The sequence below is a fragment of the Psittacula echo genome, assembly GCF_963264785.1.
Source record: "Psittacula echo genome assembly, chromosome: 13".
NCBI lineage: Eukaryota > Metazoa > Chordata > Aves > Psittaciformes > Psittacidae > Psittacula > Psittacula echo.
Window position 1 is genome coordinate 11,099,219 of NC_137749.1, and position 132,559 is coordinate 11,231,777.

The 132,559-nt window shown below is 48.2% G+C and overlaps 10 protein-coding genes across 16 annotated transcripts; 5 read left to right on the forward strand and 5 right to left on the reverse strand.

Annotated features, from left to right (window-relative positions):
- The first annotated feature begins 3,383 nt into the window (after positions 1–3,383).
- Positions 3,384–5,467, forward strand: POP5 (POP5 homolog, ribonuclease P/MRP subunit). The gene is made up of 5 exons (XM_080629001.1): positions 3,384–3,669; positions 3,736–3,878; positions 3,962–4,111; positions 4,637–4,720; positions 4,885–5,467. Exons 1-5 carry the CDS (start codon positions 3,650–3,652, stop codon positions 4,986–4,988), a joined length of 501 nt encoding a protein of 166 aa, XP_080485127.1. The 5' UTR covers positions 3,384–3,649; the 3' UTR covers positions 4,989–5,467.
- On the reverse strand, positions 5,462–26,369 carry RNF10 (ring finger protein 10). Its single transcript, XM_080629000.1, has 17 exons — positions 25,823–26,369; positions 19,640–19,842; positions 17,554–17,753; positions 16,420–16,510; positions 15,212–15,396; positions 14,999–15,135; positions 13,655–13,815; positions 12,935–13,063; positions 12,520–12,778; positions 12,157–12,290; positions 11,228–11,345; positions 10,788–10,889; positions 10,171–10,305; positions 9,315–9,412; positions 9,023–9,083; positions 8,706–8,864; positions 5,462–5,709 (listed from the first exon to the last, which is right to left on the reverse strand). The coding sequence occupies exons 1-17, from the start codon at positions 25,983–25,985 to the stop codon at positions 5,498–5,500; spliced, it is 2,547 nt and encodes an 848-aa protein (XP_080485126.1). The 5' UTR covers positions 25,986–26,369; the 3' UTR covers positions 5,462–5,497.
- Positions 26,370–29,460: 3,091 nt separating this feature from the next.
- LOC308226880 (dynein light chain 1, cytoplasmic-like) lies at positions 29,461–32,298 on the reverse strand (the record flags this gene model as incomplete). 2 transcript variants are annotated; one of them, XM_080629002.1, is made up of 3 exons in its annotated part: positions 32,162–32,298; positions 31,392–31,534; positions 29,461–29,598 (listed from the first exon to the last, which is right to left on the reverse strand). In XM_080629002.1, exons 2-3 carry the CDS (start codon positions 31,521–31,523, stop codon positions 29,461–29,463), a joined length of 270 nt encoding a protein of 89 aa, XP_080485128.1. In that variant the 5' UTR covers positions 31,524–31,534; positions 32,162–32,298. The 2 variants fall into 2 exon arrangements, with proteins under 2 accessions (XP_080485128.1, XP_080485129.1); XM_080629003.1 differs by having other exon boundaries at positions 31,392–31,529; positions 32,162–32,295.
- A 1,293-nt stretch (positions 32,299–33,591) lies between these two features.
- COQ5 (coenzyme Q5, methyltransferase) lies at positions 33,592–39,677 on the forward strand (the record flags this gene model as incomplete). The annotated part of the gene is made up of 7 exons (XM_080628794.1): positions 33,592–33,745; positions 34,150–34,299; positions 35,216–35,440; positions 36,786–36,892; positions 38,547–38,635; positions 38,851–38,962; positions 39,080–39,677. 7 exons carry the CDS (start codon positions 33,592–33,594, stop codon positions 39,179–39,181), a joined length of 939 nt encoding a protein of 312 aa, XP_080484920.1. The 3' UTR covers positions 39,182–39,677.
- Positions 39,678–40,339: 662 nt separating this feature from the next.
- Positions 40,340–42,408, reverse strand: LOC308226800 (dynein light chain 1, cytoplasmic). Of its 2 annotated transcripts, XM_080628829.1 has the most exons (3): positions 42,364–42,408; positions 41,890–42,032; positions 40,340–40,684 (listed from the first exon to the last, which is right to left on the reverse strand). In XM_080628829.1, the coding sequence occupies exons 2-3, from the start codon at positions 42,019–42,021 to the stop codon at positions 40,547–40,549; spliced, it is 270 nt and encodes an 89-aa protein (XP_080484955.1). In that variant the 5' UTR covers positions 42,022–42,032; positions 42,364–42,408; the 3' UTR covers positions 40,340–40,546. The 2 variants fall into 2 exon arrangements, 1 of the variants encoding a protein (XP_080484955.1); XR_013957945.1 differs by lacking the exon at positions 42,364–42,408 and having other exon boundaries at positions 40,548–41,530; positions 41,890–42,029.
- Positions 42,409–47,420: 5,012 nt separating this feature from the next.
- On the reverse strand, positions 47,421–49,721 carry GATC (glutamyl-tRNA amidotransferase subunit C). Its single transcript, XM_080628871.1, has 4 exons — positions 49,609–49,721; positions 49,174–49,337; positions 48,671–48,774; positions 47,421–48,465 (listed from the first exon to the last, which is right to left on the reverse strand). The coding sequence occupies exons 1-4, from the start codon at positions 49,702–49,704 to the stop codon at positions 48,410–48,412; spliced, it is 420 nt and encodes a 139-aa protein (XP_080484997.1). The 5' UTR covers positions 49,705–49,721; the 3' UTR covers positions 47,421–48,409.
- A 54-nt stretch (positions 49,722–49,775) lies between these two features.
- TRIAP1 (TP53 regulated inhibitor of apoptosis 1) lies at positions 49,776–51,623 on the forward strand. The gene is made up of 2 exons (XM_080628911.1): positions 49,776–49,955; positions 50,615–51,623. Exons 1-2 carry the CDS (start codon positions 49,809–49,811, stop codon positions 50,696–50,698), a joined length of 231 nt encoding a protein of 76 aa, XP_080485037.1. The 5' UTR covers positions 49,776–49,808; the 3' UTR covers positions 50,699–51,623.
- A 420-nt stretch (positions 51,624–52,043) lies between these two features.
- On the reverse strand, positions 52,044–53,766 carry COX6A1 (cytochrome c oxidase subunit 6A1). The gene is made up of 3 exons (XM_080628919.1): positions 53,629–53,766; positions 53,167–53,306; positions 52,044–52,292 (listed from the first exon to the last, which is right to left on the reverse strand). Exons 1-3 carry the CDS (start codon positions 53,729–53,731, stop codon positions 52,212–52,214), a joined length of 324 nt encoding a protein of 107 aa, XP_080485045.1. The 5' UTR covers positions 53,732–53,766; the 3' UTR covers positions 52,044–52,211.
- Positions 53,767–97,487: 43,721 nt separating this feature from the next.
- Positions 97,488–124,638, forward strand: MSI1 (musashi RNA binding protein 1; the record flags this gene model as incomplete). Of its 5 annotated transcripts, none has more annotated exons than XM_080628844.1 (14): positions 97,690–97,748; positions 98,004–98,044; positions 98,169–98,250; positions 98,364–98,448; positions 103,001–103,042; positions 104,769–104,861; positions 115,280–115,328; positions 117,306–117,388; positions 117,857–117,974; positions 119,494–119,574; positions 120,827–120,883; positions 123,786–123,881; positions 123,976–124,148; positions 124,597–124,638. In XM_080628844.1, 14 exons carry the CDS (start codon positions 97,690–97,692, stop codon positions 124,636–124,638), a joined length of 1,101 nt encoding a protein of 366 aa, XP_080484970.1. The 5 variants fall into 5 exon arrangements, with proteins under 5 accessions (XP_080484969.1, XP_080484970.1, XP_080484971.1 ...); XM_080628845.1 differs by having other exon boundaries at positions 123,786–123,854; positions 123,994–124,148; XM_080628843.1 differs by having other exon boundaries at positions 97,488–97,748; positions 98,169–98,448; positions 123,786–123,854; positions 123,994–124,148.
- Positions 124,639–130,159: 5,521 nt separating this feature from the next.
- On the forward strand, positions 130,160–131,956 carry PLA2G1B (phospholipase A2 group IB; the record flags this gene model as incomplete). Its single annotated transcript, XM_080628357.1, has 4 exons — positions 130,160–130,193; positions 130,262–130,421; positions 131,131–131,258; positions 131,835–131,956. The coding sequence occupies 4 exons, from the start codon at positions 130,160–130,162 to the stop codon at positions 131,954–131,956; spliced, it is 444 nt and encodes a 147-aa protein (XP_080484483.1).
- Positions 131,957–132,559: the final 603 nt, after the last annotated feature.

Here is a 132,559-nt window from a genome sequence, read left to right on the forward strand (position 1 = left end):
CTCTGATACTGCACCTGATTGCAAATTCAATTCTGTGCTTCCACAGGGAAGCAAAAATCATGTTTTTGGCTATGCAGGGAAGATCAAATGGTGGTATCACAAGGATGGAGTACCAATGCATCCTAATTTTACTCCAGAATGTAATTACTTGTCTACCTTATGTGTGATCAACATACAAGACCCACCTTCCAATACAATATGCACGAATACACTGGTTCCCTCTACTCACATTATGTCCTTGCTCTGTACCTCCAGACTGACAGCTATTTACTATGAACAAACTGTTTAATCCTCCTATACCTCAGTTTCCTCATCTGTAAAATGGAAACATCCTATCTAAAGAGTACAACAATTCACAATACAGTATGTTTTTTCAATGAACACATTTGCTGCTAATTTTAATGATAGCAAATACATACAAACTCTAAGAGCCGGCTGAATACAACAAAACATATGAATTAATCATGATGTCTGTTGCAGCTTATTAGCACAATTAATTCCACACAATACAAATGCAATGTAACCCACGATCTGGACATTCCAAATGCCATATAAATCTAAAACAAGAGTCTATCTTCAAGCCTGTAGTACAATGTTAAATCATGAACTAAAATGGTAATAAACCCAACCCAGATGGATTTGAAGTAATTCCTCTACAGGTACACTACCACACATAACAAACACGAGCTGGGAGAACAAGATCTCAGTATTCCTCCCGCACCTCTCTCACAGCACCACTTTACTGGACAATCGCTGATGTGCACTTAAAGCTGATAAAGAACTTTCTAGTCAGTGTTCTCAAACTGCTTTACAAATTGCCTCTAATGTGTATAGGCGGTGCATGTTATTTCCCCTGTCCTCACATACTCTCTTCTCCATAATTTCTATTTGATAAGGTATCCTGAGGCCACATTGCCTCTCCAAGCCTGCAGGAGAGACATCCATCCTCTCTCTTGGCAAGTCTCTTGAGCCACTCTCCAATTTAAATAGCATTTTCTGACTTTTCTCTCTCAGATCTTTTCTTACAAGACAGTTCTTTCCCACCTTGACTGGATAACTCACCATCACTTGCAGCAGTTTCTTGAATCACTGACACTGGAATCAATATAGCAAAGCTGGGAGGGGATGGGAGTGAGGAGGTGGGGAAACAAACATGAAGCTATTGTAACCTTTTAGTCCTGTGCTGTCAGCTCAGCACCTAGTGACGCCTGACTGCACCAACACACCTTGTACTAACACAGGCAGTGACTTCACAGGGAGCAGTGGTGGTTCAGGTCTGCTCCGTGCATCCTCCAAACCAACAACAGGGAACTAAAGACAATACCCTACACCAAATGAAGCAGGACAGAGCTCTCTCACAACACTGCCCTCTCTTTGTACCACGTCACTCCTAATCAGCCTTCTGGACCGAAAAAGGAGGCCTTCGTTATACATAAGGTCCAGCCCATAGCATGCACAGTGCACATGTCCTATTGGATTACAGGGCAGAGTGCACTCACATGGCCTGCTTGTCAGAGCCCCAACCTGCCTCTGCAAAAAGGAGGAAACAAGGGAGGGCATGAACAAGAGTAACCCAAGCAGCACAGGGCTACTTGAGACCAGCTAAAAGGCAGGATGGGGGATGCCACTACAAAGACAGGGGCAGCAGGCAAACATACCTTGACAGGCACGCTGGAAGGCTAAAAGCGAAGACCTCACCCCACAAAGAAAATACATGGGAATGTTCATGGACTCCGCTAGTGTTCGAAAAAGCAAGAATAGTTTATGACTTAGGAGCTCACTGTATTGGCAGCTGGAACACATGACAGCTGGATCTCAGTTTGGATACTAAAACACAGAGGGGTACAGCAGATCAATGCGGGGCAGTATCTCACATTGGGAAAACACCTCTATCTGCACTGTTCTCAGAAACCAACAAACTTCCCCCAGTCCCTTCCTTCATGGCTCACGTGAAAAAGTCTCTTGCAAAGCTCATACCAGATTTGATGTGTTTTATCATAGATCACAGAACGGTTTGGGTTGGAAAGGACCTTAAGATCATCCAGTTCCAACCCCCCTGCCATGGGCAGGGACACCTCACACTAAACCATGTCACCCAAGGCCTCATCCAACCTGACCTTGAACATCACCAGGGATGGAGCATTCACAACCTCCCTGGGCAACCCATTCCAGTGCCTCACCACCCTCACAGTAAAGAATTTCTTCCTTAGATCCAATCTAAACTTCCCCTGTTTCAGTTTTAACCCGTCACCCCTTGTCCTGTCACTACAGTCCCTGATGAATAGTCCCTCCCCAGCATCCTTGTAGGCCCCCTTCAGATACTGGAAGGCTGCTCTGAGGTCTCCACGCAGCCTTCTCTTCTCCAGGCTGAACAGCCCCAACTTTCTCAGCCTGTCTCCATACAGGAGGTGCTCCAGTCCCTGATCATCCTCGTGTCCCTCCTCTGGACTTGTTCCAACAGTTCCATGTCCTTTTTACATTGTTCTTTTATGTTAGCCTCGGGCAATTCATATTCTGCAGTTCTCAGAAAAACATGTCGCAAACATGGGATCACAGGTGACAGAGAGAGAAGATAATAGAGAAAGAGAGCAGCGTAACAGGCATCTATTTCAGAGGGCAGGAGTTTATCACCCAGGACAGGATTTCCACTGGGTTTATCACCACTTTGTCTAGAGTTAGGGTCATTAAAGAAGATGTTTCCACTCTGAATTAGCAATGAGTTCCCACTTTAAATTAAATTCAATTTAAGTATAGTGCCTCGGCACTACTGTGTGATTTGGCTCCAGGGAACTCAGTGGAAGCGTTCCTCCTCTGCCGCCCAAACTGGTTCTTTCTCCTATCTCACATCCAGGTGCCCACCTCCTATCTTTTCCTTACTCCCATTCCCCTCTCCTCCATTTCTTCTTTTCAAAGAGCTTCCTCCAACCATGTCCGAGATCACAGCTTTGAAATCGACTACTGCAGGCAGCTCTGTTCCACAATGCTCTCAGCCGTTTCCATTTGTTACAGTCCATACATACCCCAAAGCACCCCATACCTGGAGCCTGAGGAGCTATGGACACTGGAGCGCAGTTTTGTCACGTAGCGAATGTGGAGCACAGGGCTCGCACTGGACGCTCTGCTCAAGCCCTCCACCTCCCGCAGCAGGAGGGTGCCGCTCCTCAGGGCCTTCCCGCGGCTCCCCTCGCACGAAGCAGCGGTGTGAGGGCGGGACGTCCCATCTCCCTCAAGCCGGCTCTCTGGCGCTAGGCAAAGCGGGGCTTGGCCGAGGTGGGCTGAAGCACCACAGCGAGAGGGACTCATCCACCTGCCCCGAGCCCGTCGGACCGCGGCCCCCTCAGGAGCGGGCCCCCCTCAGGCGCGAGCCTCCTCAGGCGCAGGCCGCGAGCGCCCCCGCGCGGAGGGCGCGGGAAGGCGGCAGGGTCGCTGCACGCGCCGCCCCGACAGACCGGCCGGCGGCTCGCGGCGGTGAGGGGGTGTGGAACTGCGCGCATGCGCACGCCCTGCAGCCGACTGCTGAAGGAAGGTGGGCACGGGAAGTCCTCCCTCTGTCCCCGCCTTTGCACGACGGCGATTGGCTGCGGTGCGCGGGGGCGCCTCGCCCATTGGCTAGGAACGGTGACCGTGCGCAGCGGGCGCCGACGCCGCCATGGTTCGGTTCAAGAACAGGTGAGTTCGGTGGCACCCCCGCGGGCCGGGCCCGGGCCGTGCCGCTGACGTCGCGCTCCGCTACAGGTACGTGCTGTGCGAGGTGGTGTCGGAGGACCCGCAGTGCCGGCAGTGCATCGAGGACCGCGCGGTGGGCCTCGCGGTGAGGGACGCCATCGGCAGGGTGCACGGGGACTTCGGGCTGGCCTGCTGCTCCATCTCCTTCACAGGTGCCGTGGGGCGCCCGGGGCGGGAGGCGGCTCCTCTGGGGAGCGCGGGGATCCGAGCTCACGCCCGCGTGTGTGCCCCGCAGTGAAGTACCTGAACGCGTACACCGGGACCGTGCTGCTGCGCTGCCGCAAGGACTCGTACCGGCTGCTCTGCTCCGCGCTCCCCTTCGTGAGGCAGCTGGAGAGCCGCAACCAGCGGTACCCCTGCTTCCTCAACACGCTGCACGTCGGAGGTCAGCCTCAGCCGGGCCGGGCCCGGGGTCTGGTGCATGCAGGGAGCCCTTCGAGGCATTCTAGAGTGGGAGAAGCCCCTCTACCTGCTAGGGTGCCATGGGTACCGCACCCACAACCCTAAGTTAACTTCCAGCAGATCTAAGGAAGGAACAGGCAGCAGTATTTTGTTGAAACCCTCACCAACTCTCCTCAAATCTTCATTGCATTGAACACAAAACCAGAGCAGCAAATACTCCATTACATTACTTCCTTTTAAAAGGTGTATTTTCAAAATATAGAATTGTCCATGTTCTGAAAATTAACCACTTAAGGCAAATAACAGGCACAATATGTTAGAAGTTATTATTCCCCCACTTAACCTTGTGAGGAAATTAAGTCTACAGTCCCTTCTTAGCACTGACATTAATGAAGTTGGGGCCTGGGGGTACGTGTCACTTGATGGAATAAGCTTTGGAAAACATACTAGCAGCTCTGAACCACTTGGGCTTGTAGATTGTTATACATTGTTCTTGTGACTCCTACAGGTACCATAAGAACATGTCAGAAATTCCTAATTGAGTATAACAGAAGACAGCTGCTGCTGTTGCTGCAAAGCTGTACAAATGAAGGTGAGTTCCTGCAGCCTCAGTTCCTGGGGGGGTTGTAGGATATGCTGAGCTACTTCTGCATTCTTGAACTAAGGAATACTCCTTTCTTTAGAAGTTGAGAATATTCCATTCCAGTGTATGTGAAGAGATCAAGTATTGAGCCTGTGTTGCTCTCTTTATTGCAGAGGAAAGACGGTGTGTACGGAAGTCCCTGTTGAGCTGTTCCCTTACAGAAGAGCAGTGTCTAAGTGGAAACGAAGATGATGATGATGGCACAGAGACAGACTGAACATGACTTGTTACTGCTCACCTCTGTCCTGTACTTGTGTGATCAAGTTATCCTCAGTGTTAAGCAAAGCAAAGGACAGAAAATGCATCTGTTCGTATTCAGACTTCATTCCCCCATTCCAAGTGTTTTTAGATAAAATACAGTTTTTACTTAAGTAGGCTACTTGCCTGTTTCACTGGAGTCAAAATCACCTGCACTCCAAAGGGAGTGTTAGCAGCTCAATGTGATCTTCATGCTGAGGTAAAAGTCAACGTTAGGCAGTTGGCATAGACAAGGAATTTAGTTATTCTTCAGTACAGAAAAAGTATTAACACCTAACTCTCTTTACTTTCAAGTGCATGTTATCCACAGGGTTATCCACTGCTTTGAGTTACAAAAGCATCAGTTGTTACACAGGAGCAGAGATCACACAAGAGCCAAAGGCAGAGCTGTAATGCTCAACTCCAACCCATCATAAAACTCATAGATACAAGTACTGCTTAGATATTTATTATGTTTACACCAATCAGTTACAAGAAAGTAGCATTGCTGGTATTATCTCTTGAATCCATAGGAAAACAAGATACAACTTGAAGACGCTGTCCTGTGGAGACTGCACCTGCAGAAGAGACAGTCTTCCTTGCCCTCATCATTTCCCTTGCTCTAGTGCCTGTGAGATGCGGAGGCGAGTTACACCAGCTCCAGTTACTCTGTCTCCCTTCCCAATGCAAAGAAAAGTTGACTATAAATGAGCAGAGATAATAAACACAACAGATACTGGTTAGACACTAAGTAGTTACTCCTGTTCCATGGCTTAAAATGACTAGTACAAATAGGAACCCAATGGTACTGTGAATGCAGTTAACTGCATACTTGAATCTTTCTTACTTGGTTGCTTTCTCTGCCCTCACCAAGATTTTCCAAGAGCACATAAAACATTAACAGCAAGATGTGTTACCACTTGCATCCTGTCTCAGTTTCTTTGCAGTCTCTTGCCAAGCTGCTGTCTTTCCATCCAGTGTAGTTAATTGTGACCAAGCGTGAAGTCAAGCTGCTTTCAAATAATGGTTTGTGGGTGTTTTCTCCATCCTCCTGCAGCAGTTGAAATATTCTTTACCTCTCCCCTCTCCCCCTTCTTTCTGGTTCACAGCCACATAGAGAGTTTTGTGAAGTATAATCTGCAGTACTGGCTTCCATGCACACATGCTTAAGTTCTTCAAGGAAGCACTGGTATAACTGGGAGCCTATTGCTTTGAAATCAGTGTATTGACATAAAGCCCTTAAATGGAGACACAACCAAGGATTGCCAGTGGTGTCTGTGACTCCTGGAGTCAGGTATCTAACACACTCGTCCTTTCTCAGATCAGTCTCAGTGTCAGAGGGAGGAGCACATCAGCTTTTTACAGCCTGTGCACATTACATGCAGACCATGGGTGCAAGTGGGGCCAAAGAAAACAGAAGACACCATCAGTCTCACGCGTAAGTTATGTGGTACTTTACACCAGCTCCCTGGCATGAATTCTGTCAGTAGGAAGGCAAGATTTAAATCTGTGCAACTACATGTTCTTGTGCTCCATGTTGGTGTGACAGTTCAGCTCTAGCTCAGGAAGTGTGCAGTACTCTAAGTGCATGTGCGCATGATTTATTGCAACTGTTGGCCTTGACTGGTACATGACACCTATAGTTCATTTTATTCAACAAAATCCACACCACTGAACTCATAAGCTCAAATCAAACCACAAGCAGTGCAGAATGTGACCACCCAAAGAAAGAGTGGGGAGGGGTCCAGAAGAGACATGGTTATAGCCTGAGGTGCTTAGTGCAGACCAACTTAACATCCCAGAACCAAGCAGACACAGGCCCTTATCCCAGTACAAAGAACCCAGTTTCTTGCTGGGGGATAAAAGTTAATTACAGACTCCAGCTATCAGTTGTTCTTCCAATTCCAGAGCAGCTAGTGTCCAAACATCATTCAGATAGTTACAAGAGCCCTAAGGTGGAGTGTTTATTCTAGATGATCAGGTTAAATAGAATGTGCAGTCCGTAGCTGGCAGAAAAGAGAAAAAATTAGCAGCCTCACTCACCCACATTAAACCAGAGTTGAACAACTGAGAGAAGCCAGGAGGTGCCTTCCACCACCAGCACCAGGACACTTTTCCAAGTACACAAATCCATCAAGAGTCACTTCAAAACCAAGCAGCCAAGTTCCGCCCTATGCTCACCTCAGCTTTCAATCTTTCCAAGCCAGAAGAACAGGAGGAATTCTTGCTCTTTAGGAAAAGAACAGATAATAGCAGCTAACACTCTAAAGCCAGTAAGCTCTTTTGCCCATTTCCAGTGCAGCAGAAAGCAGTTTCTCAAGAGAGCAGTTTGACAGCTTTACTGAAACAGTGCTGCTGTCACAGTCAGGTGGACTTCTGCCCATGAATACTTCTAGGGAAATAAAGGCTCTCTTGCATCTTCACTTAGGTAACATTGCAGTATTCTGGCAGTGCCACACAGGTGTGAGACTCTCATACTGCCTGTTAGGCCAAAAGAACCAACCTGGCACACACTAGAGACCTTGGCTGATTTGTCTCTGGGTTGTTTCTTTCAAAACTGTGTTTCAGTATGAACTGATTAAGCAGTTGGAATCAAAAGGTCTTACTTCAATATATCCTGTTCATGGTTTTCTCCTGAACCCCCTAGAAGCCCTGGAAACACAAGTTTAGTCTGTTCAAATTTAAATACTTAAACTATAGCAGCAAAACAAAGCAAAATGAAAAGAAAACCAGGAGAGGAAACTTCTCGTGAACAGCAGAATTACTTTGTGTGAACAACAGAGGTGCTGAACAATAGCTTCTGCTTCTGTTTCTTTCTTTTCTTGCCTCCCTTTTCCTCTGTGAAGAATTAAAATGATATTGTCATTCTTCTCATGGAACAGGAATATTACACAGAAATGATAAACAGTCTTCCCTAGCCTAAACGACTCCTACAGGTCCATGACACTTCCTATCAACTCACTGAGCACCAGGTAGCTTGATTTTAACACAAAAATGGCTGCAGACAAAGAAAGGGAGACACCGTAACACTTAATCCACACCTATAAACATGCCCGATTCTAAAGCTGCTGTTGCAACAGCAGATCCTACAAATGCAAGTGTGCAGCAGTTTGCCTTGCAGACAAGTACAGCTTTCATCCACATCCAAAACCCACTACAACTGGAGCCAAGACTCAACCTCACTGAAACTCCTAGGCCCTTCTGTCCAACTCTCTTCATCATTCAGTGCAGCCTCAAATAGAAGCCAGAGCTAAACATCAGAACTGAGCATTAGAAATGAGTTTTATCAGCCAGCAATTGGCTTGGAGGTTTAAGTTCATCCCAATTTGAAATTTCAGTCAAACTTAAGTGGTTAAACTAAAGTTCAGCAGCTCAGGTATTTGTAGTTTAAAATTGCATAACCTAAACTTCCTTAAGACAAAGCTTACATTAAGTTCTAGTAAAGACATGGCATACAGGATTGCCAAAAGCCATCTTTGTCCTAGCAGGATTCTCTGCTAGTCAGAGATCTCAGCTCTCACTGGGGGAGCTGCTTTAAACTAACAGAAGCCTGAGTCAAGCTGTTCAGAAACCACCACCTGACAATTTTCAGCACTGTTCTGTGGCCAATTTTTGGTCCCCAAAATTGCTGCTCTCACTTCTCCTACAGGAAGAAGGGGAAATACTCTGTTTTTTCACTCCCCTCCCCACCTTTTACCTGACAAATGAGCAGCTGTGGACGGTTTGTCCAGTTTCAGGAGGGCTGCCTCAATCGCTTGGCTGAAGGAATTCTGGAAGCTGGGCACAGGTATGCGGTCAGAGCTGTCGCTTTCTCCATCACTATCCGCTGGCACAGGAAGGGCCAGAGTGTTCTCATCTGAAAGAGGGAAAGCGCCTTGAGAGGCAGAAGGCTGTATAAAACATGTGCAGTGCAAATGTGCCTCCACACTCCAGATGTTTCTTGTGAAGTGACAAGATCTCATAGATTTAGATTCATGGTAAAGAACCTGAAGCAGTAATACCAAATCTTCTCACCTCTTGTCTTTGGAGCAGGTTTGGGCCATGTTTCTGGTTTTGCCTTTCCAACTCTCAACATCTATCAAAAAAGTTGTAAGATATGATTAAATCCCACGTACTAAACCAATCCTGCATATCCCTTAAGTGGAAAAAAAAAAATACAGGAACTCCTTGAAGCACTCAAACCCTATGCTATCTCCGTAAGATTTATCCCACCCTGTTTTTGTCAGGGAAGCAATTGCGTTCTCAGACTAATCCCCAACTAAGACATAAGCAATTCTGACAAGATTTACTCTGCTACATGGCTTACCTGGGCAAAGGAAGGGAAGGGAGACTCCTCTTCCAAACTCCCACAGAGCAAAGGGCTGACCTGGCTGGCAGCAGGTGACAGTGGAGTTGGAATAGACTCTACAGAGAAAGCAGCAGGTTATTAAAGACAGTTGCCATTTGCAGAGACACTCATTCTGCTGTTTATCAGGATGATGCAGAAATAAAGCTTTATTATCTTATGTAATTAGCCAGCTCTCTCATCAGTTCCATCCATCAGTCACACACTGGGACCTCTCAAATTTTCTCAATATTCTTATTTAAGGAAGACTTAATGGGGGTTTTTTTGGTGGGTTTTGTTTGATGGTTTTTTTGGGGTTTTTTGGGGGGTTGCTTATTTTGGGGTGTTGGGTGGGTGGTGGTTTTCTGGGGGGTGAGAAAAACATTTAAGAACAGTATCTACTTCATATTTTTTTTTATGAACTGCAAGATAAAACACTTGGTAAAGCACCACTGGACAACAGCCTGAGTGCTCATCAGCTATGTTTGACTGCAGTGGGGAAGATGGAGAGGGTAGAAAGCAAACATGCCAGTAGTGTTTTCCTGGCATACACGCTTGTCTTTCCTTTTGGGGAAACTTTTTTCCTTTCTTTTATTTTGCCTTAGCAAAGATTTAAAAGATGGGGTAACTACAGTGCAGATCTCTCATTGTCACTGAAGTAGAGGTAGTAAAAAGCAGACAAAGGACCAGAATGTTTCTTAGCTGTGTCAGCCTTTTGTGCATGATATCACAGGCAAAAATGTCTTTGATCAGCATTTAAGATAGTGTGATGACCTAAGCACTAGATCCCAAAAGAACAATCAAGAGGTGGATGCGATGTGTTTTTCCAGATGCTCACCTGTCTGATACACAGGGCTTCTGCCAAGAGGAGACAGACAGAAGCTCCGATGATCAATGCTGGTAGTCTCTCTGGGACAAGAGGTAAAAGCAGGGAACTGCTGCAGGTTCTCTAAAGCAATATGGACCTCTGGATCTAGAAGAGGTGTTAAATTAAAGCATTACACAGTGTGGAGGACTGTCAATATGCAAGTGCTTCAGGAGTCTAGGAGGTGCCAAGTCAATTTTCTTTCCACCCTCTATTTTAGAGACCAGCACAAGCCCTGCTGCTGGATGGGAATAGTCCCTAGGCATTTTTTTGCCTTCTTCACTTTGCACACTATATTGCGATTACTATAAAAACAGCAACTAAGAATCCTGAGACCTACGTACACTGTGGAGATAGCTGCACCCCCAAATGCCCTCTGTCTCCCCCACAATGTGTGAGTACGCAGCATGACATCACTTAACATCCTGACTAAAACAGCTCCTATTTTCCATTCTACAGACATTGTTTCTAATCCCTTGTAATTTTTTCCAAGCACGCGCTACAAACTAAAGGCCTTAGAGTTCATCCTGTATCAGCTCAGCACCTAAAGATGACAGGAAATCCATCAGTTATACACAATCACCACTTACATTTGCCCTGTTTCTTGTTTTCTTCTATCTCAATTCTGCGTTCACGTCGCCGTTCATCACGAGCTTTCTTCTGCCGCAGACGTTTCCTCTTTTCAAGGTCATCTAGAAGCAATGCACACCAGTGGGTATCAAAAACCCCCACACTGATACCTTGGCAATGTTTTCTCCAGCTCTGAGAACAACATATTCAGCTATAGCACATTAGTAACAAAATATGGTTACAAACAACATATGCTCTTCCAAGCAGTCAGGCTTTTTTATTCTTCGTGTAACTGTTGTCTATAAAATAGTGAATTGGGGTTGTTCTGTTTAGTAGTCATCGACAGTTGTTGCAAGAGGAGTAAAGCTGCTATGTATGTTCTTTTATCTGCCATTAAGGGATAAGAATGACTTCACCTTCATGGATACATGGCAGAGCCAACTAAAAAGGCAGTACCAACCTGAAAACAACTCTAAAGTCTCCTTAGAGATGATGGGTGGCTTCAGAGCCAGTTCACAAATGCTGAACTCACAGGTGAGGGGCAAGTGACAGAGGTAGCGATGACGCTGTCTTATATCCTGATAAAAAAGAGCAGATATATCATCACAACAAGGTTGAGAAGCTGCCGCAGTGATGAGCAGCAAATGGAGATCGAACACTCACCATTCCACAAAATCAAATGCGAAAAAATAACAGCAGTGATGTAATAATCACTTTATAAATGATAAACATGTGAGGGATGTGCTGGGTCAGGACCTAACACTCCAAGATCTCCACCAACTACATCCTAATCATATTTGGACGAAGTTATTCCACCTTGGTTACCAGTTTTCTTGTCGTTTTTCCCTTCTCACACCACTGGAATAGAATTCTTTACTACCAGTCTTCTGACATAATTATTTTTGCACTGGACCAAATGTACCTTTTACACTTCAACTATCTGGATCAACGACCACCAATCTGCACCCATTCCTACCTGAGCATACACTTTCTTAAAGATTAATTAAGAATTATGTATAGTTGTTACTGCACATGTCAACTCTACAGTTGTCTTTATCTGAGGTAAAGGAATTCAAGACTCATCCCCTCTTCCACAGCTTCAGTGGCTTAAGCATTTCAGTGCCTCTATCTCAACCACTGAAGCTTCTGTCCATCCTCTTTATTTTCCTCTACCCCTGATGCTCAGAAACAACTGTCAAGACAGAGGCAGAACACTTCATCAGGCTGAGAAAGATGATGACCAGTGTAGATGTCCTTTCCAGGCTAGGGTGCCTACCCATCCATAGTTGTTATTTACTATTACTGAAGAGAAACAAGTCTCATTCATAGCTGCAATGATCAATCTGCTAAAACAATGGCCCTTAATTAATAAGAAGATAAAATAACTACCTCTGTCATTGAGTAGCCAGTTATCTCCACTACAGCTGCAGTTATCTTCTCTGGACTCTTCTCCAAGCTGCCGTATTCACGAACAAGACATCGAACATTCACTGGGTGAAGATACATACACTGCCCGTCCTCCGCTGCAAGAGAAGATACCATCACTTGTGCTTTGCCTTTTCATTTTCAATACCCTTCTCCCCATCTTGATACATTCTTCAGTAATAAAATTAAAGCTCCTCTCTGAATTTCTGTGGGACTTTCATTTCACAGGGGTTAGCTGCATCTAATGAAGTGACAAACCTCTTCCTCAAGAGGGGTCCCAAAGGAGGCAACTCTGCCCTCATGATTCCAGCATTTCATTGCACTGACCTTGATAGAAATAGTAAAAAGGAGAGTTGCTTAGGTGTCCACTGGTAACTGTATTTTTAGATTCTTGGCAGCACGTTTCAACTGGATTTGATTCTTCCATAGTGTTTGTATCAGGTTCCCCTGCTACATCCACCTCAGGTACTTCCTCTTCATCCACCACTGCCTCTTCTGCTTCCACAGGGGGCGAAAGGGAACTTGCCAGATCAGAGCAAGGCTCCACAAGCTCCTCATCAAAAGCAGAGAGATATTCCACACCACACTATCACAGCAGAGAGCATACAATTAGTAATACATCACCTCCTTCAAAAGATTATCATCTCTGCAAAAGCTTTTGGTGCCACTTCACCATAGACTACAGAGTGAAGTGGCGGAACTAAGTAGTAACAAGTTCTGCTAGAACAGAGTTGTCACCCACCTTTTTCTCTTGGGAAACTGCAGGCTCCACAGCCTTGGAACTTTCTAGGACCAATTCTTCCACAGCTGCACTGATTCCAGCAATGCCATTGTTTTTATGCTTGTCAGCAGAGAGTGCTGTTTCTCGCTCCTACAGGTCAGGAGCGAGAGAGTAAGTTTCAATTTGCTATTTAAGCCAGGAGACTATCACCATAGTTATTTTTAGCCTTGTCCTATAATTCAGGTTTTAACAGATCTTTAATTCATCTGTGACAATGAGTGACCCTTGAAGGGAGGTCCTCTCCTTGTTACTGGAAAGCACACCCAATGTAGTACACCTAATGGTTCTGAAAACGAATATCTTACAGATTTGCTTATGTCTGCCCAACAGACGTTATCCAAGAAATTGCTGGAGCTGAAAGGGAAACACATCTTCCTTTGAAAGCAGAACTCTACATGGAATGGAATGAATACCATTCACTAAAAAGCATTCTGTTCTGTTGTCTTGAACGCCACGCTCCAAAGTCTAAAGATCCAAAGTCTAAAGCACCTGGGCTCTAAAGCCCATAGCATCCTCCAAGATTTATAATGCTGTTCTATGCAAACACCACCACCTTGCTAGTATGTATACTCTGGAGACCAGAATAACCATACACAAGCACTTACGCAGCAGAATATAGATGGTCAGCACCCAGCATGCTTCTAAAACTAAAGTTACTAAAGCCTCCAAAGAGGCTCTTACCTTCAGTTCCTGGATAGCTGCCTCAATAAAGCAAGCCTCTGGGGTGTGTTTTTCTTCCTCATACTGCTTTAGTAATGCTGCTTTCTCCTCCAGAATCACCAGCTGCAAGACCTGCTCCCTGGATGCCAGAAGCAGCTTTGAATACTGACTGTGATGGTCATCTGAAAAGAAGGAGCACCAAATCATTAATATCCGCAAAAATACTGCAACTGGAAAGTTCTGCAAAACCGACCCCTGGTTTGGCTCAAACTAGTCCATAAGCCCATATGTATTAAAAAGAAAGTACAAAACATTATTATGAGGGCTTTACAAGAAGCACAGCAGAAAGAGTAAGCTAAAGAACTGTAAGTTTAGCAAAAAATAGTCACCTTTGTTACTAGACAGCTTAACTATAAACTTTACAGCTACCACAGCATCACATCCTAGTACAGTCGCTATAGTCACTGCTGCCCAAGGGTCCAGCCTTGTCTACAGAACACCAAGTTAACACTGAATTTTCTGGGTTTAGAATAATCTCACATCCCTATTTGTTCTTTGGTTTATGAAAGGACTTAAAGTCCTTTCCTTTCAGAGGCCATGACACATGTAAGCACATCCGCTGCATGCTGGATACCCATCGTGGGTTCAGACACTTGACTTTTTACAGAGAGCTTCAATGCACACAGCCCTTCGTAAGTGTGACTGCAAAATGAAGGGAGCCAAGCCAGCCCACAAGCCAGCAATGGTAAGATAATTTCTTTAGTCACAAGAATTTCTGTGATACTAACAGATAAGATGATGATGTGTTAAGTCACATAACTCAACTGGAGAAAACTGCAGAAGCCAAGCAACAGATGTTTGGAATAGGTTTGCAATAATTTTCATTATTTTCCCATATCATTCACAGATTTTAGCTGCTAAGTGAAGATGATGAAAACCTTGTTGAAAATTACATCCCTAGAATAGTTTAGACAGAGACAGTTATTTTTGCTAAGCTGTACAATGAGGAGCCAGGAGAAATAAAAATGTTAAGGACATTGAAGAGCCAAGAAAAGCAGCGAGAGTCACACCAATGACCGTAAAACACAACACATCAGACTCATAGCAATGATTGAGAAGGCAGGAGTCTGCAGTGCAGTAACTTGAAGGGAAATAGCACACACATTAAAGCCTTACAGAAAACAAAGTGTGGGTAGAAAGCTTATTATTAATATGTGGTCACGAAGGTTTTCAGCTGCTAAAACCCATATTTTGTAGACTGGTTTACTTTAAGGTGACAGCATGACATTGTCATGGTAAATCCTCTCTACACAAGCCCTAGTCACAGGAGTAGGATGCCAACCACCGGTCCTCAGATACACTCACCTCCAAAGTAAACAGGCTGCACCACATCCATCCACTGAGATTTGGGCAGTGCTATCAGAACACCTTTCTCTCGTCTCATAAGTTGCATGGTAATGGTATCACCAATTGCATATTGACGTGTTTCCATAGCAACAACACTGCAATGGAAGGAGGAGGTTAGTGGGGCAAACACATTTCAAAAGGATGTATCATTCAATAAATACCAAGTCTCACCTCTTGAGATCCTTCTTGTGAACAGAGCTGTAACAAATAGGACATTTACTCCAGGCCTTTTCACTCAAGGAGAGATAGTGAAGGATACACGCCCAACAAAAGATATGCCCACAGCGGGTAATCTTTGCTGCAGTTGGTGGGTACAGACATATGGGACAAGAGGGCACTTCATGGCTACAGATTCGCTGAAATGGTACATGAGAACAACAGCACAAGTTTTAGACTTGGAAATCAGTTCCTGTGCTACAGAATAAGCCACCTGTAAGATCTATTCTAACAAATCAATCTTCCAGCTCTTTAGGCTCTGCTTATTTACCAAGAATTAAGTACACTGTGAACTAAGTAACACCTTCAGACTGCACATGGAACAGCCTTCAAAGCCACCCATCTGGTATTCCTACTCTAATGACATTAGAAAAGTGACTCTTCTCAAGTTCCCAGTCATGTATTCGTCATCTCTTACAAGTTAGCAGCATCTTCATCATCTGAATTCAGACACTGAGAAGACAGCAAATGAGCTCTGCTGCCTCACTTACACAAGCAGACTTGTGCAGCCCTGTTCAACTGCGAGACTGAACTTACCTATTTCCATGAACGTTAGTTCAGTCAGACGCTTTAGCATCTGTATGTTGCAGAGACATAACTGCCAAGTAAGCACCTAGTATTTTCAGTTCTCTTGTAGTGTCAGGTCTCCTGCCTTCTCCCCACCTACACCATACACCAAGACTAGACTTGGCAGATAATAAGTTTCTACTTGAGGCAACCCAAAGTTCTGACCATAATTCCCAAGAGATTTTCCATTTTGTTGCTAGGCAAGACAGGCCACCTATGCACAGAATAATTCTTCAAAATTCTACACTCTAGTCCTCTTCCATGGACTCATGCCCAAGTTTTCTGTTAATATCTCGATCACAAGGACTCTGTCTACAGAATGTCAGATACTATTTTTGATGAGCTCCCATCTGCGAAAGCAAGAAGAAGCTGCTAATTTTCCTAATAGATTTTAGCACTTCTCTTTTCCTGTCATGAAAGTATTTCATAATGTATTCCATGACAGATCTTTCCCAGTATTGTGGGAGTGACAGAAGAGGCCTCAACTCAAAAACAGCTGAGTTTTATGTAACATCACAGAGAGAAAGAGGCAGTTAAAGACAGGTTGAGCTTCTTAATAAGAAGATAAAAAAAAAATCTAGCCCATCACAACTGACCACTTGCTCCACAAAGTCCCAGTTGACCAAGGTATCTGGATCAGCAAAGTGGACTGTGTAGTCCTGTTCTTCAGAGACAACAAACTGGCAGCTGGGGAAAGGCAAAGAGACAGATGATCCACTCAGTTGTTTCTAAAAATTCTTTGAGAACTATCCTATAGGATTCTCTGAGCTTCTTCGTTGTCCAGCAGAAAACTGCTGGGCACAGTCAGTAACTTCTATGAACAAAAACCAAAAGAGTTCAAGTCATAACCAGATTTCCAGAATACAGATGTGTCTAATTTTGGTTAGACACAATATCATCCCATACTAACTACAGAATGAGCCAGGCAGAGTGGTTTTCCAGAAACTGTAAGAAACAACCAGCTCCTTCCAGGATCTATTAAAAAAGCAAAAAGGGAATCCACAGGTGGAAAAAATATGGTCACAAAAACTACAACTACTGGGATTCCTGCAAATAGACTTCACAACAACAAGCCACAAAACAATAGGGAAAAATCAGAAGCATCAGTGCTGAAAATAGCTGGTTTTATCTTTAACATGATCCGATACAGGAAGTCCTGACTACACTTCAAGCTCCAGTGGAAGTGACCAGTACTTCCAGTCAAAAGCAGTTCTGCTGCTGGATTATGATACTGGTCATCATCTGGGTTATAATACATACCTATGGGCCTCTGAAATAATCAGCAGTTTAAGAACTAAGACTTGTATGAGCAATTGTTTCTGGGACTTACAGATTCAGATTAGCTGACAGCCAGCAACTGCTACTCCAACCATCTCAACACACTGTTCTTTGGAAAAAATTACTGTCTTCTGTAAGGTCTACACTGGTCTTCCCTAACACAGTGTCATACTCCACAAGTGATGCTAGAAAACGAGAGCCAAAGGCTAATTGTTTTGTATCTAAAGGACTCACTCCATCAGATACCTTGTAAATAGGCAAAGATGACAACTTTGATGTAGTCTTATCCCTTTCAAGTATAGTCATTACCACTAAGAACACTACAGAGAGGTAACTTCACCCTGGAAAAGTCAATACAAGTAGTGAAGGTCAAACACAATTCCCTGGCTGATCATCCCTTATAGCTCAGTGTCTCTGGAGAAGTTTAAAAGCCCTCCTGGTCTTCCACTCACTTGGCCTGTAGGAAGAGCTCCTTGTTGAAAGGTTTATGTCCCCACTTGTTCCTTTTCCCCCAGTTGCCATGTCCATTCCCATCAAAATGGCCTGCTTGGCCACGGGGTTCAAAAGTGAAGTTCAGTAAGTGGTTCAGATTAATCTTCTTGGGACCAGAGAATTGGGCAGGGCTGAACTCTGCCCGCTGAGCCTCTGCTACCTAAGAGACAACAGCATTTGTTAGAACTTGCTAGAATTTACTGCACAAGCATCAATACAAGCTGATACCCAGGCCCCATCAGTGATTATGGACAGAGTATAGAACATCCGCTCACTCACCTGCTCCCATTCCAGTTCTGCAAATCAAGTAGTGCAGCGTTAGAAGTGCACGAGAACCTGAAAGTCAGAGCTGAGTGGTCTTACCCCACACTGATCAAAAGGAGGAAAGCATAAGAACAACCCACATAAGGACAAGTAAAAGCTGGCAAAACACAGTAGTCAAGGTTACTAACAGAAGACAGCTGTTCAAATGCTGACAACATTCTTTTAGGCAGCCAGTAATACAAGTCTGATCACTATTTGCACAGACTGTTTTGGTTAGTTTTCACATAATGAAGCAAAGAATGAGAATTCAACAGACAGCAGGTGAGTTGTGACAGAGTCAGCAATTCGGGTGAGCAGAGCTGCTCATCCACTAAAACTGAAAAAGCAGAGTTCTCAATGAAAACCCACGAACAGTCTATACAGTATTTAGACCCATATCAGCATAAAAGCCTCAATCTGGTTTTACTCCATCCTGACATCACCCAGGCCAATACAATTGCTCTCCCAACACCACCATCACATGCAAAGTTGTACACTGAAGTGATCAGGCACAATCAATCTCCAGGCTCTGTTTAGGAGCCTGGCTGACAGAGTCCCTTTGGAGGCGGTCCTGAAGGGCAAAGGAGTCCAAGAAGGCCTGGGACTTTAAGAAAACATTAAAAGCACAGGAGCAGGCCATCCCCATGTGTCAAAAGACAAGCCAGCTTGGCTGAACAGAGAGCTCTAGCCGGAACTCAGGACAAAATGAAGAGTTTACGGCCTTTGGAAGAAGGGGCAGGCAACTCATGAGGACTACAAGGATGTCATGAAGTTATGCAGGGAGAAAATTAGAAGGGGCCGAAGTCCAACTAGAACTTAATCCGGCTACTGCTGTAAAAGAATAAAAATCATTCCTGTAACTATACTACCAAGAAAAGGAGGGCTAAGGAGAATCTCCATCCTTTACTGCATGCGGGGGAAGCATGCGGGGGAAGCATAGTGACAAGGGTGGTTCCAGCTGACTGGAGGTTAGCAAATGTGACACCCATCTACAAGAAGGGCAGGAAGGAGAACTACGGGGCTGTCAGTCTGACCTCAGTGACAGGGAAGGTTACGTAGCAGATCATCAGGGTGACCTTATCGCTCTCTACAGCTCCCTTAAAGGAGGCTGCACCAACGTGGGTCTTGGTGTCTTCTCCCAAATAAAAAGTGATAAGGACAAGAAGAAATAGCCTCAAGTTACATAAGGGGAGGTTTAGATTGGAGATTAGGAAAAATTTCTTCACCCAAAGGGTTGTCAAGCCTTGGAACAGGCTGCCCAGGGAAGTGGTGGAGTTGCCATCCCTGGAAGTATTTAAAAGGCGTGTGGATGCAGCACTTGGGACATGGTTTAGTGATGGCCTTGGCAATGCTGGGTTATCGGTTATCTTAAAAGTCTCTGCCAATCTAAACAATTCTGCAATTCTGATCACACCAAACTTAAAAGCTAGAAATTGCATCACTAGATATTTTCATCAAGGACCTCTGTTTCAGGAGGTATGTACATGGCCTATCTAGGCACCCATTCCTCAGATGGCATTTTTTACTGCAAATATCTCGGAGCAGAGAGCACTCCTCTTCTGTTGTAGGTTGTTGCCAAGTTGTTCTACTCACACTCACTCTGGCATCTCAACGATGTTAGCACCTCTTATCGCTCTTTCCCTTCCCAGCCCAGGAGCTGAACACAGACCTATCTAGGCAGGTCAGAGCGATCCTCTTGTCCCAAGAAACAAGGCCCTGGAGGCACGGCATTATGATTCTCACCTCATCTCGTCTTCCACCATTAGAAGAGCTAAAAAGTTTGCCACTTCCACCATTACCTCCCCTTTGAGGAGGCATCTTATTAAAAGCTTTGCTTTTCTGTGAATTGGAGCGACGGGACTGACTGGAAAAGTTCTCATTTTTTGAATAGGAAGTTTCTCTTTTACGATTATAACGCTGTTTGGATCCATTGGCATTCTTTCCATCTAAAAGAAAAAGAAGAAAAACAAGGATCAGATTGGCAGCCTCAGAGTTGTCCACATGTACTGCACCTCTGTGACATGCTCAACTAGGCCACCACCTTGGGCCCTGGTTAGACATCAAATCAGGATGTATCAGTTTCATCCCCTCAGGAACCCAAACCATTTCATTCCTATCACTGCCTGACAAAAAACTGGTCAAAGAGTGTAAAAAAAAGGATGTATTTGCTGTGCTCTCTTACTACTGGTTGAATTTTCTTTATCTAGGTTTGGAACTGCTGTCACCAGATGCCAGTGTGTTGCCTGGTACAGGAAGTGATGAACACCAACACCACATCTTCATGTCCCATTACAAAAACAGACAACTAGTTCATATTTTCATGCTGTTTTCTGATAACACACATCACATATTGTTCCTCTATACAAATATACTGTATTTGTATATGTAAATATACTGTATTTGCCTTGAAGTCTCCCACTTCACACGACCCCATTGCCTGTTTTCACTCAGTTAAAGACCCAAACAAATCTGCTTCTTCCACACGGCCAACAAATGCTCTAATCAATCGTGAAGCAGCAAACCAATGCTCTGGCCTTGCAGGGGACACACCTAAGTACTAAGTCCACCAACCTATGCAACGGGAAGTGTTTGCCCAAAAGCATTGCTAAACACACCACTGACCCTAATGTGGGACACAGAGATGAAGCACAAAGCAAAATACTGCAGGAATAGAGCCCACAAGAGCAGGAAAATCAGTCAGGCTCTTGAAAGCGGTTTCCTGTGTCTAAACAGCTGCTTCATTAGACTGCTAGAACAGAAAATTAATACATTAAGGTATTTCTACCAGTCTTAACACAAGATTGAAGTTGCCCCAAGGACACAACACACTTAACCCACCATTTCCACCAACTGCCCTGAGTTTCATTTGTAGAAGAGGTATGCTGATAAGCTTGGAAGCAAAAACTCCACAGGCCTAACAAGAAGTCTATCCACATCAGCCAGCCCCAAAGTCCCTCTGGATATTCAGTAAGCTATACACAAGCAGGAATGCCTCATGGAAAACAGCTAGACCCATTTGATAAAAGCCTACAAGTTTCCCCACCTCAGAGTCCTCCCCACCCTTAACAGAAATCTCACATGGCAGGCAAACACCCCACTGTGATTCAGCATCGTGTTTCTTAAATGGCTTGTTTCATTTCCAGTGCCCCCAGTGTTCCCCTTCCGCAGCACCACCTCCAATCTACCCGAGCATTTAAAACAGCTGCAATGGGATCACTCACATGCAGTCTCTTTTCTTTTGTTATTTTTAGGGTGTTTTTTTATCCCACATTACTCTCAAAAGAGAGGGGCAGTGGACTGGAAGGAGTCTGTGTTATTGTGCATTACTGAGGAGCTGACTTCTTAAGAACAGGTAATAAAAGTGGCTAGACTGGGTTTTATGGTGGTCTGTTTCTTGCACATGCCAGACTATGCCTGCAACTGCAATTACAGAAGTAAAATAACATTCTATCATTACTTCCCTGTGATGTGACAGAGCCATTCTGCAGGCAAACTGTCCCCAGAATTGGTTATTTACTCTGCTATTCCAAAGGCTGATCCCTTAATTAAACCAACTCTATCAGAACCCAGATGTGTAACTCAAAGGCAAGCTTGCAGAGCTATCAGCCAGGTCAGGCTAAAGAGACATGGGCTGAGCATTATCAGGAAAGAACCACACCAGCAGCTGCCCAGTGCTGAGGGTGTGACCAGGTCTGGCTGAATGATTACTCAGATAGACCTTTTGTGAGAGTGTTTGTAGGGAAGAGGCCATAATCAGCACCACTGGACCTCTGGTGAAAAAAGTAAGTTATTTTGAAGAGGTTTGGACTATCCTTTCAGTTACTCAGCAGCAAAGCTTGTCAGCTTAAAGCACAACCACCCTCTTGCATCTGCAATTCCAGTAAGCACACTAGAGGGGCACACACTTCTTGGGTCTGTAATAACTTTGCAGAAACAACTCAAGAGAAGTTCAGTCTAAAGTGGGCTTTTACAGGCCCAAGAACAAGGAACAGTTTGTACCTGCAGCCCACAGAAGAATTTCCTACCACTTACAGTTCTAATCAAGGTAGTCACCATTATATTTGTCACTCAGTTTACACACATTCCTGTCGTATTACAGGTCCTTCCAATCCCACTCCTAGAGCCTGCAGGAGTCACTACAGTGACTCTCACAATTCCTAGCAAAGTCCTCTCCACCTCCACCTTGTGTCACAGTCTAACAATGCTTCAAAACTGACTTTACTGATTCCAAGTTTCCTCCTGCAGAATAATTATCCTCATGAGGATTCTGGTCCATCACAGTAGCAATGAAATCTGTCAACAGACAACCAAGAGTGTGGAGTATGCATTCATAAACTGGAACGCTTTTCCTCCACCCCGAATCTAAGCAAATCCAACCTTTTCCTGCAAGCTACGTGTCAGGTGCTCTCTGCTTTCTATCATCCCTCCTTGCATTCCCCTGAAGACTCGGGCAGGACAGGGTTACCCACACTCATGCAGGGAGAAAAGTGGAAGATTCTCACTGCCACTGTCTCTTGTTAGATCCCAGTTTTAGGTACTGTTGATTTGGACTGGGGAGTTTCTTTTTTCCTTCTTTTCTTGAAAAATTAGGAATGAGCAACAACAGTGCTGGTGAGGTACTTGCTATTCACTCAGGTCCTCAGTCATTTTGCTTTTGTCATATGACCTAACCTGTAAGACACAGATTGACTAATCCACTCTCCCAAGAGAACAGACACTTATAACAAATACTGTGTAGGTAATTTTATGCAACTAGCAACAAAGCTGTTCTTGCCTTTTGGAGCAAGCTCTGACATTTGTGGGTTTTGCTAATGGACGCCACACTGTTAGAGGACCTCTATTTCTAAAGATCCAGAGTGAGGAAGTCAAGTTCACAGGACTAAAACTAGCTCTAAGTGACCACTTTGGTCCTGGAGCTGCAGTACAGGTTTACTACTCGGGTGAGGACTGCAGTTTCCTTCCATCTTTCTTTGACTCCTCTTTTCAGCTGAGCCATGTTGCAGCCAACCATGTTGCATAAGGGGTTTGGGTGGTGGGTCACACTTAAGCCGCAGGGTGATTGCATGAAAACACATTGAAGGCATTGCTGCTGTGAAGGCAAACATCCATGAGCAAGAGGTGACTGAGCAGCCACACACCCCAGCTCAGCACACTCATGCTGTAATAATAAGGCCTAACAACATCTGCGAGAATTAATGTTGCCCATCAGGTCTTGAGCACTGCAGAGAAACCCAACAAGCTTATTTGGCCTTAGCTCCTTTATTCCATCCTAATGGGATGTGATTCCTGCCGGTGCACTAATACAAGCCAAAGAAACTTTTCTTTTGAAAGCTTTCAAGTTTAATTTCATTTCTAAGGCCAAGTTTGAAAGATAGCAGGCATCTAAATTCCACAAGTAGAAGAGCTCATGGTATTCTATTTAACCCATTTCTAGCTGCGCTGCAAGAGAAACAGGAGAAGCTACCACAAGATTTAACGACTGTCCACTTCATTTCCTCAGCTGGACTCGATCACAGTAGAAAACTCTGGAAAGCACCTAAATGGTAAGAGCTTGACTGGACCATCCAATGACCATGAGTGCAACTAAAGGTCAGCACTGTGGGGAAGGTCTGTGGTCCATGTGGATACTTCCCATTCCAAAGGAGACTCAAGATTTTCAGAATAAATCCTATACCTTTCCTGAAACGGGAGAGAAATCGGGTGGATCACATCAGTTACATGCAGCATGAGAAGTAACTCAAGATCACACGCCAGTGTCTTGCATGTAACAGCTACCAAAACATGCAACACAGCTGTGTCCTGTATGTTCATTCTGTGGCTGTCTGCCCTAATCTGAGCCAGGGAATCTTCTCATTCAGTTTTCAGTAACCTTCAGTTAAGATATTCCCAGATATACATTTAGTTCTACTAAAAGAGATTCTAATTTTGCCAGGCCTCTTCAATGCACTTTAAAGGAAGCAACTAATTCCACAAGCCTTTGTCCTCCACTGTAGTTAAGGAACAGCATCTCAGAAGCGGAATTATGTCGAGCCAAAATCTTCTTCTGCTTTATTAAGAAAGAGGTCTTAAGAAAAGTTGGGGTTTTTTTAATGAAAAGTCAGTGGATTGTATTGGAAGAGTATGGTACATCAGGATTTCTGTTCTCACTGCTCCTCTGCTACCAGTGATGTTTCAAGCCTGTAAAAGGTGTCATTCCACAAAAGAAAAACATCACTCAACACTTTTATCCTGGGCTGGAATGAGAGACCTTTCATTTCCTTTCTCACTACAGATACTGTTTCTTCAGCGTGAAGACATACCAGCCACAGGACAGGCCATCTTACCTCCCTAAAGAAGATATTTGTATTCTGTGAACAACCCTCTACACAGCATCGCACATCACTAAGACGCTGTAGTGATGAGGCATCTCTTGGTGACACAGGGACAGAAACCAGGTCTCCACCACAGGAAAACCTCATGTCAGCCTTTTCCACTGCCTCTCGCAGCACATGAAGACACACATATACTTTGTTACTCTATCAGAAACCAAAGATCTGGTTCTAAAACTCTTGTTGCACACCTAGAATGTGATATCCCCTGCTTCCGTTTGTACTTCCATTAGACAGGGGAAAAATACGAAGTAAGAGACTGAAAAATAACAGTAGCCAGGGATAACAAGACCCCCACATCAAATTCTGCTGCTGGTACAAAACCCCTGGCAGATCAGTTAGAAGTTCTTCCAGACATGACTGCCTTAAAAAGTTCTTCCTAAAAAGACTTTCATGGGTTTGAATTTGAAGTTCAAATTTCAGTGTAGTCACAGTTACACCACAACCTGGGGAGCTGTGGGTGCGCCACTTCCCATGTCACTCCAGTCTATCCTGTAGGAGATCAGTTAACCCAGTTGAAGAGCAGGTAATACTTCATTAATTGGGAACTGAACGCATTCAGAATGTCCAAGAAAGAGTCAACACCTTCAAGACAATCATTTTGTCAACCCTCTGGAATACACTGCTCCTTTCTCAGCGACCTGAAGTAATGCAGCTGAAACCAGCCACTGAAGAGGAAGGAAATTAGTACAGCGATGGTGTTGCAGCAACCTGCTGATACTCTGATAAATACTTCTGAGACTAAAACCTCTCATTTTAATCACTACTGCCCCATTTCTAGGTTTTAGGGAAAAAGCCTGCCAGGTTCCAGGAACACTCTGCTCCCAGACAAGCTTAGAGAAAGGAGGCAGATTAGGTCTTACCTTGAAAAGGCAGATGATAGGAGCCATAATGCCTCCTCATGAACTGCTGCATCAGCAAAACTAGCTGTGTGCAATGATAGACAACACTTTGGTTTAAATGCCAGATGAGCAAACAACATGTAACTAACTCTGAGCTCCTCCAAATCAGGTTACTGACACACAGCCGGTGAGGGGAATGCTGTGTCAATATTGATATAAGACCTCCTAAATCAAGGAGTAAAAGCACACTCAACTAGAGTACAGAATGAAGTTAAGGGCTCATATGCACCAGCAAATATCCGTTCTTACTATAAAACCAGAGCTCTCAAGCTGATTACTGCAATGCTAATGAAGATAAAACATTAATCCTTTAAAGGAAAAAGAGAGTAGGCCCTGCAGCTCACCCAACAGTGAGCAAAGCCGGAAGAGGAAGGAAAAAGCAAGCAAAACCAGGCAGTGACCTGAAACGAAGCCAATCAGACCCAGCACAAACAACCTAACAACCAGGAGTTCAGCCTCACCACAAGCTCAAGCCGGCACAAAGCTCCCCAGCCCCACACTGTTCACTGCTCGCGTTGCCCCGTTCCTCCCGCCCGAGCTAACACAGGTTCAGACACACCATCGAGACTCCGAGGGGCCGTCGCTAGCGGCCTGACAGCGCAGGGTCTCCCGGCCCAAGGCTACACCCCTTTCCCGCTCCCCCAGCCGGCTCTTACCGCCTTTGGGCTTAGACTCTCCCGCGGCGGGCCCGGCCGAGGCGGACCGCGGCTGCTGCCCTTTGCTGGCGGCCGAGGAGCCGGGCGCACCGGAGCCGCAGGGGCTGCTCTTGTCCATGGCAGAGGCTGCGGCGGGGGTCGCGCCGGACGGGCTCTGCAGCATCAACGGGCGCCGCGGGGGGGAAGAGGCGGCCCCGGGCGGGGGTACAGGACGGGCGCTGGCGGAGCCGGCGGGGGCCCAGGCTCATGGCCCGCGGGGGCGACCGGCGGGGGCGGCGCAGAGCGGACTCGGCTTCCTTCATGGCGACATCTTCTCGCTGCTCCGCTCGAACCGGAGGAAGGCCGCGGGAGGCCGAGCCGGGCCTGCGGGGCTCCGGGCGACGAGGAAAGTAAACCTGCTCACGGAGCCCCGCGGGGCCCGGCGCTCCCTGCCGCCCGAGTGGTCGGCACCACCCAGGCACCCACCGGCTCCTCGGCGCCGCCCCGGCCCCGGCTTGGCCGCCGCCGCTGCCCCGTAATGGCGACGAGTCGCCCTCAGCAGTGGCGGGGACCCGGATGGAGCCGATCCCGGGCGGGCCCGCGGGCACGACGGGACGCGTAGTCCTCGGCCGCCGCGGAGCACGACGGGAAATGGAGGCCCCGGGACGCAGAGCGCCCCCTCACGGCCACCCCCCCACACTGCCCGGCCCCGAGCCCTGGGTACCCTCTGCGAGCTCCCGGCATCGAGCCGCGGCCGAGCGGGATGCGGCCAGAAACAACGTCCCGAGGCCGGGAGGATCCAGTCTCTTCTTTTCGAAAGCGGAAACGATCAAAACACACATTGTTAGAGATCAGGAACAGGAGGAGCTGAACACTGTCAGTTCTCCAGCAGGTAGGAACCAACAGTCCTTGGGGTTAAACTTGTGACCAAAGAGGCCTGAGAGGATATAAAAAATCAAGCACTTCCACTGAATTGCTCAAATAACTCTGAAAGTAACAAACCAGCTCTGCAATGCCTAATTCAAGTGATCTTTAACTTCAAAGCAAAAGAAAAGGGGAAAAACCACAAGGCAACAAATTCTATTGGCATTTCAGTTAACCCTTAAAACAAGTCTTGGGCGGCCCTGATGATCCCTTGCCCGTTATTCTAGGGATGAGGGTCTCAAGCTCACTGGGAGAGAAGTTGCAGGGTTTTTATACCAAGTCAGGGTGCAGTGTGAAATGGCAGAGTTCACATTTTAGGAGAAGTCCCACAGAATGCCTTACTTTACCTCCTGTCTGTTCCCTAATTAGGTCTATTACTCTTAGAATTACTGACCAAATCATGAGGATTGTTATCACAGCGCTTAGACATTTTGCATTTGAGAAAACAAACTTTCTAACAAACTCAGTCATCCACATTTGCAGGGAAAGATAAAATAGCATGAGCAGTACTAGAAAAAGAGGTCAGATGGCCATAAAACTTCCAAAGGCAGGACACAAGACTTTTATTAGCAAAGAAGTTGGCTGTGGAAAGAAAATATATACAAAGAAGTTTAGGTTTGGCTTTTTTCTGCTTTCTATTTTTCCTTTAACTACAATAAAAACATCAAACATGGCAGCAAAATCCATTCCATTGCGCTCGGAGGCCAGAATGTGCTCCCTGGGGAAGGCTGAAGGCATGAGGCTTTGCGCTGTTAGCACACAACTGATTAACTGAGGGGGGAGTTTGAGAGTCAGTTCATGGCTCTGAGCACCCTCAGGAGCAGACCAGTAACAGGACCCAATCCGAAAGCAATGGGGCGACTGGTCTGTTGTATCACAGCTGCGAACGTTCCTTCCCACAGCGTGCTGCCTGGTAGGATTGTATTTCCTGACAAATTCCTGCAGGAGACACCACCAGGAAATGAGCACTACTACCCAAATGCTGTCTTTGGGAGCAGAGGAAAGGAGTTAAACAGAAGGAATTGTGAAAGAACTGAAAAAGTGCATATAAGATTGACAGGAACAGGAAAACACCAGTCTGTAGCTGAAATCTGATTGGATTACCTAGTGTCCACAGAACTTACTTTTCTAGAACTACTTACCCACCAACATTTTTCCTTGATGTTTGAAGTCCATATAGCAGTCAGGAGGAGGGCTCTAGGAGCAAACACTTACCTCATTATACGAGCTGCAATGCTACACTCAAGCACTGCATTCCCCCAGAGACTGAATGGCACACTCCACAGCACCTTGCTGCATCTTTTCTGACATGCCCGTATCCCTTACCACAGCTGTCTGGTCACCCACAGTTACCTGTAATAAACAAACGAAAGCGTTCAGAGCTGCTGCAGTACCTACCTGCCAAGTAGCCGTACACATCACTTGGATCATGACTGCCAACAGCTTTTCTGCCGCCATTTCTGCCGGCTGTGGCACAGGCACAGCCCGTGCTCCGCGCTAGAAGAACGCGGGCTTAAAGCCGCTCACTCGCAGCACCCGCTCTCCAGCCGGGAGCCCCGCAAGCGAAGCCGGAGCGGTTTCAAAGCTCGCCTGTCCCTCCCCAGTTCTCTCCAGCCTGGCAGCCCCCGGAGAGGGCGCAGCCGCTCCAGCGCCCAGCCCCGACGGCCTTGCCCTGCCGAGGAAAGCGAATGGAGGCCGGCGGCCCGCACCAAGGGCCCGGAGTCCCCCTCGACGACGGTTTAACGGACCCGCGTGTGCCGCGGTCCCCTCAGAGTATCCCCAACCCCGCCCGGCCGGGCCGGCCCACAGCAGAGTCCAACTCATACCGCCTTCGGGCTCGCCTTGCCCCGCAGTGGGCCCGGTCGAGGCGGATCGCTACTCCTGCCATTCACCACCCGGCGCACCGTAGCCGCAGCGGCGACTTCTGTCCGTGGCGGAGACGCCCGTTACGGCGCCCACAACCCGCAGCACTGGCTGGGACCCGGATGGAGCCTGTCACGGGCGGGCCCGCGGGCACGACGGGACGCGTAGTCCTCGGCCGCCGCGGAGCACGACGGGAAATGGAGGCCCCGGGACGCAGAGAGCCCTCTGGAAACCGCCCCCTGCCCCGAGCGGGCGGCAGAAAGGGCTCGGGCTCCCCCCTCAGGCAGTGCTCCTCTTGTCATCCCCGCACGGGGCTGAGGGACCGGCAGCAAGGCCCAGACCGCCACCCGCCCTGCCCAAAGCAGCCAGAAACAACATCCTGAGGGCCAGGTGGATCTAGTCTTTTATTTTCCAAAGCACTTCTCTGAGGCACCAGCAGAAACTGCCCAGGCTTTGGGGCAGCACATCCAGTCACACAGGAGGGGAAACCACCAAAAACCACCTCGGAAGAAGAGGATTGTAACAGGAAGCACTAAATGCTGTCTGTACTTACATAGCACGAGTGGTAACTGGGCAATACTGTAGACTGCTAGAAAACTCTCCAAGGCAAAACTGCTCCAACAGCTCTACTAGCAAAGAAGCAGCCTTTGGGGAAAAAGATAATAATTAAAAAAAAAAAAAAAAAAAAAGGAAGACTTTTTTTGGTATTTTTCCTTTTTTATATCCACAAAGTAGTATCATCTGCTATAGCATAATCCCTGCCTTTGCCCTTGAAGATCAAGGTCTGCGTCCTCAGGAAGGCTGCAGTAACTAGTCAGAGGAATCAGCACAGTCCTGTAACCAGATGCGAGGTTCAGTAACAGTCCGTGGGTCTAACCAGACTTGAACAGAAGAATAGCCACTTGGCCGAGGTAGAAGTAAATGAAGTGCTTGGTCTCATGAGTCACGTAGCTGCCGAAGTTCCTCCCCACGATGCAGTGCCAGGTGGGATTGTATTTCTTGTCAAACTCCTGCAAAATAGATCACTAGAAATTAAGAACTCTTCTAAACTGGTATTCACTCCCTGAGCAAGGCAATTAGAGGAAGGGCAGATGCTCTTAAGCACTAGGATTATCTTATTTACATCTTAGTGCTTAGTCAGACAAAAACAAGAGACACAGTGCTTCCCACCCAAGCAGCAGTAAGTTTAAAACATTATTTCTGTGCAGGGAAAGTAGTCTTCCTCTCCCTGCAATTCACAGCAGGATCTGAAACTAGAGCCCTTGAGTAAAAGCTTCAGCACTATAGTTTATACCCACAGAGATTAAGCCGTAATTTAGACTTCATTGTTCATTTGCCAAAGGGATGTGGTGGAAAATTCTCTGCCACATGCTCTGTAACACAGATACTATCAACAAATCTGAGAAAGTGTGGTTTACTCCTGTCAAATCCTTTGCAAATTCCCAGTAGTTGCTACAAACAATACCTGAAAAATTAGACTAAACTCTCTTTTCTACCGTCACAGATAATTCCTGCATTTGGGAAATAAAAGATGCCTTTCTTAATTGTGAGCATAGCAAACCAGTATTCTCTAGTGGAAAGAATCATTCTGCTTACTGGAAATACTTTTTATGTTCAAGAAGCTTGTCTGCCCTACATATCCTGAAGCAGAGCCTCAGGCTTTAAGTCCAATGAGATAATTTGAGTGGTACCGCAGTGGAAACAACTCAAGCTGGGTACCTCCAGAGAATGACCCCAAAGGAATTCCTGGGCAATCACACCCTCACAGTTGGCATTCCTCACCCCTCACATATCAGTTCAGACCAATAATAATATTAGGGTCTGGAGTCTTGCTCTTCACTGGACCTCTTCATTGTCCCTCAGCCATACATTTTTCAAGTTATCTCTGAGGTTGTGGTTTCTGATGGTAGTTGTAGCTTCCTTATCGTGCAGCCTGAACTGGCTCTTGAGCCCCTCTTTCATGGAACAAGGTCAAAGTTTAACATATCTGGGTGAAAATTCACAGCTTGCAGCCTAAACCTTCAGCAAATGCATAAACTAATGCTAAGCAGTTAACTCCAGACAGTTGCAGCCCAATAATCCTTAACATTTAAACAGCAATTCCACTCAGATCAGTTTAACTTCTATCGACATTCTTTGGTTTCTCCATTCTCCGGAGTTGACGAAGCAGGAAATTATCACACCCAGATCTTTCCCATGTTCAGTATTGTTAATCCTACATAAAGAATGACACAGACATTGCAAACAACAGATAATCAGTGCCACCAGGGATACTTTTTGTGGTGGGATTTTTTTCCCCTCCTTTTTTGCTTATGTCACTACATAAGGAGAGCTGTGATTACGGTAGACTTGCAGAGAACTACTTCACTCTGCAATTCTTGACCTAGCTGGACAGAACTGCAAACAGATCCTTAAGATTAAGTTCAATAAAACTGAAATCAAGAACTATGTAAAACAGGTTTACCCTCAAAGGAAAACCGTATGAGAACTCAATAGAGCCCCTGTGTTTTGTACCAGCTCATCAGTCACAGTGACAGTCAGTGGCTGCTCTCTGTTCACCAAGACAACAGGACAGGGCAGAAAAGGATTAAGTAGAAGGTACTGAGAAAAAAGCAGAACCTGGAAAAGTCCATGTAAAGGGTGAGAAAAGGAACATGAGGACAGCAGCCTACAGAAAGTCCAACTTGATTATCTGGTGTCTCGAGAACTTGTTTCTCTAGAGCTACTTGCCTAGCAGCATTCTGCCTGCCTGATCTTTCATGTGCATAGATATTTTATGAGGACATCACAAGCAAACCTCTACCTTCTTTATGTGAGCAGCAATGTCCTTCTCGATGTTGTACTTCTCCAGTGCCTGCGTAGCACATTCCACAGCATCTTGCTGCATCTCTTCTGACATGTCTGCATTCTTGATCACAGCCTTTCGATCACTCATGATTGCCTATACTGAGCAAAGAAGAGAATTCAGAGTCATAGGGGCTCTACCTGCCAGGATCACCTGCCGAGCTGCCACAGGTACCACCATTCCCAGGGAGTTTCTGGAGCCCGTGCAGTGCCCTCAGCCGTGGCTGTTCAGCATTCTGCCGGCTGTGGTACAGGTGCAGTCCGTGCACCCGTGCCAGAGGAATAGAAGTTTCAAGCCGCTCAAAGAGTAGCCGCTCTCCAGCTGAGAGTCTCACAGACACCGTCGGAGTGGTTTCAATGCCCGCCGCCTGCCCAGCCCTACGCAGGCCCTTTCCAGCCCGGCAGCAGTCCGGCGCAGCCCAGCAACCCCGGGAGAGGGCGCAGCCACTCCAGCGCCCAACCTTGACGGCCTTTCCCTGCCGAGGAAGCCGAACTGATCCCAGTGCTCCCCACCAAGGGCTAGAGCCCCGCACAGCTCCAAGAAAGCCTCCAGCCTGGAGCTCCCGGGGGTGCGAGAAAGGCTGAAGTAACCCCTCAGGAAAGTCCCGGGCACCGGGGGGCCGCGGGGGTGCCCGAGCTCAGCGTCAGCCTTCCCAAAGGCCGGATAAGACCTGGCGCGTTTCAAGATCTGCCCCACCCCAGCATTCAGGCCCTCCCCACTCTTCTCACCGCCCGGCTGCTGCCGCGGGACCAGCCCTAGTTGATGGGAGCAGGCAGGGCACAGACCAACAGCAAGCAGCTCCCTCCACCGCCGCCTCTGTTTAACCGACCCGCGCGCAACGCCGTCGCCTCCAAGCACCCCTAGCCACACCCCCTCAGCAAGGGGCGACAGCCATTGGTCACCTCTACCAGCCCCCCCGAGCGCTCATTGGCCAACATCTGGTGCTCTCGTAGCATTTTCCTGCAGCAGTTTGTTTCAGACCGGCATGCTTTGCGCCTGCACCTGTTCCCATAGCGACGGGTGGCAGCGGAGATGGAGGCTGAGCCTTGGGTTGGGCGGGAGTGCGGCCTGGGGCGGCTCCGCAGCCTGCGCTCTTGCGAACATGGGGCATGAAGCGGCCGCAGCGCGCTGCTGGCGGGGGTGCCTGGGGTAGTTGCATTCAGGCGGTGTGTGGCCTCGGCTTCGCCTTCCCCTCGTTGTCCTCATGGCTGAGCTACCTGAACGTGGCTGCTTGCAGGTGTCTGTGCAGTGGTCTGTGACTGCAACATGAGAGAGGCTCTCCCGGTCACTTCTCTGGTAGGCAAAGATCATCTCTCCCTAAAGCTGAGGCAGACAAAAGAATCCCAAACAAAACAGCCCAAAAAACGTGTGATGCTTTGCGGAGCATCTGACTGCGAAAAACATAGGGCAAAGCAAATTCAGAATTTCAGTCTTTGCTCAATTCTGCATAAAAACCATCAAAAAATCGTGGTAGGACCTGGTGATGGCGCTACTGTTCCCACAGCGTGGCAGGGGAGATGGCTCCTCGTCGGGGAGTGCAGGCTCAGGTCTCACTTAACCTCTTATGAGGAAGGGTTACAGGACTTACACAGCTGAGATAATTTCCGGGTGATTCAAATAATGTGATAAGCGAGACAGCTTTTTCTGGGGGAAAAAAGGGCAGAAAAGGTCCCTCATTTGTACTGATGTCCCTAACAGGAACCAGAGGCAACTCCTCCCCCTTATGGGAACCCACAGACCAACCCTCTCACCTCCTCCCGATGAGGCCTGACTTTAGCCAGGAAACTGCAGAACCAAAAATCTAAAGAGATTAGGCCAAAAATACTTGCAAAATTACTCAGATCCTGCGTATGGAGTGCCTTAGGTTTGGGTTCTGGGTTTTTTGTGTTAGGGTTGCTTTTTAACCCTGTCAGGTACATTCCACCAGCACATAACCAGTTGGTAGCACCGGGGTGTTTGGGGCCGGACCCCGCGCCCTCTCAGGCTGGGGAGAATCCACAGCTCCCACCGAGGCCGGCGCAGCCTCGGTACAAGCACTCGGTGCGGGCGCGGAGCGTTCCCAGGGCCGGGGACGGAGGCAGCCGCTGTTCCCGGTCCGGCCGCAGCCGCGGCCGCGGCGGAGCCGCTGAGGGAGGTGGGCGGGTCGTGCCCTTGCAAGATGGCGGCGGTGGCGCTGTGCCCGTGCCGGGCCGTGGTCGCCCGCCCCGGCGGGGCTCTGCGGGCGCTCTGCGGCTCCGTGCGGGGCCTGGCCGCGGGGACACAGACACACTTTGGCTTCCAGACCGTGACGGAGGAGGAGAGGAGGGAGAAAAGTGAGGGCGGCGGCGGGGTCCGCTGCAGGGGAGGCCGAGCTGGGCCGGGTGGGAACCTAACGGGGCTCTCTGCAGCCGGCGCGTATGGACTATGGGGATAAAGGGTGCTGGAGCGGTTGGTTTGAGACGTTACTGGGAGCCGCAGTGCATAATAGCGCTACGCCAGCTTCATTCCTCCTCCCAGCTCCGGAGAAGTTACGGGAGGAGGCTGCATTTCTCCAAAGGCGTGTGTCGCGCCAACAGGCTTAGTACAGTTCGATTGTGTTTTTTGCAAGGAGTTTTCAGATGGTATTTTTCAGTTCTATATGTTGACAGACCTCCACGAGGCAATAAAGGGTTCATTTTGCTTCCAGAGGAGCATTTTTAAGTAAATCACGTCTCATTCACCTGTTCTTTCTTTGCAGTTAACCAGGTCTTTGAAAGTGTGGCCAAGAAATACGATGTAATGAATGATTCAATGACGCTCGGGATTCATCGCGTCTGGAAGGACATACTCGTGCATAAAATGAACCCTTCCCCAGGAACACTTCTTCTTGATGTTGCTGGAGGAACAGGTAAATAATTTTGGTGAGTTCCACATGACAATGCCATTCTGGTTTTGAACTGTTTGAGCCTGCTCAGAATTAAGTTGCCTAGACTTTTCCTCAATTTTGTGTTTTTGAAACTAGTGAAGCATCTGCTTGCTTTTCAGAGAAAGGTTGAGAGCTAACTTCTTTGTGGTTTGTAATATCTTGCTCCAATATTGTTAACAGTGTTACAGTCCTGCCGTGATGTGTTATGGAAAGCTGTTTACATTTGTAGGAAGTCACGGCCTCTTTGCTTTTAATATGTTCCCTTTACCTATGGAACTGTCCACGAGGATGATCAGGGGACTGGAGCACCTCCCGTATGAAGGCAGGCTGAGAAAGTTGTGGCTGTTCAGCCTGGAGAAGAGAAGCTGTGTGGAGACCTCATAGCAGCCTTCCAGTATCTGAAGGGGGCCTACAAGGATGCTGGGGATGGACTCTTCATTAGGGACTGTAGTGACAGGACAAGGGGTAACGGGTTCAAACTGAAACAGGGGAAGTTTAGATTGGATCTAAGGAAGAAATTCTTTACTGTGAGGGTGGTGAGGCACTGGAATGGGTTGCCCAGGGAGGTTGTGAATGCTCCATCCCTGGTGGTGTTCAAGGCCAGGTTGGATGAGGCCTTGGGTGACATGGTTTAGTGTGAGGTGTCCCTGCCCATGGCAGGGGGGTTGGAACTGGATGATCTTAAAGTCCTTTCCAACCCAAACTATTCTATGATTCTATGATTCTATATATACACACACACTCTCTGTCTTTCTATACTGTGTGTGTGTGTTTTCCTTTTATTTATACGCATATATATAAATAAAAATGAAAGTCTGATGTTCAAAGCCTCATGTTCCAGTTTCCTGGAGTCAGGAAACATTCCCAAATGTGTCTCTTTCTATTCAAACAACTGCAGGTGACATTGCCTTTCGCTTTATTAATTACGTTCGCTCTGCACGGGAACGGCAGCTCCAGCGGAAGCTGAGGCAGCATCAGAATTTATCGTGGCAGGAAATTTCTGAGAGTTACCAGGAGGAGCAGTTTAAACCACTGGGGGATTCCCAAGTGGTGGTCTGTGACCTTAACAAAGAAATGTTAAAAGTTGGGAAGCAGAAAGCACAGTATCTTGGCTACTCTGAAGGTGAGTCATGCATTGAACCATGTCAGTAGCGTGCTTGATGCATGGTAGCCATTGGGTAGTTACCCCTTCAGGATCACAATATACATTGTGTGGCCATGGTGTATACTGTACCTGTGCTTGTGTATGTGCCAACATTGAATGACATTTTTCAGTGACTGTGTAGTACATTGTTCAGACATACAGTGATCCTCTTGAATAATACTTGAACTTTCAAAAATACATGTATAGGAGTGTCCATGAGGTCTGATACCCTGTCTTAATACCTCTGATAAGCTGTCCTTCAAAATTGGTTAAAGAAGCTAAACCTGCTGTTTATATCTGTGCTATAAATCTGATTTTACTAAGGCAGGTAATGCAAAAGAGCTCAGGCCTAGAATGATTACACTAAAGATCTTATAATGGGTATTTTAAGAATGAAGGCAACAAATAAAAATGCAAGAACTAAGGGATATTGTAAACATATAAAACCTTCCACAGTTAGAGCATATGCTAAAAAAACTCAGAGAAACTGAATTTGAAGTTAAATCTGAATGTCTCCTGGCAATAAGTATGTTTTTTCTGTTGTGTTTTGCTCTCCTCCATGGTCACTTTCTGGCGTCCTGCCCTTTGAAACTGCTGACCTCTGCTGCAGAAAACTTTTGGTTTGGGTTTTTTTTTCCTGTACCTTTTTGTTTGTTTGTTTTATTTTGTTTTGTTTCACATTTGAGTCACCAAAACCAATGACTTTAAGAACTGTTAACTATAAACTGAACAGTCTTATTTTTTTGTACCAATAACCTGGACATGCACAGACAGACATGGCCTTGATCCACTGGGGATTGGGAAGCAGCAACAGGACACTGGCAACAGGATCACACGCCGATAGTGCTGATGAAGGGAACATGGCTTTTCATGTGCTTCTGTCTAGGGAAGCTTTCTAGCAAAATGTTTTTAGTGTGTTGCCCATTGTTGCATGGCAAGATATTAAGTATTGTTTGTGCAGAGATTCTCTTTCTGCACCTTTACTACAAACAAATGACAGCCAATGTCTGCAAAGCTGGTTGCTTTCCACTGCAATGCAAGATTTGGGTGAAATCCTTCTGGCACACTGTGAGCACATGTGTGTATACACGGAAGAATGTTCTGGCCGATCTGCAAAATTAAGTACTTTGGCTTGAAAGACAGCTATAGAGTACAGAGCTTTGAAAGATTTGTGAGTATAGACCAAGGTGTCTTTCTTCCAACAAAAATGTAAAATTTAAGCATTAGCTTTAAATATCACCTTTTTTAATAATCTGGAATAGGTAAGTTCTGGTCTTTCTGGAGCAGCCTGAGTTCAGTTCTGTGTCTTTGTCTTTTACTACAGGCTTATCCTGGGTACTTGGGAATGCTGAAGAGTTGCCCTTTGATGATGATAAGTTTGATGTTTACACAATTGCCTTTGGAATCCGAAATGTAACTCGTATTGATTTGGTAAGTTGCTGTAGTGTATCCTGACATGGGGTCCTTATAATTCATCTGAGTTTTTTATTCTAGCAGAAATAGTAAAGGAGGAACTCCTTTGGATAAAGGAACATTGTTGTCTAGTCCTGAAACATTTAAAATAAGTGGCATGTAGTGTGCACCTTGTTCAAATGAAAAATGCAATTAAATGCCCCACCTTTGTCATAAAAAGTTAAATTTATACCAGTTGCACCCAATCCTTCCAGCTTGGCAAGCTACACAATCTCTTCCTAAGGCAAAAAGGGCTGAATGCTACTGTCATTCCCCACCTTCTCCTGACCTATGATGTGACTGGATCTACACATGCCCAGTGCAGTCAGCCTGCATATCTGAAAGGTTCCTGAACACCTGATCTGTACCCCACCTGCAGTGGGTCCAAAACTTCCTGTCCTGTTCTGTTTCCCTGCCTGAGCCAGCAGAACTTCCAGAGCAGAGAGTGGGAAGCAGTTGGCTGCTGCCACCATTGCCATTGACTAACCTGTTTAGGCTATTTCTGCTTAGTGTCTTTACGCTGGCTGATAGTACAATTTACCATAAAGAATGAGTTTAATTAGGGTAAGTAATACTCTTTGTTCTAAACAGTATCTGTCCTTCAAGAATGAATAGCTGTCTTGGGAAGAAGACAGGTTAGATCACCTGTCTCTCTGAACTTGACGGTGTTTTGGAAGAGCATGTTACAACCTTGTCAGTGCTCCTTCTGTGAAAGGTGTAGTATTTGGATCCAAACCACCTTGAACTGTGTGCCTTTGAACTTCCCTTAACATGGATAGCTTTTCACAAAGCTGTGTCTGCACCCTTCCGAAGCACAAGCCCTTTGCCTTCATGGATACAGTAGGCTGGTAGCATAGTTCCCAGGAGACCAGGTACAAAACACATCCAAGCCTCCAATTGTTTTGCAGAGCTCCTGTCACATATGTGTACTGTTTGTATTTTATCTCTTAGGAACATGACAGCTGAAGCCAAGCAGGTGTACAACCTGCAGAGTTTCTTGAATACAACTGTGTTGTGCTCTCATATGAAAAAACATACAGCTCTAAACAGTTTGTCTTGGTTCTTCATAGGGGTATTATTTGGGATTTAGCATGGAATTTTCAGAATAGCCAAAGATATTCTTCCCTGTCCTTCCTCCCTGCTCTCAGACATTGCTCATGCAAAACTCAGTATCATTTCTTCTTTGATCCTTTGGGTGTGCCTCACAGTTGAGTAAAATCTTTTCTTTAAAAAGAAAAAAACATCTATCGTGCTCTCTTCGCATTTTCACCTTCTTGTAGCTGAGTCACCCTCTCCCTTTTGGGTTTGGTCTGTAATTACAAGGGCTCTGCTGGCAAACATTCATCAACTGAGAGGAGGGAAAAAGAGAAAAAAAATTGCCAACCTGACGTCATAGTTTCGATACAAAGTCTGGTGTAAATCTGTTTATGTAGCAGCAAGAATATTTGTGGTTTGGTTCTGTTGTTTGGTTTTGTACTTGTCTTGGGATGCTTCTCCACAAGTAAATATTGAAGATTGCCGGTCAGGATTCTCTTTCCTCCTCTCAGTTCACCACCAAGTTGCCATCATATGGAATGAGAATAGGAGGATGCTGTTCTACAGAAACTAACTCACCGCGTCTGCTTTGTCTCAGGCACTTCAAGAGGCCTATCGTGTGCTGAAACCAGGAGGAAGGTTCCTCTGCCTTGAATTTAGTCATGTCAGCAATCCTGTCATTTCCAGGTAGGAACATGGTGACATTTTACTCCATGTCACAAGGCTCTTTTATTTGTACTCAACCAGAATTAGTGATGGAGAACCTCTGAGGCCACCACACTGTGCACTGTTAAAATCATGTACAGATTCCGTAGCATAGTGGTACAGAGATCACCTTGTGTTGGAGAGAGGTGGTTTTAAGCTTGTTTGTATTAATGCATATTTTCTGTCTCTCTGTGCAGGCTCTATGATCTATACAGTTTCCAGGTTATCCCTGTTCTGGGTGAGGTAATTGCTGGTGACTGGAAGTCCTACCAGTATCTTGTGGAGAGCATCCGACGTTTCCCCCCTCAGGTAAGACAATATTTCTCTGAATTCACTAACACTCAAAACATGGTCCTGACATAACCTTATAGGTAGCTGCCTTATAGGCCTTCAGGTCGTTATAATTCTGGAACTGTTATTTTTCAGGAGGAGTTGAAGGCAATGATAGAAGATGCAGGCTTTTTTAAAGTGGATTATCAGAATTTAAACTTGGGCATTGTTGCCATTCACTCGGGTTTCAAACTGTGAGCCTACTATGTAGCAAACCAGGAAGTGTAATTTTCCTTACGAATCTGAAAGGTGTGGAACTTTATCAAGATTGAAGAGGAGTTTTAAGAACTTGTGCAGCAGATACGCGTTCAGCTGTCAGACCCTGAAGAGCATCTGCACCTTTCTTGCCCCGAGAGAGGGACGGGTTGATGGAGTGACTCCTGGGGAGTTTCTTACACTTGCATTTCCCTTCAAGTGCAACTTAATGGACAAGGTCAAAACTGAGCAATGCTGACAGATGAAGCCACTTCAGTTACCAGTGGTGTGGATACAGAAATAGACTGACCAGTATTCAAATAAGATACCTTTTTTTTTTTTACTACGGTTCAAGGAGGATATTGCACCAGTGAAAAGTAACTTGAATTCAGCAGATTTTTTATTAAGTGGTTATTGTCTTTGTCATACGGGCTTTAAAAGATTTTCCCCGTGATACCTTTACCCTTTTCAAGGGCATAGGGAAGACTTGTGAAATAAAACCAACTCTGCATCAACTTTTCTCACTTAAGTCAGTATTTTAGCCTTTGTAAGATTTCCTTTCTAAGAATGGGAATTTTACCTGGAGGAGAATGGCCACGTAACCATTCTGGGATGAGATGTTTTCACCTCCATATGAAATCTTTGTCAATGCTAGATGCATAATCTTTATGTAAAAATAGTATGTGTTTTCTTCTGTATACTTGCTTCTGTAGCAGGATATAGAGATAGAATGAAAAAAAAGTCTAGAGAAGGTAAATTTACATTCAAAGTGACAGCTGTGTAATGAACTAATATGAATATTTCTCCTGAAAATGAGGAGAGGAGGAGACGCCTGCTTTTAACCCACCACTTCACTTGAAAAGAACACCCTCTTCTAAATGCCAGAATTTGTGCTGGAGGTTGCGGCTACTGAAAACGGTCTTATCAGGAACTGGGGAGCAGTCTCTTTCTCTCAGGAAACTACCTCTTGTTCTCTGTTACTCAGAGGTGAGCTCAGGCTCCAGGTGCTGTGGATGTGGGGGGCAGGATGGAGGTGGGCATGTTCTCCCTGCATTCACAGTAGAATAAAGGGTAATACAAGCACTAAAAAGGCAGAAGGGCAGAGACGAGTCTTAGAGGATAAACTTGTTCCAACAGTTTTATTAGCAAAGAAGCCATCTTTTGAAAGAAAATAAATACAAGGAAGACATTTTTGCCATTTTTATAGCCACAATGAAAAAAACCAGCTGCTACAGCAAAATCCCTGACCATGAACAATACAACAAAAGACCTGAAGGTCTGTTTCCTCAGGAAGGCTGAAGGTAGGAGGCTGTCTGGAGTTGGTGCAGTCCTGGAAACAGGTGCAAGTTTCAGTAACAGTCCATGGGTCTAACCAGACTTGAACAGAAGAATAGCCACTTGGCCGAGGTAGAAGTAGATGAAGTGCTTGGTCTCATGAGTCACGTAGCTGCCGAAGTTCCTCCCCACGATGCAGTGCCAGGTGGGATTGTATTTCTTGTCGAATTCCTACAGAAGGGAGAAGTAGAAAGTCAGCATTTTGGTGAGAATTGCACAAATATTGTCTAGCAAGGGCTATTTTTGCACTTGTTAACAAGTGTTGCTTTTGGAAGAAGGCAATTAAGAAGTAGCAGATGCTCTTAAGTGCAAGGATCATATGTCACTGTATAACTCATCTGCTGCTTAGTCAGACCAAAAAAAAAAAGGTGCTACTGAGCTGAGCAGGAACAAGATTGAAACATATGTCTGGGGAAGTAAGTTTTCACCAAAAGTCACACCATGATCTCAAACAGTAACTTTTAAGAACTTCACTGCTTGTTCTGATTCTCTAGACTAAGCCATTATTTTGACTTCAGTACCTATTTTCAACAAGGCTGTTGAAAGGACCCTTAGATGGAACATTCTTTACTACATCCTCGATACCAGGTCCTGAGCCCATGTTCTTCCTACACACTGTAGCCTGGAGCCTGCTATGACTTTCAAATAAACTCGGGTTGGACAGAGCCTTGGGTGACATGGCTGAGGGTGAGGTGTCCCTGCCCATGGCAGGGGGTTGGAACTGGATGATCTTAAGATCTTTTCTAACCTAAAACAGTCTGTGATTCTACGATTCATGTGTACAAGACTACTCGCAGTAAAACTGCACAGTCAGTGGTTATATTACTGCAGTCCCCAACAACCATCACCTGAAGAGATTTTGGTGAGAACATGCAGGAGTTTGTGTTCTCCTCAACCCAGCCCTCCAACTACTTGCAGCTCAGTCAGGCTCCCAGTAGGAGTCAGAGAAAAAATCTGACAACTGTAAGCTATGAACCATCTGTTCTGCGTTGGCACAAACAGTTTGTCTTACATGTGCTGTGAAAAAAAAAGCAAAACCACTTATTCCAGGGTCAGCAAACCCCCACTTGTCAGATAGGCTGCACAGAGGTCCTGTCGTCAGTCACAGGGACAGTCAGCGGCCTCTCTCTTCACCAAGACAACAGGACAGGGCAGAAAAGGCTTAAGTAGAAGGTACTGTGAGAAAAAAGCAGAACCTGGAAAAGTCCATGTAAAGGGTGAGAAAAGGAACATGAGGACAGCAGCCTACAGAAAGTCCAACTTGATTATCTGGTGTCTCGAGAACTTGTTTCTCTAGAGCTACTTGCCTAGCAGCATTCTGCCTGATCTTTCATGTGCATAGATATTTTATGAGGACATCACAAGCAAACCTCTACCTTCTTTATGTGAGCAGCAATGTCCTTCTCGATGTTGTACTTCTCCAGTGCCTGTGTAGCACATTCCACAGAGTCTTGCTGCATCTCTTCTGACATGTCTGCATTCTTGATCACAGCCTTTCGATCACTCATGATTGCCTATACTGGGCAAAGAAGCAGAGAATTCAGAGTCACAGGGGCTCTACCTGCCAGGATCACCTGCCGAGCTGCCACAGGTACCACCATTCCCAGAGAGGTTTCGGAGCCCGTGCAGTGCCCTCAGCCACGGCTGCTCAGCATTCTGCCGGCTGTGGTACAGGTGCAGCCCGTGCTGCGGGCCGGAGGAAGGGGAGTATAATCCCTCTCGCTTGGAGCACCCGCTCTCCAACCGGCAGCCCCGCAAGCGCCGCCGGAGCGGTTTACAAACCCCGCCGCCCGCCCTAGTCCCGCTGTCTCTCGGAGCCGCCCGCACCCAGCGCCCCGTTCCCCCCTCACCGCTCGGCGGGCGCAGCGGGACCGGTCGGGATCGGAGCAGATCGGCGCTGCGATCTGGTCGCTCAGCGCCGCCCCGCCTCCAAGCGCCGCCAGCCCCGCCCCCTCCGCAGCGGCCACCAGCCATTGGTCAGCGCTCACACCCCCCACTGCGCCCATTGGCTACTGCCGGGAGCTCCCATCGGGTTTTACTCTTGCATTTTCTTTCAGCCCGGCATGCCTCGCGCGCTGCGTCCGTTCCCATAGCGACGGGCGGCCGCGTGGTGAGGTGCCCGTACCGGTACCGGACGCGCCGCGGGCGGTGGAGTTCTGCTGCGGGCGGAGAGATCCGGTCATGGCTGCCCCGCCGCTCGCCCGGTGATCCCGGGCCGGTGTTCCTTGCGATACCGCTGTCCATGCGTGTGAACGTGTCTGCTGTAAGGCATCTTTCCATAGCTGGCCCGTGGTTCCCAAACGCAGCACTCCAATCTGGATCACAGAGGCACCGGATTTAACTCAGTGACCTCTGCAGCAGCCCTTTGCTGCTGGGGGTGCTCCTCCAGTAATTGCCTTTTCTGAGGAGGAAGCCCACCCATGCCAGAGGAAGGAGTTCCATAGCTTTAAAATGCCACTTGATCATCTTTTCTGTTCACATGTGCTGTCAATCTTTGTCGTTCAGACTCAGTGGCTTCTGAGAGAAATCTTTCACCCATGCTTACTGTGACCAAGTCAGCTCCAAACTTTGTTCCTTTAGTGAACTGAATCCATCAGTCTTATTCAAGGTATCTCCTGCAGGTCTCGCTCTCTGCAATTCTTGTCTCCTCTTTATTTTTCGGGGGGAGGGGGGAACGTGTGTGTGGGCTTTGTTTTTTGTGTATCTGTTTGTTTCAAATGAAGCAAGATGCTCTGAGAGATCCCCAGGGCTCTGTTTTGTTGGGTTTCACTCTCCCTGGGGCACTTTCTGCTTCTGCTCTTGTCAGCAGATAGAAAATTGCTGTTGAGTCTTCCATAGCTGGTGATCTGTTAATAACAGGACTGCACCGTTTCGATAACAAACAGCAGAGGATGACTTAGAAGAGGTTTGTCAGGCACTGGTTGGTGGGGCTGCCATTTGCTTATAGAAATAAAACCCCAAGAGCAGTCGTCTATCTCACTTGAAATGCAAATATTTTTCATGTTATTATGTGATAAGTACCTGCTCAGTGGCATTCATAGGAAAAGCAGCATAATTGCAAACAAGCTTTTGCTTTTGAAAGCTCTGAGGCAACCTCAGAAGAATATATTGTCACTAGAATACTGAAACTGGATAATGTAATACTTTTGTCACTCTAGAGTATCTCAGAAATGATTCCTGACTTTAGCTCCCAGGATTTAGCATTCCAGATGGAAGAGATGCAATTCCCAGCTTTGCTTTCCGTCTTTGCCATCAGGAGGGTGTGCTAGGGACTGCTCTGAAAGTTATGAAATTAAGGGAGGTGTTCGGTAACTGCAGGCGAATTTCTACACATTTATTAGGAAATGGTTGGCTGAAGGAAGAGATGTGATGAGGACTGCAGGAAATGTCAGTGTGGGTGAGATACTTGTGGGTAATGAGAAACATTAAAGAGAAACCTTCGAGCCTTCCTTGTTGATCAGGGATATAAAAGGATAGTTTCCAGCAGGACAGAGCTGCAGGAGAAGGCAGAACAAACACACACAGGGATGATATATGGAGGAGAGGAGATGCTAAAGAAAATTGGATAATGGCTAAGGCCTGTCATGAGGTTCCTCTTGCAGATGGAATTTAGACTGTAAGCACTTTTCAGTTGAGGCCTTTTTTTGCTGTGTCACATACTGTATTACTGCATCTAATAGAGATTTTTCTTGTGGCTCCTCGTTACTATCAGAAGATAAAATAATTATTATTAGCAACCAACCAACTTCCTTTTTTTTTTATAAAACTGAAGAAATCACCTCAAAATGTCCTTAGTAAACGTGGAGTACATATGCTAGGGCTTCTAATCCAATTTGATGTGTTACAGATCTTCATAGTAGTGGAAAATCCTTAGCAGGTATAAGTCAAGTGATCTCCATCGTCTCCAGGGAAACAAGGCACATTTATATCATCTCAGAATCTGGCCTCCTTTTTTTTCCTTCTGTTTGCTGTATCTATTGACCACTGAAAAGGATGAGTTATTTCACAAACACACATTATGTTTGCCCCACTGCAGTTACCAGGAATTTACAGGTAGCGATTTTATTACATGAGTCCTTAACTATATTTATTCACTTGCCAGCGTTTATAAATTGCACTGTGGCAGAATATTGTAAAGACCTGACCCAGATCCAGACCCACTTGCTCATCAAGGCCCTGCAGTGAAAGCAGATGAACCAGCACCACAAAGGGTGTCTTGTCCCCACCTCAGGGTGCAGCTGGGGCCCAGTGGGGCTTTGCACCGTGCTGTGGGGAACAGCACCAGGCACGCTGGGGGCAGGCTGAGGCACTAGCACATTCTGCCCCACAGGCAGCTCATCTGGCCTCTGCGAGGGTTCCTGCTCTGGTGGTTGCAGGTGTCTCTGTCAGAGCTGTAATTCCCATATTAGTGGTGAAGCTGCAACAAACCCCTTCATTAAGGAAATGTGTTTTCCACTTAATGTGCACTTTGGGCTGCAGGGAACAGGCATCAGGCAGTTTGTTCTCTCGCTGGAGTGTGTGGGTAAGAGAGCAGCAGGGAACTGGCAGTTTTAAGCTTAGCCTGTGCTGCACTGGGAATGTGGGATCATCTTTGTCCGTATGGTTGGTTTGGTGGTTGCTTTAACAAAGCTACATATATCAGGTTGGAAGCTCCGGCAGCCACGCAGTTGACTCTCAGATTTCTTTTGCTTTTTCTAAGTAACATTGTCCCCATTCTCTATGGTAGTTAGAGGAGGAGGTCAAAACAGATAGAACAAGTAGGGATTTCTCAAGCTGGGATTTCTCTGCTAACATGCTTGTTGTATGGTATGATTTGAGGTGTTTCCTTGTCATGGTTTATAAAAGTCATAAATGACTTTTCAACTGAGCTTGTGTATTTATAAAACTTCATCATTTGCAGGGTCTGAATCTTGAAAAGCCTGGGACTAAAGCACTAATACAGTGTTACAGCTTTGCAAAGAGTTGGATTAGTGGGGTTAAACAGAGACTTTGATTCCACACTCTTAAAAGAATTCAAGTATCATAATAATTACATGGTTTATGCATATATATGTGTGTGTATTATGAAGCTTAAACAAATAATGAAGTAACTGCACAAATAAGAGGACAAGTGATTGTTCTTACTTCTTGCCTAAGGAACGTGAAAAGAAATATAAATCAAAGTTCAAAGCTTACCAAACATGAAGCCTTTGAGAGCAGTGAGTGAAAGTGGCTCCTACCTCAGTAGCTGTGATTCCTTACACCAGCAAAGCTAGCTGTAGTGCTTTTCACTCAGCCTAGGCTTTCCATTTAACACATGGCACATAATGAATGGCCCGAGAGGTCATTGTCAAAGCAGTCTGTACACCTGGTGTTGAGAGCAAGCCACTAATGGCTGAACCTAGCACCAGTACTGTTCAAACTCCTTACTACTTTAATATACTTCTAATATGCTTGAGATGTTAAGAAAACAACATGTGTGTCATTAATCTCTAATTTATATTACCTGTTGTTTGCAGCGACATGGGAAATGCAGTTCATAGGATAAATAGTCATGGCCATGCACAGGACTTCCTCTATCAGACAGCTGGCAGCACCTGAAGGGACACATGCCCCAAGCTGGTGGTGTTTATTACACAGCTGTACAGAAAGACTGAATAGGAGTAATGACTTTTCTCTGCAGAAAGATACAGAACATGCACTGTGTAAGCTGGATGACATTGAGTTATGAACTTACGAGGTGAGTTTCTGCCTTCAGGGAAAGCCTGTGCCTACATAGGCATGGAGGAGCCTACTTTCCTTCTGTCAGGCTCTCGAGAGCTGGAAGAGCAGACTGACGACTGGTATCCTATTACAATAACACCAGGGGTCTTTTCTAGCACTTTTCTAGCACTTTCCTATCTTAGCATGCCATGATCTCTTCTACTGCATGGAATTACAACTGGAATAAATAATTATGGATTCTTAAATCTGTATGAGGACAGGGCACCAACCAGGAATAAAAATTTGGTTTTCAGCTCTTTACTGTACTATTTATGGCCTGAAAGTGAATGGTCTGGACTATTTGGTTCGTTTGCTCTGGTATTCCTTCAGCAGGTCTTTGTTTCTCTGTGAGCCTTGGCTTATCTTGTCTCTGACTGTTGGAGGTTCTGTGAGGAAGCCTCAGCATTCTCTGCCAGGGTAAGACAATGACAATGTATGTTGTTTGCCAGAGCAGTCTTCACCATTTGCCCTGCACAGCACCTCTTCCTGTGATAGTCTCCTGGCCTAACGCAGAATCAGGGGGGGCTTCTTTTGTTCTTGGAGCTGTGCTACTTCTTTCTACCATTTCTTTGCTTTGGCTGGGCTTTCTGTGACAAACATCCCATCTGGGAGCTGATGGCTGAGGTGTATGCCCCAGCAGTCTTATAGAATTTGAGGTACCAATACATACCTGGTACTCGAGGGCAACAGGCTGAAAACAGTTATTTTTCAGCACTATCTTGCAAATAAAAAAGAAACATGCCTGCACAAATTCTATTTTTTCCCTCAAGATGGAAACTTCTCAAGCCAAAACTAAAACTGAGCCACAAGAAAAGCATCTAGAGCTGCTCAAAGATATTTTACTTCTAGAGTATTAACTTAACAGTCTGGGGTGTGGTTTCTGCACCTCTGAGATCTAAAGTAAAAGTTCAGCACTCTTACAACCAAATTACAGCCGGTAAAATGTAATGATGCTGATGTGATGCTTGCGTGAATTTGTAGAGTAGAGCCAGAAACAGATCCTGGTGAACCTGTTTCCAGAGCAGTATCTGCTCATCACACTGCTTCTACTAAAGCTGTTGCTAGCTTCCTGTTAGCTGAGTCTGCCTGGAACACTGAAGAGTACAAGGGTACCTCTATATCTAAAACCTGTTCCAACAAGTAATAAAGGTAGCAGTGTGCATTTAGTTCCCTGTGCCAACAGAACAAAAATGCCCGTTCACAAGTAATTACATTCTTTATTTACAACAAGCCTAGCCACACAAGGTGTTTTAAATAACACAAGTAACTACAGTGCTTTGTTTGAAATGGAAAAATGGGTTAATCCAGAAAATATTGCCAGTGCCACTACAGATACACATCTGGAGGACAAAAATGGTTGTGGCAAAGACTTTTTCTTTTAGAACAGCCAGTTCTGTGTCTGAAAAGTGCTTTCTCAAACTATGCACAACTCCAGGCACTTGATTTATGAGAATAAAAACACAAAATGCCCCATCCCTGGCAGTACTGCAGGACAGGTTGGACAGGGCTTTGAGCAACCTGGTCTAGTAGAAGGTGCCTGTGGGAGCAGGTTGGAACTGGATGAGCTCTAAGGCTTCTTCCAACCCAGACTGTTCTATGAAATATTCTGTAGAAGCAAAATATTTGAGTGAATCATCTTCTCAAAGTGCTTTTTCTTCCATGATGAAAATCTGAGCTGTCTATGTCAGAGATGCAGCAATGGTACAGACTCCTCCTCCAGGCCCCCCACATACCTGGGGGCTCTGTTACTTCTGACAGGGTAAGAGCCAGAGTCAAGCTAAAGGTGAGAAATAGGCAAAAGAGCTTTCCAACCTCTCTGTTTTCCCAACACGTTTGTTGAGGAAAAATAGTGTTCTGAGGGTTTTTAATAATTACCTTTGAATGTTCTTTTTAAAGCCTTTAAGCCATTCAGTATCTTAAAGAGCAACATCCAGTTCACTTTGCTAAATAAAAGCACTGAGATCATCTGTCACGCTGCCTTCCAGCCCCATAAACATTGAATATTACAGCAGCATTATTAAACTTGTTCCACCTTCTACTGTAAATCATCTTGCGAGTGCTCTTCTTTTGATCAGAATGCACACCAGGGTATTTTGGCTGTGACAAAACTTAGTTTTCCTAAATAAAACACTGGAATGGTGTTTGGGTTCTGGGCTAAGAGCTCTGCAGGTAAGTGTCTCCTTCTTCCAGCTTTGGCAAAGGGATGTTACCTGATAGAGAACAGAAAGAAAGGTGTGAGATCAGCAGTAAGTTACCTCTGGGTAGTACAACTTAGCACAAAAGTGCACCTCCAGTTTATTCTAAGCACTTCCTTATTACCAGCTAGTGCTTCTGCAAGTGAATGCATCTATGGCGGGTTACATTCCTCAGGTTAAGTCAAGCAAGATTAAGAGGTTTTTATATGCAAGACAATACCTGGTGGGGCTACAAAATATTCTTCTACTTTCTCTCTGGCATTTTTCAGCAGCTCTTTTGTGCAGTTGCCCTCTGTAACATCATCTTCTCTGAGATACAGGCACCTGAAGAACAAAGATTACTGTCTGTCTTTCAGCTATTCCATATGAAGTAGGAAGCACGGCTTATCTCTAAACCTGGTTTTGGTCTTAAGCAAGCAGTAAGACAAGTATTGGAACATTCTGAAGAATGCCACTGACAGCTATCTGGGAGCAGTATGTGCCAATCATTCATGCAGAGTAAGATACATCAAGTAACTGGGAGTTTCTGTGCTTGCACATAAAGAGCAAGGGTGCCAATGACATCTGCTTCCCACACACCAGCAGGGTAAGACTTGTCTGTAAGCAAAGGAGCCGAACGCACAACCACAACCATTCCCAGGAGGAAAACAACAAAGGGGTTACAACAGCAAACAGTTTGATGCAGTAACTGGTACAAGGAGGCTGCTGTGATTGATTCATCACCTGTCCTCCAGGACTGAATCCATCGGTTCTACGCCATCCGTGTTCACTTCATGAAGCTGATCAGCAAACTGGATCGCCTTCTGCAGCCGCTCCACACCCTCGGAGTCACGGAAATCCACCAAGGCCAAGTGTTCCAAGTGATCCAGCACGTCCACCGTCACCTTCTGCAGCACAAAGACAGACAAAACCGACTCTGATATAGTGCTGCTTCCCTTTTGTTAACGGAGAGCTCGTTCCACGGCAAGCCCCGGTTACAGCCGCCGGGACACGCTGATGTTCCTGGAACACCAACCGAGCTCGTGGTATTCTCTCTGCAGAGCGAAGAGCAAGCCGGAGCTGGCGCTTGTTCCAGTATCCCAGCGCGGGGCGCAGGAACCGCCCGGGGCCGCCTCCCTCGTCCCTCCCCTCCCGCTCCCTCCGGCCGAGCTGCCGTACCTGCGGGGAGCCCAGCGCGGGCCGGGCCCTCCCCGGTCCGCCCGATCGGGCCCGGACAGCGCCCCGAAGCCATCGGCTGAGAGACAGAGCCCGCATAACGCTCTCCCGACGGCGCGCCGGTAACGTCACCGCGCCGCGCCGGAAGCGCGTCAGAGCGGCGGCGCGGCGGGCCCGGTGCGGTGGCGGGGCTGGCCGCCGCGATGAACAGCGTGGGGGAGGCGTGCACCGAGCTGAAGCGCGAGTACGACCAGTGCTTCAACCGCTGGTTCGCGGACAAGTTCCTCAAGGGCGACAGCGCCGGCGACCCCTGCGGCCAGCTCTTCAAGCGCTACCAGCTCTGCGTGCAGGTGATGCCCGCCGCGCCCCCGGGAAGCCCCGGAGGAGCCGCGCTTGTCTTCCGTTTCTGTCGGTCGTGACTCGCAGTGGTTTATGGGTGTCTCTTACTGGGTTTTTCTCGTTAATGAAACTTCCGGAGCCCTCTGGTTCCGAGGCTGTTTGTGAGGTGGCATCCGGGCTACGTGTAGTTCCACAGCAGCATTCCAGTATAAGGAGGATGCCCGAGACTCTTCATTAGGAACTGTAGTGATAGGACAAGGGATGATGGGTTCAAACTGAAACAAGGGGACTTCAGGTTAGGTATGAGGCAGAAGTTGTTCCCTGTGAGGGTGCTGAGGCGCTGGCACAGGGTGCCCAGAGAAGCTGTGGCTGCCCCATCCCTGGCAGTGTTCAAGGCCAGGTTGGACACAGGGGCTTGGAGCAAGCTGCTCCAGTGGAAGGTGTCCCTGCCTGTGGCAGGGGTTGGAACTGGATGAGCTTTAAGGTCCCTTCCACCCCAACCCATGCTGTGACTCTGAGTTCTCAGTACCTACTTGAACATCTCTGCTATTGAAGCTTTATCCAAACCAAGCTTAAGACTACTTTCTATAGTATCTTTTTTCCACCAGAGATTATATTAGCACTATCAAGGTGTGTCAAGTTTAACTTTTGGGGGTTTTTCTAATTTCAGAAAGCTATCAAGGAAAAGGACATACCCATCGAAGGCCTGGAGTTCATGGGTGCAAGCAAAGGAAAAACTGAAAACTCCTCTTGACCTCAGCTACATGGATGGAGTCACTAACAGGAACCTTTGAACTAAGGAACTCCACCAGGCAGGCGGCTTGACGCCACCTGGATATGACCTTTGTTAAAGCTGCTTTCTGGAAGCCAGGCACCTTCTCTGCTTGTTAAAAAAACAAAACAAGGCTGGATGATGTGGTAACTGCTTCCTTTTCGGTGACTTTTGGTGGTGGTTCAGCTTCTAACAGTGTGCAAAGCCCTTTGAACTAACTTCCCAGTGAATGTACTCTCTAAGGGGAGAATGCTTCTTAGAGTGGGCTGAGGTAGTAGCTGCTTTGTGACTGATTTCTCTTCCTTATTTATATAACACTTGAAAGTGTTTAAAAAGTAATATGAAAGAGGTTGATTTCCTTTGTGTCCTCCCTGTGCTGCTGAATTTTGGTGGAAGAAGTTTGGTTTATATGATCCTGAATGCAGAGGGGCTAAACCAGGGGTTTGTATCAGCAACAGAGATGGTATGAAAGTGCTCTACTGGACCTGCAGTAACATAGCTCCAATAAATATAACAGGGTTATGTTTCATTCAAGTAATAACTGTCTAGTAGATCTGATTGTGACCTCTAGGAGGGCTGGAATGTGAACAGGGCACTTTAAATACTTCTTCAGACTTTTCTGAGGTACTGAAACAATCCTAAACTGGAATTCTCTCTCCTTTAGCATTGCATGTTCCTGCAGTAAAACTGCAGCACAGCCCTGGCCATCCTTTTCCACACTACCAAAAAACACTGGGGTGGACACCACTGCCATTAGGCTTTTGCTTGTGGTGGTTAAAATGTGTGTGGAACGAGGGAAACAATGGGTTGGAGCTTGACAGGTGATGATGTTAAAATCCCCAGCTGCTGCTCAGGGATCTCACCGGCTTATGAAGCTGCTCTTGAGCTGTGTGTCCTTTGCGCCTAGGAAGGCAAACAAAAGCTTCTTGTGCTGGTTTGTGAACTGCAGAAACACTTGCTGCAACTAAAGGGTTTGTCTCAGCCCACTAAAGGGAGCTAGGAGAAAATGCCTTTATGATGTTAATAAATACTGCAATAGCTGATTATGGAGAATGTGCTTTAGTATGTACTGAATTTCAGTCTACATTATTAGCCTGATACCTGTTCATCTGGCTCTGAGTTTACAGTGATCAGCTAAACCAGACACGATGAAGTAATGTCTTGGGCCGAGTGTGTTCCTGTTGTCAGAGTACCAGATACAGGAGCAGTTATGAACATGTATGCAACTGAACGCTTTTGTTCCTGCATTGTGTCCTCAATGTTTTAAGCAAACACTAAACTAAAGAACTTCTATGGACTCAGATTAACAAAAAGGTCAGGTGCTAAATTCAAGTTCAGACTTGTTTATTTAAAGGACCTCTTCACAAGCACAGACACCACGCCATTCAGCTTCATCACAGATGGAATACAGATTTTCTTAAGGGATGGTTCCCACACAACATTCTGTTCCAAGATAGGAAGAGCCAAGGTTCTGGCTGTGGTCAGGATCTTAGTTTTAATCTTCATAACCGGTTGGGAGAGGATTAACATGGGGGTTGTGGAACAGAGTTTTCTTCCCATCACCCCAGGGGAAAGGCTGTAGAATGAAGAAAGAAAACAAAGCAGTGTCAGCTGAGTGATCCTTAAAGCACAAGACACCAACAGCAACACGGACTCAGATGTCACACAGCTCCACAGGCTGATGAATGAAACAAATTGGCATCTGTACCTGGGCTGCAGAAGCAAGAGTTGGAGAACATCTCCCTGAGCTGGAGCTGCTGTCTCTGAACAAGATCATAGAATGGTTTGGGTTGGAAGGGACCTTAAAGCGCACCCAGTTCCAACCCCCTTCCATAGGCAGGGACACCTTCCACTGGAGCAGCTTGCTCCAAGCCCCTGTGTCCAACCTGGCCTTGAGCACTGCCAGGGATGGGGCAGCCACAGCTTCTCTGGGCACCCTGTGCCAGCGCCTCAGCACCCTCACAGGGAAGAGCTTCTCCCTAAAATCTAATCTAAATCTCCTCTCTGTCAGCTTAAAGCCATTCCCCTTGTGTCACACCTGCATGCCCTTCTAAAAAGCCCCTCTCCAGATTTCTTGTCAGCCTCTTTAGGTGCTGGAAGGATCTTTGCCATCAGCTCTGCTATAGTAGGAGATCCCCAGTTTTGAGAATTTGAGATCTTGTTATCTTTCAGATCCATATTAGTTTAAAGTAAGCACAGCAGCTCCAAGACTGTAAATGTTTTTCAGCAAGCCATTAGCAGGATTACTTAGTGTGGAAATGCTTGTGAATACCACACGTGCTTCACCTGAGCTGTAGGGAGCTGTGGCTGCCTCAGAAACAATGCTACAGATCAAGATCATGGCTACGTGCACAGCACCTCATGTAGCGAACAAGAAAGCTGCAGGTAGTATGGTAGCTCTGCAATCACAGGACAAAAGGAGGGCCTTTAAACAGAGCAGGGGAACGTACCTTGGTCCGGATCCGGAGGTGAGTGTAGGGAATAAACTCAGGTCTCTCATGCTTGTGCTCTGCTTTCAGGTAGCAGTTCAGCATGCAAACACCCACACCGGGCAGGGCCACCACGAAAGTCAGCATCTTCCACATGCGGGCTGGTGGGGAGCACAACAGGAATCAGAACAAGCTAAACGTTTCCATTAGTGTTAGTGACCCGGCGCATGTTAGACGCAGCTCAGAGGACTGAGAAAACAACGAATGCTCTCATTTCTCACTCGAGCGTGGGGTTCCCTCCCGTTCTGCACGGGGACCCTGCTCTCACGGCTCACGCCACAGCTCCCCCGGGGCACTTTCGCCCCTCGCCGAGGCTCGCACCGCCCGCGCCCACCGCAGAGGACAGCGCTGTCAAGGGCAGCGGCTGTCAAGGACAACGGCCCATGGGCCCGACACCGCCCTCGCCCCGAAGAACCCCGTTACCTCCGCCGCCCTCATGGGCCGCAGCGGACATGCTCCGCCCCGGCAGGGAGCGCGGGGCGGCTGCACCGAGAAGAGCCCGGGACACCCTTCCGAGCGCCGCCATGTCCGAACCGCGACCGGAACTGGGGCCGACGGCGGCCGGCAAGGGACACACCAGTTGCGCGCATGCGCGCTGCGCTTTCCCGACAGCCTGACCTTGAGCAGCCTCGCGATGAGGTTGCCATGCTGCGCATGCGCCTCTAAAGAGGGGAGTTGGCGCCATTTTGGTGCTGAGGGGCTAGGGAGAGGGTGGGAGTTTAGGTGTGAGGGGTTGAAGGGCGCCTCGAGTGGGGCAGCCATGAGGGGAGTAAGAAGCTCTCCCCTGTGAGGGTGATGAGGCGCTGGCACAGGGTGCCCAGAGAAGCTGTGGCTGCCCCATCCCTGGTAGTGTTCAAGGCCAGGTTGGACACAGGGGCTTGGAGCAAGCTGTGCTAATTAAAAGAAGTTCCTTTTGAGCAGTTCTTCCACCCGTGGAGCCACAAGGGGTTGTGGAGAGCAACTGGATGTGGGGTTGAGGCCTGTCATGATCCTGAGCATGGTAGCGGTTTCATTACAATCTGAGCTACACTGATTGAAAATGTGACTTTCTTAGGCTTTGTCATCCTGACAGCTGTGATTAATCTACCTATTAGGTACCTCGGGAGTCTAATGGGTCTGATTCATGTAGTCTTGAAATGTACCATTAATCAGGAGTGACTGCTGGAAGACACAAAAGATTCCATGTGAAAAATACCTTCTAGCTGAGGGAGGACAGGCAGCTATTTGAAGACGCCTAGGTATTTTTCTATTGTGAGGAATGTTTTGGTATAGTTGTATGAAATACATTGAACTGTGCAATACATAATGGGTATTGTCAGTGTGAAGATTGCAGTCATCCAGACAGCATGTGTTTTTATAAAGGTTTAAGGAAAATGGCGGTGAATAAGCCCCCAGCTCTGCCCCGGCTCAGTGGCCCTGTCTGATTGTGGACCTGTGGCATGGCAGCCCGCTATTGAACCCAGCAGTGTGCACCACTGCCTTGCAGAGAGGACTTCCTCTTCCATATGAGTTTTTCCAGAGCTGACCTATTTGAGGGCCTGTAGCTTGGTTTAGAAACTAGATTAACAATAAAAATATCTCTAAATCCAGGATTTTGAGGAGGTTTCAACATGTACATTTTTCTAAAAGACGCTGCAACCTGGGAGACGGTGCAAAAATGCTACAAAGTTAGCTCTGAAAAAGGGAAAAAAATATATAATAGCGTATTATGTATAATCTATCTATATATAATCTATATATATAAAATCTAATCTATACTATATATTATCTATAATCTAATAGCATATTATATAGTATAATATATATAATACATATGATATTATATATAATTTATATATATATAAATATACAGAGCTGGTAACCAACAGAGAAAGCTGTTTCCATGATGGTGGTACAGTCCAGAACTGTCGTCTGACTTGGCTACCCGGTAAACATCTCCCATTGGGGGTATGCAGCACGTTGGATTGCCTTGCTGTTCAGTTTAGCAGGATCTGAACGATTGCAGCGAGCTGGTGTTCAGTGGAGGTGGAGCTGACTCACTACACTGACAAAAAAGAACGTTTCTAGCACAAAAGAAAGCTTGGGTTTATCTGTGCTAAGCACAGAAACTCACACTGAGGCAGGAAACGTCAGCTTTCAGGTTAACAGCCCTAAATTTAGTGAGTTTTGAGATGAGGAGGTTCCGTTATAATACAAAGTAGCTTTCCAGAGATTCATCTTTAACCTTTCTTTTTCTTCCTTTTCCTCGCTGCAGTGGTGGGTAGCAGAGAGGACACGGGTAACAGCGTGAGTCTCTGATGAGAGGTGACACGGTCAGCTGGGGCCGCAGGGGCTCAGAGCAATGCCGCGCTGGCCCGCCGGGTGGCAAACTGCTGTCATGGTAAGCGTTTCGGAGGTTTGGCAACAACAAACGCGCTCTCTGTGCTTTAACGCTGTAATCTCATCTCCGTGCGTTTTCAAGTTTTCAGGGATCGGCTCATCCCTCTCTAATAGCAATGTTTCCTCCATCAGATACTGCCTTCAAAAGGCGAAGTTCGTGCTGCAGAGATAGCGTCTGTGTCTCAAACTTCACAGAGTTTCTGGGGGGGTTCTTCATCTTCTCCCCGTAGTCCCGGAACTGCGGAAATCAATATTCTGACATCTGTAAATCCTTTGTTCCCCTTTTCACCAGGGCTTTATCAGCTTTAGGAGGGAGAGAAGGAGGGGGGAAGAGGGCGTTGAGAGAGCCATTGTCCCTTCTCTCGGGAATGATCTGGAAGTACTATGCAAATCTTCATTTGAAGACCCTGGGAACTGGGGAGGGCTTTAGCTGCGAGATCAGTAGGAGGGGAGCTCTGCATCCCTGCTCACACACACTCCTGCCTGATGCAGGGAGCTGGAGAGAGTGTTTTGAATTAGCAGAAGAGACATTTTCTGCTTTGTGCACTTCTGTGAGGCTTTGCGCTCCTTATGTCTCCTCCTTTGTGCCTTTTATTGCCTGCTTCTAAATGTTTGCATAAGAATTGAATAAGGGTGAGATCTAGGAGCTGGACTAGCAGTGATGGAGTCAGGAGGGCGCAGGGTGCAGCCTCTCAACCTCACACCCGGGAGTCTCCAGCCAGGCAGCGGTGCAGCTGCAGTGGTGCCAGCACACGTATTGCCCCACTGCTGGCATTAGCATGGGCACAGTTCAGTAAGCAAATGATTCATCTGGTCAGGAGCAGTGGAGTGAAACAGTTTGCAGTTCTCAAATTATTATGATGTAGCCAGGTCTGAAGAGGTCTCCTCTTACAGGGGCAAATCCTGGCAAAGTGGTACCTGCTTTATGAAACCCTGCAGTCTGCCCTGGCTTGGCTCAGAGCTCTCTGTCACCTGTTTTGTATTAGGGCAGGGTCACACTAACTGCCAGTTTCGTGGAAGCTGTGCAGGGTCCTTCTTAGGCCTCGTGGAAAGGGAAATATCCTGATTGCATAGCCACGGGGGTGAACGGGGGGGGGGGGGCGGGGGAGAACTGATTAATATTGAGGCATTTTTGTGTTTATAAGCTGCTATAAAGGCAGTCATTGTCTTTCTGATTTTCTGACATCATTTTCATGGCATCAGCCATGTTTTATTTTTCAAACTTTGAGGGGGTTTGTGTTCCAGCAAGCTAAAAACTGCTGTTGACCAATGCCAGGCCTGGGAAATGCAACACTCTGCTCCCTTGGGCAGCTGAAAAGATGCTGCTTTTAAAAAATCTCACCTTCTGCCTAAGCCTTAGGAGCACATGCCCTGAGACCTGATTCTGTTGCCTCCAAAGCAATGGAAAACACTAGTGGTTTTGTTCTGCAAGTACTTTACTGCTTTACAGAGGGAAAGTGTATCACAAACATACTCTCATGTGCACAGTTGAGTCTAAATCTGCTCTCTGTCTTTTTATGTGTAACTCCAGAGTGACTCAGCAGAGTTGGACGAATGTCCCCTGGAACCCTGTGAGCTGGGAACCTGCCTGGACATGCCCTTCTGCTCCTGTAAGTGCTCCCACTACCTGTGCACTCTCACACATCCATGTAGATGCTTCTCTGAGTACACTTGTTTGCATGCAGGCTGTTGTCTGCACATTCTTCTCAGCCACTCTTCACATATGCATGCAAACACATGCATTCTCAAGTGCACACATCCATTCCCTTTCTCTCATACACGTTTGTGCACATACACAGACCTTTTTGAAAGCTCCTGTTTTCAGAAGGATTTTATTTATAGGTCCTGCCTGGTTGTGAATGTGAAAGGGAGAAAGCCCCTCAGAGGGTTCCTTTCATGTGTAAATCAGCCTAGGCTGAGAGCATTGGGGTCACTGAGAGGAGGATTTCACTCTTAATTACTCAGAGCGAAAGCAGGCAGGGGACTTTCTCAAACTAACAGGGTTGTTCTCTGCTGGGGAAAGCAGCTTGAGACGCCCAGGTTTCTCTTGCATCAGACTTTGGGCTCTGATTCACAGGCCTCTTCTGCCAGTAGCAAGAGCTGGTGTCTGTGTGGCACTCAGAACAAACAGTTCAGCTTCCAAACAGGCTTACATATTAAACATCGTTATGTTCGTTCTGGTAATTGGGTCTTCTTTGGAGACCAGTGGAAGAAACTGACCTAGTTTGCTTAATTTTTCAATAAAACTGACATAAAAGTAATGTTAGTTTGTGCTGTATCTGTGGTTCCATCTGATGACCTCAGCATTCTTGCAGACCTGAAAGCTCCCACCTCTTTGCCAAGTAGAAAAATGTTATTGTCTAGAGATTAGTCCAGTGTGCAGGGCTCTGAACTTGGACTTAAAACCTGCACTGAATTCCCAGTCCAGCCACCAAAGGCCTGTGTGACCTTAGCAGTGAAATGGGGTAATCTCTCAAGAATGGGGCTGTTAAGAACAATATGGATTGTGGTACTCTTAGTAATAAGGCTGGGAATACCAAGGTAAATGGGTGATGAGCATGTCTTTTTCCTGGAATGTAGTGCAAGCACACAGATTCCCCTGCTGAAGTTCCGTTGTTGCCTTTCATGTGGACACAAAACAGAGTCTGGAGGGATGGGAACATCCCAGTCACATGCCACTCTGTCCTCTGCAGGAATGAGGGGACCTGTTTGTACAACCACACACTATCACCAAGTGCAGCTGAAGAGTTGCAGGGAAGAGATCTGTGTTGCCAAGTACATGTGCACACAAGCAAGTCTATTTGTTAACTTTAGTTGACTCCATTAAATGTACATCCTTTCATCTGTACCTCCTTTTCCTATGGCCTCTGCTTTTCTGCACAGGAAATAAAGCCTTTGAGGACTGAACATTCCCAACCTGTGCACAGACAGCCCCCAGGGGAACAGGATTCTTGAAGCTGTGTTAGCTGCTTGCCTAGGAAGGCAGAGGTTTCAGTCCAGAAGCACCTGTTTGAGGAAGCTTGGGGCAGTGGTGGGGGCCATTGGCAGATGAGGTCAGCAGTCTGAAGTGTCTGCAGAGGTCAGAGAGAAATGAATGGGTCATTTCTTTTGCAAATGAAGAGCTGCAGCCTGGAGCAGCCTTAGCAGAGCCCAGCATGTGGGTCCAGGCTGTTCCTTTTATGAGCTGATGGAAATGGGGCCCAAAAAGCTTTCCCTGATGAAGTTTTGTCACTGCCTTTGTTATCTTTGCCTCCTGCAGCATACACTGGGCATAGAATATGGATTGGGGGTTATCCTGACTACCAGCACAGTCAAGAGGATGAAGGCTTTATGGCTGCATAGAAAAACCTAAGCTGCAGGGTATCCTTATTACTGTTCCACAAGGACAATCTTGGTTTAAGATGTAGAACATGTTTCTTTTGCTTTAGTGCTTCCTTTCACTCAACCTATACTAAAATGAGTAAATCCAAGGGCTGCTTTAAAATAATGCATGTAACTGAGTAACGGTGATAAAAAAGCCTGGATTCTATTCCTTCTCCTGGTAGTAAATTGTTGGTTACTTTAACAAAGCCCTATGAATGCCTTAGTAGTGTATTCCTTTTTCTAACCTATTTTGAGGATTTGGGGTACTGAGTGCTTTATACATGCAAGCCGTTGCTGTTAGTAGCACCATCTGTCAATGAGATCTCTTTTTGTCTACTTTTTATGAAACTGTTACTTTCTCTGAATTGCTCATTCAGAATTTTGTTACATAAACACTGTCAGTTCTGTTTTGCCATTTGCTCTTTTGCTTCTTTGCAGACCACCAGGGTCTTCTTTTGCTATGACATTGTAATGGGAGGTGGAGACACCTCGAGGAGGAGGTTGAAACACACAACAGCAATCACAGTCAATAGCATCTATGAATTGGGAAAATCCTGCCTCAGTTACAGGTTTCTGTGTGATCTGTGCTATTTTTCCTATGTACAGGTGTTTAAAATAAGGCAGGACATGGAAATAACTGCTTCCCTTGCAGGAGCTCTAAGAACAGCTTCCTATTGTTGTTTTTTCACAGCCTCAGCTAGAGAAGGGCAGGGTGAGGGTTTTAAGTGGAAGGCAGCTAAGGTTGTAGTAACTCTGCTCAGGGTTTAGTGCTCACTGCTGTTATGTTACAGTCCCGACAAGCATCTAGAAGTTAGAAGAGCCCTGGGAACTTGTGCTGGTGCAGTTTAATGTGCTTGCTTTAGTGTAGAACTTGCACTAAAGAGGAAAATTAGCTTAGGTTTAGATTTTATTTTTCAGCATCTACTATGTGTGAAGGATTGTTTTTTATGGCTTTTATCTCCATTTTCTTTTAGAAACTTCAGGAGGATTATCCACCCTTCAAATCTGTTTTGATATGTTATAAATGCATGATACGGAGCACAGCCACTCTCAATAGGTTGCAGAAAGAGGGCATAAAATCATAATGTGTCTTCAGAAGGATATGTTCTGTATTTTCTAGAAGCACCAGCCAGGTTTACACCATTTTGTGTAAGAGTTGCTGCAAGAGAAGATGAATGTTTTTGAGGGCTTGGAGGCAGCTTCATGTTTGGGGTAAGGCTGAGGTTAGCCATGGAGCCTGTGTCCAGGCAGGAATTTGACAGCAGACATGGGCACACAGTAATGCAGTCTCTGAAAATCACAGAAGCCTGCTGAGTTATTGTGAGCTGGAGGAGCTTTTCTGTTTGTGGGCACATGGGTCTGCCTGCCTCACATTGTGCAGACATAACTGAGACATAAAGGAGGCTGGCAAATTGCAGAACACTGATGGAAGGGGGAACAGGGGGCTGAAGAAGAGAAGTTAAGAGTTTGTAGACAAAGGGCTCAAGCCTAGTTGTGAATTCGTAGCGGGTAGTTGGACTTTAAGTGAAAGCATTTGTCAGGTAACATACTGATTTGGTGTGGGAATTGGATAGATATCTGCAAAGGTTTTTGCACCCTGTTTGCGGTGTGATTACAGGAGATGTTAATAGAGAAAGCAGTTTTACTTTCTACCAAGGTCTGTATTTGTTCATGTATCTAAACTCTAGGGCAGGCAGTAGAGATGTCATGTGTGTCTCTCTTTGTATGATGTCATGGGGTATGGGCATCTAATGTCCTCACAGATTATGACTGATTGTAAATTAGGCATATAACTTGCTTTCGTTCTGGTAGTACACCAGCATTCTGCGAATATTGCTGGATTATCCAGGACCTGGCATTAGCCACACTTTGCTGCACCTTCTGGCTCATGGTCTATGTCCCCTGTCACACAGACCCACTCCTGTTTTACCTGGGCAGTGCACTTACCATCTCCGTTGTGAGCTTCACCTTGGACCCCACATTATCTCCTTTCACTGCACTGGGACTTCAGTGTCATGATGTAGTTGCTTGGCTGTACTGAGCAGTGGCTGTGATCAGGTTGCATGTCCATGCTGTGCCCATCACCAAACTGATGCATTCCACAGAGCAGCACCAGCAGCTCCTCTCTGGTCTCTGGGTGTGTGTCCCTTTTTCTTGCCTATCAGGACTCTGTTAGGGAATGTAGCAGGCCTGGCATGGCAGAGTGATAGGCAGTTCTTCCTACAGTTCCCCCAGCATCCTACCACAGCTCTCGCTGGTGCACAGGGTTGTAGTATTTTGAGATTGGGTCCTCATTTCAAATTTATTTAATTTTCTTTAACTTTCAAAAGCCTCTTCTTGAGCCGTGAACTGTTCCTGTGCTGGAGCCCTGTGAAATAACTGCTAAGGATTCACAAGTTGCTGATAAATGCGTGCAGAAATGAGCTGTGTGGTTGGCCATTCCTGTAAGTCATTGGACTCTTCGTCAGTTTCATTCTGGGCTTTTCCTTTAAAGCCCTCTCCCAAACTGGACCCAAGACAATGGACACCAGCAGGCACAGCTCCCAGTGACTAGGATATTGTCACATATCCAAAAGCCTGGTGGGAGGAGCAGGCATTAGGTCTGAATTCATCCTGGCAGGGAGATTCAGCTGAGAAAGGAGGAAAAGAAGGTCAGAGGCAGCTCCAAGGAAACGGCTTTGGTTTAAAATGTTTCATTAGAGTTTTCACACTGGAAATATAAAGTACAGGAATACAATTGCTTGGCAGAAGAACCACATTTAGTAACAGTCCTGTATACACTCAGTACTCTGTACAGAAGGAGACAAAATATCCCTATCTCAGCAAAATTATGGGTTCTTCTTGTAAATGTGACTTTTTTTCCAGAATAACTTACATAATCTGGAAAATTTGTTAATATTGATAAAAGATGTTCCTTTTCCAGTAGACCGTTGCTCTCTGCTGTAGCCATACAGCCTTTGCAGGGCAGGCTAGTTTAATCTAAGCGGTGTATCAGTGTCAGTCCAGCTGGGAACACTATTGGATGCTCACCTCACATTGTTTTCCTTCCCTTCTGTGTCTGTCTTTGATATTCTCAGTTGTATTTCAGTAAGATAATCACAGTCACCCCTTTCCAAAGGGTTACTCTTCCCCCTGTTCATTTGATAAGCTCCTTTTTTGAAGGTAGTTCTTACCTGCCTCTTGAGCTTTGTCACCTCCGGGTGTTTTCCCTCCCTTTGCCTCCCTTCATTTCCAACTTCCTGCAAAGGCACACCGAAAATCGGTCTGTTGGCAAGACCTGGGTCCGTCAAGAAGCAGCCGGCAGGAGGAGCTCTCTAGACATTTCGCTGGCTCATTTTCGGGCACTCAGTGCTGCATGTTTCAAGGGCATCGCTTTAGATCTACTTTCTCGGGACTTCCTTGCAGACAAACCACCAGCAGCAAAAGAAAGGCAGTTCCGTGCTATTGCAACTCCAGTGGTTTCTTTTTATTGGAGACTTCTCAGGTTCCTTCTCACATTGTGATACCTCTCTGTCTTTCAGAAACTTAGGGTGTTTATGAAGATGTTGGGTATTCTTTTTGATGCCTGGAAGGGGTCAAGTGTTTCATCTTCTAGGAAAGCTAGTATAAGATTTCATGGACAGCATCCTAACCACAGAGTGAAGAATTCCAAAGCAGTGCTTGTCTTTGCGTGGAAAAAAAAATCCTCCTGGATTCCTCATGACCTCTGAGGGGACCTGTAAGGAAAGAGCTGCAGAATGTATCAGTACCACTCTGAATATTGGCCTGACAAAGTTGTTCAGATAGTTCTGCCTCTTTGTATAGAGTTCATCTTTTTCTTCTGTGAGAAGCAGGTTTGGAGGACAGTAGTCACTCTTTTACACAGCACTGTGTTCTTGTGAGTTAGGTGCAAAGCTTAACCCTCCCAAAGGCCAGTCCTGCAGCCCTAAACTGCATGGGCCCTGAGGCTGAGCCTCTGCTCTGCCTCTAAAAGAGAATTAAGAACGTATTTTTAATTGGTGAATTCTTCTGTAAGTCTGGCCCTCATTTAGTCATCTAAATGGGAACGAGGTGCCTTCTGCTCTTCAATGTTGCTGTAATAATTATTTTGATTCTGAATGTGCCAGAAACTATTCTAATGCATATCAGTGGAAGTGAAGTCAATAGAGATTCTTCAAATTTACCCTGGTGCTCTAGAGAATGGAATTCATGCACTTCAATTTACAGTGTATTAAGTGATCAGAATTAATGAAGTTGCAACAACCTTTTCTGTTCTTGTTTACACGTTTTCTCCCTATTCACTCATAATGTACATGATGCGGGAAAAGCAGGGAGTTGAAAAGGCAGCGTGTGGGTCAGATATGTCCCCCGGAGCACAGCATTGTGCTTCAGCCTGTAATGATATTTGCAAAGCTGCTAGAAATGCTCCATGTAGAAATGGCACCTTCTGACTCAGCTGATGAACCCAAACCCAGCTGGATGTTCAGAACCCTCACTGTATTCTGAAAGCTAGAAAAATACTTATACTTAGGAACAGGGATAGTGTTCCTCAGAGTAACTGGAGTTTAACAGATGCAGAACAATTCATCTTTCTGTTTTTGAGTCATTTTTCAGTGTTGTCCCATATTTCAGTCTGAAAGTCAGGAATAATGCAAACCATTGGATCCACCTTTCCTTTTATTCTGAGTTTTGGAAGTCACTTGGGATGTCACCAGGAAAACCTTCTTTTCCCAAGACCAACTGAAGATTATCCCACTGTGCTTCATTCAGCTCAAGGTTGGAATGACCAAAGGTTGTCTTTGGTTTTCATGATGTTTAAGGCTAAACTTGTGAGTCTGCATGCTCATCTGGACATCATTTCTGTCTGACTGCATGGAACAGGACAACTTCTAAATACTCCATCTGATCAACTGCAACAATTTCAGAGACTTCCTATTATTACTGGGAGACAGAACAGTAATTTCTGAAAATAGTAGGAAATCAAAAACAGAAAAATAAGGGAGCAGCAGTAATTTGGATACCACTGCGTTTGTAGATGAAGGAACTGGGTGATGGCACTCGCATACCAATGCCTTTATCTCATCTCTGTCCATCACTCTAGGAAAGTTATCATGTGAGCACACTGAAAGATCTGTCACCAGATAAACACAGGGCTTGTGTGCAACCTCTGCAGAACTGGAGGAGAATGAAGATCTGAAGTTAGAAGGAAAAAGGGTGGGAAACACACAGCAATCCCAGTATGGGGAGTTGAGGATACCCTGCTACAGCATCAGTGTGAGTACAGAAGACCTGATAGTGACATTTAGAGAACCCATCTACTCAGAGAAGGGAGTTAGGGCATTAAAACGCTGATGTAGGAGAGAATGAGGGATTCTTGAAGAGGAAAATATTGGGATCACAGCAGCCCATATGTAGTCTGCATGGGGACACATCCCCTAACCCTCACCAGGACACCTGAGAAAGGTTCTTTCAAACCATGTGGGCTGGTTCTGGCTGATGTACGACTTGCTGAAAACCAGAGAAACTGGTTAGTAAGTCTGTCAGGCTAGAGTGGAGCCCAGGGCTGGACAGAGCCCTAAGCAGATCCACACAAGCAGCTCACTGTGAACTTGGTCCCTGCCTGGCTGCTGTTCTCTATGCTGGTGCATCTCAGGGGCTACTGGGCAGTCTCTGCGCATGAAAGTACCATGCAGAGGCAGGTAGTCTCTGGAAGTTGATGCATGTATGGCAAATTCCTAGTCTTTTTACTGCTTTTTATTTATGTACTTGCATAGCAATGTTAAAAGATGAGAGAGACCCTCAGAGGAAAGAATAGTGAAGTGATCCTGGACTCAGGATTTGTAAAATCAGGGGGACAAGAGCCCGTGGTTGTGTTTGAGGAGGGTAGAACATACTGGGTTCACAGGACTCAGCTTTAAGTACAACTGACTTAGATTTCTGCTTGAAAGTCAAGTGTGTCTTAATACAAGTTTCAAGTGCTGTTCTATTTTCTGAATGGTAGGGGTTTTTCCTTCCTTCCCTCTTAGTGCTGAATGTCCAAGCCCACCAGGTAATAACATAACACCACCAGCGCTTCCAAGTTCTGTTTCTTTAAGAAGTTCATAAAACTTGTCACAGTACCCTGGTAAAGCTCTTTCTGCTGTGTTATCTAATTCAAAGTAGTTTGTATCAGATTTGTGTTCTGGCAGCTTTGTGATAAACTTGGACTCTACCACATGGCAAACACAAAAGATTGCTTAAAGTTGTTGTTATTGAATTTGAAGGACTCTTTTGTTTCATGGAGTCCACACCCTCGTTCCAGGGTTGTGGTCTCCAATGGCTCTGCACCTCGTACATTTACAAACTTAGGTAGCCTGGAATGAAGACATTTCCACCAGTGACAATTTAATATTTTGGTACATTTAACCTGTTCTTTGTGTTAAAATTGTGCATGGGTTGGAGCTAAATGATCTTAAGCTTCTTTCCTAACTATTCCATGGTTCTATGATTCTATGTCAAAAAACACAGTAGAAAATATAAAGGATTGGAAAATTGAGTTTTGTTACTTTGACCAAAGGCTCCTTGAGCTATCAGTGTTAGGTTTCTCCTCTCATGCAAGTCTCCTTAAACCTGATGTCTCAATTCATGAGGCATCCCCAAAGCCCTGGGTCATCTTTGTGATGTTCTAGAGAAAGACAATTATGCAAAAAATCATCAGACTCTCAATTCCCCCGGTGTGAGGCCTTGCAAACTTGAGCCTGAAAATATAAAAGACTGGAACTCTGATGTCAATCACACCCTCAACACAAAGATTATAGGTGTAACCAGAGGAGGAATTCACCACAAAACGTCTCTGATCTGAAATCAAGCAGAACTTTGGAAACAGCTGCCAAATACCCAAGGCCAGAGACCTCTCATCCTGGGGCTGGTTCTCATGTTATCCAGTGCTTGTTCTGTCCTCAGTTTATGGAAAGAGGAAAGATTACTGGCACCCATTTCAGAAGTTGTAACATTTTATTTGTTGGGGTTTGGTTTGGTATGGTTTTTATAATGAATCTACGTTTGGCTGGAGGAATAGTGGTTTTTCTTACTACAGGAGAAAAACATTTTTACTATCTCTGCACTTCCGAGTGAGAAGTTCACCTTCTAACATCAGGTGTACCCTTGGGATTGCAACTGATAGTGACTACCAGCATTAACAGTACAACGTCTGTACTGTCTAACTGCCTCTGGAGCGAAAGATCAGTTTAATCATTAATGAATTCATCTTTAAATGACTTGTCTTGAAAAGGTTATGTATTACTTGTGGGGGTCCGTGCAACCTGGTCTTTATATTGTTTCTGTACTCACAGATGTTCATAGTGTGGTTCTGCTGACATTTGTAAAGCATTCATGGCATCTGGGGGGGGGTTTCTTCTCATGTTATATCCCAAACATATGACTTTAGCTCAGTGGCACTCTGGAGGGGGGGTGTCACCCTGGGGTGCTCTCAGACCTGTTGGAAGTCCAGGCGTACAAAGGCAGGAGCTGAAAGGGGCAGGGACCGTCAGAGGACACAGGGAACTTCCCAGCTGCCTTCTTGTTCCCATCTCCATGCTCTGTGTACTGTTGTGTTCTGCTGTGAGAATCCTTCAGTTCTTCTTCCCTTTGGGTCTTTAATGCTGGCAGATGGAAATCCAGTTCAACTTTCAAAAACTCTGAATAATTTATTAAGAACAAAATTGTTGGGTCTGAGAGCTGGTTCCTTCTATCTCTCTTTCTCCTTTTCTCTCTGCAAACTGCCTTTCAGAAGTGAAGTTTCTAATTACAGGTCAGGGAGGCAGGTTTAATCACACAGCAGAGCTCTTGATGCAGCATTAGAGAGTGTTATTTATACACCTGAATTAATAGAGATGCAGCATTTCAGTTGAGAAGAATAAGGTGGGTTTCAATTTCACTCTTTTTATGTGAAACAAGCCACATCAGATTCACGGGCCTCTTTTTTTTTCCCCTAAATTGGAATTCTGAGTCACTAACAAGTAACTGCTGTGCAGAGCTAGAGAAAAAAGAAGCAAGAATAGACAGAGAACTGCTCATGTAGCAGGGGAACAACATAATCAGGATGTATCAGGAAAAAAACGCCAGGAGTGGATAGAAAGAGGAAGCCATTTGGATAACTGAACAGGGTAAAAGTACACATGTATCTGTCTATCCCAAGGAAGACTTTTGGAGAGTAGTAGCATCCACAGAAACTGCAGGGCAATTTGCAGTCTTTTGGCATGCACTCAAGTACTTCAAAACGTTGTTGTTCTTTTAAGCCCAAGAATAGGAGAGGTGGAGAGGAAACCTAAAATGTGTGAGGAGTCCCTTGTACTCTGTGCTGCAGGGAATGGGATCCCTGCACTGTCAGCACTTAGAGTCACTGTCAGCTTTTACTGGAGGTATTGGTTCTGTGGCACTGAGGAGTGGGGAGTCCTTTATGGGATTGTTCCTGCAGTGTTGTGAGCTCCATTGTACTTACACTGGTACAGAGATTAACTTTCTTTGCTATTTGGATATTAAACTCACAATACCTGTGAACTTCCATCCAGTTTTCTCTCTGTCTCTAGCTTACGTAGTTTTGGCTTCGTGTTTGGTTTTTGCTTGGCTGTTTGGAAAGTGTGACAATGTCTATGAGTTTTCTGGACTTCTTTCAGGATTAAAAAATGGGAGACTTGTGCATCTGATTCCCTAAGTTATAGAATACACTGAGTTGACTGAGATCCTGATGCCAGGAGTCATCATTTGGGCCCTGTGATAGGTTTGTGTATCTCCCAAGATGCAAATGCATAACAGCAGTTCTGGTTGCAGTTCATGAACCTCTCCCACAGTGGGACCAGGTACACTGCAGAGCTATGAAGCTCCCTGTGACCTGCCAAACCAACATACCTGCCACATGAAAATCCCAGAGTGACAGAGACGAAGTGTTGCTGTGCTTCACAATAGCTAAAATGCAGGTTCTGTGGGTATGGAGCAAAGCACAGCAGCCAGAGTACTGGGTCTCAAGCTTAATATGTGAGACTTGGCGTGGCCTTATGCTCCTAAAAGCAATGCTTTTGCTGAGAGTGGTAGGTTTCTAGAAGCTATTCTCAGCAGTCCGTAAGCTAAGCTGAGAGACAGATGAATGCAATGCAGTCAGTACCTATATGATATATTACTTCAGGAGGAAAAGGTTATCTACTTTTGTAAATTTACTTTCAATCCCAAGGTAATTTTTTCGTTTAGTACACCTAGACTGTGAACCTTGTTCTCATGTATGTCTGCAAATCATTACCGCAGAGCTGGAGCAGTGTGTGCAGGGAATCCAAACGGATTCTACAGGTACAGAGAAACTCAGTTGCAGAGATGAGGCCACAAGTCTGAGAGAGCAAGCAAAAGAGAAGTCTTCAGCAGAGAAAGATGGAAAATGCCACTCCCCTGGAAGCAGCGGGAGCAGCCCAGCTATGCTTCCTAGACTTTACATTGCCGATGGGAGGTTCTCTACCAGGCTGCAAGGGAGGAGGATGTGAGGTCTGTGTGTGCTGTCCCTGTGACATCCCTGTTATTACTGTCACATGCAGGTGGCTGACACCCACTGTGACAGAGGCAACAAGGGTTTGATGTTGTGCTGTACCAGACAGCTTGGGTTGTGTGATAGTCAGGCTGCCCTTCCTGTGGGAGGAGATTTACAGAACACTGTTGCTTTTTGGTATCTATGTGGTTTTCTCCTCCAAAAATAGCTGCCTGTTGAAATGGGAGTATTTCAGAGATGGGAGATTAGCAGTGATGACATGGATGGTCATGTTTCAGGGCAAGCACCTGTAAATCAGTCTAAGTCTGTAAGTAGCGACCTATTAAACTGAGTTCACCTCAGCAGCACTCACCCTGTGTCTGTTCAGGAAGGCTGGAGCCAGCTCCCCAGCCCTCAGAGTAAGACTGGTGCTACAAGCTCAGCCTTTTCCCATCTCCTGTACCAGTGCAAATGGAGCAACTATGGATGTTTACAGCTTACAAGACAAAACACATTAAAGAGGTGATGACATCTTTCTAATACATCTTGTGCATTTCTACTTCTGTCTTACCCATTTCTGACCCTTCTTGGAGCTCTGATATGCTTTTTCTTGTTTGGTTTTTAGGAGCTTTTTAGTAGAGACATTCTTTTTAACAGATGTGTTAGCTCAAGGCTTCCAGTGCTGCCTCTTCTGTTTAGCAGCAAAGCTGCTAGCAGGGACACATTGCCTGGTTTTCTAGAGGTGAAGTATACTGCTGTTCTAAAATCCCATGCCCTTTCCAACCTGGAGGTTATTCACTTGGATCCTCTGTTACTGCCACTGGCTTCTCCCCTTTCGAAAAGGACTCTGCCATGTGAACTTTCTGACTGAGCTGCTGCAAACTCCTGTTTAATGAACGTGGTGTAACAAAGTGTTAGGAAAACATTTCCTATGGCTACATGGCTTAGCCACAAAGTATTAATGATTGTTAACTTCCTCTGTGAACACACATTCCATACTTGGGACCTGGTGGTGAAAATATTGTAGGGCAATGGAGCTCAATCCAGTTCTTCCATCAACTTCCAGAGTGATTTTTGACACAACAGGGGTTTTGTGCCTCGGTCCCACTATTCTGTGATCTTGGGTTTCTAGAAGAATAATATAAAGCTCACCAAGGCTCTAAAGATAGCAGATCTATTTTCTGATATTTAACTTTTCTGGTAGGTGCTCTCCCTTTTATATAACATATATGTATATATACTTACTTTATATAACTTACTTTATATAGCTTAGAATTTACAGTGAATACTGCTGTGAAAGAAGATCCAGTCATTTCAAATATTAGGCTTTAATAGTAGTTGATTAACTTTTCTTCCTTTTTAAAGGAAGCTGACAAAGTTTCATTGTTCTTATTAGCTTGTCACCACTAGATTGGAGTGTAGGTTTATAGAACATTGTCTTTGTTAGAGGGATCTGTAGTAGATACTTCAGAGAAAGTATCTAGTATAAGACATACAATAGAGTCACTTGGTTTCTCATCTGTAAGGGTGTTTTCTTCTGTAGGTGAAGCAGAGTGAATGTCCAGCAGGCACTGATGTTTCAGCTCTGACCTCAGCACATGAACTGGTCTATAGGGTCCAATAAACCACTGATTCCAACAGGACTGCATCCTTTCTTGAAGCTAAGCATGTGCTAAGTGATCTACTGATCTCAGATCTGTTAAATCCATTTGTTTCCTATTTAATGTGCCTGGCTGTTCCAGTTAATGGTATCATGCAGGACTAGATGCACTTCTGAGTGCTCCTCTGCAGCCTTTCTCCCTTATGCTTGTTTTCCTGAAAAAACAAGCCTGGCTCTCCTGATCATGGCAGTTGAGAACTTTAATCATTGAATCATTGGACAGCAGGTTGGAAGGGACCTTAGGGATCATCTGGTCCAACCTTTCTAGGCCAAGCATGACCTAGACTAGATGTCCGAGCACCCTGTCCAGCCAAATCTGAGCAGTATCCAGTGCTGGGCTGTCTCCCACTTTCCAGGGAGATTATTCCAGTGGCTGGTTGTTCTCATGGTGAAAATTTTTCATCTTGTGTCCAGTCAGAATCTCCCCAGGAATAACATTATGATGGAGCTGGTTTATTTTGTCAGCTGTTCGCATGTTTCTGCAGCCATTGCAGGTGATCTCTGTGCTTCAGGCTGGCAGCTGTCTCTGACCACTCTGCCAGGTAAATACAGGTGAGCATCAAACTCCAGAGCAGCAGGCTGTGAACAGTGAAGAGCTGTTATTTTCTTCTGTCATTATTCACAAATAGCAAGTTGTAATGAAAAGACTGGGAAATATGCCTCAGTAGATCCAGAGAGCAATTAGAGTTCTAGATAGACAACACAGATCTCTTTGCACATCTTCACACTGGTGCTGTCACTGCCCTGCCTGTGGGCATGGGGTTCCAGTGATACCAATGCTGAATTTTCCAGAAAGCGCTGGTTTGACAAGGCAAGTGCATACCTACGAGTATGTACTAGCTCAGTAAGGTAACTGCTGCAGATCTAAAAGGTTCTGAAGTCACCACTTCTTCAGGTCCAGTTACAAACACTGTTCTCCCAAGACAAGAAAAAAATTGTATGCCAAACATTTTGAATCCAAAGAAATCAAAGTGGATGTCAAGAGCTGTCTTTTACAGATGCAGAAACTTAAGATTTCAGCAAGGATTTACACAAGTGAGGGAAAAATAGGCATCAAATCTTGTATTATAAGGATGCTCTTGTAAATACGTGTCCTGGGTTTTCACTAATGAGTGTGCAGAGTTCCTTCTGGCTTTTGAGTTTGGGAATTACTGGCAACAACTGGTATGGCTCTGAGATGCTGCATTCATCACTTCAGGATTGTGCTGGTAGTCCCTTTCCTTGCTGAAACATGTCACCCGACTTTCCTTCCAGGAACTATGGGTCTTAACTTCTCAAGAAACTTTTGTTAATTGCAGTGTAAGCAGTTTGTGGGAAGGGGAGGAATCAACTGATGCAGAAAGAAATCCAGTTCTGCATGTCATGGGCTGCACCAAAAGAAACGTGAGCCCCAGGCTGAGGGAGATGATCCTGCCCCTCTACTCTGCTCTTGTGAGACCCCACTTGGAGCACTGCGTGCAGTTCTGGTGTCCTCAACATAAGATGGACATGGTGCTATTGGAGCAAATCCAGAGGAGGCCACGAGGATGATCAGGGGACTGGAGCACCTCTCATATGAAGACAGGCTGAGAAAATTTGGGCTGCTCAGCCTGGAGAAGAGAAGGCTGCGTGGAGATCCCAAAGCAGCTTCCAGTATCTGAAGGGGGCTACAAGGGTGCTGGAGAGGGACTCTTCATCAGGGACTGTAGCAATAGAACAGCGGGTGATGGGTTTAAACTGAAACAGGAGAAGTTCCAGTTAGATATAAGGAAGAAGTTCTTTACTGTGAGGGTGCTGGGGCCTGGAATGGGTTGCCCAGAGAAGTGGTAAATGCTCCATCCCTGGCAGTGTTCAAGGCCAGGTTGGACAGAAGCTTGGGTGACATGGTTTAGTGTGAAGCATCCCTGCCCATGGCAGGGGGTTGGAACTGTATGATCTGAAGGTCCTTTCCAACCCAAACCATTCTATGATTCTATGTACCGAACAGTAAAGACCTGGCTGTGGCAAAACCCTGTTCCCAAATTTTCTCAAGTGCTCTAGGGAAAGGCTGCACCTCTGTGGGCAGCACGGTTGGCCTGGATGAGTTACTGGCATACAGCTGTTGGTAAAAAACGCAGTCTGTGCCATTGCCTGAGTAAAGAATGCTTCATTTTCTAGTAGGCAGAAAGAGTTGCCAGTGCCATTGAAATTTGGTAGCTCTGAATAGTTGCTGTAAATTTCATCTGGGCAATATCCCCGATTGTGTTAGATATAATTACATTCAAAGTTCTTTTTAATCATTTATTTGGAACATGGCCCAAGATTCAGCAGTTTTGGATTGGGACAGAAATTGAATTATTTATTATCAATTAGAGGTTGTCAGAGCCTTTGACACCACGTCGAGCTGGCATTGTTTGGGATCTGTATTAATGATCCTATAGATAAAAGCATGAAATTATTGGTTAGAAAGCTTTTATTCCAGGCTGAGAAGGCTGGTTTGCATACTTGGCTGGGTGCTTCCCTACACTCACTGTCATTATGGTCTGTTTAATCAAGTCAATGTTGCCTGTGGAATCACTTGCCCATAAATTGATGAATTGAGTGCAAGAATAATTCCCCTTAGATGGAACCCAGTTGTGACTTCCCTTGCCATCCCAGCCCAGCACATTTAGACTCTTCTGCTTTGGCTGTGGCCTGCTATAGACCCTGGAACAATCTTTGTCACATCTGCTCTTTTCTTACGAGAGCAATTTATTGATGGCTGTTGGTGCTACGGTAGTGCTGGATGCTGAGCTTTTGTTCCCCCAGGTGAGGGGATGGAGATGATAAGCTCCCAGGTGTTCTTGAGCTCTCCTCACAGCTCTCTCCTGCATCCTTCTCTCATCAGTGTGGGTTTGAAAAATGATTTTTCTTACTGTGTTTTGGCACTTTGCAAGAAACCTCAGCTCAATAGGAAGATCACGTAACAGAAGACTGCATAGGGTGATCCCAGACATGTTGTTGCAGAAATGGGAGCTGCCAGGAAATCAGAGGAAAGGAGCATGGAGAAGATGCCACTTGTCTTGTTGAGTGGTGAAAGAGTGGCTGAGGAGAAAGGCTGCTCATGTGCCATAATCCCCATGTCTTCTGGATTTGGCTGTTGCCAGAGTTAGTATATCCTTAGTGGGAGAAAGAGGGGAAAAAAGCCCTTCTGAGGACACACTTGCACAAGTTTTTGTAGCAAATCCCTATTTTTTTCTGCCTGCACTCTGAGCTGCTGGAAAGAATGTACATCACCGAGTACAAAGAGTGATCCAGCATGTTACAAGATATGATTTGGACAAGGTTATAAGAACTAACATGTTAGATCTGGGGAGAGAGCATGAACTTCTCATATGATATAACTCATAACTCTCTCACTAGTTCTACTCCTCATTGGAGTCGGTTTCCCTCCCATCAGCCTGCAAATTCCACTATCAATTGTTTAAATACATGTGCATTTCTCAGTGGGATCACTGCTCTAGCAGGTTTTTTCTTCTGATTTCTTTCCCTGCTTTACACACACGTATCAAAAGCAGGGTTGTCCCACTGCCACAAGGAAATCATCACATATCCCACTTTCCCAATTATTTCATTACAGCAAAGGAAACTGGAAGCAGAGAAAGACAGAGGTTCTCATTTTACTGGGAAATGCTGAGATTTCAGAACCTTTTCCATTCTAGAACAAATCCTGGTTTAAATCAAACTTTTGTACAAAACGAAACTCTGTAAGCATTGTTTTGATCAGAGCAGTTCCTCTGATTTCAGTGTCTTTCAACAGAAAAAAAGTTATTTTATAGAGCTTTATGCCCCTTTTTATATAGTTGTATTTTTTTGTTTTGAAAATGTCCAAAAAAGGCAAAATAGCCCTTTTTGACATTATTGAAATACTTTATTTGTTTTGCTGAACAGAGAAATCACCATGTCTTTCAAAACAGTTGGTTTTCAACACATATATTTTTCCCTTTAGCATTCCTCCCCACACAGACACTCGTTCTTGAGACAAATATTTTAATGCTACATAACTCTCAATCCTTTCAAACTGGAGCCTCTTTGGGGAGAAGTACCTCTTCCAGTGAGCTCATTTGAGAAAGCTGAAGCTGCATGTATCCAACCTCTCAGGCTCAGTACTGACTTCCACAAAGGAAAGTATGCAACTGGAATTCCTGGAACAGAACTCTCTTGAAGTCTGTGCTTTGTATCAAAGATGCTATTTCTCAAGGAAAAAACAAAACAAAACCCAAGCCAACAAAAGCCTGTAGCAACAAATCAACAAAAATAACCCCACTTCTGTATAAATCAGCTTTTGTCTTGCCTTGCAGAAGATGCAATGGCCCCTTCATCTGCTCAGATCCTTCTAGTGAGGGGGGGAAAAAAGAAGTGGAACTGGAGAACGTGGCCTGTGGAGCTCAAACCCTGTAAGCAGCTTTTCTTTCCCAATGCGGTAGTGATGTTTGTGATTCCCAGCCTCCCTCTTCAGAAGCTGACAAGCTGCAGCAACTCTCAACTGAGGCAGGCTTGGGAAATGACTAATTAAACAGTGATTGCAGGATTGCTTCCTGACCCGGGTATCAGACCACAAGGGTGAAGCTTCAGAAAGATAGAGTGAACTCAGGAAGCAGTCCTGCATATTTCCACAATAGGGGCATTATGGAGACGTGCCCCGGAGGCTGCTTGAGACCTCGCTGAATGGATCCTGATACCATCGGGGAATGGAGTACCTGCTAGTTCAAAGCAAGCCTGAATGCAGGTTTTAATCCTTTCTGACAATTGTTGAGAGGAAATGGCCTTTCCTCTGACCTTATCCTTGTAAACAACAACTAGTCATCAGGTTTGTCCTGCTGAGGGAATAGTCAAGGTCTATGCAAGGATTTTGCTTCAGGTTTTTTTCCCCCCTTCTTTCCTGATTACAATGGTTTAATTCTCTAGACCTGAAATGCATTCTCACCCCTTAATACACTGGCTTCAGGTACATTCTTTCTTAATTACTGAGTCCGTACAGCTCGGCCTGGTTCAAATTAGCCTCTCAGAGCTGCAGGCAGACATCCTATGACCAGTTTCAGTTCTCAGTCCCGTGGTTGTTTTGGGATGGCTGTTGTGAAATGCCTTTTGGGTACACCAGTACCCCAAGAACTGGGTGTGAGACAAGCTGACGAACGTTTCCAGCATGACAGAGAATCACCAAGAGCTATTTTCAAATGGCTAAGAGGAACGAGGGAGGGCTTGCTGCTGAGTGCTATTAGTGTGGCAGTTGCAATATGATGGAAGGATGTGTGCACTTCTGGAATTGCAGCAGTGGGTGGATTTAATTGTGGATTCATATGGCTTTCAGTGCTAATACAGATGACAGAGGAAATGAGACAATAGTTTTGCTGCTCCTGGAGTTCAAGCCAGTTGTGTATAAGCAGCAGGACAGAGTGATGATGCAGAAGAGGGGTAACCTGCTGTACTGACAGAATTTCAGGGTGCTGAAACCCACTTTGCCTCAGATCTGTGTGGTACAGGCCCCCAGTATTGAGAAGCCCATCGCTGTGGCCACCAGTAAGCATCCCCTTGCCCTTGCTGCTTATCAAGTGCTAAGTGGTATAACAGAGCTCAGCTGTCCCAGCCCTTCTGAAAGGGAATTTGCAGAGCTATTAGGAGGGCACTTCTGTGCCTGGTCATAGACCTTGGCTGGGTACAGGAGGTTCCTGATGGCTTTATATGAGTGGCTTTTTGATTCCAGTGGTGGTTATGGGTAACACTTATGTATCTGCTCTGTGGTTCCCCCATGCTAAGTCAGACAGCAAGCCAGAAGAGCTTGCTTTCTTGAGCTGTACAGCCTGGCTGATCCGTGCCAAATGGGAGCTGGGCTGCAGGAGTCAGTGTGCCTGAGTTCTCTGGAATTCACAGCTATTGTACTGGAGCAAAGGAACGTTTCTTCCTGAGGTAAAGGTAATGAACTGTAATTTTTCCTTGTTATTCTTGGTTGACCCAGCTTAACATCTGCTTTGCTAGCTTGTAAGGATTCTTACTCCCTGCTTCGAGAAATGGGCTGTATTTTTAGTGGGCTGAAGTTCACCATATATAGGTCCATATTTCTAGTGAAAAACCTGTAAGAGTCTGCAGATGAGACAAGGTTAAAACCTGCTTTCCCTGGTGTTGTAGGAATGCCTGTGTGAGCCTTGGCAGGGTAAGAGGAGACTGGTGGACTTGTATAGAAAGGGATGGCTGTTTCTCCACAATTACATACTAACTGTGGTAAGTTTGGGCTGTGTTTTTGTTGTAATATATCTATGAGCAAAGGGAGAAGCCTGAACACTGCGGAGTGCAATCTCTGAACATTGTGTATGTTCTCTGCCAAGTAGATGATCAGGGTCTCAAGTGGTGAAGCAAATAGGGTTGGATGTGTCCTGTGCTATGTATGGCACCTGTGTGTGCTGTGGCCTTGAAAGGACTGTACCTAAGGGGCTGGATTTCTCTGATTTTTCATTAGGGATCTATGGCTGTGGGTAAAAAGAGGGTGTTATAATAAGTATTTTCTGTCTGTCCTGTAACCACATGAAGTTGTTTTGCTTGATCCATACCAAAATGAGTTGGGTTCACTTTGCTTCTAGTTTTTGTTCAGAAAACAGCTATACAAGGCTGTACAAGGCCCACGTGATGCAGTGGGTCTGAGACATGAGTCAGTGGGGAGGATCTCAAGAAGCTCTGATGGGATGTGCCTGAAAGGATTTCCTTTCCTCCTGCCCTGAGGTTCGCCCGTGTGGCAAGGTCCTGTAATTGGGCTGCTTGGAGATCTGGTCTGGCTGGTTATAGTGTGTGCTCTGTACCTTTGCAGGGCACCACAGGGCAGGGGGGCAGCACCACCTTCCCCCCCCCCCAACCCCCCGGTCCCTTGTGTGTGCTGCCCACATCATGTGTGCACTGTCTGCATCAGGGTTGCATTGTCAGAAGACTGAAAGGAAGGCTATTAGAGAAAGTATTCCCCTTTCAGTTGGGATTAATGCAGTATTTACTGCCAGAAACGTTCTTTCCACCCCACCCGTCTCCCCTCTGAGATTTACTTGTTTGTGTATTTGCAGGTAGTAGCTCTTTGCCTTGTTGTGGTATTACCTGTGCTAAAGAGAATTATAAACAGCTCAAGAACTTGTTGATTCAGTAGTGAGAGCTGTTTCGATAGTGATAAAATGTTGCTTCTCCCTCACTTACCAAATACCTGTTATGTTTTCTCTTCCCACCCTGAGGTTCCCGTGAAGACCATCTGAATGATTTCCTCTACTTTATAACGCTGTAACAAAGGGTGGGTGGCTGGATCTCTGTGCCAGCTTTACCTGAGCAAAAGGGGCCACAGACCAGCTGAAAGGGCACCTGTCAGCAGGCTGCTAATTGCATGTGTCCATCAGCAGGTTGTCCTTCTACCAAAGAATGTTATCTTGAGATGAATCCATAGGCAGCACAGAAGGGTCTTGTTGAGAGAGGCAGACCAGGGAGCTATAGAGTGCTGCTACTTATCAAAACAGTGTCTTCACAGCAGGTGCAGGAGAGAAAGAAGAGCACTGGCTATGTGAGAACTGCTTTGCCTTGCAGCAATTGTAGTAAAAGGGAGTTTGCTTTCCTTTCCTTTCTCACAAGGGACCACTTGTGTTGCATTTTGTGCTGCTCTGCAGCATTTCTGAAGTCTGCAGTAACTGGTTAGCATTCTGTGGTAGTTGGTTGTGGTGAGTGAATGCTGCTTTCCTGCTTCTTTTGTCCCGTGCATGTTACACTGTGACACTTCGAAGGCGCCCTTTGTAAAGAAGAGCAATCTTTTTGTTTCAGAGCTTAGTGGGTGTTGTCATGGACTGCCCGGACAGTCTCCATACCTGAGATTTCTTTCTTTTTCTATAAAGGAGCAGCACATTTTGCTGTTCTGCACAACCCAGGCTCTGGAAGTGTCCAAATACTCTTGTACAGTTCAAGCATTCCCTGTGGCGTGTCTTGGAAGTTTCTTACTGAGGCCAGGGAGAAGGGCAGTTACTTAAAGATATTCTCACATATGTGGTTAGACTTTTCTGTTCTACTGAGAAATAATCACAGGCACTTCCAGATTGCTTCTTTGACTCACAGGAAGCATCAACAGAGCTGACAAGGTCTCATTCTCAGTATGGCCTATATTGTAATTAGGATGTATATTGTCATCAGCACCTTGAGGCCCCAGGGGAACATGAACTGAGAGTTTTGCTTGTCTGTCCTTACTGCATGTATGTGAGTCTCATGAGTATTTTTGAAGCAGGTCAGATACTTGCTATCACAAATCTATAGGGGCCTTAATGAGAGCAATCCTTTGAGCAGGAGTGAAGGTGGATTTCTCCTTCCTTACAAAACTGCTCAAGGAGTGCTGGAATAATCCTGAAACAGTAGGTAATGCCTGTGGAGTGAGCTTTCACTCTGAAGTTGGGGAGAGGAGGTTCCTGATCTTCATTCAGCTGCAGGCTGGCACTTAGCACATGTCTGGGGGCAGTGGAAGAGCCAGGTAGGACTGTGGGATAGCAGTGATTTACTAGATATGGAAATGGAGACAGCAAGTTTGCTGACTACATGGTGGCAAGCAACTTGATATTAAGGAGACTTGGGGTAGAATGGTAAAATCCTCTTCTTCAATAACTTATTTAGAGGCACTTATGTTATTAAATGAACACCTCGCAAACATCATTACCCAGCAAAACATCACATGTAATGCTGTTGGGAAGTGGGGAACAGTGAAAGTGAAGCAGTGTGTCACCCTCAGAGCGAGGCAGAGGAAACCCTCACACTGCTGGAATTCAGCTTTCATGCAGAATGGCTCCTGAGATCCTATTTCACCTGACCAGGCAACAGGGATGTGCCTGAGCCCTCACAGGAGAGGGCTGGGCCGAGGTGCAGGGTAAAGTGCAATTCACATGGGGTGGTAAGACTATGCATCCTTATCCCTTCAGAGCCTGAATGCCAAAGCCTCTGGTCCAATATTAGGCCCACTATTGACTGAGAAACAGGACTACTGAGGAGCCAAGAGGTTTATCCCTGAGCTGAGCAGCAGCCCTGGGAATAGAAACTGGTACTGGCAGAACTTGCTGTCTGTCTGGAACATGAGGATGGAGAAGCCTGTATTTAGCCATTTGTGTCTTTGATTGTTGGAAGTGGGCAGGAATTTTCTTGTGCTGTTGAGCCAGTACTACATTCGTGATTAGGACTAAGTTTTGTTCTATTTCCTTGAGCTCACACTGCCATTCACTGACTTATGTTGCCAGAGCTCCCTTTCGTGGTTTGGTCACATCCTGAATCTAAGTGAGCAAAAGACTGATGAGATCCCAAACACTGACATGCTCATAACTGAAGTTCCCTCCTAAGGCATGTGCAGGATCACTAATTCTCTTCCTGCACTCGTGATGCCCTGAGGGCTGGAGCTGAACTTCTGATTGGGGATGGAGTTGTTTGCAGGAGAGGAAGCCTGTGTTTTGGTGAAGGTGTGGAAGGGGCAGGTGTCCTGCCTCCTGCTCCTCAGCAGCCAGAAGGTGTTCCTGTTCTTCAGGGCTGCATGCATCCAGGTAGACTTTTGGGTTTTTTGAGAGACAGACTAGTCTCTGCTCTGGCCTCAGTGCAGGAGAACTTACCCCCCACTCGCTCCCCTGTTGGCTTGCTTGGTTTTGCCTTAGAGCCAGGGAGGACCTTTCCTGTAAACTCCTGCACAGAGGAGGTCTGTTGCTGTGAACTCTTGCATAGTAATGAGAGGAAGCAACTTTGGGCTCCCACCAGTCGTTATGCAACAGGGCTGGATTTGGTGCTGTTTGTTACCATGCAGCCCAGCACTAGCAAGCTGGTGCCTCAGTTCCAAAACCCCTCCTTTGCTTACCTCTCCCCTCTGAGGAGCTGCTTTGCCTCTTACAGGAGTTTGTCCCACAGCCAGCTCCCAGGTAAATCCTGTCTGGGCCCTCTCAAGGGAAATCAGCCCCTCAGCAGAAACAGTCCAAGTTTCCAAGGCAACTCTCCTCTAACCCTATTTTGAGCACTGCCCCTTTCCCATAGAAAGCTGCCTGTTGGTCTCCTCAGCAGCTGCTGCGGGGAGCACACCACCTCCAGGGAAGTTATCCTTTGCTGGGCTCTTTATTCCCATAATGAGCAGCCGGGGGGGTGCGGGTGGCATGTGCTGCTCAGCACTGCTGCCCCCCTGGGCAGGGGCCTGTGGCCAGCCCGGTTGCTGCTTCTGAGCAAGCGAAGGGGAGGTTGTGCCTTTCCACCTTGCCAAGGAGAAAGAGGTGCTTGGGGCTCCCGGGAGGTGCTTGGAGCAGGAGATGGGGCAGCTTTGAGGGGTTTTTGGCGAGCGGGAAGGTGACAAGTGAAGAAAAGGGACACGGCGTTTTATTTAATTAGAAAACCCAAACTCCCTAAAACTCGCCTCCGAAGGGCCTCCGTTGTCATCAGCTGCACAAAGAGCTGTGACAAATGAAAGGAACTGAGCAGAGAAAAGGCTGCTTTCTCTTTGTGTCTCTTTCCCAGCTTCTGTTTGCTTTGCTGTCTCCCTTGCTCCCATTGATCAGGCATGTGGAAACATTCCTCCTCCTGCGCTCCCATTGTGGCCGCCCGGTTGCCAGGCTGCCGTTGGCTTGAATAACTTCACTAAGCCAGGCCTCTCCAAAACCATGCCATCCGGGAGCCAGACGCTGCCCTCCCATCCTCCTCCTCCTCTCCCTCCCCCTCCCCAGCAGCACAGGGGTGCAGTGAAAATATGTGCCAAAGAACAAGGGAGGTAATGCGGAGCCCCAGCAGGCCGGTACTGGGGAGTCATGAGCTCGCCCTAAGAAAATAGGGGCAGCAAGGAGGGGACAATGGCCAGCATGGGTTGCTGCCTTAAAAAGAAGGTGGGTGCTGGAGGCAAGGGCTGCTAGCCCAAAGTTTGTGAGCAAAGAGAGGACAAAAAGGCACGTTTCCAGGGGATACAAGCTAGTAAAGCACAGTGAGGTAAACCCCAGCCTTGTTTCCCATGGAGGGGAGAGGTGGTGGGACAAAACAGGAGGCAGCAGGCAGCCGGCTGTGACTGGGAGTGATTTGTGGCCAGCTCTTGCTGGCTGTGTCACAAATACGTCCCTTCAGCAAACAAGATACCTTGGGCCAAGCTCATACTGCCGCTGGTTTGTGCAACACCTCTTGCTTCAGTGGTGTGGTATTGGTGCTGGAGGTGATGCTGGTGCAGGTGACAGAGCTGTGCTCCTGAAGTCAGTGCAGGGGCTGTACCCCCAGGACTTGCCCCTGAGGGTAGCTCTTGTGATGAAGACACTGGATTTGAGCAGGAACCAGCAGCCCAGGGACCAGGAGCTCATGCTGTCACCGCAGAGGTGCTGGCTCCCAACCTCCTGCAGCTCCACTGCCTGCAGCCATTACTATGCCGGATACGAATCTGGCCTATTGTTCTTAATGCTGGAATAGCAGTAAGCAATCTGTGCTTTCAGACATGCTTATTGACTCAGCACGGATGGGCTGGATCCTCAGGGGTGTAAAGCAGCCCTGGCCCATCAGCTCGGTGTCACCCATGACCCTCATTCAGTCTTTGCTCCGCGGGCAGCTGCGGCCCAGTGCTTTGGATCAGAGGAGCTCTGTGGCTATGGGCTGAGGCTGCCGCCAGCCAGAGGAGCTCTTCCAGGGCCGGGTGACCACAGGTCTGTCTGCAGGGGTGGCCCCTGCATCCTGGGAGGTGGGGAGAGACATCCTAGGGCAGCCGGAGCCTCAGCGAGGCTGGGTTTGCTCTGCAAAGGGGTCCTGGGTTCGTACTGGGTTTGTACTGGTTTGAAGGGCAGGGACTGCTGAGCTCAGGTGATTAACATAACAATCCCGGGGCTCTGCCTTCATCCTGCAGCTAAAGCCTGGTTTGCTCAATCCAATTTCCAGCCTCTACCCTTTCTTTAGCAGGCTAATTACACCGGCAGGACAGTGGAAATGACCTTCTTAAAGCCACAGTGCTCCTTGTCTACTTACCTGTCGCAACACATGAGACAGAGTGCTGATACCCTTCAGAGAAATAACATGTTTAGGCGCAAAGGGCAAACATATTGAAGCAGTGGAGCACTGCCTTGAAGTTCAGAGTGGTCACTTGTGTGTTGTTTGTCAGTAGCGATGTGCATTTGTAAAGATCTTTCCAAGCAAGCTCCACTGGCTGGTGGGCCTGTGGAGGTGTGGGTTTGTGCAAATTGAAGGAAGAGTAAGTGTGCAATATTGCACCACTAAATGTGCAAAGTATTACCCTCGCACAGAAACCTGTGAGGGCACTGGGCTGGAAAGCTTCTGCCGCGCTGGCTTCCCTCATTAGTCATCCTAGCCTCATTCTGTCTCTGGAATGTGTAGTTCCTGGCTCCAGTGCAGCTCTGGCCTCTTCCTGCACAAACTTGGATGTGGCCTTTGGTCCCAGAGAAGCTGTGGATGCTCTGATGTCTGGTCCTGCAGCAGTTACAGCCCAGGCATGGGCTAGAGCAGGAGCCTGCTAGGGAGTTGCAGCTTCGGTTGCAGAAGTTGTCTCACTGCCAGGCAGGCTGCAGGAAACCCTAGGGCTAAGCACAGGGTGCTGATGTTGCCATCAACAAAGGATGGGTGTTCCCAAAGTCCTCTCAAGTGCTCCTCCACTGGAGGTGATTTCCAAGGACAGCAGAGCATGCATTTGAGCAGCTTTGCAAAGACCTGTGCTGTACGTGGTCTTCATGATATAATTCTTGAAACGCTGTCTGCAGCCACGTAAATCTGCCCCTTTACAGAGGCTAACAAAAAGCAAATCCTTGTGAATAACCTTGGCACAGGACATATCTGTTCTGGTCCTGTTGAAATTGGCAGCAATACCTTGTTAGCGCTGAATTTTGCTTAGAATTGCCTTCATTTGCGTGATGTTAGTACTTGCAAAGAAAGAGGCAATCTTCTGATTACAGGAGGACCTGAGAGGTGAAATCAGTCCAATTGGTGGAGCAGCTGTGGCTAAACTTCTGGAGTCAAAAGGATGGGTTTGCTATCTCTCCTGCTTGGAAAGGAGGAAATATAGTGAACATCTTGAGGTTTAATGTAGCAAAACAGGCTGGGAATAAAATTAACTGGATAGCTGATACAGATGTGTCAGTCACACTTTGCCCCAAAGCCACTGCTGATTGCTGAGATACCTGTTCCATCAGGCATTGAGAAGATGTAGCAAAACAATTTTCAATTCATGGCAGGCTTGGAGACCTGCTGCACACAGCAAATTTGATGCTGTGATAGCTGACACTGTTTGTGACAGACAAATCTGTGGCTTGTGTAGTGAAGCAGTTCAGAAGTGCCTGCTGTCGCATACCAAAAGGCTGTGGAAATGGTACTTACTAAGAGAAATGTTGTGAGAGGATCCCAGCTACCAAAGGTGATACCAAAGGTGTCTACAGAAAGCCATAGGAGAGCAACAAGATGCTTGAGCATACTGGGAGGTTTCTTTTGTAATTGTTTTTCTTCCCAAAGGCACAAATGGCATTTGCTCTGATCCTATTGGAAGCTAGAAAATAGGGGACTGTGGAGAAAGTGGTATCAGGAAAACCTATACTCCAACACTGAAGTATAAACTGAAAGAGAAGGAAACAATTACAGGAAAGGCTGTTACTATAAAACCACTGGGAGGAGGGTAAATACACCCAGGGCAACACGTCTGGGATAAATATAGGGAACAATTTTGGAGGCATGATCTTGCCCATCCTTACCACGCAGCCTTTTCCTACATTTTGTTACTGGGAAGATAGCCACAGGAATTGCTGTAACATTCAACACAGGATTGTGGGAGAAGGTGCGCTTGCTTAGTCCTTTCTGATGAGGCAGGGATCATATTTAGACCTATGCATAGTAAGATGGACTCAAAAACATTGCTTTTGATGGTGGAAGCAGCTGGTTGCTTGAAGTGAATCAGCTTATTATTTGAAATGATGTCTGTGGGTTAATTAAAACTTGTAAGATAGAGAATGGAGATAAATCTGTCTGCAGTGTGTGTGCTACCTGTAATGCAGGTGCACTATGAAAGACAAACTGAAACACATCTGGAAAAATATCTCTCTAATATGGTTTGTGGGGTTTTTTGTGTTTTCCTATAGGAGCCATGCAGTGGAGAGTCTCCCTTGTCGGAGGAAAGCCCTGCAGCTCCTGTAGGGCAGGGCTCTAGAGGGCTGTCACTGGTCAAGTGGTGGCAAGAGGCAGCTTGGCAGAGTCAGAGTGTGGACTTTGCAGCATTAAAAATCAAGGCAAGTAGTGTTAGCTCTTCTCCATGTGTGGTTAAATGCTTTCTGTGTAGCTGGTGCCAGGCACTGTTGCGGCCCACTGCTTGCAAATGCCTTTGCCAGGTGGAGACCACGTCTGCTTGTAGTTGGAGTTAGGAACCAAATGAGACTTCGGTCTCTGTGTCCCTTCTAAATGATACTTAGGTTTGTGTTTCAGGGAAGGGGTTTGGAAAAATGGATCCTATGACACTTTCAATGAGTGAATTCACTGATCTTTCTTTTTTTTCCCCTCCTGTGCTCTGAAATACTTGAGTAACCCATGTGTATTTGAGAGCTGCCCTGTACCACAGCTGTGTCAGCCAAAGATCTTTTGTTTCCCTTGCATTTCACACCACAGTAAGTGACTTGGATCAGACAGTCTCTTAGAGAGAACCACCATGGGAATGCTGTTTTCAGCATCCCACACTCTTCTGGAACAGAAGGCAGAGACTTCCCATTTGAGTCTGTATAGTAATTGGTTACTCTGCCCTGTTTTGGGGGGGATTAGTGCCACGGTGTCTACAAGCGGAGACTGTGCAGTCTAATTTTGTGTAATGAAGAATTATAGTAAAACAGTAGGCAGTGCTTCCTGCAAAGAGTATCTGCTGTGTATGGCTTCATACAGGATAAACTGTCTGGCTTAAATATAGAAGCAGCGTTCTTCTGTCGGGAGCTCTGAAAGAAAACACGTTGGAGTTGGTGTTTGCTGGCAGTGTGTTGGGTATGTCATTCACTTACCAATCTAAATTCCAAATGCAATAGGTAAAACAACATTAATTCATTCTTCTGTGATGTACTGCTGTGATGGAAATCATTATACATTAGCCAGAGATGTGTTCCCCATCACAGTGTAGCAGTTGTCTGGCAGGGTCTGGCTTGCAGGTACCCAGGGTCCCTGTTGTAAGCCAGGCAGTGTGCTGTACCTCCTACCACGCTGTGAAATCTCCTTAGCTCCTGATTTACTTCCTTTCTCTTCCCCTCAGAAGGACCTTGATCCAGCTACATCTGTGGCTGGCTCTTGGTAGCAAAACTTCTGTCTGAAATGCGCTGTGTCTGGCAAAACAAGCAGCAGCTCTTGCGAGGTCCTTCCGAGCAGGTTTCTCTCACTGCCATCAGTCCTCATGCACATGCACCCCCGTTGCCCATCCAGGATTTGCTTCCTTCCTTGTGCTGATTGACTCTGTTATTTTGGAGCACAGACTCATAGAGCCAAGCTAGAGGATCTCCAAGGGAAGTTTTAAGTGTTCAATAAAAGAAGGAATGCAGGGAGAAAAGAAAGCCTGACTCAAATGGCATCATTCTCTTTCCCTCTTCCCTTTGAGGTTCTCCTGCCTTCCCTGCCTGTGTGTGACCTCCCTCCTCTCCCAACCAGGCTCTTTCTTTTTCAGTCTTCCTCCTGCCCCTCACCCTCCTTGTTCATTGATCTCCCTTTAGGCTTTATTAGTGACTCCCCCTCCCACCCTTTCTCTCCCTCAGTTTTTCTGATTCTCTAACGTAAGACAATTGAATGAGGCCAGACTCCTAAGCCGAAGCTGGGGGTGAGAGGGAGGAGGCGTTAAGATTTAATGATATTGCCTCTTTAAGGAATCCCTAATTCCTAACACCCATCTCCTCCCCCACCTGAGAACCAATTAAAACTCAATGAATTCAAGTGGAGGCTTTTGTGCATCACATGTGCTTGACTAACAAAGCCTTCTCCATGCTGGAATAAAAGCTTCTATTCAGCAGCCAGTTTGTTCTAATTCAAATCACTTCCACTCCAGCATCCTCTCCTTCCTTGCTGCTCCTGAGTTCCCAGGCTGGGCTGCCACCCGCACAGCCCTGCCCAGGGTTCACACTCCACCTTGCAGAGCTCTGCCTTGTTCCAGTGCAGCAGAGAGCAGGAGATGACTTCCATAAGGTTAACTGGGCAGTCCATGGTCTTTATGGCCCTGTCCCCTGCTGGGAAGCCTGCTGGGCTGGGGAGAGAGCCCACATCATGTCCTGTAGCACAGGAGCTCCAGCCCTGGGAGCTGTCTCTGAAGAGGCTCTGCTGTGCTCATGAGAAGGCTTATCTGTGCAGTCTCCTCTGCATGTAGACAGAAAATTATCTTGTGTATGGGCAGAGCTCAGCCTTCCTTGAAACCAGTGAAAACCCTCTCCAGTCCCCTTCACTGTAGGCATTACACAGATGTGGTGACATCTGAAATAGCAGGGGAGTCCAAAAGCACACACAATCTAAGTGAGTCAAAGTAGTTTGTACTTTAATCTACCTCAGGGTATAAATTGTGCTACCTGGGAACCTGAGGGTAGCTTCTGTCCTCTGCCTTGACAATAAAAAAAGAGGCTTGAATAAGGTCGTCTGAGGGAAAGAATATATTTCATGCTATTCAACTTCCACAGTTAAAAACCTCACTTGAAAGCTTCGCAGCTGCAGGTCTGGGGTTTGGGTGACTTCATGTAGGGAGGCAATTCTCTGTCCAGATGTTAGTCAAGTAATTTTCCAGGTGTAAAACACGCTCTGCTCAGAGCTTTTGCCTGTCCTCTACTGATCAGTGTCACCCGAGCTGTTAGCAAAGCTGTATGCATGACATTAACTGGGTTATCTTTTCCCTCTTCCTGCAGCCTCCTATTTGTAGAGACACATTTGGGTTTTTGGATTATTTTTTTCTTTGCTCTTGTGAGAAATCTGTGGTAGGAGCAGGTTGAGTGCTCTGCTCTGATGCAGGGAGGTTTTTACTCCCTCTAATCTCTCCTGGGAGCTCCAGCACTGTGGGCCAGCTGCCAAGGAAGCTATCTGCTCTGCTCCAGAGCCTTGTGCTGGTACATGGCAGTTGCATTGCTCCTGGAACTCAGGGCTTTTGCAGGGGGTCATGAAGGAGGTACCAGCTCTTGGATAGCTGGGACCTGGAGAAGAGAAGCTGCATGGTGACTTCATAGCAGCCTTCCAGTGGCTGAACGGGGCCTACAAGGATATTGGAGAGGAACTCTTCATCAGGGACTGTAGTGATAGGATAGTGAGTGATGGGTTTAAACTGAAACAGGGGAAGTTCAGGTTAGATATAAGGAAGAAGTTCTTTACTGTGAGGGTCATGAGGCACTGGAATGGGTTGCCCAGAGAAGTGGTAAATGCTCCATCCCTGGCAGTGTTCAAGGCCAGGTTGGACAGAAGCTTGGGTGGTGACATGGTCTGGTGTGAGATGTCCCTGCCCACGGCAGGGGGTTGGAACTGGATGATCTTAAGGTCCTTTCCAACCCAGACCATTCTATGATTCTATGACCTGTCCTACAAAGAGCTCTGACAATTAAGATGAGCTCTTGGAAGCTGGTTTGATATTTGCAGAGGCACCAGTGATGAGAGGAGTAATTTGGATTTACATGTAGTTAGGGACCTGTGGTGTCTGCCAACAGGGGTATTGCGTTTTGAACTCATCTCCAGTCTGTGGAGCTGGTAATTCTTTCTGCCACGCTGCCTCGCAGCTGTCGGGTACGGCAGTGAGTGAGTGTTAATGCACATCAGGGTGTGCTGCATCTTCTAGTCAACCTTTATGGAAGAAAGACTTGAGCATCCCTTAGTGGTCCTATTTCCAGCTATAGCTGTGGTCTCTCTCACATCTGATCACCAACCCCAACTGTGGCCAGCTGAATCCAGCGCTGAATCTATTTTACTGCTCCCAAAGAGTGTCTTTGGGTCTATACTTGTCCATCTCATTTGTGTGCATATGGATTTGCACACAAAATCCTCCTTTGCTTTCAAAAGGCTTCTTCACTGTTTAGTAAACTGGCACAAATTTTACATCCAGCTTTTTCCTGTAAGTGCAAGTTGATCTCTTGTTGCAGTGATGTGTGGAGTTGGAAGGAAATTGTGCTCTGAATAGGTTTTCCCTTAGCAAACTCAGCCCTGTATCTACATACATGCCAAAGAGCAGGGACTCTGCAAATGTGCAAGATGCACTGGGCAAAGACAAACCCACAAATGGTAAAGAAGGGTTCTTTAAGTGACAAGTTCATGTCAGGTAATGCGGTGTGGTATCGTGACAGTATAATCTCTGTCCATGAATATGGTGAGGGGGAAGAAGATCAGATCAGAATCTGTTGGTTTGAGAAAATACTTCATTCCCTGTGAGTTAGAGTGCTGATTATTCAGAGGAAGTGAAAAGTATTTCCTTTTACAGCTCTGAGGTTATTCTCTGCAGCATGTTCTCCTGAAGATCTCAAAGCTTTTTTTTCCTTCTTGAGGTAAGGAAGAAACCCCTTAGTTTTCAAGTAGAAAACCAGAGTTTTCTTGTCCTGAATCACCCAGCCAGTCTGTGATAAGAGGTAGAAGCAGCACCAGTAATTCATGAGCTTTACTGAAGAGCTTGGACCTCTTTCTTGAGCCTCCTGTGAGATGCAGCAACTATGTACTGAACTCTTTGAGGTGAGGGGCTGGCAGCACCCTTGTGCCTGCTTGGGGCCTGGGAGGGCTTAGTTTGCCTCTGGGTTTCTCTGTGATAAACATGCTGGATTGAAGGCAGCAGCAGTTCTGGGCTCAGGGTGCGTGGCTTGGTGGGCAGAGCAGCCCCTTGCTTCGTGAGGCAGCTGAGCTCTTCTCATATCCACTGACCTTCGTCTCTGGGGCTCTGCACTTTGTTCCTGTTTCTCATTAGTGAAATGAGTTGGATGGTCTCAGACTTGCTAGTAAATGGTTTCTGCTTCAAAACAAAGTGCAGTTCGTTTGGCAGGAGAGTCCCAGGTCTGACCTAAAACTGAATTACAGCTGACCCTGAGACAGTGAGGCCCCTCCAGGTCAGGGACAAGGGCATTGTCAGGACACTGGGAGCTTGCACTGTAATTAGCAGCAAAGGTATCAAATACCTCTGTTTCCAGCATTCCTTCCTTAAAGCAACACAAGCATAAAATGTGAGAATTTCTCCTACTGCAGCCTCACTAAAAAAGCACAAAGCCAAAAGGGAAGTAAAGCTGAACAAACTTCTATTGATTTACTTTTTCTCTGCTCTGCAGTAAATCCCTCCCCATCCTACACTGTCTCCCAGAAACCCTTGTTCCCCCAGCATCTGGGAATGAATTTACCAGATGCAGCATTGCTTTCAAGGCTCCAGAATGGCCAACAAACTTGAGTGTGTTTTGTCTGACTAGCAGGAGTAAGAGTTTTCCTACTTCAAATACTTGCTTGGCTCCAGAGCTGCTCTCCCAGTGCACATTTCTTCTATCCCTAGTTTTCTTCAAGCACCAGAGAGGCTCTTTTAGATTCACTCTCCAAAATGGATTTGTTTCAAATATACTTTGTCACAGTAACAGGATAACTTTTGATACAGGAAAATGCTTGTACTAGCTTTCTTGGTGTCTAGCAGAGTGCCAGTAAACACAGAACAGGGTGTTACTGTGGTTAAAATCATAGAAAAGGTATAAATTGAGTGTTATGCTTTCAATTAGTTGACTGTGCGTAAGGAAACACAGATCTCATGTGCCCACCTTGAGACTCCACGTGCTTGTTTTGAAGGGAATGCTGTGAGTTGAACTTCCGTGGGCCTTGAGTGGAAAGAGGAGTGTTTCCTGCATCCCCAGCTTTTGAGTCAAGGGCTTGGTATCGATGGGAAGTTTTGGAAGATGCCTCACTGTTTCCATCCATTACAAGTGGGCAGTTTCCAGACCCCAAGGGTGTCTGTGAAGCAGCAAACTTGGTGATCCCCAGAGGGGAAATGCTGGAGCAGGGCAGGACGTGCTGCACAGGGCTTCCAAAAACACCCGTATAATCAGATTACAAATCCGGTGAGTCAGGATGTCACAACCCCCGAGTATGATCCCACTATTTCCAGTGTAACTCATGAGATTCCTCTCTTCTGGTGTCTGCAGAGCTGCACTGGTCTTTCCTGCAAACTGGAGAGCAGAATCTGCTCATTGATTGATCAGAAATACAGAATAGTTTGGGTTGGAAGGGACTTCTAAAGGTCATCTAGTCCAACCCTCAAAATCTACCCTCTCTTAGTTTAAAATGTCAAGTAAATGGAACTGAAATCTTAAAAACATTTAATTAGATTAATTTTTTTTTTGTAGGAACCTTAAGTGTGGCCTTATTTTTTAATGTCCCCCATTTTGATGCATGTATGTGACAGAAACTGCATGTATGTGACAGAAACTTTGAATTGCAGAGGTTACTGTTTCATTCCTACTTTCATAAAGGGATGTTTCCAATATATATTGTGTGCCTCTACTGTGAGAGAGGTTTCCTGTTGCTCCTCTTCATCCCCCCACTTTTGACAGAGTATCTCCATGTTGCTTGTGTCCCAGCTTTGCACTGAATAATGCCTTGGACAGTTACTTTGGAGGGAGCTGCTCCTTAGCTGTAGAGGTGGTTTGGCCACCAGCCAGCGGCGAGCTCTGAGGAGTATGGTTTGTGAATCACTGCTTGCTTCTGCTGAGAAAGGGGTCAGTTCCTCAGTTTCCTTCAGCTCATGGAACTATATGGGCATGAGGTAGGTGGGGAAAATTCTGCCTGGGACTAAAAAACACCCAAACAAAAGAAAATGGCATCAGGACCCTAATGTAGTGAAATCAGCCTTGAGGGAAATACAGAGCAGGCAAAGGCGTGAAAAGATGAATGCTTAAAGGCTGTGAAAAGTGAGAAAAAGATAGGCAAGAATAGACAAGTAGCAGCAGGAGCAAGGTATTTCCCACTAGACTATGAGCAGTGCAGAATCAGAGCTTGTCTTCATCTAGAGGTCAGCTTGCTGGGTCTGTGGGCAGGAGAAATCAGTGTGTCTTGGGACCAACGAACAGATTTTGAACCTTTTCCAGTTCCAAACTCAATGCATTTAAGCTGGTGCAGGTTGCTGCAGCTGGAGTACTTACAAACAGCCATCTCATTTCACATCTTCTAGTGTGGAAGGATTGGGAGCCTGTAAGCCTGAGTGAAGATGTTATGCCCTGGGGTGGGGAAACCCTCCCTCTCTGGAGGATACCACTCCTGGCCCCAGAGCATCTGTTCTGGGCTCGCTGCTGGAGGAAAACAGGAGTTCTTTTAAGTACAACACCCACTGGGCAAGTTTGTGCCTTGCTATAGACTATTCTTGTATGGCAAAGAGAAGAGCAACCAGAGATGACAACTGCACCTGGAGCCTCTCATGCCTCCCTTCCCCGTGCAGCAGGGAGGAGGCTCAGGTGGGAGTTACGTGTACAAAACAGCTAAGCTGCTCCTGCAGTCTGGGGATGGGAGCTTTGCCTGGGAAGACACTCGTGTCCGTCTTGATTAGGATGTGATGCCTGATGCAAGTCATGTGACAAGTACAAGCAAAATACCTTGGCAAAACCTTGAGGAACCAGGACAGGCTGAGCTGCTTAAGGAGATTTACAGAGTGTATTTCTGTCCTGTACACTTGCCTTGATTTGAACCTTTCCTGTCTCAGGAGCTCCAGCATGCACCCTGGATTTTAAAGATGCTCTTTTCTGTCTATACCTTTAAATAATCTGTAAACCTGCTCAATTTTGTGCTGTTAACAGTGTAGTCTCAGTCACTTTACACCACCTTAGTATCAGAATGCTATAAAGTTGTCTTTGAGAAGCGCTGTTGGGATTTGTGGAGCAAAGGTCCCATCAGCTTAGATTAGAAAATAAGTCTTGACGAAATGGGAGAGTTAAAAGCCAGTGTGAGTGTTACAGCAGAGGTAGGAAATCGATTATGTCCTGAAAGAGAAGGGATGAAGAAACAGCTTCTGCTTGCTCAGCTCGTCTTCATGTGGGGAGGGAAAAGTTCTCTGCTCCTATAAGTGCCTCTTGCTCCTCGTGCTGCTCTGGGACAGGGCCAGCACCTAGATTTTCTGCCCCCTGCAAACATCTTGGTGGAGGATCCAGTCCTCCTTCCCTTGAGCCCTGTTCTCCCCTTGCTCCCCTAGTCCCTTGGACTCTGCTATTATTAAGGTGGATTTTAGAGGTCCTTGACATGGTGCTGACTTCAGCTCCAGATTAATAATTCACACATGCGTCAGACCTGCAGAGGATGTGCAGATCAACTGATAGTGCAGCATCACTGGTCCCTGCCTCAGAACCTGGTCCCTGGAGGCCCAGAGGACTGCGCTGTGAGGGAACCAAGCAGTGTCACTGCAGGGAGGCACTGTGAAAGCTCTGTTCAGTGTGGTGTTGCGTTTGGGGGTTTTGTCTTTTCCCTGCCTGGGACACAGGATTTCACTTTTAATGCAGAACTTTAATACCTTTAAAACCTGTTAATACAGAAACTCATTTTGTCTGAGATACTTGGGAGCTGTTGCACTGGCTGATGCTCTCACACCTGATGCAGACTTTGTTCTGTCACTTCTATTTAGCTGCCTCAGACCCAGACCTTTCTTCCAGTCCCGGTGGTGTTTTGTGCAGCCCGGCCCTCTACTGCACAGTTCCTTGCCCTGACAAGTTCCTATGGACCGCAGTCTTTACATCTCTGTGTTATTCCTCTCTTCTCTAGCTCCATCCATGCATTGGAAGGTACTGAGAACTCCCCTTTCTGTTAGATAAGCCCTCACTTTTGCCTCCTTTACTCCAAACTCTTTCTGTCCTTTCACCTCACCTGATGAAGAAACTTAGAAACTGAAGATTGAAAGTGGTGCCCAGAGGTCTCCTCTGTAACAGGCAAGGACAAAACAGAACCTGACCAAACTAATGTTGGCTTAATTTGTTCTTAAAAGTCTTTGTGTATGGGGGTTCCTTGGCCTTCCTGGCTGACCTCTTCCACCTTCAGCCATCCTCATAGTTACTACATTTCTCCTAATATCTAACCTTTATCTCCTGTGCCAGCTGAACAAATTGCCTTATCCTCAATGAGCACAAGGAACAGCTTAATCAATACTGTGTTCAAAAGAGTCCAGCACATCTGGTGGATTTCTGTAGCGTCTGTCCTCACCTCTTTTCTAGAGGTGGGGAAATGAGTCCCTCTGTATCACCCCATGGGAAGCTCTGAACTTGTAGGCAAGGAAGAGAAGAGCAGGAGGCAATGGTCAGCTTCCGAGGTGGAAAAGAGCCTTTTAAAAGCAGATGCTGCGGGAAAGGTCCCCTTTACATGGGTTGCTGGGGAGAGGTTGGGCAGGAGCAAGGATAGAGCAGGATGGAGCAGAAAGCAGTCTGTGACAAATGGCAACTGGTTAGAGGGGAGGTGGAGCTCAGGGCACCTTCCAGGAGAGAGGGTTCATTTTTAAACCTGGTGTTGCTCTCTGTCACCTTATGTGCAATCCTTGGAGTGTTGGGTTAAAAAAAGAAGTTAATGGGAAGTGAAAATGTTTTGAGCTTCTCTTTGGAGAGGGCACCCTTTGCAGGCTGCTGCGGGGAGGTGGCAACAGGCCGGTGTGGTGCTGGGCACATTCAGTGTACAGGAGCAGCTGCAGCGTTAGAGCTGAGCAGTCAGTGTTTCCTCCCTTGTTTGCTGGACTGGTTTAGATAGGAGCATGGAGACTGGACACCACGTAGTAGTTTTTAGAGCTCGTAGAGAGGGAGAATAGCAGGAAGGGCTTTCTGATTTTCTCCTTAGCCATCATTCCCAGGACAGTGAGTGGAAGCATGTAATCTCCTCCTGTCCTTCAGAGACCTCTCCTTTTTGCTGTTTTATGCTGAGTCCCTGTTCACCAGACTGCAAGTTCTCTTCCTGGTTTACTTTACATCCCGTGCAGACTTCTTTTAGTTTTATTTTCTTTCTTCTCCAGTCCGTCTTGCTGTCATGTGGGTGCTCTCCTCCTCTCTCCCTCCTTCCTTTCTTCCAGTTATCCCAGTTGTCTTTATTTACTCTTCGTACTTCCCTTTCTCCTGCTTTTTATTCACCCACACCTGTGTTTCTCTCTTCCTTTCTTGCATGCAGCCCTGTTCCTCTGTATTCTCTCCCACTCCGCTCTTCCATGTTCTGCACCATGTAGCTTGTTTTCCCACTGCAAATCTTGCTCCATGAAGTTTCTTACATGAAGCAAAGAAATCCTTGGCACCTTTGCAGCCATTCCTCTTTTCCTGTTGCCAACGTGTTGTTGTTCCCCCCACCTTAGAGGAGCCTAGATGTTTAGATTTCTCTAAATCTAAAGTGCCTGACACTTGCCCCAAGCAAGGAGCTGGCTGAGCAGTGGGTTCCCTTGGGGGCACAGACACCCCTGGCTGCCTTGTGCAAGAGCTAGCAGGGAGGTTTTGCCACCAGCCTTTCCGGAGGGTCAGCATCCCTCCCAAAGCAGGCCTGAGCACCACTGGAACCTGCTGCCAGAGGCTGGCATTGCCCCCAGGCTGTGGTTAACATCTTCCAGATTTGCATGTCAAGCATCATAACACAAATATTACAAAAATGATTTGAATTCCAGTTCAAGTTTGTTTATCAACTGCCCAAACTAAATGAAAAGCGAAACATCTCGTAGTACCTGACTGCCAAAACCTCCTGGCTAGAGACAGGGCTCCAAGACACAGGCTCTCCTTAAGCCGGTTACGATGAGGGAGGAAAAGAGGCCGCTGCTGCCCCTCCCCTAACCTCCACTTTTTGGAACCTCCCTCTCACCATGAATAACTCCAGTGTCTGCCACTGGTGCTGGGCAGAGCTTTGCCAGTCATCCTCCTCAGCAGGAAGTGGACATGATTTTGATAGTGTCACTCTACCACACACGAGACACTGAATAGCAGCAAGAAAACTGAGCAGTTTTGTTAATGTGGCTGGTGTTTGGCAACCTCTCAGCAGCAGCCACAGAGGCACTACAGCTGTCTGTCTGCAGCCCCCAGAACACAATGCTGCATTATCTGATATTCAGCAGATCATCTTTCTAATCATAAGGTCTGGAATGTTTTATATATTTACTTCTCTATGAGGAAAGCTTCCTACTGTCACTAATCAACAGATTTCTCAAGACCCACTGTCTTGCGTGTTACAGAGAGAAATGAATTGGTATTTACAAAGCAGTTTGGGGTCCTAAGGTGGAAACACAAAATATTGTAGGTATGTTTTGGAAAGGGCCTTGGAATAAGTTACATGATATAGTGTCATTCCCAGTGATGCAAGTCCAACCACATCCTCCATCCAGATCCTCCTGAAGGCTCACTCTTTTTTTTCCTCTGGTGTTCACAGATGTTAACTCACATTGATTCTGTTCTCCCTTCTCCAATATTGTTTTGATGGAGAACAAGAATGAAACAGCATAATGCAAAGAAAGGTGCAATGAAACTTTTAAACACTGTATCCCTCAGATTGTTCTACTTTATCTGTCTTGGAAACAACACACATTTAAAATAGAGCAATGCACTGGTGGTAAACCAAGAGACGTTATCTTTTAGTGTGTCCAGCACTGAGCTCTTGTTTCTTTTATCTGTCTTCTGTTTAATTAGCATTAGTACTGTGCCTACATTGGGCACTTATGGAGCATGAAACCTGTGCTGGGTGACTTGAAAACATTAGTCCTCCCCCTTTGGAGTATTTGCCATCCAGATTGGAGGGAGCAGTGCCAGGAGGCAGTGCCGCAGCAGTGAGTGTGGGCAGTGTGGCCAGAAGCAGCGGTGGCTTCCTGACAGCACAGCTATCACCCAGGTTTCTTGGGATCTACAAGGGGAGGTGGCTGGGATGCTGCCTCAGCTGTGCTGCTTCCACTGGTCACACAGCCCTTCCCCATTGCTACCCACTGCAGAGCCATCTCTGCATGCTGTTATTTGTATTTTTCTTCTGCACCAGCCCAGCACCTCCCCCCAGAGTGGTGATTTCAGCCCTGTAGGATGACGAGTGGCTGCTTCTGAAGCAGATCAGCGTGAATGGGTGGCGGTGGGAGCTGGAGGGGCTCCACAACCACAGCTCTCAGAGCTGGGACGCTGTGTAGCTCAGCGATGGCTACAAAGTGTCTGGTGTTGTGTTGCTGAGCCCAGGTACAGGGCCAGGAGCAGGAATAGTGTCAGTGCCCCAGCCAGGAAATGGAGCGGGTGAGTGGTGGTTTGGCAGAGGTAACGGGCAGAGGATGAATTTAACTCGGAGTTGTAGCCTCGGGATGAGCCCATATAATGAAAGATGCTATCACAAAGTATTGTTAGAACAAAGGTGTCCCAGTTCCTCTCCAGGAGGGAGATAAGATGCATTGGCAGTCATGAGAGAGGTCAAATGAGGATGACACTGACCTGACTGCTGTCAGTGCCTTGCTCTAGGCAGTAAGAGGGTATAGGGGAGACTTGTGCTGGAAGGAGCATATCCAGAGATGTGCGTGGGGAGTATCTGGCAGCACAGAGCCTGACACCTTGTGATACCTTCTTGCAGTGAGAGGTCCTCACAGTGACCATCACCAGAGCTTTTGTGCTCTGCTGTGTTCTGATGTGCCACAGATGCAAACAAGTGCTTTCTCTCAGAGCGATGCATGGCACAGTCAGGACAGGCTGCAACTCTCATCTGACTTTAGCTTTAACAGTATTGCGTTTGCTCCTCACCGAGCTCCTCCAAGCACCTGGGCCGGGTTGCCCAAGAGCAGAGGCAGAGCACACAGACCTGCTCCCGAAGCCATCAGCATGTGGATGAACTTGTGTGGCAGTGGCGAGAGGCTGGAGCTTGGCACGGCTCTGTGGCAATCTCAATGAGCGAGGAGCTGCGCAGTGGCCTCGGGGCCAGCCCGGCCGCCCTCCCCGGAGCACCGTGGGCAGAGGCTGGAGCGGGCTGGGCCAGTGTCCCGGGGCTGCGGGGGCTCCACGGCCGTGCCTAGCGCCAGCCTCGCTCGGGGCCCGCCGCCTCGTGCGAGGCGGGCAGCCTCCGGTCCCCGCGGGCTGCGAGGGGGCTCCGAGGCTCGCCGCTGCCCGGCCCATGTGCCGGGGCGAGGAGGGCAGCCCCCGGTCCGCCCTGGATGCGCCCTCGGCGAGAAGGATGGCGGCGGGGGCCAGTCCCAGGCCTTCCACGCGCCGGCTTTAAGCCGCCCGGTGCCGGCACCCGCTCGGCGGCGGTAAAACCCGGGGGTCCGGGCCGAGGTGTCCGGGGTCCGCCGTGGCGAGCCCGAGCACACGGGGTCGGGCCTGGCTCCGGCATCGCAGCACCAGGAGCTGCGCCCGCCGCCCTTTGTCCGCCGCCCCGGGGCAGGTGCGGGCAGCGCGGCCGGGGACAAAGCGTTCGCGGGCTCCCGGGCTGCTGCTGCTGCTGCTGCTGCTGCTGCTGCTGCTGCTGCTGCTCCCGCCGCCGCCGCCGTGCCCGGGCGCGCTCCCCCAGCGCGGTAGCGGGCGCGGCTCCCGGCGCTCGGCCCCGGCGCCGCCGGCGGGTTTTATGCGCAGGGCGGCCGGCGGGCCGGCGGGGGTGGGAGGAGCCGGGCAGGTTGTGCCCGCCGGGCCCTCCTCCCTCGCTCCCTCCCCGCCCGGCGGAGAGGGGTCGGGGGAGGGGGCAGCATGGCCTGTCCGTCCGGCCCCTTTTCCAGCGCTCATCTGCCCCGGGAGTGCGGCGCCGCTCCTCGCAGGGAGAAGAGGTCCGAATGGAGACAGACGGCAGCCAGCCCGGCCTCGCCTCCCCGGACTCCCCGCACGACCCCTGGTACCGCTGCGGTGGCCGCCCCCACCGCCTCCCCCCTAACCTTCTCCCTCCTCCCCCCAGGCCCCGGCCTTGGCCGCCCCCTCCCCCCGAACCTGGCCGCCCGGCCCGGGCAGCTGCGGCGGCGGCGGTGCCGCTGCCAACATGGCCGATCCGCGCCCTCCCCTCCCCGCCCGGCCCCGCCGCCGCCGCCACCCCCGCGGGGCGCCGCGACCCCCCGGCGCGGCCCCGCTCACGGCTCTCCCCTTCCTCCCGCAGCAAGATGTTCATCGGGGGACTGAGCTGGCAGACCACGCAAGGTGAGCGCCGCGGCGGACCCGCACCTGCCGCCGGGGCCGGGGGTGGCGGGGCCGGGGCCGGGCCGAGCCCGGTGGGGGCGGCGGGGCCGGGCCGGGACACCCACGGTGGGCGCTGTGCTTGCAGAGGGCTTGCGGGAGTACTTCAGCCAGTTCGGCGAGGTGAAGGAGTGCCTGGTGATGCGGGACCCGCTGACAAAGAGATCCAGGTGAGAGGCCGGGCCCGCGCCTCCCTTCGCCCCCGCCGCGGCCCGGCTGCCACTTTAACCAACTTTCTCTCTTCTCTCTGCATCCCCTCTCCTGCCCGGGCTGCGGGGCTCAGGGGCTTCGGGTTCGTCACGTTCATGGACCAGGCTGGCGTCGACAAGGTCCTGGCCCAATCCAGACATGAACTGGACTCCAAGACGGTGAGATGACTTCTCTCATCTCAGGGGTGCATTTGCTGGTGGAGCGGCTGTGCTCGGAGCAGCCCTTGATTGCGGTGTTTGATTTCCAGTTAGAGGTTATAAACTATCGGGTCCTCATACGGATCAATTGGTCGTTTTTCTGTCCCACTCACTGGCGAGTACTGGCTGCTGCCCGAACCGGGCTTGCTGTCGGCCCAGGGCCGATGTCCTGATGCAGGTCTGCGTATACTGCTGATAGTTTTCCTCCTGCCCTTCCAAGGAGGAACTGGGACACCTGAGCGCTTTTGGGGTTCACACTGGGAAATGGATGCGGCTGTGTTTGGGTGAACGGGAGCCGCCCCTTCCCCCATGTGCTGCTGAGCACAGCTCCCTCCCCAGGGGTGCTGTTCCTCAGCGCCCAGGCTCTGCTTCCCGTGGCCTTGGTGGCCTGTGGCCTCGGCAGAGACCCTTCATGCTGCTGCCCCAGGACTCTGCCGTGGTTTCCCCTGGTGAAGTTTTCGTAATGGTCACGAAGGTTCAGGACTTTATTGTTTCCGATGTGGCCAGCAGCCGCCCATGCAGGCTACCACTGGCCTCAGAGTGGCTGCAAGTCCAGCCCTTGCTCTGCAAGTGGGGGCTAATTGGGAGCCCCGGCTGGGCCAGCAGGAAGATTTTGGTGGCTCTGTGGGTTGGTGGTGTATCATGCCCGGTCCTGCCTTGTAAATCTGTGGCGCTCAGGAGATGTGCAGGCTGTTTTGGGGGTGGGGGTGCGGTGTCTGAGTGGGAGGTCCCTTCTCTTTAGTTTTAGTGACTTGTCTTCCCCTGAATTCCTTTTCCTTATTGCTGCCCTGGGGTGAAGGTGAGGGTAGGGATGGGGGAGCGGTGGGGGGCTGGCATGGTGAGGGGAGATGTTCTGGCTCTGGGCATGGGCTGCCGAGGAGTCCAAGTAAGCAACTTTATTTCTTGCAGCGCGTGGCTGGGGCGTCCAGCCTTTATCTTGGCAGAAGGGAGAGGGCGGGAGAGCGAGACCCCCTTCCTTAGGGTTTACGACGTGAGTTGCAGTGAGATTTATGTCTGTTCCTGTTTAACTGCCTGGATCGCTCCCTTTGATGTGCACAGGTCCTTCCTCCCCACGGGAGCTCCCGGTTAAACCTACCCCAGCCTTCCTGGCCGAGGCTGGGTCCCCAGGACTCACAGTCCTCCTCCTTTCAGGAGTGATGTAAAGTGAGTTTTACTCTGGGGGAGGGTTATGGGGAAGTCTTTTGAGGAGGGCCCAGGGCTTTCTTTTTTTCTCTTTCTTTCTTTTTTTTTCTCACTAGCCTGTGTAAACACGGTGTCTGCTGAGCCAGTCCCGTCATGAGTCTGTGGGCTGGCATAGACCTCTCTTGGAAAGGCAAGTGATGGATGTCCGTTGTAGCACTAATCCCAAAAGCGTTTTTGGGGTCAGGAGCGGGCTGGAGCCCGTGGGCTCCATTCTTCTCCCTGAACTGCAGCCCACCGTGCGGCCCCCGAGGCGGGGAGGGCCGGGCAGGGTGGCCGGGCGGGCGCTGCCAGGGAACAGAAGGGCCTCGTGGCGCAGGGCGCGTGGGGACCGGCCATTGAAATCCCCATCTGCATCTGCTCCACTCGCCCTGCCGCTGCCCCAGAGAGAATGGGGCAGTTTCGCCAGGGTCCTTCCTTTGTTAGGAACTTCCATCCTCTCCCCCTCTTCCTTTTTATTTTATATTTAGCGTGGTTTTCGGCCGGGTCAGATGTTTTGGGGTGTTTTGCCTGGTGAGAGGTTGGTCTTGTGGTACCGTGGGGAGCTTCCAAACACTGAGCTGAAAGGCTCTGCTGCAAGTTATGGGTTAAATGACACAAACTCATCTGAATCCTAATTTAGGGTTTCATGTACCTTTGCAGGAAAAGGCTGGTGTCCTGAAAGGACAGCCTTCTCTCCAGGCTTGGTGCCTTCTGGCAAGCAGCGTTTGATAGACAGTGTCTGCCCAACTTGTTGCTTCATTGTTTTCTGATTCTTCCTACCCTAATGAGGGCTGTTGGCCTGATTCTCTGGGGAAACCTTGTGCTTATCAGACTTCTCTTTGTTTGTAAGCTAGATAACAGGAGCCTACAGGGTTATTGGTGAAAATGCTTGGTGCGAGAATTGTTTTTGCAGGCTCAAGGTAAAAGATTTGTGTGACTTTGTAAAGCTGCAGCTGGCCGTTGCCTTGAGCTGCTCCTTTATGTGCTGGGGAAGAGCGGGCTTGGCAGTGCTGGGCCGTCCTGGTGTTCCTTTGTTGCTGAGTTTTTGCTGGGTTTATCTTTTGTGGTGCAGGGAGCAGGGCAGGCAACAGAATGAAGGGACTGGAGGTGTGCTGAACGAACAGACCCAGTCCTGAGGTCTTGCAGGTCCTTCTGTCTGCTCCCCCTGCTTTAGGGCACTGACACCAGCCGGGTTAACGCAGGAATTACGTGACCTGAGCTATTAAATGGTGCTGTAGGTGGCCTGAAGAGCGTTAAGGAGGAGCCTGGCTGGCTCGCTGGTACACCTGCAACATCAGTGGGATGCCTCCTCCCCAGAGTCTTGTGGGGTGAAGTGGAAGCAGTTTGAGCTCAAGTGACTTCCACTCACTGCAGCCTGGTCTCAGGGTTTTCGTTTTTTGGATACAATCTGAGCAGTTCTGAATGCTCTTACACTCTTAGCAGATTTCTGTCTAGGTTTGTAAAAAAGATCCATGATGTCAGTGGGTGACACTGAAACACAACTCCTTCAGGGCTATTTGTTTTAACACCAGAAAGGAGGGAACAAGGTACCAGAGCTCTTGCTTTAATTAGAAAGACTCCAGGCACCGAGGAGCAGTCCAGTTTGAGTAACTTGAGTCCGGCAGTGAACTTGCTCCCCTCTGCATGGTCCCAGGGCTGCCCCTGCAGTGGGCCACCCCGACCTCCCTCTACCTGCAACAATAGCTGGTTGTGCAGAAGAATTTGTGAAATGACTGCCTGCTCCCTCCAGCCAGGAGGACACGTTATCTCTGCCCAGTTGATCACACTCAGGGTAATGAGAAAATGAGGCTGAGCTTAGCATTGCTGAGTATGAAAGCATCTTATTGGCAGGAGCTGAATGACACTGGCTGAGAAGTAGAAGACAGTAGATTATTGTTTTTGCTTATTATCTGCCATCAACCTCCTGGTCTCCTGCCGTCCCCTGTCCTCAGAATTCGCTGTGGGTGTCTGCAGTAGCCAGGAAGCAGTGGTGGGGGTGTGTGAGGGGAGGGACGGAGGTTCAGATGCCCCAGGGAGGCAGCGGAGGGGAGGGTATGCTGATCTGTTGGAGCAGGGGGAGGGAGGTTTATTTTTGAGTTTATTTGTGCTCTTCACTTTTGCCTCTGTTTACTTACGTGCTGAGTTTATTTATGTTGTAGGCTGTGAGTCAGGATGGAGGTGGGGAAGGCAGGGAGAGAAGCTGGTGGAAGGGTGCAGGGAGGCCGAGCGCCTGGGTTGTGTGACAAGTGAAAGGATGTGGGACTTGAGGGCGGCCAGGCTGGAAAGCTGAACAAAGCAGCGAGAGGAGCTGGAGAAACACATTTTTTTTTTGGACTGATTGAGCTGCCGGGCAGATGGGACAATGCTCCAGGCTGCCCTCCCAGCTGCAGCTTGTCCAAGTGCAGGGATGAGCAAGACCTGCCTTTAACACAGGTCTTTGTAAGCTGATTTGTAGGTCTGGATCATCCCTGATGTGATGTAACTTTACAGGAGTTGCTGTAAAAATAGGCTATAAAGAAAGGTGGTGGCTGAGGAGAAGAGGCTTTGTGGGTATTTGGCTTGCAGCTGCATGAGTGTTGTCCCTGCTTTTGTGGTGCTGGTGGTGTGAGGCCAGCGCGGCCACACGCTCGTCGGTGCTGAGCCCAGCAAAAGGCACCTGCATGGCGGTGTGGGGCCGGCGGCTGCGGCCCCAGCGGGTGCGTGGAGGAGCTGCACAGGCACAATGGAGGGGAGGCAGCGCGGCATTGTGTGTGGCGCGGCTCGGGGACGGGGACAGCACGCTGCCCTGCTTCCACAGGCGGGGGGGCTCTGGCCTCCCTGGGTAATCGGTGCTGTCCTGTCTGCTCTTTTATGTCCTCACCCTGTGTTTTGTGGGATGAAATGTTGGGATTTTTGTGCTCTGCCTCTTTGCTGTTCTGTTAGTACCCAGGTGAGCTCTGTATGTGCAGGTGGAGTGAAGGGAGAGAGCAAAAAGGCAAAAGAAAGCACTTTTAATGTGAGGCCGGTGGTGCAGGGCACCCGGGGCAGGCTGAGCGGGAGGGTGCAGCCCAGGCTGTTAATCCCAGCATGTGATGGGCTCTTGGGTGCGCCTGGCCAGCGCTCAGCCAGAGACAGACCGCTGCATGCTGGGACTTGTAGTCTCCCTGGATTATACTTTACCACGAAGGAAAGATGTCTGCAGCCAGCTTCATTTTATGCACATCAGGTAGATTCTCTGGGGTTTTAGCAAGGTGCCACGTGGGTAGAGACAGCCGTGTGCTTGGAGGAAACCCTGCGCCTGTAAAAACACTGTAAAAGTGTGTTCACGTGTTCTTCCCATCATCTCTTTCAGATTGACCCGAAGGTAGCGTTCCCCCGCCGAGCACAGCCCAAGGTAAGCACTGCGGGCAGCCCTTGCCACCCCAAAGGGTGAAATTCTGGTGGTAGATCTTGTCCCTCTGTGCAGGGTTACCAGTGCATGCAGTGGAGTTGCTCCCTGGGGTTTGCTCAGGACTTACCTGGAGCAGGAGCTGCTGTGCTGCACCACCAGTTTGGTGTCCTGTGCAGTGGTGTGCTCCTGTCAGGCTTGAAGCATGGCACTGGGGGAACCAGGAGGCCCCTCTATTGTACTTTAGGATGCACTAGTTAGAGCTGATGAAATAAATGCTGCCCAGGATGGACTTAGGCCTTCTGAGGTTGCAGCCAGTGTCTGGAAGTTTCAGACCTTAAGAGATCCGGAACAGCTCCATGATGCGGTATGATACAGGAGGAAGGGGGTCATGTGTATGCACGTGTGCATGAATAGGTGTATGGCAGGGACAGGGAGGAGGATTTCATGTTGTGAAACGGCCTTGTGTGCTTCAGCACTGGAAAAGGCAGGAGTTTGGTGTTTGACCTGATCTACAGGAGGCTCTGGCATTGAAATGAGCAGTTGCAGAAACTTTTTCCAGGCGTGCAGCTAGAAACTTTTATCTGAGGAGCCAGCAGCAGGCTGAACACTGCCTCTAGGCTTTGGGTCTCCCTTTAACTTTGCTCTTGGATGGGAGTTTTAAAGTTTAGAGTCTCTATTCCAAGCGCTGTCACAAGAGAAAGAACTGGGGACAAACAGTGTTGAGAAGCTGAGAGGGAAGAGGAAAATGATGCTGGGTGGGAAGTAAGGGGGATCAGGCACTGAGAACAATTGGTGAGCAGGTATCCCAAGTAACTGGAGCCAGGAAGCACATGGTAGGAATTGGGTTAATTCCATTAAGCAGTTTGGTGACAGAAGGTGCTTTAGTGTTAGAACGGGCTGGTCTCCAAGCCAGGGAATTGCTGCGGATTAGCCCTATGCTCCTTGGGGTAATTAGGACCATGTGTTCCTCTGAGAGCAGGGGTGTAGCCAAGCAGCTAAGGGGAGGATGCAGCTGGAGAGCTGGTTCAAAGGATGTCGGTGTGCCTCAGCCGAGTAGCAGTGGCCCCTCTCTGGGTAGTTAATGTTCTTCCATGTTCCAGCTGCAAGACTGATAAGTGGCAGAGGAATCTTCTCTTTACCTTCTTGCAAAGGCACAAGAGATTTAACTGAGAGTTGACTAGCCTCCATTTAAGTGACTGGGGAGTGGGTGTGAAATGAAGCTTATTTTATTCAAGACTGGATGCTATGTGATTTGTGAGCTAGGAAGGGCAAAGCCTGGGGAAGCCTATCTCTGCTGCAGGCCTTCTGCCTGTCCTTGCACTATGAGGAGCAGAGCAGGAATCTCTGGGGGAGCCTGGAGGAGGCTGGTGAAGTGGCAGGGCTGGCATGTGGGCAGTCCTGCCCCTTGCATTTGCAGTGGTGTCAAGATGCCAAGGGAGCAGCAGCAGGTTAGCGAGGAGAGAGGCTGGAAACGTGCTGTCTAATGAGGAGGTGGCTGGGTGCTGGCAAGCACGATGGGGTGGTGTGAGGGTGAGAGCATGAGTTGGGCTCTGACTTGGGACAGATCTGCCAGCCGTATTTGGCCAGAGGGCTTCAAGAAGGTGAATGCTCAGCTGCAGTAACAGGGCAGGCACTTCCTGTCAGTGCAGGGGGGGTCAGTGGCCTTTTGAATCTCGTTCTTTGCTCGCTCTGGGTTTAGTCGGTGAATTCCTGTCCTTCCCTTTTCCAGATGGTGACCCGAACGAAGAAGATATTTGTGGGTGGTCTGTCCGTGAACACTACTGTGGAGGATGTGAAACAGTATTTCGAGCAGTTTGGGAAGGTAAGTCTCTTTGAGTGCTGTTGGATCAAAGCTGTTACATTCTGGGGCAGAAAGGAGTTTCCTGAACCTCTGCGGAGGCGGGATTAGGAGCTTGCGAGTCTTTTGCATGGGGTTAAGTAGACTGAAGGTCAGTTACAGACACTGGGTGCTGTCATATCTTTGTACGGTCTACAGCCAGTGACTCCTGCCCTGTGATGATTTGAAGCAAAGAGTTTGTGCTCGTTCCTGGAGTCAGTAGAACCTGGGCTAAGGGAAATGGTTTTCTAGTTTTTCCCTACCCAGAGGCCTCCTGTGGCCCCCAGATTTACACTTTGTTCAAACACTGGAGGCAGGTTTGTAGACACTCCTAACAGAGCAGCTGCAGCATCAGATCTGTGATTTTTTGGCCTGTTTCTAACTTGAAACCTTGTGATTGATGTTTCAGTTATCCTTTATTAAAAGTAAACCTTTTGGACCTGAAACTTGTGCTGAGTCTTGGGCAAGTGGTGATGTTAGTTTTGGATATTTGGAGAAAGCTTGACACTATGGCTGTCCCTTGTGTTGGTCTGGTTCTTCTGTGCCAGCTGGTGCCTTAGAGGAGGATGGGCTTCTGTGGATGGGAGTCACTTGTGCCATGATCCATGACAGCCAGGCGTGCAAACCGTGAGTCCGAACCGAATTGGAGGATAGAAGGGGTCTCAGTCTTGGCCTTTCAGCTGCATTAGGAGGTTGTAAGCATCCCCAAGGCCACTGTCAGTTTTAGACTGAAGGATCCCAAGATTTCTAATGGGATTAGGAGCTGAAGGGGATCATTGTACCCGAATGCTGTACGTGGTCACCTCTGTGACAGGAAATTGTGACTATTTCACTGTTGTTCAGTGGTGTTGTCCATAAGTTTGCTGTTTGGGTAAGGAAGTGTTGGATTCTGTAGCTGTTGGGACCTCCCTACCTGGCTAGCAGGGGCAGAACACGGTTTGCTGGGTGGTAGTCTGGCCAGGACGTAGCATCGTGGATGTGGAGGGAACTGCAGAGTGTAAGGGATGAAGGCTTTGGTATTAATTTGCTTCTGAAAGAAGATTGCAAAAAGGTGCTGTGATGTTAGGGCACACTAATTAGCTGGTGAAATGGAGTTTCGTAACTGGTTTTGCCATGTTGTTGAAACTTTGGGGCAGAAAGTTTGGAACAAGCAGTTGCTCGGTACCTTTGTTCAGCTTCTGAAGTCAAATCTGCATGCCGTGGTACATGATCATGAGTGCAAAGTGGGACTCCTTGGTTTTTCTGTTCAGTCCTAAGAGTAAGTGGCAATAGCAGATGTGGTCATATAGCCCCATGTTTTGTAATCATTGGCTTTGTGTGGTTTTGTTTTCTATAAGAAACAAGCAAACTCTGTTGTGTCCCCAGGAGCTTTTACATGGTGTCACTGAAGGTGTCACTACCAAAGGTGGTGGTGTCCGTGGGTCTCTGTAGTCTGCAGATTGTTAGTTTGACGTGCATGTACTCCTGTGCTGCTGGTGGATGTATTTGATAGGAAAACAAAGTGTCTTGGGCTTAATCTCCCTTTAACCTTCCTGTACATCTGCTAGTAGTACTCTGTTTACAAGTGGTTAGAGTTGCTCTAGTTTGAGAAATACTTTCCAGTTCTTTTGGGGTGTCATGCTGCTGTCTTCCTCTAGTTTAATGGTCATGTGCTGAAAGCTGTCCTGACGTCAGAAGACTGGCAAGAACTGGTTGTGTCAGATTGTTTTCTTGGGGCCTGGGCAGAAGGGAGAGTTCTGCATAGCTCAGTGCAATTCATTGCTGAAGAACCAGCATCCTGGACACATCCGGTGCTCATGGTCTGCATGAGGCTGATGCAGGTGGCTTCTTGGCTCTGGGGAGTTTCCAGGGCTGGGCAGATTGAATCTCTATGTTTGAGGCAGTTTCCTGACTCATCTGGACACTTCAGCTGAGGAGAGACTCCACGGAGCCCGTGTATCAACCACTGTTCCTGGCCTTTAACCAGCTTCCAGGCTAAGCCTCAAATAATTCACCAAAGGCCAGGAAAGCTGTTGCCTGAGACAGGCTTTCCAGTTGGTAGCTCTGTATGGATCATGAGCAGGATCAGGGGGAAAGTGTGTTTCAGAGGAAAGCCTCCATGGCCCATCAGCACTGGGGTTCTGAGCTCTGAATGCACCACTCTGGTTGGTAAGGCTGAGAATGATGGGCTCAGATGTGACTCCTGGAGAGCATGATTTTGATACACAGGCTCTTTTGGTGTATGTTCATGGTACTTGAGGGCCTCCTAGCTTTCAGAGGTTGCCTAGGATCCCTTCTTTAGAGGTGCTCTTGGCACCTAACTCTGTGGTCTTTGTCTTCATTTATCGCATCTTTAAGTGAGAGGTGGTGAAGCTTCAGTCACGTTATCCTGCCTGAGAAAATGTTTTCCGAGCTCTTTGGGCCAGTACTACTTCTGGAATTCTGAAACTGTGTGAAAAGGAATTGTTAAGGATGGACTTTTAAAGCATTTCCTTGGAGGACTTAGACTCTGAGGAAATGGCTTTGTCTATGTTCCCTCTTCTTCTGAGGTACCCTATAGTTTTCTAGGATGTGGCAGGAGGAGACATTCCCCTTTCCTCCTGCCTGTCCAGAGAGGCTTGGAAACACTTAGGATTTAGAGAGGAGAGAGCGGGCACCACTAAGTCATCCTATCTTGATTCCTCAACATCAAAGTACTGGGTTTCTGGGAATTATTTTCAGTCAGTCTTTGAGAATCCAGTGGCAAGCTGAGTTTGGATCGGGGCTTCAGGGAGAGATCATCCTCTGCTTCTAAGGACAAGGGAGTACAGACTGCTAAACGGGTTGTGCATGAAGGTTATCTTGTAGGTAGCCCTGGGGCCACAAGCCTAAGTGTGTGTTAGATTTGCCACCACTTAAGGCCTTTAAATTAGGATAGATGCTTTTTGAAAACTACATTTTAGTCCAGATAGGAAGCATGCCCATGCTGTAGGAATTAGCAGAGGAAGTGCTATGCCTGCAGTACAGATGAGGTCAAATTAGATTATCATAATGTTCTCTTCAGTCCAAATCCGTGAACTGCAGTTCCCAAGTCTACCAAGGTAGCTGGTGTCAGTGCATCTTGGCTCAGAAGCAACGTGCCTCGTGTGTCCGTTAGCAGGAAGAAAAAATGGGAGTTTGGTTGGGCTGAGATGAAATAGTTTCCTGTGTCATAAACCAGAATTCCCAAGTCTCATTTTTCCCTTTTGGCATTTCCACTTACTCTCCTAGTTTTGTTTTGGTTTTGTTTTCTTTCCATGCTGTGTCCAAAACCTGCCTCTCAGCTTAGTAACATGGAAGTTGCAAAAGAAAAATGAAAATGTGTGAGGAGGAAACCCGGGAGTATGGCTTTAGGGGTAAGGGAGGAGAGGGAGAGGCTGGCACTCCAGTTCTGCATATTGAAGTACTTGGTTTTAACAGGCACAAAAGGTGAAGCAGTGTGAGTTTCTCTGCCTCAAAGAAGGATCACGTCTTTTTTCTTTCTGCTTACAACTGTGATTGACAAACATGGGCTGTTTTCCTAAGGAAGAAAACTGGGAGTGTTTGGGGGGTTTTTTGGTTTGTTTTTTTAGTGCAGTGATTGAGGGAAGTGCTCTCGAGCTGGCTGTGATTTGTCAGGTGCAGCTGCTAGGGCTTTGAACAGAGTGGGATCTCTAGGAAACACTTCTGGCTCCAAATCCCAGATTTCTCTGAGATGCAAGCTAAGGCCATGGGCATGCTTTCTAAAGGAGATGATTTTTTTAACTGTAGGACAAGTCCTGGAAAGACTTGCATTTGCAGTATGTGTAGCCAAGTGTCTTGGCTTAAGTTGGATGGTGCTGGAGATCTTGAGACTGCACAAGGAAGTATTTCAACAGCCTGCCTAGATTCAGGCTACCACCCTCGCTGAAACCTGAAACAGAAAGAGAGGAGGAGGAGGATGCCTTGTGCCTACCACCTCAGGCACAGCTAGTCCTCTGTCTAGTTCAACACGTATGAGAGTGTCTGAGAGGAGCGCGGGTCCCAGCTTCCCCATTTTCTACTTCAATCTGTGGGAACAAGTTCTCTATTGAGGGAAAGGGTTTGTCTATACAATTGTTTTGGACCATTGGGTTTCTGATCTTGTAAGCAAGGTTATTTGTTTTAAATCATAACTGAAAAAATTGAGATCATCTTTCTTTTTCAGCTGGGTCTGATGAAGTTTTGTGATAAAGTAAAATGTGAGATAGGAGGCTCAGAACAAATAAGGGCTTTTTGTTATGGACTTTATTAAAGATGTCAAATCTTTGCCCCAGGATGTTGTTGCTGAAATTTGTGTAGGCTCCAAAAGCATTGGACAAATCCATGGAAGGAGTTTTAAATATACAGACACCCCTTTGAGTTCAGGAAGTCCCCAAGTCACAAATGGCTTGGGAGATGATGGACTTCTCTGGGGCGTACTGACTTATCTTGACTTATTTTTGTCTTCTTCCAAAGGTGTCTGTTGTTGGTACCTTGGAGTGTGTTGGGCAAGGTCGACCTCTGCTCTCACTTGGTGCAGCCAGTCTTTAGTTTGTCATTAGGAGAGAAGTTGATCCTGTTGGAAAGCAGAAATGCAGAAGTACTGGAAGAAATGGGGTCTGGACCCAGTTTGGGTGTTTGAACTCATGGTTTTGTGGGACGCTTTGGCATTTCATGAAGCAGCAGTGCAAGAAATATATTCACAGTGACGTCTTTGCATGACTCACTCATCAGTTGTGGCTCCAAGGGTGCTTGAGAAGTGCTTTAAAACAGCCTGCATGCCTCCCTGGGCCTGCAGGTGATGTGGATGAGTCGGTCAGGAAAGCTCAGCCTGAGGCAAGATCGTGCCCGCGGAGAGATCTGCTCTCTAAAAATATCCTAGAAGCAAACAAGAAAAAAGATCTGCCGAGGTCTGAGGACGATTCTGACCTTTAGGCTGCCATCTAATACTCAGTCCAGATTCTGGACCGCTTGCCTGAGATGGGTTCTGAGATCTCACTTGAGCAACAACTCTAGTACTGTCCCAAACAGGGGGAAACCACCGTATCGGAGGCACTGGGTTTGATGAGGGTTTGTGTGTCTGTCACAAATGCATATTCATGTGCACCTGCCACGAAAATGATGTGGCTGACTTGGGTATATGAAATAAGTTTCCCTTGCCGACTAATTGCAGAACCTTCAGAAACTGATGGGGGATTTCTTTAAAGGAAGACTTATTCCTGTGCTTACAGCGGGCACAGTTTCCCCCACTTTGGATCAGGAGAATGTTAATTAATTAATCCTTAATCTGCTGCTCTCTGGAATTTTCTAACTGCTTGTCAGCCTGCTGTGGCTTCCAAACTGGATTTTGGATTTTCTTCCACAGATCAGAGGGCAATTTATGCAAATTCTCACGCGTAACACGGTTGCAATGAACAGATGGGGAAGGGAGGAGAAGGGGAATCTGATCACCTCTCTTGCGGCAGTAGGCAGTTTGGCTTGTGGTAACAATGCCCCTGGAACAAAGGGTTCTCTGTGCTCCGCATCTGGTAGGCAGATAGCCAAAAATGCTGTAGCAGTAATGGTCATTCAGGTCTTCAGTGGTTCATTTGATATTTGCCAGGTGCCCACAGCACGGCGCAAGAGCAGGCAGGGACACCTGGACAGGCTATCCTGCTCACCTGTGGCACGGAGCGGGCTCTGTCCCTTGGATGAGTCCCATTCCCAGATTTCTGGGATCAGGCCTGCAGAGCAGGGTAAGGAGGATCCTCCTGGGGCTGTGCAGCACACCTGGGCTCTGGGTCAGTGCGTATGCCCCAGAATCAGCCTGTCCTGTTTGAGCAGTTGGGAGAACCTCGCAGTGCCCTCTTCTTGACTGGATCGCTTCTAGATCATTTGCTTTGTATTTCCCATGTTGAAGCTGTTTCAGCAGTTGTTATCCTTCCGCCCGATTTTTCTACAAGTGTGTTGCCATGGTCCTTTGCAGGCCCAGCCATCTTTAGCTGCTGTTCAGGTGGAAGATGCCTATCTCTGCACAGCCTTTGCTTGAATATTTACAGCATTCTTCAAGATCTGCCCATGTGGAAGTGCATCCAACAGACATCATCAGACTTGGGTTGGAAATATCATTATTATTTACTTTAAATCTACATGAGGCTTTCATTGGCTTCCTCTTTTGCAGACAGCTGTGACAGTCCCAGGAATATTTAAAGGTATTAGAGCAAGACTAAAGCCGTTTTAACAAATCAGGCCTTTTGGCCAAGGCCGGGTGGATCGAGCTGTGCTCTGTTTTCGTGTGAAATGCCTCATGTTTCAGCTAGGCTGAGGGCTGCTTTGGTAGAGTCTCTCTGAAACATGACTGTCACGTTTTGTTCCTGTCACCACCACACTGCTCTCATCAAAAGCAGGTGCTGGTTTGAGAAGGGCCCATCTCCTCCTCTCAGGAAGGTGCTGCTTGCTGCCCGCCTGCAGGAGGTCTCAGCAGTGGCAAATCCATGTGGGATTAGGAGAGCTTCATCCCCAAGGACAAGCCCTTCCTCACTTTCTGAATGCATTGCCTCTGCTGAGCCAAAGCCTTTATCTTTATTCCACTCCCGTTTGGTTTCCCAAAGCTAGGGAGAGCCACTGGAGACAGAGCTGAGAGGAGGTGGTGCTGGGCAGCTTGGGTGTAAGGCGCAGAGGTGCGGTGTCTGTCCCTGAGCAGCCAAATACCTGCCACAGGAGAGGTCTGCTGTTCCTTGGGAAGGTTACACCTAGAGAGCAAGTCACTGCTTTTGGGACCCCGTCTGTCTGCCTTGGTGGTTTTAACCCTCATGGCTAAATGTGGGGAGAGACTTCAGCCCTTAAAATGGACAAACCTTGAACTTCTAACTTCAGATGTTGGATAGTTAAGGCTTGGACAGCAAGTTAAATCTCTCCCTGAGAGAGAGCCTTGACCGCTAAGCTAAACAGTTTGCTAGGAAAGTGATCTGCTGCTTTAACTCTGTTTGAAGAATTGAAACAAATATTTATTTAAGGGGGAGGAGGGAGAATGGGAAAAAAGACAATTTACCCGGCAAAAAATCCTTTGTTAAGGTGCAGTCGTGACCACAGGTTATTTCCAAATCCCATTACAAATGAACTTAAGTGGTGTTTCTAGAACTCTTCAGTGCTGTTTTCCTCACTTCTGCATCCAGTTCTCTGATAGCTGACCTGTCTTATCTCTGCCTCCGATATCCCCGCTCCCACATATTCCTGTTCCCATCCTTCACAACACCACACCCCTGCCCTGTGCCCGCTCAGTCCCTCACGACCTGCCTCAGCCCAGGCCTCCTGCCTCCCTCAGAGGCGGGAGCCAAGATGGCGGCACCGCTGTCCCGCATGAAGAGGGGGACAAAGTCGGTGCGGGAGGGGTCTGGCTGTGAGACCTTGCTCCTTGCGGGAGAGTCGCTGGTGTGTGATGGTGGTTGGTGTGTGGCGGTGGCTTGCCTGTGCCGGGCTGCGGGAGGGCACCCCGAGGCGCGCAGGGGCTCGGTCCCCGCCGCTGCCCTCCCGCAGCCCGGCGCAGGCTGCGGTGCGTGTGAGGGCGCCGCCGCTGGCGGGGCGGGCGCAGCGGGGCGGCTTTGTGCGCGGCGCTAATCCGGGCCGCAGCTGCTATTGGCGGGCGCGTTGCCGTGGTGACGGCCCCGCCGGCGGCCGCCTTTGTTGGGGCCCGGCGCGGCCCAGCCGGGAAGGGCCCGGCGCGGCGGTGGCGGCGGGGGGGTGTCGGTTCGCTGGCACAATAGGAGCCCGCCGGGGACTGCCACTCAGGCCTGGTTGTGGCTGTGGGGTCGGTGCAGGCCCGACTTGCCCCCAGCCTGGGGCCGCCGGGGTTTGGGCTTTGATGGGAGCCGGCCATAGTAGCTCCATCCCCTCAGCCATGGGGCCATGGTACCTCCATCCCCTTGGCCATGGTACCTCCATCACCTTGGTGTTCAATGCTTCATGCAAGGATCTGGTAGTGCTGGGCCTTCAGGAAGCTCTGCAGCAGCTGGTCTGATCTCTTCACGTAGCAAGTTCTAGGGGTGATCTGGGGCACCCCCTTGGGCAGGGTGCTAGAAATGGCTTGCTCCCTGTGGATGCAGGTGAGGCCTTTCTCCTGGCTCTGCAGTGTCCTGCTGGCCTTTGTAGGCTCCAGCACTACCTTTCCTGGTTGCAGGTCCCCAGTTTGCCTCACAGCACTGGCTCTGTGTTGTCTGATACCACCCAACTTGCCCCACCTGTTGCCTTGGAAGGAGATGAGAAGATGCTCGTGTAGGTTTTGTTGGCAATAAACCCCCTGAGTTATAGCCATATGCAGAGTTGAGGCTCTAGAGTTGAGTGGAGCGAGACTATTTCATATATTATGTGTGTATACACTTACATATCTGTCTATCATTCATTCAGTTCATGCCAGGAACCGGCTTTCAAATAGAATATGTGTGTTACTGTAAATATGATTTTGCAAGATGAGTGCAGTTTAGGGTGCTGACACCTGATCTTGACGCACCAGCAGAAACTTAGAAGGAGGTTCAGATGGAAGAAGGTTGCAGCTCTTCTCTTGGTGTGTGGAGCGCAGTTTGGGATGAAGGAGTGCCCAGGCATTGTCTCTGGGATGCTGTTGGGAGGTGGGTTTGTGTGGGGATGTGTGCTGGCTCTGCCACTTGCAGTTGCTCCCACTTTGCAGGCTCTGCAAAGAAGAGGTTGTTGCTGGGGCTGGTTGGACAGAGTAAGTCAGCAGCTGGGCTGTGCTCATCCCCGCTGGGTTTTTCTTCCTTGTGCCCATCTCCCATCATGATAGGATGGGAGGTTTGCGGGCTCGGTTACCTGAGCTGAAGTCGTTGGGAGTGCCACCGCTGCAGAGCGATGTTGATACAGCTTTCTCCCAGTGTTTACTGGGGAGGAGGATAGTTATGTGCCCAGCCTTTTTGTGATCTGGATGGAGGAATGGATCTGGTTTATAAATGAACAAAATTAGACAGTGAAACTTGAAATATTTTTAAGCCACATCAGGTTTCCTTTGGATCTGTGTGCAGTATTACAGCCCCAATGGCTCCAGCTGAATGCCTGACATGTTTCTCAGGTGCCTGTTGACTTGGCTGAGGGAGGCTGAGCTGGGACTGGAAGAGCAAGAGATGATCAGGAGCCAGGTTGTCTGTTATCACCTGAGGTGGATGTGTTGGACAAGCCCAAGGGCATCAGAGATGATCTCTGTCTGCTCATGATGGCATTGGAAATGCTAGCAAGGGCTCCTCCCATCCTCGTGGCACTGAGGTGGCACCGGATGTCCCACCTTGTCCGGGGGGGCTGAGGCCAGGAGCCCTCTCCTGTCCCTGATGGGGCTGCGGGCTCTCCACCAGCAAAGCCAGTGGCTGCCTGCTCCAGGGTATGAGCAGCGCTCTGCCCTCCCTGGTGGGCTGCTCTGGGGAAGGCAGCGATGCAGATGCTTCCAGGGAACGAGGAATGGGAGTAATCCATCCTCCTGCGGAGCTGCCTGCTCAGGGGGCGGTTGTCTTGCGTGGAGGAGGAGGATGAGGAGGGCCGGGGCAGCTGCTGGCTGGAGACTGCTGCCTCCTCCCCTGAGCACTTGCACGTCCAGTTTCATAATCGGATTAAGGCAGTGGTATTAGAGAGGAGGGATGGGTCAGTGGGACAGGTTTACACTGGGGCTTACACGAGGGGATTGAAGTGTCTATTTTAACCCTGCCCGGCCTGACCCGCGGAGCGGTGCAGATGCTGCTCTGCGAGGCGGCACCCGGCGGGAGGGTATGGGGGAAAGTGGCACCAGGCGGTGCTGCGCTCGGTGATGTGCTCGGTGATGATGTGCGCGCCGGGGAGGAGAGCAGCCCCAGGCCGGCGGGGGGATGGGAGCCGGCCGCCCCTCCCCCCGGGAAGGCAGCCCTGCTCAGGCCTTGCAGTAAATTTGCTCTAATTACAGCCTCCAGCAGTGGGAAACCTCACTTAGAGGAAAGGCTCCTCTGGGGTGGGGGCAGGGGCGCTTCCCAGCTTTCCCAGGCAGGCTCTGTTGTCTGAGGCCTCCGCTTCCCCTGTCGCTGGGAGGCCCCTTATTCCTCTCCCCTCTCCAGCTTTGCTTCTCTCCCCCCTCTTTAATTCTCCTCTCCTTTGAGGCCGGGATTTGGGAACAATGCCTTCCCTGCTCCTTGCCCCCCGGCTGGAGCCGCAGGCAGGCGGGTCCTTGCTGCCAGGGGCTGGGCTGAGGAGGCTCAGCTCAGCAGCACCTGCCCTGGGCTGGTGGGGAACCATGCTGATGGTGGCCTGGGAAGTGCCTGGTTGTGGTACCTGATGTGTGTGCACATCCTTTTGCCTTCTTGGAGATAGGAGGTTTTATCTTAATCCCCTCAAGTCTGGGGAGGCCCGGGAAGGTCTGTGCAAACGTGTCAAAGGATGCTCGTGGCAATACAATAATCTGATCAGAACCCTTCTCTTTGCAGGTGGATGACGCGATGCTGATGTTTGACAAGACAACTAACAGACACCGAGGTGAGAGCGGTCTTCTGGCTGTAGGAGAGGGAACTGGGAGGGTTTGCCTCCTGCCTTGCCTAGGGAGGGGTTTGTATCCCAGCAGCAGAGGATGCGGGGCGCAGCTGCTCTTTATCTTGCCTCCAGTCGCCCCATTCTTTTGCATCTGCATCCTTTAGCAGTGTCCCTGCAGCACAGAGAGCTTTTGTCCAGTGCGTTTCCTGTGCTGTAAACTTGCCGAGTTGCAGATATGTGAGAGGAGACGGCCCCCTCCCCTGCCCGCTTACCTCCATGGCTGCAGCCCGCAGTGTGTGTCTTACCTTGTCCCGAGTAATCTGAGCTCGGGGAAAGCTGACACGAGAGCCTGAAGAGTGCCTGCTCCTCGCCTCTTCCTCGGCCCGCAGCCCGCTTGTGCTCCCAGGTCACCTTTTCTTACCCGAGTCTTGCTGGAGGAGTCTGGTTACAGGATGGGAGCAAAGCTGTAGTATTTGCCTTGGTCAAACCCAGCCCACCCATGGGCATCCTGACCTCCCGCTTTCCTGCTGAATCTTCGCACCAAGCACCCTGAGGCATGGCAGAGCTCCACAGAAGCCTTGTACCAGCTCTGAGATCTACTGCCAACAACGTAACCTGCAAACTTAGCTTGAGCATCCTCAAAATCAGGGCCAGCAACAGCCCTGTGCTGGGCCACTCTCATTCATGTCTGTGTGGTGTTTGAAGCACTTCCAAGCACCTTTGCTCCTGGATCAGCAAGGGAACGCTCCTTTCTGCTCTTGCTACATTGTGTGCCCTTCAGGTTTTTGCTTTTTTTCCAAAGACATTAAATCTAATCTGATTGCCTGTCCTCTGACATGTCTGCAGCTTCATCTGAAAAGGGAAGATGTGTTAACCCCTGTTTCTCCATGGGTGCCTCCCAGCCACTAGTCCAGTTAAAGAGCTGTTGTGCATTCTGGAAGGAGCAGAAAGAGCTCACTGTGTTGGCAGTGAGGGGCTCTGCCTAGGATGCAACAGCCTGGTGGGGGTCTGATGGGGTTCAGGACTGGTTTGGATTCAGGGTTTTGCTCTTGAATTCCTGATCTCCTCTGCTCATGGATGGTGTGAAACTACCTGGGCACAGGCAGATAGAGAAGTTTATGGAGAGTATAGAGAAAAAGTGGGGCTCTGGGCAGCGGATCCTTGCCTTTTTAAAAGTTATTTTAAGCACCGTGGAATTGGCCAAACCCTGAAAGCGGGAAGCTCTGCTTAATCCCAGCTTGCTCATAAGGCAAGCTTAAAGACATCCTCCCACCTGCCTCAGTTTTCCGGAAGCCCTGCAGTCAGCTGAGAGCAGTTTAGTCTGCGCACCCGAGCTGGGCTTTGCCAGAAATGTCAGTAGAGGGGCTGGGGAGAGAAAGGAGATGTGAGCACGGGCCAGCAGCCAGGAACACGCTGTCCTGCCTTACCCCAGATACTACCCTCACTTTGGTGAAACTGCAGATCGCTTTGCTTGCGTCTGACTTGCTCTGTACAACTGAATCGCTGAGATTTGCCTGCTTACACAAGGCTTTATGGCCAGTGCCTGGCGAGGAAATGTGCAGGGTGTTGCTGCTGGTGGGGTGTGTTCAGCAGGGATGGTGATGTCCTGGCAAGCAGCTGTTCATTTCCCTGCCGACTCTTTGTGTGAGTGTCTGCTGGGATCCTGCCCAGCATTGCCAGCCATGTGGTTTGCCTTCAACAAGCAAAGTTAACCAACCAAACCCAAAAGCTTGGTTTTGAGAGCAGTTGGGTTCAGAGAAGGTCAGAAGTACAATATAAGGAGGAAAGGGGAATCTGCAAGGGATTGGTCCTGTTGTTCTTGTGCATAAAAGCAAGATGAGGAGAGGGAGAGATGAGTGGCAGCTGTTTTAGAAAGAGCTGATTGTACCATCCTTTTCTTCTCCTGCCAGTAAGAGGATGTGGGTAGTGGGTGCAAACTGTGCAGAGCTCTGACCTGATCAAGGACTTTTGCCTTTTCTTCAGGGTTTGGGTTCGTCACATTTGAAAGCGAAGACATTGTGGAAAAAGTGTGTGAAATCCACTTCCATGAGATCAACAACAAAATGGTGAGTGTCTGGGGCAGAACCCGGGGAAGAAAGGACAGAGGTATGGGATGGAGCGGGCAGTGGTACTGGCAGAAGGGAATGAGGCAGTCTGGTCCCAATACACTTTCTCTGCAGTGGGGAATTGAGTCTTTTCCCCGGTATCACAGCAGGCAGTCTGGGAAACAGACTCAGAGTGTGGAGGTGAACCAGCACAATAGTGATGTTTTAAGGAGAAGAGCTCACTGTAATCAGCTGTTGTGGAGGTTTTGAAGTTACATGAAACTCCTGGTGAGCTGTGATGGAGCGGGTGTTACATTTATTTCGTGCAGGGCCCAGCAGAGCATCAAGGGCAGCAATACGGGGTGAAAATCAGCGTTTGAGGTCCCCATTGTCTGTGGTGGCTGCCGAGGGAGCAGGAGAGGCCCGGAGCTGCCTGTGCTCCAAGCCCTGTGCTCATGGCCCAGCCTGATCTTTGCTTTCTTGTGGCAGGTGGAGTGTAAAAAAGCTCAGCCGAAGGAGGTGATGTCCCCAACAGGCTCGGCGCGAGGGCGATCCCGAGTCATGCCTTACGGGATGGATGCCTTCATGCTCGGGATCGGCATGCTGGGTAAGCCCAAGGACACATCTCCTCCCAGCTCCCGGTCGTGCCAGGCAGCAGCTTAGAGGGTTTATTCCGAGGGCGGCCAAGGGCAGCTCTCCCTGGAGCAAGGCCGGGGACGCTGAAGGGGGTGCCGGGACCTGTTTGCGATCGCAACTTGCCCTCTGGTGGCACCTGAGTAAACTGCAAACTTGTCCCTGGTGCCCTGCGACAGCCGGAGCTGGCCCGGGGCTGAGCGCGGCTGCGTTGCAGGTGGGCTGTGATTCTTCAGTGCCTCCCGTGGCACAGGATCCATAGCTGAACCGAGCGGGGGGTGATCTGTGCCCAGGCACTTCCTCCCCCACTTCTACAGGCTTTCTGATACGTTAGTTGATTCAAGAGCCTCTGAGTTTCCACTTGGACCAGCAGCACATATAAATGTCCTCACTGCTGTTTTAAGACTGTAAAAATACCCTTAAGGTTCTAGTTAAGCTTTGTTTCACTTTGTTCCCTCCCTCTCAGGGACAGCAAGTGTCTGGTATTGCAGGGAAAACCATATGCTTACCATGGGACTGTTGTAAGAAGTTGGTGACAAGCAGGCTGGGGTTCATGGCTGTCACTGATTCTAAGGCAAACGTGTTCAGATATAAGATCTTTTCTTAAAGTCCTTTTTAGCCGCCATTTCCAGCTCTACAAACCCTCATGCCTGGACCTGAAGGTCAAGGATGATTCTTTCAGCGTGGTGCTGTTCCTGGCTCCTCTCCCCATGTTCTGGCCAGGCTTGAGCTGACCCAAAAGCACAGTGTTTCCTCAGGATCATGACTGGTGTTGCTGGGCAGGGTGTACTCAGCCTGACTCCTTGCTAAGCCTGCCGAGCAGCAGTTAGTCACTGAACAAAACCCCAAAAAGGGCATTTTTCCCCCAATGTTTTCTCTTGACTTATTGAAGGAAAATAAATCTCCAGCCTGTGTGTTTGGTGCCTTTTCTGTATTTTAAAGCAGCAAGGCTCAAGCTGAGTCACTGGGAAATCCATATACTCATGTCTGAGGAGATGTCAGATCAAATATGCATCTCTAAGTCAATGCCCTGGTTCTCCCAGGCTTGCTCTGTATAGGTGGTCAGCTTCCTGGGGAACAGCAGGGATTGTCCTGCTGCCCGGCGCCAGGCAGGAGCGTTCTGCCTGCATTTGCCAGCACTTCTACTGCAAAGTGACTCAGAGCTATTCAGTTCTTCAAATGCCCCACCTCTCCGATCTCCTGAATCCAGCTGATGCATCAGAAAGCCTTAGCCTGCAGAGCTGTGAGTTCCTGAGAAGGAAAACCTCCATGTCCTTACATGTTTGGAGTGAGGCAAAAATGGAATGGGCCTGCTTAAACTCTTTTGCAGGCTCGCAGGCTTTGTGCATCTGCCCAGCAGTTTCCTGGCCTTTCTGCTATTAGCCCTGCTTGTGCTTTCTAACACTAATGGTCACACTGCTTGTGAGCAGCCAGGCACTGAGGACATGATCCCTGCAAGCTTGCAGTAACAGAGCCCTTTTCTCTTCTCCCAGGTTATCCAGGCTTCCAAGCTGCCACCTATGCGAGTCGGAGTTACACTGGCATTGCACCTGGCTACACTTACCAGTTCCCTGGTGAGTGCTGTTCCTGCTCTGGTTTTTGGTCTGCCTTCAGGTGATGGGAGTCCCTGGAATGATCTGTGACCCAAGCTCTGCCCCCTTCACCCTTTCCCCTGTTTGGTCTTTCGTTAAATTGGAGACGGATGTGGAAGGGGGAGGGGAGAAGCCCTGGAATAGGTGGGAGCAGCCTGTCCTTCATTAGGATTATCCTCACACTCCAGCGGCAGGAAAAGCCCAAGGCTGCTCTGACACCCCTTATGTTAGCCCCCTCCGTAGGGCTGCTGCTGTGACACAGAAGGGCCCCTGCAGCTCTGCCTGTCTCGCTGCCTTTGCGTGTCTCTGTCTCTCTCTACCAGAGTTGTCACTCCTCTCAAAGTAGCACAGAATTTTAAACCATGGTTTTCTATGGACCCAGGCACCCAAAACAGCCTGCAGTGCTGCAGTTGGGTTATGAACAGTGCCTGGACAACTCCCAGTTTCCAGAAAGCATCTGCTGGGGTAGGGGGCTGCAGATCCCCCACAAACTGGGTGGTTCCGAGCTCCAAACACTGCCATGTGCTCAGAACATGGATTTTGCGATCAATGGCTGGAACCTGCTGTGCTGCAGCTGCTCTGGGGCCTCTTCTCCCTCCCATTCTCTGTGAGACAGGGGAATGAGGCAGAGCACACTCAGAGAAGAGGCTGTCTTGCTGTTTTCTAGAGAAGTGGCAACTCTGAGCATCCCTTCCTTCCTCCGTCCCTCAGTGTGGTGGTCTATCTATGAAGTCTTGATGTTAGGGGCTGGGAATGGGAAGTTTCCTTTTTGCCTGAGGCAAGCCCAGGCTGACTGTGGCTGAAAGTTGCTGTTGCCTCCTAGCTGTCCGGAAGGTCTCCATGAATCCAGTTTATGGGTCTCAGCTGTAGTGGCTTCAAGTGCCTCATTGTAAATCCATACCCAGATGAGGGTGGGACATACTGAGCACCCACTGGCATTGCAGCCAGGGGTCGGACTGGGTGGGTCACAGAGCAATGTTACGGGGCAGACCTGAGGCTGCGCAGTGGAGCTTGCACTCACCTTGCCTTAGTGAGATTTATTCTAAGGATAAATGGATCCTTTCAGTCTCCAGGGCAGGGGTCCAGCACCTTTCAGCACAGTTGTAAATCAGTTTAAAGAAGACCCTGGCCTGGTGACAGGCTGCTCCCCCAGCAGACCCTGGCTGTTGTCTCTCTGTGGGGTCTCCCTTGGGGCATTGCTCAGTTCCTAAGCTGTGTTGCATTTCATTTTTAGAGTTCCGTGTAGAGCGGACCCCTCTCCCGAGTGCCCCCGTCCTCCCTGAGCTCACAGGTCAGTCCCACTTGTTTCCTACACTCACAACCTGGAAGGGGAGAAGGGGACTTTGGGCTGTTCCAGTGGTGTCGCTGTTCCGCAGCCTGGTGCAGTTAAACTGGAAACGTTCCTTGTTTCCTCTGCCATCCATACGGGCTCCATTCAAAGCTGGGGCTGGGAAGATGGAGAGGCAATCAGAGCCATGTGTATTGCCTCTGAGAAGGGCAATGCAGGTCATACCAAATGAAGGCCTGTAATCCTTAGATTGCATTTCCTGCTGCTTGCCTTGTTTTTAGCTCCTTGCCCCAGGCTGGGTGTAAACCAGATACAGAAAACTGCAGAGAGCAGAGGGACTTCTCAGAGGTCTACAAATGACCTTAACCTGAGCTGCTGCGAGGACAAGATTTGGAGTGCTGGGAGGAGGGAGAGGGTGTGGGGGCACTCCTGGTTGCTCTAATCCCATTTCCCTGTGCAGACGGGACTGCAGGCAATGCTTTCCATTCTCTGGGTGGTGCAGCTCCCCAGCTACTCCCACGAGTTTCCCAAGCAGAAGCAAGCGTGGTACACAAGTCCTGCAGTGCTTATAGGGAACTGTGGAATGAAATGGGGGCAGACAACCATTCCTCAGAGACTAGTCCTGCCTCAGTGTCTTTGCAGTGCAGCTACCCTCTGGATCCTGGGTTGTGTGCAGTGTGTTCTCCCTAGGTGATGCTTGTTCTGTCTGCTCTCCCTTCCATGGCCATGTTTTCCCCAGCTCTGTCCTGTTCATGGTTGCTGTTGTAGAAAAGCAGCTTCGTGTAGCCCTCTGCTCCCCATGTGCCATCTCATCTCCATGGTGTTCCTCCTCCCAGCGCTTCCTTGCCCCCACTTGTTTCAGGGTTTGAATCTCTCTGCAGTGGGGGTGTGGAAAAGCTTCCTGGGAAGCTCTCCTGGAGTTAGTGGTACAAACAGGCTTGAAAGGGAGTTTCTATGGCACAGAATCATCTTGATCCTCAGAGAGTCTGTTCCTGAGGATGCTGAGATTGGGAGCCGCCAATGAAGAAATGTCCCTGACAGAGGTAGGGGGAGACTAAATCCTAGCTCACTCTTCATAAAACCCTTTCGTTATACTATGTATGCAGCTGCTTACGCACCTGACCCCCACCTCTGAGCCTTTTGGTTGCCAAGCGAAGGAGATGTGGGTCCAGTTGTTTATTTACACGTGTTTTTCAAGCAAAACCCCTAAAATCTGTGAGGAACGTTGGTCACTTGGCACAAGCCCTTTTCCCTCCGGGGCCCACCCCTGCCTGCACTGTGACTTTTCCTAGCAGAGGTGAATTGCCCAGGGCCTGGCTGTCACCAGTGGCTGGGGTGCACCAGGGCTCTGTACAACAAGAAGTTATTAATGCTGCTGTCCTGGCTGGTTGCCACGTTAGCTTACAGTCCTGAGTGTCTGCTGAAGGACCAGCTGGGGATCGTGGCATTCTTCCCTTCCCACTACGCTTACCTACTGTTAAACAGCCCCTGTGCCGCCTCTCAGCCAGGCACAGAGCTGTGGTTCCCATGTATAGGCTGGAGTTGGTCCCATGAAGGGCAGGGCCCCCTTTGCTCCTACAAAAGCCCAGCTAGCTGTGCAGTGCTCGAGGGCCCTTGTGCCTTCAAGTGGGTGTGTGCGCATCAATGGGCTGCTCTTCATGGTCTTGGCAAGTGGAACTGGGATGAGGGGCTGGCACAAGCAGAGATGATTTCTCCAACACACAGGGAACTCACAGGCAGGTGCTTTGTCATTGCAAAGCAAACCTGGTGTCTCAGTAGATAGACTGCAAAGGCAAGAAGGGGTTTTACTTGGAAAAAGGAACTGCAGTCTTTTTAGGAAGATCTGGCCACGTTAATTTAGCTGTGTATCAGAGACTTGGAGCAATGATGGGGCAAGAGGGTGGCTGTCAGCAGCCTTTCCTCCATGGAACAGCATCTTTGGGGGTGATATGAAGCAGCAACATGCTCACGTTGGCCCAGGGCCTGTAATGAGCAGCTAACCCAGATATAAGCCTCCTATGACGTTGGCTTGAAACAGGCTGGTGCCTGCTACTAAATATTCCCTCCTAAGCTAGTCTGAGTTTCAGCCTTAACACAATTGATTTGTTCTGACCTCTTTTTATGGTGCTCTAAACAGCAGCACAGTGAATTTCACATTCAAGCATGAAATGCTGACCCAGTCATTTTAAGGGCAAAGAGAAACATACTGGCTAGATGCCTCCTGCCCTGAGGGCTGGATGCCTGCGGCAGTAGAGTTGGGAATTGGAACTGCTACATATAAATTAAGACTTACTGTTTCAATTAAGCCATTTCTAGTTCCTGCTCCCTAGGTATATGTTTTCTTTTCTTCTGCAATGAACAGCAAGGGTTTGAACAGTTCCGGACCAAAACTCAGAGGATGGAGTGTCGTGAGCAGAGAAATCGGGAGAAAGAGGCTATTAAACTGTTATTCAAGAATACTATCAAGGGATGGAGAGGAGGGGCTGAGCCTCGGGACACTGAGCTGTCAGCTGCTGTCCCTCAGCTGCTGCCTTTCTCCACCTTTACAGCCAAAATCTGGATCTGTAGCTTCAGATTAACTGCATCTTGCAAGCTGAGTAGTAACAGGATACATCTGAATTTGCCCACTTTTGGTTCAGCTCTCCCACATCGTGCCCTCATCTGCACCAGGGTGTGAGCTTAGCAGAGCAGAGCCAGTGCGTTCCCCAGGCCATTCACTGTGCAAAAGGGTACCAATAAATGCAAGCTATGCACTTCCCTATTGTCATCCTTTGGTGTCTGTGTGATGCACTAAGCTGATATGTCTGTGTGGGCCTGGTATTTTGCAGCAGGAGATGAGGGCTCCTGTTGAGGAGCGTTCCCCACAGCCACAGTGCCCCTGAAGTGCCTGTTTCTTCTTTTCCAGCAATCCCCCTCACTGCGTATGGACCGATGGCAGCAGCAGCGGCTGCGGCGGCCGTGGTGCGAGGGACAGGTAACTGCCACCTTCCCCCCCAGCGCAGTGCCCGGTCACAGTGTCCGGTCACGGAGGTTTGCAATGGGCTGCGGGAGGGGGGTGGGAACGGGCTTGCACTTTTGGGATCTTCACTCTGTAGTTCTGCTGCCTCCTGTAGGCTCCACCCCCAGTCGCACCGGTGGATTTCTGGGCACCACCAGCCCCGGGCCGATGGCAGAGCTTTATGGAGCCGCCAACCAGGACTCAGGGGTCAGCAGTTACATCAGTGCTGCCAGTCCAGCCCCGAGCACCGGCTTTGGCCACAGCCTAGGGGTGAGTGTTCTCTGCCAGGATCTGGGGAGGAAGATGGAAAGTGGCATGGCCAGGGAAGGGGCTGCATCTCCACGTGGTGATGGAGGTGGGCAGCTCTCAGCCCACAGCCTGCTTTCTGGTTAAGAAACGCCACCTGCCACAGCATTTGCTATACCGCTGGTGAGCCAGAGCACAGGTGGACAGTGCAGAATGCAGCAGTTCACTTGCAGCTCATATCCCTGGTCTCAGCTGGCTTTCCCTGACCATTCAAGGTCTTCATTTCCAGACCTTTCCCTGATCTGGCCCAGACTTCCTAAGAGCTCATCTTGGCCCTGATGCAGTGTCCTGCAGGGTGATGTGCTCTTTAGATGCGGCACCTCCAACTGAAACCAGCCTTCCCAGCATAACTGAATATGTAGTGGTCGTAATTCTTCGCCTTTTAAGAGTGGGGTTTTAACTCTTTTCATAGGGTCCCTTGATTGCAACAGCTTTTACCAATGGGTATCACTGAAGCTGGGGACCAAGGAGGCAGGAGGTAAGAGCTTCGAATAGGAACGGGTAATGAGAGTTCTGAGCAGGCCCCTGTGCTTGGGCACTCTGGGTGCTGCTGTGATGCTGCTGGCCTGACCCAGCCTGCAGGTGGAGTTCTGTGGCCAGCCTGGGCTCCCTTCTGCACCAGTGCCTTGTAGGTTGAGTTTCTGCTTTATGCTTCTCAAGCTGGGAGTGCTGCAGGGAGGTCACTTAGTGTCTGGGCACAAAGAGGATGGAAACAGGAGCACCGAAAGAGGAAAGGTCTGCAGGGTTGGCCAGAATCACAACCCAGTAGTGGTCCTGAGGGACAAGCTTGGCTCACTTGCATGGCTGGGGAAGCCTCCTCCATGCAGCTATTTGTTCTCACTGCTGCTGAGATCACTGTCTCTCGGGATTGAGGTGGGATTGAGGTTTTTCCTCTCCTGCCTAGGAGAAGGGCAGAAAGAAAATCTGAGTCTGATCAGTTCTATTTCTGGTCCTCGAATGGGCTTCAGAGAGAAATGGTGCAATGGTCTCTGTTTGCTTTGCAAGTTAGCTAGGTTAAAATGAAAATGAATTAATCCCCTTTGCAAGCTTTTCAATAAGGAGGGCAAAACCTTGCAGGGAGCAGTGTCCCAACAGGACACTCCAGGAGCGCTGGAGAAGCGGCTGGACCCTGGCAGGTCACAGGCCTCCCGGGGGCCAGCAGTGCCACAGGCCCAGGCAGGCTGTGCAGCGTGTGGGGCCTTGTTCCACCATGAAAGGTGGAAGCATCTCTGCTGTGCCCCATCCCTGTGCCCATGTGATGCAGGGCAAGCCTGTGCTGGGGCAGGTTTGGGTACTGAGTGTTTCTGTCAGATCACACCAGGAGAACCCCCAAGAGAAAAGCTGTTGGTTGTTCTCTATCCCGTCGCTTCCCTCCCTGCTGTGTCCCGCAGATTCCCCAGTGACCTAACCGAGGACAGCGAGCGGCTGGAGGATGGGGTGAGCCTCGGGGGATGAGCGAAGGTTACCTTTTTCTTGAATCAAACTGCACACTGCCGGCTGGCTGCCAGGCTCCTGCCGCCCTGCCCTGATCTCTGCCCTTGACCAGACCACACTGGACTGAACCCGAGGAGATCATCTCGCTTTCTTACTAACCACCGACGGTTTACGCTTCCCCCTCCCTGCCCCCAGCCCCCTGATTCTTCTTTTATTTATTTTAGTAGCGGTTAGGTTTATTTTTTTATTTTATTTTTGTATCTTGGGGGGAGGGGGGGGCCCTTACCCCTTCTTTTTGTTGTTTGCTCTTTCCCGAGCTAGTAGACCTATTTTATGAATTGGCTTTGTGATTGTGTTAGGTAGTTTTTATTGAGGAGTATTTTTATTTGGCTTTGAAACTGTTTGGGATATTTTCGACTCTGTTGTTGTTGTCGTCAGTGTTTTTAAAGCACGGTATGTGACACGAATGCAGTTCTGAAGGGAAGAGACGAGACACAGAGAGAGCAAAGGCGGAGAGGAACTGCTGTATTTCTATATTTTTTTTTTTTTTAAAGAAACTGTTTTTAATTGTTTCTGTTTTGTAAATGTGAGGCTTTGCAAAGTGTGGAACTCCAAGGATCCGAAAGCGTTGGACACGGCTATGGAACAGAACAAATGTATATTTTGCTAAGTGAGAAACACTATCCTTACAGCTGAAAGAGCTTGGGGGTTTGGGGTTGGTTTTTTTTTTTCTTAGGTTTAGTTTTCTGTGGGGTTTTCTTTCTCCTCCTGTATAATATGTAAATATTGTGAGCTGAACCCGGCTGCTGCCTGCAGCCTGGCTCCCAGGAGCAGTGCCAGGTCCTGGACCTGGTGCCGCAGCGTGAGCAATACTCTCCAGCAGAATCCTGACAGGACTCCGTTCTTTTTTTGTACACCTTTTACTGTAAGATTTTAAGACCTCTGTTGAGATGAAAGGGGGTGGGGGGGGTGAAACGTACCAGCCATCGGCTGGTTTGCTGAGCGGGTTAAAGCTGCTTCCAATTGCTCGATGTACAGACTCCATCACTGGGCTCCGTAGTGCCAGCCTCTGGCTTGGCTTTAGGTAAAGGGCTTTACCGCCGTTGCTTGTCTTGGTTACTTTGGAAGGAATTCACTCTCCAAATGCTATCGCTTGTGTCAAGATTTCCTGGGAAGGGGCTCCTCCTCGGAGGTGAGGGTATTGGAAGGGGTTTCAGCCAGGGCGAGGGGGAGGTTTGGGTGGTTGTTCTCTGAAGGGCAGGGCGCTGGGCTGGGGAGTCATTAATGGGGGAGAAAAGCATTAGGGTGGTGATTTGGGGGCGGGTTAAGGGCTTCTCAGGGATTATATGAATTACAGAATTGCAGCTTCCCGTTTGCTTTACTCTGTGTTCTGAAGACTGGGGGAATTTGTCCCTTCCTGTGCCAGGGGTGAGCTGGTCCCTCCTCCAGAACCTGCTGGGGCTTCCCCTGGTGTGATCCAGGCCCCTGCTAACAAACACTGTGCCAGGGAAGGCCCCCAGCAGGAGTACACGGGGCAGGTTTGGGTCTGGATTTCAGTGAACCAAAGACCTTGTTAAGGGGGGTGATTAAGCCTTTTATTAAGATGCAGCCAAACTCTTTTCCCAGGGAAATAACAGCTTCATCTTAAGTTTTAAAAATCATTCCCTCTCTTCCCCCAAACTGAGCCCCTGTAAGGGAGAGGGGCATTTAGGAAAGGACTTGGAGGGCCACTGTGCCCACAGGGTCCTTCTTCTCTTCCATCCTTCCCCTGTCTGCCAGAGCTTGTTCTGACCCAGGCGATGTGTTTGGAGAGTTCTGTTTAGGTAAAGAGGGTACGTAACAGATCAGTACTGAAAACACAAAGCAATAATTTTTGTTACTGAGACAAGAGTCTGTATGTCTGTTTTTTTAAATATTTCCTAATTAAAGAAGAGCTGCATTTTATTGGGTTTATTTTTATTCTATATACTTCAAATTTGGGTCTGCGGACAGCGCTTTCCTCTCTCTTTGGTAGACGCGCTGAGCTGCTTCCGTGCCCCCTCCAGACATCCAAGGCCAGTTGTGCTGCTGCTGGGCTGTGATCACTCTCTGGCCAGTGCTGCCGCTGCCTGGAGACTGGGGCTCCGGTTTCAGGGTGGGCATTTTTTTTAAAGGAATAAAAGCTGTGTTTTTAAGCCAGTAAGTTATTACACTCCCGTGTTTGTTCTCTCCACACCTGTAACCCTTTTTCCAGATTTCAGTTTTAAATTCCTAATAAATTATTTGAAAACTGTCCTTCTCTGTCATCATTTGGGGCTGGGAGATTTTCAAATGGACATTTCAGGTGAACTTGGACCTAGCCAGAGTCACATCCTGCCATTAGGATAAAAACCCCAGGCAGGGCTCTCTCTTCTGCTCCCACTCTTTGGCAGTGGCCCAGTTTCTAATGTGTGGCAGGTCTGGTTTTAACAGATCGTGTCTCTTCTTTATGTTCCAGAGGTTTTGTATAGATACCTGTAGGTTGAAGAAAGAAGTGTGGTGCTTGGGAGTTTGATGGACCAAGGAGGCTTGATCCAAGACAGTAAAAGGTGGAGATGGGATGGGAAGAAAAGTCCTTTACAGACAACCCTGCAAGAGGAAAGTGAATTGTGACAGTGTGAAATAGCAGGGAACCCTGCACAGCAGGTCTTAAATACAGACAAGTCTTAGAAATACCATAAGGCTCAACCCTGTAAGTTTAGGAACCAGCTGTAAGTTGGGATGTCCTCACAAGCATACCAAGGACCAGAGGCTTGGTATGAAGCAGGTTGGGGGAAGCCCAAAATAGCGTTGGTGACAAGCTTTTCCCTGCTGGGATTTTTCTCATGAGGTGTTCTAATAATGCTCACACGGCCACTTTCCCACACCCAGTGATCCTCTGGTTGAATTCAAATGAATGAAAGCCAAGGTACAGCAGGTTTTTTGCTTTGTGACTTAGAAAAAGCCAGTTTATTGGAAGTTTTTTGGCAGTATCAATACTAAATTGGACATTGAGAAGTGAGGGAAAAGGAATCAGGGTCTTAAGGTTCATAGGTAAGAGAACAGAGAAATAATAATTCTAAAAAGAGTAAAGGTGGCCAAAGCAGCAAAGGAGAAAGAAAACACTTCAATGGATATTGAAGGGAAAGTCAACAGGTTGATCTGTGGGCAAAGATTATGTTCTTTTCTCTGAACTGTGATACAGACTGTCCCTTTCCACAGCCTTTAATGTGTGCTCAGTGTTCTATTAGGATATGAGAATCTTGACTCTGTAACACAGCGTATGTTTGGCTTTAGGTAACCTCTTAAGTGGGGAATACCAGGGAAAAAGAGTTTATGGGAGAGCAAAAACGTTAGAATGTTGCATGTCAAGCTTTAACTAGGTGTCCTATGGACATGTCAACATCCTGTGGGTGTTATGGGCACCCTGGCATAGTTTCAGACCCTGTAAGGGGGGAGATGCCCTCATCAACCCTTACTGGAACATGCATTTGAACCTACTGAAGGGTGGTGGGCCCTAGCTCTCCTGAATAAGCACTCTGGTTCATTAGGCTGTTGTGGGAATGTGGGCTTTGCCTTCTCCTCTGCTCTTAAAAATGGAAGGCATTTTTGGTGCTATCAAGTGAGCTGTCTAGGTTCTGTATCTTGAGTGTGTCAAAAAGCCAAGCCTGTGACTTTGACAGTGTTAGATCCTCTGGGGTCTGAACACAAGTGCAGTGTTTGAACTTGCCCCCAGCTGACTCCAGAAAGCTTTTTCTTACCCATTTTTTGATATTCTTTCAATGCTCCCAACTTGCCTCTTGCCTTGGCATAGAGAAGAACCAAAAGGCCTGACTGGGTTCTGCATTGGTGATGGAGAAACTACTGTCTCTAAGCTGAGTCTGCTGTGTGTTGAAACTTCTAATCCCAGTTCAATTCCAGTGTAATTCTCTTACGGTCGTGCAAACCCAGGCACTACTCCTTGTTTAAGCCAGACACAGAGGCTTTCCAGGTTGCCTGGTTCCTGTTTCACGCCTGGTAGTACCTCCTCTTTGGTTTCAAAGTAAAAAGAAGGGGGTTTTTATTTCAGTTCAGCTTATGCCAAATAGTCATTTGGGGTGAGTGGATGACTTGTACTCTGTTCTCTGAATTAGGCAAGGAGAATCCATAGAGAAATACAGCATTAACCGATTAAGTGGGATACCATAAAAGAGGATGCCAGTGTTAGCAGGATTGTTAATGGTGTGTGCCAGCAATTCCCAACATAACTACCCCACCGCTACTATTTTTGAGTAGAGAGTCCTTAAAAATGTCCAGATCTGGCTGGCTTCTAATAACAGCATTAAAAGGATTTGATGGCAGGAATCCAGAAAGCAAATATTTGCCTTCTTGGCTTTCACAAATTTAACTACCTTTGCCTTCAACTGGTCAAGTCACAACCTGCTGTCCACATAAGTTTAGTAACATAAATAGTGGCTTGCTTATCTCATACCTGTGTCAAGGTGAGCTGCTTGTATAAAACCCCTCTTTCTTCAGCACCAGCCTCTCCATCAAGTACTCCGAGAATGAAGTCCCTGGCCCTGCTCCTCGTGCTGGCTGGTGGGTAGGTGCCACTGGCCGGGACTGCTAACACCATTCCTCGCTCTAACCTTTGTGTCTTTTCCCAGTGGGTGCAGCCAGCAGTGCTGGCGTATCCCGGGCCGTGTGGGAGTTCCGCAGCATGATCAAGTGCACCATGCCGGACAGCCATCCTCTGCTGGAACTTGCTGACTACGGCTGCTACTGCGGCTTGGGAGGCAGCGGGACACCGGTGGATGACCTTGACAGGTTCGTAGGACTCCGCTTTTACAAACCTCTTTCCTTCCTTGTGCTTTCATGGTTCTGGCCCTGCCTATAAATGTTCACCCAACTCTGTGGCTGCTGTGAATGAAGCTCTCCCCCAAAGACTGATTCAAGGAAAACAAGATGTGCAGTCTCCCACCTTGATGCCATATTACTAAGATAAAATATAATCCAAATAACTCTGTTTTCTATGGCAGTTATGCTGCACTTATTTCAGCTCTTTTTAATGCAGCAGTGCTGTGCCAGGAGCCTGGGTGCAGCTCTGCTCCCATTGCTCCATGCACAACAACCGACGCGTGCAGGGCTGAGCTGTAAAACACTAAGCAGCAGCGTAGGCAGTTTAGAGATCACCCAAGTCTGATGGCCAGGACACGGTGAGTTGTGTTGGCTGTCAGCTCTTCAGTGACCTGGCACTGACAGGGCATGGAGGGTAAATGCTGGCTTTTGCTTTCCTAGTGCCCAGCAGACACCTGTGAAGATGTTCCACTCAGTAGATGTGTACCAGGCACCTTCTGGAGCATTAGCTAGCGGAACTGTGCCCCTTTGAGGTCCTTTGTATCTGTCCTCCTACCAATGAGTATCTGTTTTTGTGTTCAGTGACTTGTCAAAGCAGTATCAGTGTATTTACGTGTCTCACAGTTCAGCTGAGTCTGTGTTTCTGGTATTTTCTGACCTTTCCCTCCTTGTTTTCTAGGTGCTGTCAAGTACATGATAACTGCTACTCACAGGCAAAGAAACTAGAATCCTGCAGATTCCTCGTGGACAACCCCTACACAAATTCATACAGCTTCAGCTGCTCCAACGGGAATATTACATGTAAAAGTATGTCCACTTCCACGTCACTGCAACCACCACTCTGGCCTCTCTTCTGAAGGGACGAGGCTGTTACACTCCATGCTTCTATGGCACAATGGCACTGGGCAAGCCCCAGCCAGTGAGTTGGTTCCTAGGCACAGGGCACCTCACACAGGCACTGGGGTGGATATGGTCCATCTCCCACACAGTTCTCAGTTTATTAAGATCTGTGGTATCAGTACATAGGGAAACTTGTCCCCTCTTCGGGGGATTGAGTGGCACTTTTCTGGGAGTCCTTTCATGCAGTATTTAAGAGATTAGCGTGCTAACTGGGAAGTTGCATCCCTAATGTAATGGCGGAGCTTTCATAGGGCACTGGAATGGGGATAAACAGCGGATAGGCTGGCAAAGACCTGCAGGGAAGGAGAAGAGGGGGATGGCTGGGCCGTAGCACACAGCTCTGTGGCCAAAGGGTCAGTTTTGAGGTCACACCCCCGAACCGACGGCAGCAGCGGGAGAGCTGTGTCCTGGCAACACAAAGATACTGCGATGGCTGCTGAAGGAAGGAGCTGCGGGTCTGACCGCTCCCGCTCTCTCCTGCAGGCAGCAACAACGAGTGCGAGATGTTCATCTGCAACTGCGACCGCTCCGCCGTCATGTGCTTCGCCAAGGCCACCTACAACCCCGAGCACTGCAGGCTGAACACCCAGGAGTACTGCAACTAGGGCCGGGCCCTCCGGCCTCCGCCCGCAATAAACGCCTTGCAATAAACGCCTCGCAATAAACGCCTCGCAGCGCCCGGGGCCTCGCTGCGCCGCGCTGAGGGAACGGCTGGCGGGGAATGGGGGCGTGTCTCTGCCAACGCTCCATTGTGGCGTCTGCGGCGGCCCGGCCGCGCGCTCTCTGATTGGCCATTGGGAGCGGGCGGTGGGAGCAGGTGCGGCCCGCGGGGCAGCCCCCACCTCCCTGCGCGGCCCCGCGACCTCCGCTGAGGTACCCGCGGGGCCGCGCTCCCTCCTGAGGTACCCGCGGGGCCGCGCTCCCTCCTGAGGTACCCGCGGGGCCGCGCTCCCCCCTGAGGTACCCGCGGGGCCGCGCTCCCCCCTGAGGTACCCGCGGGGCCGCGCTCCCTCCTGAGGTACCCGCGGGGCCGCGCTCCCTCCTGAGGTACCCGCGGGGCCGCGCTCCCTCCTGAGGTACCCGCGGGGCCGCGCTCCCCCCTGAGGTACCCGCGGGGCCGCGCTCCCTCCTGAGGTACCCGCGGGGCCGCGCTCCCTCCTGAGGTACCCGCGGGGCCGCGCTCCCCCCTGAGGTACCCGCGGGGCCGC

Coding starts and splice junctions, on each gene's coding strand:
- RNF10 (XM_080629000.1), bottom strand. CDS start 25,985: ATGCTGCAGAGCCCGTCCGGCGCGACCCCCGCCGCAGCCTCTGCCATG. Junction 16,511..17,553: donor GAGCTCTTCCTACAGGCCAA/GTGAGTGGAAGA, acceptor GCCTTTCCCCAG/CTGCCAGTTTGTTGTCTCTG. Junction 10,890..11,227: donor GACTTTAGAGTTGTTTTCAG/GTTGGTACTGCC, acceptor CATTGCTTCTAG/ATGACCTTGAAAAGAGGAAA.
- COX6A1 (XM_080628919.1), bottom strand. CDS start 53,731: ATGGCGGCGCTCGGAAGGGTGTCCCGGGCTCTTCTCGGTGCAGCCGCC. Junction 53,307..53,628: donor GGCCCATGAGGGCGGCGGAG/GTAACGGGGTTC, acceptor GCTCCCCACCAG/CCCGCATGTGGAAGATGCTG. Junction 52,293..53,166: donor ACCTCCGGATCCGGACCAAG/GTACGTTCCCCT, acceptor TTCATTCTACAG/CCTTTCCCCTGGGGTGATGG.
- GATC (XM_080628871.1), bottom strand. CDS start 49,704: ATGCGGGCTCTGTCTCTCAGCCGATGGCTTCGGGGCGCTGTCCGGGCC. Junction 48,775..49,173: donor GATTCAGTCCTGGAGGACAG/GTGATGAATCAA, acceptor TTTGTTCTTCAG/GTGCCTGTATCTCAGAGAAG. Junction 48,466..48,670: donor ATATTTTGTAGCCCCACCAG/GTATTGTCTTGC, acceptor GTTCTCTATCAG/GTAACATCCCTTTGCCAAAG.
- LOC308226800 (XM_080628829.1), bottom strand. CDS start 42,021: ATGAGTGATCGAAAGGCTGTGATCAAGAATGCAGACATGTCAGAAGAG. Junction 40,685..41,889: donor TTGCTGCTCACATAAAGAAG/GTAGAGGTTTGC, acceptor TCCCTTCTGTAG/GAATTCGACAAGAAATACAA.
- TRIAP1 (XM_080628911.1), top strand. CDS start 49,809: ATGAACAGCGTGGGGGAGGCGTGCACCGAGCTGAAGCGCGAGTACGAC. Junction 49,956..50,614: donor GCTACCAGCTCTGCGTGCAG/GTGATGCCCGCC, acceptor TTCTAATTTCAG/AAAGCTATCAAGGAAAAGGA.
- POP5 (XM_080629001.1), top strand. CDS start 3,650: ATGGTTCGGTTCAAGAACAG. Junction 3,670..3,735: donor ATGGTTCGGTTCAAGAACAG/GTGAGTTCGGTG, acceptor GCTCCGCTACAG/GTACGTGCTGTGCGAGGTGG. Junction 4,112..4,636: donor CAACACGCTGCACGTCGGAG/GTCAGCCTCAGC, acceptor TGACTCCTACAG/GTACCATAAGAACATGTCAG.